The following is a 113,157-nucleotide window of genomic DNA, read 5'->3' as shown; positions in this document are numbered from 1 at the left end:
TTTATGGTCAATTTATTTTCCCAGGTCAGTGCAGGCTAGGTTTGAGGGTCCTGATGAATGAGGATACGGATGTAATTTTTAATTTTTCAAACATGGTTGATTGTTCGAATAAGTAGACATTGTACATGTATGCAGCACATAAAATATTTTGAAGCCACCTGGGTCACTGAGATTATACAATACTCTCTTTAGACAAAATGGGGTTATTAACACACAGCTCTCAGACATCTCCTGCAACAGGAGAGGTGGCAATTAATATTGTTGTAGCTTTGGCTCATTGTTCAAAATCTACTGCTGACTATGCTCTAACTTTGGCCACAGGAAGTGGATAGAACAATCCAGCATTGAAACAGCTTTCAGACAATGCCTCTGTAAAGTGATGCTATACAAAGAGAGGCAGCATGCAGGGACAATTCACTACCTTTGAACCGATTCATCCAGCTCAACATTTGCACTGAGAAAATGCTCATGGCTAATGAACCCAAAGGCACCTCTAGCGTGAAAAACCTAATCTAAGAAATTCCTCAGGTTCAGAAATGTAGCACAGAACCCTGGGCCCAATATCAAACTTATTAACATTGTAATCATTAATATTAATAGTGTACAAATAGCCCTCACTTATAGAGTAATTAATGGCAGATTACTGATGTAATATATAAAGCAACAGTATTAAAAATGATGTATATCATGTAAACGTAAACCATAAAACTGTTATTTGCAACATATGGCAGAATTGCAGAATAAAGCCATCCAAATGGATATAAAAGTGACAGTTTAACAATGCTACAGTAATTGTTTTATTAAAGAGACTTTGTGTTTTGTAGTCCGATTTAATAGTAACAGCTGGAAACAGCACTTTGCCTTCTTTCAAAAGCATGTCTGTACAAATGTTTTTGACATACTTTGTTAACATTTTATCTCTTAAGATTTGCCTTTGTGTTAGTTCATTGTTTAGAGTTAAACAATAACAATTCTGTGTGTGTTTCTTTGCTTAAAGTAAAACTATATGACTGTGTTGGGCATATTCTGGATTCTGACATGTATCCCTTTTCTAACAGAGATGGACGTGCAGTGAAGGGCCTGAAGAATGTTTATAAACATTTACATTTCTAGCATTTGGCAGATGCCCTTATCCAGAGTGACTTACAATTTAGCACATTTTTTTATGCAACTAAGCAATTGAGGGTTAAGGGTCTTGCTCAGGGGCTCTATCTATCTATCTATCTATCTATCTATCTATCTATCTATCTATCTATCTATCTATCTATCTATCTATCTATCTATCTATCTATCTATCTATCTTTCCCCTCTTCCCCTTCTTTTCCCCTTCGTCTCTCTCTCCCTCCAAGCTAATGTCCTTGCCACAACCTGCCTATTTTTTTGACAGATGCCACTACCACAGTTTAATAGTTTCAAACATTATGTAATCAGATGCTGGTGGTATAAAAAGTTGCATTTGATGAATCTGATAGTTGAGACACATTAGCACCAGAAGAGGGCCATATTCTGCTGTCAGTGTCAGCCGGTTCAGTCTATTTCTTATTCTGCATTATGTCAAATGTATTTAATGGATATGGACACAGATATTTATAGAGTAGAACCTTCTGAAAATGAGAAATTCTTCATTTATAGATATCTACGTAAAATGTAAATTGAATCAGTTGTAATAATGTGCTGAAAATGTGCAGAATTTAATGCCATAAAAAGCAACCATCTGTGTTATATCAGTCCACCACACATGTTACACCCCCCAGCATTCAAAGACACACACACACACACACACAAGTTTCTACATTCCATGCATATGTGCAGAACAGGACAGTGGTGAATTGGTATATAAACTTCAAACCATCCACCTAAAAGCAATCAAGCCAGAGATAAAATAATAGCATGAGGAAGTTTTGTTTCAATACACTTCAAACTTTGGCCAAGAGTCTCTTTTGTGTATTTGGATTGAAATATAGTTAAGACAGATTGGCCTAGAGAGATTTTATACTTTTATGTTTCATGACAAAGTATAAAAATGACTATGGGGTAGTGTATATTTGTATGAAATTAAAAAGAGAGAGAGAAGAGAATAAAGCAGATAAAGGAAGGCACAACAGGAGATAGGAATGCAGAGAGCGAGGGTCTGGGTTGTGAGAAACATTTGATGCCCTGCCTCTTTTCTCTTTGTCCTGTAAAAGCCAGTTCTTGGAATCGGGTGTCGTTTCTGCTTCTCGAAGCCTCACAGCTGAGCCAGAGTCATGCTATCAGGAGCAAACAGACATCTGCTCATGCACACAGAGACATATGCTGCTGCAGAGATGAAAATGGGCAAGTTTTCTGAGTCCTTTCAGAGGTAACCTTGGTCTGGAATACGAGACTTTGAGTCTGGTAAGACAAATGTTCTATCACTAGTAATGCCAGTAATATTCATAATTCTGTTTTTATTTTTAGTGTCACAGTCTTGTTCAGTGTTTAGAAAGTGTAAATAGTTAAAGTTGAAATAGTTCCTAAATAGCATCTAGTTTCTAAATAGCAAAAAACATAAATGCCTTGCCTTTCCTGCTTCTTGTATCAGTATGTTGTAATATTGGTACATTGAGTTTAAAATGTCCCATTCTCCAATGCTCATCTGCTTTGCACAAATGTTTAGGTAAAAAAAAAAAATCCTTCATGTCAGAGAGTCAGAATGCAGAAGTATTCACTGAAGGCTTAAATATTTTATGTTAGCTCTAATTATTGATTTTTCTTTTACTTGGTACCTACACATGAAAGAAAGATGCAAAAAGTACAATATTTTGGGAAAGGGAGCACAAACAAAACTGTTTAAATGACACTGGTGCAGATTTATTGATGTCCAAGTCTATTTCCAAGTCTTGCAAATATTTTACTGATAGTTGGAATTCATACACTTAAAACAAATAACAACACAAAACAGCACATCTTATTTCCTTAAATCTTAATCTTAAAACACAGTATACGCATAAGTGTGTAAACCCATGTGTGATCTTTTTGGTAGTGTGTTTCTAAGTACTTGTTTAAAGTTTTATTATAAAGTATATCAGTATACAATTTGTATTCTATTATTATGAAATCACACCAAGAACCATAGAAGCTCACTGATTGTTTGTGTTCTCATTTAACATGGAATTAATTATAATGCTACATGTCCATTCAGCTATTTTATATTATAGTATGCTGACTATAAAAACTGTTACATATACATTAAAACATTCTAATCTTGTTAAACATGCACTTACAAATTCAAACCTTACAAAAACACATTAATCTTCATAAAAACATAAAAATATTATGAAACACAAATCTCTGTTAAGCTCTGTTCATACAGAACTCTGAAATTTGAAACAGTTTCCAGCATATAACAAGTTCTCACATAGTTCTCATGCTACAAACAAAAATATACTTATTGTGAACATGCAACATAATTTTAAAGATATAACCATCATGCTCATATAGTTCATGCACTGACCTAAGGTGTTCCGTTAACAGAATAATTTCTCATTAAATAGAAGGTCAAAGAAAGACACATTTTTAGTTTCAAATAATTTATTTAAAACAAAATGTTATATCTAGGAGGACATACTAAGATCTATAATCCATCCAAGTCACCAGGCAGCTTTACCCTTCTAAAATCTTTGGTTTTGTGGGGAAAACTCCCAGGAACATACATGTGCATTCTCTCCCACTTTGTTTGATTATGTGTATTAAAGTATAGGTTCTCCCCATTTATCTGATTAAAAAGGCAGAATGCATCATATCCTGTATGTTGTTGCTAAGAAGACCGTATCAGTAGCAGCTTGGATGTCCTGGGATTCATACTCACAACCTTCCAAGCACTTTACCAACTTACATTGGTTGCGCTCTTTAAACATTTGTACTGTATAAGTTACAGTAGCCATAGCATACATGTGGGCAGCAATTACTTGTGGGTTAATCAGAGCAATTAATTAACCTGCTTTGATGTTTCAGACATTTGGATGTTATCTGCAAACTGAATTATTTTGCTTTCGTCAATTTGACTATAGATAGATAGATAGATAGATAGATAGATAGATAGATAGATAGATAGATAGATAGATAGATAGATAGATAGATAGATAGATAGATAGATAGATAGATAGATAGATAGATAGATAGATAGATAGATAGATAGATAGATAGATAGATAGATACTTTATTCATCCCAAAGGGAAATTAACAGTTTCCAGCAGTATCCAGAAACACATATGTATATCTAATCCTTTAGTGCGTCCTGACTCTACGAAAGGCTTTTTCAACATTTTTGAAAATGTTGCTGCATGAGAAACAACTTTGTTAATTAAAAGCTATCACATTATGGTAAGAAACAGCACAGTTCACATAGCAATTACTGTGGATAATGCTTCTCCCAGATTCCATAGGTGGAAGAAGATGTATGAGGATATTTAACATTGTGTAGCACATCTTGACAAATTAAAGGTACAGGAAACAAACAAAAGATCATGCTGATTGTCAGTTTTCTCCAAAAAGTGTCTGATGTCCATTTTCTTTCTCCAACACTGCTAATATCTTGAGTTTTGGAATAATGGTCTCCTCCCATTTCCTGATAAACAAATCTTTTTCCCCATCTGTAACTCAGTGTCCACCTTGGGTCTATGGAACAGAAACACTGAGATATAAATATTACAAATTATTGAATACAAGCTTTGTGTAAAGTTCTTTGCAGCATAGCATTTAAAGGTTGAAATTTAACTGAAGGTCTGGTCTCTTGCAGTCTTTATTGTTGATGACTTCTCTGATGATGGTCGCTTATCCTCTTTATTAGGGTCAACCACTTACTTGGCACGGTTTTATCTGGACTTGGCAAAGAAAGTTCCTGGGTACAATGATGGGGTTTCAAATTTTAGATCTGCTGGCTGTTGATGCTTTCATTTGATTTTCTGTAGGTTCATTTCTATAAATCCATTGTGTGATGGACCATCAAAAAATGCTCTTGACATGAGTAATGCAAAAATAGTATTAGGTCATTTGTATTCACATTGCCAAGTAAAGCAATACTAATTCATAACTGAATAATGGAACACAGCCTTACATGTCCCTCTTTTTCACCAAATGGTAATTGCTAGCTTTTCTGTACCACATGGATACATGAAAAAAACAAGTAGAAATCGTTACAACCCAACCCCCCCAGCCCACTGCACACGCTAACACGAAATGGTCCCACTACTGGTACTCTAGACTACATTACTGGACAGTATATTTAAAACTTATAGGTGTCAAAAGTACTATTAAAATACTGTTAAAACTCACATCCTAAGTTTCTCTACAAGGCCACTTGAGGTAATCAGTTTTACAACACTTCCACCTGTGAAAAGATTTCTCCATGCTTCCTTTCCTTTGCAAGAACTCTGTATAAAATTGTTAGAGTAACTGTCTTAATGTTTAATTACCTAAAAATATATAAAAATAATAAAATAAATATTAATATAAACAAACATACAAACAAAACAAATAATGCAGCTGTACAGATAAAGTAGCCTATATTAAATTTATACAATGAGAAAACATATTACAGTATTGTTGGCTTTTGTTGTGTCACCATTAAATTTTTATGTCATTCCTCACGTAACACAAAATGGTACGTATTGGCAAGTTTTACATAGTGCTAAATCCCCTATTGTAATTGTACGGATTGTTAGTAGTTTAAGCACAGAGTGCCATACATATTAACTGTTAAATATTTTGCAATCCTGCCAGCCATGCTAGCCTGATGACCTTGACGTCATTTAGTTGACTAAGCATTTGCCTACGAATCAATAGAGACAACTGTCTCTTCAACAGTTAGCACAAAACATTCTGCTAGGTGGAGAAATATTCATTATTATAAATGTATTAAGAGTGTATAATTGTATAATAAAGGAGTGTATAATGTACATTAATAGAGTATAATGTTCGGACTTGTACTTGCACTGTACTTCACTGAAAGAAACTGCTGAACACTTGACAGATGACAGCTAATGGCACTCTTGGCCATGCTCTAAATCAGGCTTTATATATTCCACAGCCTCCAAAGAGCAGGTTCTATAAGAGATTTTCTACATTTATTCAGTTTGCACTTATTCACTGCCCCTATGGATAAAGTCTGCTCTGCTCACTTCAACCTCCTGTGTACTCTTCTACCCATCTTAGAAAAAAAAGCAAAATATTCAGAATACTGCTGTATAGAAACAGAACATGTATGCTCAGACAATTTGTGATGGATAAAATCATGAAGAACACTTAAAGTGAACCATAAGTGTAGCATATGAGTACTTGACCAGCTTATCCTTCAAATTTTAGGCACATTTTCTTTACAGGATAGTACATCAAATGAACAAAAACAGTGGTATTATTTTATTAATTTGCTAATTTCAGTGTGGTAAAATAGTTTATATACTCATTACTTAGGATACCATCGGGTTAAAACTATACTGGGAGGAATTATAGCACAATTTTTTAACACATAAAACAAACAAGAAAAACTCTTCACTCACTCATTGTTTGCAGAAAGCCAGTGACACAGCTGTTCAGATGTCTAGGGGAAGTTCATTCACCTTGGTGCCAGAACATACATCTAATAGAATATATATAATATACTCCAGTTAGATGTTTATTTCAATTGATAGTCCATATATAATACTATTCCATTTTTATATTTATTTAATTTTTGTTTTATATTTATATATACATTTATATTTGACAGTAAAGAAATATAATACTATTTATGAACGTAACTGTGGTTCTGTGAACATTGGATACCTGTCAGGGGTTCCAACTAGATCCCAAGACAGCTAAGTCAGGTGAGAATCATCATGCACTACCTGCTAGTTCAACCCCCTCCTCCTAGTTCAAGTACCTCCTCTTCGTCTGCAGCTGAAGCTCTGCCATGCCCCTGCTGCCAAGCCTATCTATCTTTCCTAATCGCAGCACTCACCTCAATCCCCAGTCAATTGTGGTTTCTCTTAAGGTTTCTCACCATACAGTGTTCATCCTGTTGAGCTTGTGATGTCAAAGATAATGCTGTTTTCTATATATTTATATGTATTTGGGTAAAAACAGTTTTTTTCCAAGATGCTTTGACCAATGATGTTACAAAATATAGTAAATATTTATTCTAATAAATATGTAGATCATATAAAAATACTTAGCAAAGATGGTAATATTACTATCTATATTAGTAGCATAATAGTAAGAATAGATAACTGATGGAAACAATATGTAGCATTGAAAGAATTACATTGAAGTACACAGAAACTACACAGTGACTGAAGAAGACAGTTGCTATTCCCAGTCTGTGTACTGTGTGATTAAGCCATTTACCATGGAGTTTGATCATACTGCTGATTATTAAGTCCAGTGTGTGTACTAAATCTGAAGTACTAAATTATTCTGCAAGAGCTGTCTGTCTGCACACAAAATTTGTTATTTATTACATGAGTGTTTGCACAGCTGTACACAATAACCATTCATAAATCCCACACACTCTAAATTGATGTGCTTGTGCATCAAACACCATCAAATCACCATATATGGTAAACAGCTTTCCTTTAAAAAACACTGTAGCCTGCTCATGGTGCTGAGTGTTACATATGACTTGGAAATGACAAAAGATCTGAAAGAAGATGAACTTGACAGTGACAGAGCATACAGTAGAGTATATATATTTTATCATTATGTGTGTGCATTCAATTTTCTGCTGCTTTGGAAATTTGATGCATTGCAGTGTGAGCAATATGAATACAGGTAAGATGGTAAGGTCATTATTCAGCTCGTATTTGGGAAATGCCAGTACTGTCTCTAATTTCTCTATGAAATGTATGCATAGCTAAAGCCCCAGCCCCCACTCCTCACTCTTAGTGTAGTTCCAGTGGTGCTAAATCTTTAAATGTTCCTTTTTTATTCAATTTCAGTTTACATTCCATCTATGTTATCTGTCTGCATTGCTGATATGACATACAGTACATGCTGACATTTAGTCCAGGCTGCCCCCTGCCTTGTGCCCTGTGTCCCCTGGAATACGATCCCCTGTGACCCTGGGTAGAATAAGTAGCTCAGAAAATAGGTGGATGGACAGACAGGCAGACAGTACATGATATAGAAGCTTTGTCTAGTCAGATTACCTACTATTACACTTTTCTTCTTTCTTTACTTTACACTGTAGTTCAGGGGTATAAGCAAAATGTGGTTGATAAAATTGCCATGGTCCTGGAATTTGTTTTAAATATGACTCAGAAGTTGGTATATATGATTCTGTCTTCACATGCTGTTCATTTACATAACTGAAGTATGGACGAAGTAAAATGAGTTCAGTTTTTACATGGTATTTGATAAATAAATAAAAAGAGAAGAAAAGAGGAAGGAAAGAGAAGTGAGGGTGTGTTTATTTAACACTTCAGTGGTGGTCCACACTGCTGAGATACCCACAAACATGATACACATTCATTCTCAATGAAATCACTTCTCTTCTGGGTCATTTTCTGCTGTGCTTTAAGCATTTAAATAAGAAAAATAAAGCAAAGAAGTACAGGAAGTGTGGAGATTTCCACATCAAACATGCTGCCAGAAGAAGAGCTACCCAAGTCAAGGTGCTTAACAGAAGGTGGATATAGGGTAGGAGAAGGAAAAGAGAAAGATACCCCCTATAAAACACAAATATCAGGTCAAAACATGAAACTACAACTACAGAGTATACAGAGTTACAGAGTATATTGTGGCCAAAGAAAGTGGTTGCTCTCAAGGTTTCTTTTTTGTTACTTCTCAGGGAGATTTTCCATGTCATCATCAGCTGATGCTGGCATATTATAGACAAATATAAACCCAGATTCATGTAAAACCTTCTGACAATGTCCATTGTTTTTTTGGGGGGTGAGAATCACTGGTATCTCAGCAGTAGCCTATGTAACTCCAAAGACAGAGAAAGAGACAGAGAGAGAGAGAGAGAGAGAGAGAGAGAGAAACAGAATATAAGCTATTCTCCTGAGTAATGAAATGATTAAAGACAATGTATAGTGTGGGCAAAAGGGACACAATTGCTGTTCATCCAGGTTATCAAAATGAATATTAAAGACTTTAATAATTGATGATTTGCAACAACCATGAAACAAACATGTTTGAGATAAAAGCCACAAACAGTGGCTTTTTTTTTTTAGTGGCTACAGACATGTAGAATATGGCCCAAATGATTTTATTATAAAAATTTCAAATGTGTTGAATTTAGGTCAATTTTTTGTGTGACACTTAGATCTAGCTGATGTATGTAACAGGTTCCAGGTGGACTAGCTTGGCCGGTGCCCCGAGAAGCCCAAATTGAAGTGTGATGAATAGTTCTACAGCATGTTGAGAAAGCCATTTTCTCCTGTAATTTGGCAGCAAGGGAATCTAATCTTGTTTAAGTCAAGGGTGAAATAAAAACAAGCCATTCCTAGCAGGAAACTCATCAATACAAGCCACTGGATTGGCATTAAATTTAAAATCCCCATTCACCTTGCGGAGATCCACATAAAACCAGACCACATAAAAAACAGCAGCTTTGGGCATCAGCACAATGGGGCTGTTTCAGTCACTGTGGGACTTCACTATCACTTCTCCAGTGATTCATCCTGAACCATAGTTTTTCATCACCATATAACATTCACAAAAGCATGAGTGAAAGATATTTTGTTGGAATTCATACATTTATTCATACAAACATTCATTTTTTAATAATAGCATGACAATGTCTTCTGTATGAATAATAAATGAAGTTTACATTTACATTTACATTTCTGGCATTTGGCAGACGCTCTTATCCAGAGCAATGTACAAAAGTGCTTTAAGTCTCTATCAGTGAATATATTAACACTGGTTCAATAAGTTACAGACTTAGGATACCATCAGCCTAAAACTGAGTTGGTGTGTTTGTGTGTGGTTTTTTTTTTTTTTAATTTTTAAAATTTTTATTTTTTAAACATATAACAATACATAAAAACATGGAAAAATAAGAGCTAGTTTAAGTGGCTGTACGGATATCTAGGGGAAGTTCATTCCACCACCTCGGTGCCAGAACAGAGAGGTTGCGAGCAGTGGCTGAAGGGGAGATTATTGAGTTATTCAGAGATAATGCAAGATCCTGGGCTGGGGATGAATTGCCTTGGATGACCAGCAGTTCAGTTTTGCTGGGATTGAGTTTCAGCTGATGAGCTGTCATCCAAGATGAAATGTCCGCCAGACACGCTGAAATCCGAGCAGAAGCCGTGGTATATGAGGGAGGGAAGGAGAAGATAAGTTGGGCGTCATCAGCATAGCAGTGGTATGAAAAGCCATGTGAGGATATAACTTTGCCAAGAGAATGGGTGTAGAGGGATAACAGGAGAGGACCAAGTACTGAGCCTTGTGGGACACCAGTAGAGAGTCTGCATGGAGCAGATGTTAATTCCTTCCATGTTACCTGATATGAGCTACCATGCAGGTAGGAAGCAAACCATTCCCATGCTGTTCCACAAATTCCAAGACTCCTGAGGGTAGACAAGAGAGTCTTGTGGTTAACTGTTTCAAATGCTCCAGAAAGGTCGAGGAGGATGAGGACCGATGACAGCTTGGCTGATCTAGCAGCATGTAGTTTCTCAGTGACTGCCAAAAGGGCAGTGTCTGTGGAATGTGCTGCTTTGCAGTCAAACTGGTAGGAATCATGGAGGTTATTCTGCACGTCAGACAGCTGATTATGAACAATTCGTTTGAGAATTTTTGAAAGAAAGGAGAGAAGTGATACCGGTCTGTATTTACTGATGTCAGAGGGATCCAGAGCAAGTTTCTTCAGTATAGGGATAGCCCTTGCTTTCTTAGAGGTAGTTGGTACCTGACCAGATGTTATGGATCCATTGATGACTGTGGTGATGAAGGGCAGGAGGTCAGGTGAGATGGTCTGGAGTATAGTGGAAGGGATTGGATCCAGTGGGTAGGTGGTATGATTGCAGGACTGGATGATTTGCAAAACCTCTTCTGCTGCTATGGTTGAGAGATGCTTCAATGAAGGAGTATCTGAGTCCTGACTGTGTAATGTAGATGAAGTTGGGGCAGGCATGAAGGTCTGGCAGATCTTTTCAATCTTCTCTGTGTAAAACGTGGCGAAACCTTCAGCAGTCAGGGAGGATGGAGCCGGTGTAGTCGGAGGGTTGAGTAGTGCAGAGAAGATGTTGTGGAGCTTTCGGGGATCTTGTGCAGAAGCTTCAAGCAGAGGATAGAGCAGTCGGTGTAGCAGTGTTCTGTGGGGATATCCAAGTCTCGGTTAATGCCAGAAAATCAAAGGAATAGTGGGAGGCTAAAGCTGAGATGAAATCAGCCTTCCTTACAGCAGACTGGCAGTTCCAGAGCCCACCTACCACCGCTGTTTGAGACTGAGACAACAGGGGAGGGTAGATGAGATTGCTGGAAACATGACCTCTGCTTCGTGGGTGAGAGTGCCTATGTCTGTAAGCGGTAACAACAGAGATGGGTTTGAGGCACATGTCTGTGGCTTGGTCAAAGTGAGGTTAAGTATGAGTTAAGAATGTAACAGAACAAGAAAAGTATGTGAGTAGACACTTACTATTTAAGATATTTTCGGGTCTTGTCAGAGCTACCTGCAAACCTGCAAGCCTTCAATATAAATTAGTAAGCCCTGCCCACAATTCACACCTTAAAGGAGACTGAAACTACTCTTGATTAATCACCTGAGACAACTAAGAAGCATAGACCAACACTAAAGGATCAACAAGCTATACAATATAACACAGTTCCTATAACAACTCAAGAACCAACCAAGTTAAACAAATAGTACACAAAAGTAAGAATCTTACCTTACCAGATGGAATAGATTCAAAGGAAGAGCTAAACCACACTGAAGTGCATTGTTGTGTATGCTAAAACCTATATAATCAAAACAATAAAAATGTACATTTACAAAACTATTTAAAGTTCTATTTGACTTTTTATTCTGCAATCATTATGGCTTCCAATCCATTTAGCCATGTTGTTTCTTTGATGTAGTATTCTTCCAGGGAGCTTTACATGTTGATTATCATTACAACAAAGGTTACCACATTTCATTATACCAAAAGTCTGCAATGCTGGGAACTTGACAATTTGGCCCATCTGTATTGAAGTTCAACACACAAATCACCTTGGGTATGTAACCTGGTGCCCTGAGAAAGTTAACACTATGTGGAAACATGCCGATTGTATAATAACAGTTATAGAATAATGATGGCTGCTGCTGCCATGAGATCCAACAGCCTCTGAGTTGATGAACTGCTAAATCTTGGCCTAGCCCTTCCCAATCCGGAACAGGACCCTCTGAACTGGTGGAGAGGGCAAGAGAAATGCCTGCAAAAGCCTGACTCTCATTATTACCTAAAAAGAGAGCCAGTCAGGAGCGGAGCTTTTTCACTGAGAAACGCTCTGAACACAGTCAGCAAAAACCAAGATTGAAAATTATTTTTAACACTGTCTCATACTGGACACTGTCCTTGTGGTAATATTTCAGTTGGCAGGTCCCTTGAAACTTTTTTAACTATCCCATTTCTAGGACAAATGCACCTAGAGGGGATTCTTGAACCACTTCTTAATTTAATCCAGTTGTGATGCTAAAACATATACACAAAAACTAATCCAGAACAGATGTTTATATTCAGGCAAATCACACAAATAATGAGCATTACAATATGGCAATATGATATTTTCAAACTTTCAAACTTTGTTTGTTCCAGTAAAGTACTGCACATTCACTGTACATTTTATACATAGATGACTTGCATCACATAGAGACAGTTATTTAACATAATTGAATACATTTTTTACAGGGTAGTATTTCATTAAGTTTCAACAACTGGAAACAAACCATAGGCTAAATGGATATTTGCATGTAAACAAAGTTGAATGATGAAAATTACTGATGAATGATAAATGATGAAAAAAATGTGTGTTTATACATTTTATAATATTTGTCTGCTTTGCAGGGGCTCAGGGGATGTCGGTGAAGTTGCAATTTGATTCTCCAGGAAAAGGTGGCATGGTGCAGAGGAGTTGCTCCTTCACTGGAGTTAACACACTGACCAGCAGACATAGGTATGTTTTGAGTGTTTATATCCTCTAAATGGTTCCTAGCCAACTGTTGGTGTTTTCTGCACTGGTATGGGTATATACTTGTGTGAGTGTTTGGAGTGGGGTGAGGGAATTTCAATGTCATGCACAGTGTTAAAAGGTTACATAGTTATTTAGGTTAGAAAGGTATTTAGAATTCATCAATATTGCAATTGCAATGCAACCATTAGAGCAGTTCAAATGAAAAGGAGCAGGTGTTTATAGCAGCCTCTGAAGAGTAATTATAAACTGATGTCTCTAATGGCAACCAAAAATAAAAAATAACTGCCTGTTTTATTGATTAAATTAGTCATGTCTGTATCTTTTGTCAGACGGCATGGATGTGCTAGGTGGGAGGGATAAATATTAAAGCACTTTTACAGATGTATGTATTTGATTTACAGTGATTGTACTATTGGGAGATCAGGTCCAATTATGTTCTATGCTATGTGCACAATATGATCAAGTTTCCTCTTGTTGTGATAGTATTACCATCCCAGGATGATGTCAGGATGCTTTGGATGCTACCTGAGTGAAAAATGCAGATCTTTAGCTCTTTACTTTTCTGAGGTAGTCAAGTATTTGTTTCTTTATAATGTTGGTATTCAGGTTCCACTTAAAACAAGATGATGATTTGTTACTAGGAATTTGAATGATTTTTATGATTACACATGATGATTACAGCACAGTTGTCGAATTACAGCAAGCAAACCAAGGTACAGCATACATATTATTTTTGACCTATGTAGCTTTTTGGTTTTACTAAATGCAGCGAGCACAAATGGTACAGTAGCAGTAAAACTGCAGAGTCACAGCCTGATATACTGGAGCCTGCCATAAATGAAAACAGTTACTCCATCCCACCACCCACAATCACATGGCTTTACCTGCAGGATTTGTTTCACTTTGTAGAACAGAAGAAAGAGTATTTTATGTTCAGATGCCTGCTCTGCCTCAGTAACATACGATTTTGTGTAAAAAGAATTCTCCATTATATTTGAGAAAATATGTAGAGGTGAGCATGTCCTGTGGTAATCATTATGATTTTCGATTTTCTTTCATTTGAAATCTAATGTTAGCTTGCAGTAATGAAGGATTTCATTGTGTATTTGAATAAATCTGTCATTATATTAATTATGTTGTGTATGGCTAGTTACGCTTTAGTTAGCTGAGTAAGCTAATGTAATCAGTAACTCTTGAGCAGCAGTCTATATTGACATTACAATATACAACACCACAATAACCCAATAGCTCAACTTTTATTGCTGATATTTCAGTCACCAAGTAAAATTTCTTTTTCATAGGTTTTTATGTAAAGAATAAGATTACTGCACAAATACTGTAATTGCCCCTCACACACCAAAGCATTACTTACTAAATACTGAAATATTAACTGTGCTGGATTTGAACCCCCTTTCTGTATGAGTTACCAAGTCAGACTGTCCCGCTGTAGTACTTATTATTTTCTTCTGCTGTGATGTATATGTTTTCATTTCCCATGTCCCCTTGTACAACTTGACTGTTAAGAATAATGTTAACTGCATCATGATCATTTCTCAGACCTGGTATTAACAGGCATGTGTGAGTAAAGTGACAGATTGTTCTCACATAAAATGAATAGTTAATTACAAAAATGACAACATTAGAACTAGGATAAATGTAATACTTTTTTTTTTTTTTTACTTAAGTACATTTGGTTACAAATACTTTGTACTTTAACTAAAGTAGAAACTCTAGGAAAAAAAAGTAGGACTTTTACTGGATTAACATTTTAACTAGAGTATCTGTACTTTGACTCAAGTGCACTTTGCCCACCATGGATTAATTGACATCAGAAAATAACTATTTTAATATATTTTACCAGACTTGCTTTTAAGCCCTATACTCATATTTAAAGAAAAAAAAATCTGCCACTATGAAACACTGTACGATAAGATATTAAACTTGACACATCCAGAAATGCCTTTCCTGAGAAGAATTGGAGAACTGGCTCATTGAGATATGTACTTAATGAGTACAGAGAGAGCTACTAGAGTACAGAGAATTTGTTGCAGATTTCAGAGAAAAGTGAGATACATTTTAGTGCACATGGCTACATATTAAATTATTTTTTCTTTTGTCGTCTCCCCATTCCATCCCGTCTTATCCCAACCACTCCATAGGCTATCTTATGCTCGTACTTCTCTTCGCACCAAAGGCCTGCCAGGAAAATCTACAAGAATTTCCACTTCTACTCAGGTGCTTGGCAGCATTTGGGCACAGCAGCCTGAGCAGGTGGACAGAGTGTTTCAGGCTTTACAGAAGGGGCTCAAGTATGATTGAATTATTTCATTGTTATACCCAGCCAGTGTGTTGGCATTCTGTCTAAAATAGTAATTAACAACTTAATGTAACACAAAGGAAATCCATAAAAATAATTATTATGGGTTGTATTTAGATGTTTAATAGCTCAAATTAAAAGCTGTAGGAAATGATATCAGCGTTTTGTTCATAGGGAGTATCTTGAAAACCACAAAACAGAGCTGGAATACCTCTTATCCCAGCAGAAAGACACTACCAGGAATTCAAGACTGGTAAGACTGACTCTTTTGCAGTTCCATATTCTTTGGTAATAGCTTTCTACAAGCAATGATTGTGCAGATTAATGTAATTCTAGGAAGCATTAGCAAAATGATGCAAAAAATAAATAAATAAATAAATAAATAAATAAATAAATAAATAAAAATATATACAGTATATATACAGTATATATACAGTATATATATATATATATATATATATATATATATATATATATGCGTGTGTGTGATTTTAAGCATTTTCTATTATATCTTTTAGGCTTTTTTCTATGACTTAGAGAAGGTGAGTTTTTCTTTGGTTCCATGCACACTTGCACACTATTTATTTATTTATTAATTTATGTAAAGATTTATTTATTGTCTCAATTTGAAGTTGTCAAATGTACCGGATAAATGTCTTTTTTCCACAACATCAGGAAATAAGAGCCTTGGAAAGATACATACGCCGACTGGAGTTTCAAATTAGTAAGGTAAGGCCAGAACTTAAACTTTTATTTTCAGCCAATGGTAAATTACTTATGAGATGTCTGGTGAGATTCATACTGAAATGCATTTGGATTAAGGTGAAATTCATCAAGTGATGTTTTTCTAGACACACATTATATGAGAGAATCCTGTTTTAAAAGGTGACGTGGCTTTCAGGTGTAATATATTTGAAAAATATATATCTTTGCATCCACACTAAAGGTAAAAAGCATCTAAGCAAGATGTGATTTAAATACAATTACAAATTTTATTATTTTAGGAAATTTAGCAGCAATCAACACAAAACATGTTAAATCATACTACAGAAAAATGGTCTTGTAAATGCACCGATTGGATTTCTCCCCCAATTCAAGCTACTGTAGATAACACAATATAAATTGCAAAGAGATAAAAGTAAGAAAAGCACACTACACTAATGAAAAAAGAAAACAAAAGTGATGACCTCTTAGCCTGTCATACCAGCAGCATAATTATCATCTATTCTCATGGATGTAACCTCAGGCCTTCATCTTTATAAAGCTAGTGTTGTCTTACACATTAATACAGGTGGAAGGGTTGTATGAGACATATTGTATCCAGTGGAGATTATGTCAAGGAGCTGTTAATATGAAGCGAGCATTTTCACTCTCTCCCTCCTCACGGGAATCACGAGAGAGTCTACTGGAGCTGAACCGCAACCACAGGCTCAGCTTAGAGGTACATGTGTGAACACATCCATACACAATATTTCTGCAATATCTACAATAGCTCTATCAAATAACTTTTAGTCCTTCTATTTTCTAGTTGAATTTCAGTTGAAGCTAGCTGCAGTCTAGCTTAATTGTCAAAGCTAGTATTTAATTATTCCATTCCAGTATTTTAATACTGTTGGCTGGCACCTCTATATAAATTGTCTTCCCAACTAAAGTAGGCTTGTCAGGCCTGGAATAGAAATGAGATATCACATAAGTATGATATCTAACTCTATATATTACATATCACTGTTGCAACTGTTAATATACTCTACACTTCCTTTACGCTAATAGATCAAATAACAACAGTTTAAATTTTCAGTAAGGCAGGCTTAGCTGACAGCCTGTGGTTAATTCATAGTTAACAAGATCTTATTAGTTATGCAGTTACTTTATTAGTTGATGGCACAGCACCATGGTAAACTTTATTAATCTGTTGATGTTCATAGGATATGTGCTCATTGGAAGGGGAGTTAGAGATTCTACTGGGAGAGCTGCAAATCAAAATGAAAGGTATAACCAGTTTATGGTTAAATATATAAGTCTTTATTCTTCCACTTTGTGTAATCATTCTCTTTTTCCTGGCAGGTTTGATTGGCTTTGCTCGTCTCTGCCCAGGGGATCAGTATGAGGTAAATAATAGGTTTGCACAGTCCTCTCCCAGGCAATGCTGATCTTTTCTATACACAACTTGTGTAGTATCCCCACTGGGTTTAGACATACAGGGACATTGTATAATTTTACATATATATGTTTTTTATTCAAAAAAGGATAAACACTATTTTAATTTAGGGGTTCTAGGATTTTCTTCTTCTTCTTCTTCTTCTTCTTCTATATAATATTCTTTGCTAAAACAGAGAGCAAAGACCATAAGAAACACCAAAATTAGGAGGAAAGATACTCACTACTCAGGCACATGAAAAGAACCTGACATTTTGTGTGCTATATCTGTGTGCTACTCTGTAAGTGAATTTTTGGTGATGGGCTAATCATTAAACATGGCTGGCATTGACCAATCAGATTTAAGCAGGTAATTGACAGTGTCACAACGCAATCCTCACAAAACTTCAATTGCAATCTCATGGAGGGACCCCATGCTATCTGATGCAATCTCACACAGATGGCCCACTGGAGAGTACTATTCATGTCTGTGCAAATAGTTAAATTCTGCTAAATCCATACAAAATAGACTTTGGAAACTTTTAGGTCCACCCACACACATTTGGGACAAAAAACGTTTATAATCATTTATAATTATCAAAAACAGGCTGCCATTTTTAAGCAATATGGTCAACGTATGCCAATCAATTTGCATGGGGTGGAGCCTAATTTACTCAAGATTAGTTGCATAGATTTACACTAAATTCAAATTATGGATGTAAACAGGCCGTTTCTCAATAACGGAAAGTATGATTAAGCTGAAATTCCATGTGCTGTATTGTTCTGCTAATCTGTAACTGAATTTTATTTTTTTTTTACATTTGTGTTGGGTTTCTCCAAACTATGGCCACCTTCAGCCATACTGCAGAACCCAGTGTGGAAAGGAGTATAAGTGTTTATTCACACACACTTACAAAAACTTAACCACCTAAAAAAAATAAAAACAAATCAGTTGAAAAGGGCCTGTCAGACTTGCTGCTTTCACTCCGTTCAAGTTCAGATTCATGCTCCTAGCTGTCCTTTAATCCTTTAAACAGCTAAACAATAGTTGATATACACATATACAAACCAAACCTCTCTCACTATGTAGGTGTTAATACGACTGGGACGACAGCGATGGAGAATCAGAGGGCGGATTCAGACTGATGACCAACAGCTGTGGGATGAAGAGCAAATGGTTTTCCTCCCTCATATCCATGAGAGCTTTGAGATCAAGGTGAGTGATGCGTACCCACACACACCTGTTCAAACAGAACCACCTCTGAAGGCCGTGATGACAGAATAGTGCCTTATATGTTCATTCATGATGGCTGCATCAGGTATTACATGACCACAGACAAGGTTATTTAGGTTAGACAATTTATTTAGTTTATTTGTATTATAGTGATATTGATTTTTTTCCATTGCATGCAAGTTTCCATTTAAACAAATCTCCATAAGCATAAATTAAATGTCCAGAACCGAAAGCCTAAAAACAGACAGGAAAACATTCACTTCTGCAGTTTCAGGTTCAAGGAGAGCAGGGGAGGATATAATGATATTATCAGCTGTGCAGTCAGGAACTGTGGCCTGTGCAAAAAACTCAGCTGGATGGTGCATTTTAAAAGTGACACTTCAGTGCATTTCGATATAATCCTTTTACAAATTGGTTGGGATTATCAGCACCATAAAGTTATTTGTAATGTGTTTTAGATTTTACAGATAATGGGATATGTTTATGTAATTATTTTATTAATAGTTTTTTAAATGTTATTTAAAGCTGGAGAGACATTTCAGGTGGGAGTAGCTGTGCTCAGGACAGCCATAGCCTGGACACTTTATGGAATAAATGTAATTTGTATTTTGACTCCAAAGGCCAAAGTTTTCTCCTCCAAAGGCATTTTAGGGGAATTTCAATGGATGAAAGAATATATAATCCACTCTGGATAATTAAAGAATTATCCATTTTCTTTTCAGAATGGGTATAATGGATGGATGATGCATATCATAATCAACATTTACAGTAAATGCTGTTATTACTAAATATAATATCCTACTGTAATGTCATTTTACAGTAAAAACAGCAATAGATTGTATTTTTAAAGGGGAATGTATAATTACTGCTTTTCATACTGTACATAAGGTTGAATTACTGAATTATTAAAAATATAAGTTTTTGTTATTTTGCATAACAGTACTGGCAATAGGAAATGGAAAACAACATATTTTTGTGTGAGTTTTAAAACATTTTTAAAACAAAGAGCAGAAAATTCAGGTCAAAATATATGTGGAACAAACTAAAGCATATGAAAAGCTCAGAAAATATTAGGTTACTATATGAATACTCAAACAAACAATTAATTTGCCTTATCATGCTCCAAAGTCCATTCATCATCACAGACACAAATATAAGATTATTCAGATGAAAGTTATTTCTCCATCACGCAGCATCATCTATTTATGCGTCACAGGCAAACTAACACTAAGAAAACAAAAACAAAGACATTTTTAGAACTTCTAGACAAAGAAATTTCTAGAACTTGAAATGCCTATGAAAAAAAAAATCCAGAATGGAATTTGATATATAATACAGTATGATACTATATTACAGACTAAACTAAAATATCAAAAATAAAACTTTTACAGGGAAATACAGTAAAATACAGTTAGAAATGACCTAATTAAGATTTACAGTAGAGTTACAGTGTTCTGAACAACACAGTAAAGCATGGAGTGGGTACCATTATGTTGTGATGATGCCTTTCTTCTGCAGGGACTGGGAAACTGGTTATGGTTGAGGGCAAAATGGATGGATACAAATACAAGGAAATCCTAATAGAAAACCTGTTCCAGTTTGCAAGAGACCTGAGACAGACTCATAGGTTTCAATGGCCAGAATTCGCTAGTCCAAAGACTTCACCATGTGCCATATACATATAAATTGGTCTTCAACAGTCTCTATCCAATCCTGTGAAGAAAAATGGGCAAACATCTCAGGGTACAGATGTGCAAAGGGCCTAAGGGTTTTAATAATTTGCAACTATCAATTGTCAATTGACAATTAACCTTTGTGTCACTATCAATTAACCTTTGTGTCACAATATTCTTTTTATTATCTTTTTCCCCCAAATGTTAGACATTTTTTTGTCAAATCAAATAGTAAATAAAAATTAAGTAGAAAAGTAAAAGTATGTGTTAGCTTGTTGACTGGCTTCAACAAATGTGTCTGGTTGATGGCACTGAACCTATGCAAAAGTACCAGCCAGAAGGTGACTGCTTCAGTTCAACGACCTTCTCTGTCTGCTTTGGGTATGGTCTTGGACAGTACCAGTACTATCAAAAACACAGTACCTGAGTTTTTGGGTGAACATGAAGCTGCTTCTCTCTCTTCCAGCACTATGAAATATAACTAGAGGCAGTGCCTCTCTGGGGGCCAGACCAATCGTGCATAAACTCAGCTCTTCTGACAGCTGGATTATCTAGCTGGCTCTCTGGTGGCACACTACAGGCTTCCCTCGCTAATGACAAGAGTTTGGATGAAGAGCAACCCATTTATATCTTCCTAACAAAGATGCTTTATCCATGTATGGCTCAGAATAATCCTGGAGATCAGGTGACAAGGGAAAGGGAACTCTAAGGGTAGCCTTATATTTACCTGGTTTGTGACTGCAGGATATAAATGCTAAGTGATTTGTTGGCATACTTTGCAAAGTAACATAACCATCATATGACATCATGTACCATTCAGGTAACTGAGGTGAAGAGCCTGAGCTCCATCTTAGTTGGAATGGTGACATGTAAATGTGCAGACTTCTACAGTGCACATCCACAAATGATGATGGTTGACATTACGGAACTGGGAACCATCAAACTCCAACTGGAGGTGGTATGGAAGTAAGTAGTACTTTCTTTTGGAATATATTTTCTTAACTCATTATCTTTTGCAGGGAATATTCATAGGTTCTAATTGAAACCTCACTTCCAGCATCACATGCTATTAACTGAAATACAGAGAAATACCATGGAATTGCCATGTGTGTTAAAAACTATTAATCTCATATCCTTAATACAGTTAGGATCCCAGGTGATAGCAGTTGATATTTGGCCTTATTTTTTTAATCTTAAACATCACTTGTCTAAGACTTCAAGCTGTTGTAATTTTGTTCTGAGCTTGGTTTACATCTAGTGTGTTTAGACTTATAGTGGTTAGAACAGTGGCACTGAATTTAAGATGGCTTCTATGGTGTTACTCACTCTTTATATGTAGTCCTTTTGACAGTGGCATGGTGAAGAATCTTATGTCATCTTCCAGTCGACAGTCTACCAACAGCAGGAAAAGACCGGTGAGCAGCTCCACCTCCTAACACTCCCACTTTTGCAGACATATACTTTTATTGAAATGTAAACTTGAAAATAATGTCATGCATCTATTCAGCCTATGATGCACCAGTTTCAAGACGCAGATGGATCTTTCTCCATTGACTCATGTGAATCCAGGGGTGTGTCTCTGCTTAATTTTCTGTCTGAATCTACCCAGACAGTCTCTCCTTTGGTCTATGACAGGGCCAGTCATCCCCCAATCTTCCCTGAACTTTCCATGGATTGTCAGTCAGTGGATATTGACCTTTTACAGACACCCCTTGGAAAGGTAGAATACATGCAAAACTTTATTGGAAAAAACATAGGCTTCTAAACAGTACATGACCTTCTAATTTTCTATTTTCAATCTTCAGGGAGATAAAAGTTGTGAATTGCCTTCAGAGCCCAAGCCCAGCTCTCCTGATCCAGGTGACAGCAATCGGGACTCTATAACTATTGTTCCATGTTACAGCACTCCTGACATTCTTCAAAAAAATGGTGTGGTGACCACCAACCAAGAAGTGGAACCAGTGAAGTCAAAAGTGGCTACAAATGATCTCATAGAGAAAGCTGAAGAAGAGGTTAAGAAAAGGCCAAAGGTCTTAGGGATGAGTGTAGGGAATTCCCAAAGAAGAGCAGTGGCCATGAAGGTTGGACTGGTGCAAGCACAGGTTGCTACTATCTTGCAGGAGATGAGTTTTGTGAAGGAGTTAAAGCATCTGAATTTACAAATACAGCAGCTTAACCAGATCTTAAAGGTGAACCTGGTCTTAAACGTGTTACAGTTACTACCAACCCTAAGATGTTTAATGATTGATCACCCATTTTTTCCCATTTACTCTTCCTTTATTTTAGAGGGACATCTACATTCTTCAGACTACCTCTAGTAAGGCACTAGATGTTGAGGAAGAGGAAGTTCTGGGCAGTTTTGACTTTTTGTCTTTCGATTTCAACACAGAAGACACCAACTCTTGCAGCAGGCATATGGACACTAGGTACAGTAGACTAAAGCTTATTTACTAATGGTAGAATTAATTTGGTCAGCCACTTAATGTAGAAGATGGCATCTGTAACTGATAAAATATCACATACATATACATACAAGTGGGCATACAAGGACTAAAAAGCAAATTCAATTCAATTTTATTTATATAACACTTTTAACAATGGACATTGTTGCAAAGCAGCAAAACAGGAATATAAAAAACAAAAAAAATTCTAAAGTTTAACATTTAAATTTATATTAATCCATAATGAGCAGGCCAGAGGCAATAGTGGCAAGGAAAAACTCTCTGAGAAGATATGTTGAAGAAACCTTGAGAAGAACCAGAATCAAAAGGGAATCCATCCTCATCAGGGTTACATATGTAGTGCAATTATATTTTTCTTTCAATAACTGTTCACTATATAGTCACATGCAAATGTGTAACCAGGAGCTTTTTAGCAACTTATGAGTATGCACATAATTTCTGAAATCAGATGTTCAATAACAGAGACCTGAGCACAAAACTGATTGTGGCAACAGCAGTCCAAAGCCTCCATGGTATCCAAGTGGTACTATCCACAGCAATTCTTTGTATATCTAGGTTGTCTATGTGGGACCATAGACTCCAACCATAAGTTGGTCATCAGAATGAATCAGGTAGGTCTGGAGAGCAGAAATGGTTAGTAACACTGGTACTTTGTGCATGCTAGAATGTGGCACAGAGAAGAGGGTGTCCTGGGACATACAGGAACAAGCCATTCCACAGTCATTAAAACTGAGTGCATGCTTGAGAGTGGGAGGGTGACAACATCCAAACATCCCAGTTCATCAAAACATTCTAGGCCATAGAATGCTCCAGATCTTCTCCTTTACCTAAGAAAAAACTATTCATACAAGGCTTGAATAAACAGATGTGTTTTCAGCCTATACTTAAACACTGAGACTGTGTTGGAGTCACAAACACTTATTGGAAGACTGTTCCATAACTGTGGGACTTTGTAAGAGATAGGTCTGTCCATGGGTGTCACTAGGCTCTTTTTAAATTCTGTGATTCTCCATAATCTGTACACAAATTCGTGAGCTGAGCCCCCCTTAAATGAAAATCCTAGAATCGCCCCTGGGTCTGTCCCCACTGTAGCCTATACTTGAGGTACCAACAAATAGCCTGTATCTTTTGATCAACTTAGGCATGGCGAATCATAAAAAGCAAAAGGTTTGCTCAGGTACTGCGTGTGAGACCATTCAGTGCTTTATAGGTGAGTAGTAGTAGTAGTTTATAATCAACATGAAATTTGACTGTGAGCCAATGCAGCTAATTTTGCGTACCTTAAGATAGAGTCTCTTGAGTTTCTTTCAGGGTTCACTGAGGAGAGCAAACCACAAGTGTAGAGGAGTGGTACTCCCATGGGCAAACCCTAGAGTCAGCTTTGAGTTTGGTGGTTAGTAACTCCGCCTAAGGCATCCAGACTTTGCCCTACAGAAACTATCACTAATGATGGAGGCTAAACATGACTCCATCATTAGTTATAATATTCAGATTATGACTCCATAATCTGAATATTATTTTAAAAAGATCTGATACAGATGGCCTCTGCTTCTTGTCTTTATAAAACTAAAGAATCATACTTCAAAAACACTAACTGTGACAGAAAAAAGTGCAACACGAAAGTGAAAAATAAAATTAATGAAAAATGCAAATTTATTGATGAAAAATAACTTTTCTTTTAACATTTATAAAGGTTGCTGCTGCAGTAGTAATACCATATTAATTGTTTCAGTTCTGCTTCATTTTAGGTTCAAAGGGAACACCGTGACAAGCCGAGAGGGAATTTCAGAAGATACAGTACTGTTGTCAGAACAGCAACATACAGGACACATAGCAAAAAGAACGGACAGTGAGAACAGAAGTCCACTCAGCACTGGGGAGTACACTCTGGATCTAGCCTTGGAGATCCACCTCAACATCTGTATTGCACTACTAAGAGTAAGAATGCATTATATGGCCAATATATCTTTTACAAAGATTGCAATATCTTTTCTAATTGCTGACAATCTGTTAGTATATGAGTCAGTTCAATTTATTAGAGAATGATGCCATGTATGAATGACGTATGTATGCCGTAAAGCCATTGGGAATATAACAGGTCTACCCTTATTACCCTTAATATACTAGCATCATACAGTATATCATACTTGGATGAATAAGTACTTTGTGCATATATTTGTCAATACACCATACATTTTCATACAGAATTTTATTTATCACACTGTGGCGGAATGCAACTCAAGAACCCAGAGGACTGAGGTTGATGTGAATGTTGAGCTCCTCATTTTTGTCTGTGCCCCTCGTGTTGTTTAAAAGCGAAATGAAAATTTATGTCAAAAAACTGCAACAGAATCATGGCAACTTTCCAGCAGCTTACTGTAGCCCAGCTCTCTAACACACTTTAGCCTGCTCTAAGTCAAGACAGACAGAGATCAATCTTTAGAGATCAATTGAAGATATTGTTTGTCCTAAATATACACTATCCTGACCAAAGTTTTGGGACACCCCTCCAAATCATGGAATTCAGGTGTTGTTTTTCAGGGGTTTGGGCCAAACTGTTCCCACAAAGTTGGGAGCATGAAATTGTCCAAAATGTCTTGGTATGCTGAAGCATTAAGAGTTCCTTTAACCAGAATTAAGGGGCCAAGCCCAACTCCTGAAAAACAATGTGTTTTGAGGTGTCCCAAAACTTTTGTATATATATATAAACAAAAGAGCACACAGAATAAATAAAAACATAGCCACTAATTTATTCATTCAAAATGTATGAAATAAAGGCATGCTAATATATCTTCTATCTATCTATCTATCTATCTATCTATCTATCTATCTATCTATCTATCTATCTATCTATCTATCTATCTATCTATCTATCTATCTATAGATAGATAGATCATCACCTGAATGAATTATGTAATGGCTACATTATTTTTTTCCACAATTAGCTAGCAGCACCTGGTTAAAATAAAAACTTAAAATAAAATTTAAAATAAATAAAGCAAAATAGCGTGAGCAATATTATAATAATAATAAGCTTCTTTGAGTTGCTTGGTGTTGAACTATTAATCCAGTTTTAGTCACTGCATTATCTTACAGGCACTGAGGGTGTCTAATTTGGAGTACATGCAACAGTACATCCTGGAAGAAATATCACATCAATGTGATGTACTTCAAAAAATTGCCTCTTTCACACAGAGCAAGACTCGTGATATCTCAGCAACAGAATGTAAGTGCCAAAATGAATAGTAGTGAAACAAATTTGCTTGCAATAACTGTGTATGTTGTACAATGCTGGTTTCACTCCTTATAACTAAAAAGCAGTAAATAATCAATAAACATTTAAAATCAATTGACAGTAAACACAAAACAAGTTAGCATGGTAAACACAAAATGGTAGCATCCTGTGGATATACAACTCTGGAAAAAATTAAGAGACCACTGCAAAATCTGGTTTTACTATTGATAGGTATGTGTCTAAGTGAAACAACTTTTTTTCTATAAACTACTGAACATTTCTCCCAAATTCCAAATGAACATATTATCATTTAGAGCAAAGAAAAACCAACTAATATTCATTTTTAAACAATATAATATTTATGTTTTAACATTTAAGTTCAAAAATCAATATTTGGTGGAATAACCCTGAATATCAATCACAGCCACTCCTGGCACAAAAATCCAAGCAGCTCAGCTTTGTTTGATAGCTTATGTCCATCCACTTTCCTCTTGAACATATGTTCCTGAACAAAAGTTTTCAATGGGGTTAAGGTCTGGGGACTGGGCAGGTCATGACAGAGTCTTTAAGTGGTGGTCATTGACATTGGAACATTGTCAGAGCAGAAGGAAGCAAGTTTTCTTCCTGGACTACTATGTGTGTGGCTTAATTCATGTGTCAAAGACAAATGTTCCCAATTCAAGCCTTTCTGAAGCACCCCAAGATCACCACAGATCCTCCACCAAATTTCCCAGTCGGAGCGAGACACTGTCGCTTGTAGGCCTCTCCAGGTCTCCATCTAACCATTACATGACCAGGTGTTGGGCAAAGATGACCAAAGGACCTTACTCCAGTCCTTTATGGTCAAATCCTCATGTTTTTTTGCAAACCTCAGCCTGGCTCCTCTTTGCTTATCATTGATGAAGGGCTTTGTTTCGAACCATCCTCGGCGTGCACTTCACTCCAGCTGCCGTTTGCCATTCTTTTTGTAGATCACTTGGTTCCTACGGTTGTTGAGTGACATTCTAATGAGATGGTGGTCATCCCGGTGAGTGGAGAGATGTTTTCGCCCTCTGCTGGTCTGTAGCTTTGTTGTCTTTAATGTCTGCAGCTTGACCTGGTTCTTATAAACTGCTGTCTTTGAAATTTTAAGGATGGAAGCAACCTAATGCTCACTGTATCCCCTTCTGATACTAATAACATGGTTTTTGCCGTACAGCTGGTCCTACTGGAAAAGGATAGTGATGACAACAGCAGTGGTTTTTATACTTTTCCTCGTTAACTAAGATTTGGTTGAGCTGTTCACCAAATCAGTACTTCATTAAGCAGAATGAGGTGTGCCTGTGTTGGACTTGGAATGGAATGACTGCCATACATTTAGAGATGATGATTTAAGAAAAATTTGGAATGGTCTCTTAATTTTTCCAGAGCTGTAAACACCAATCAGCCATAACATAATAACCACTAACTGGTGATTATCTCAATACACTCTCTCATTACATTACATCTTATTACATTGGCACCTGTCAAGGGGTGGGATATATTAAGCAGCAAATGGCCAGTCAGTTCTTGACAACTATCAAGATTAATGTTAGCAGTAATAAATCATCTACTGTAATTTAGTTGTATAGATTACCATTGTTGTTAAAGTAATAGATTATGAAACATGGTGGCATGCTTGAATGAAAGCAGTAGATCTTATTTGAAACTGCATATAAAAATGACATACCAACATTTTACCAACATACCAACTGAAATAATGTTGAAATGATATGTAAAGCTGTTACTTGGTCATAATATACTGTTAAGTTTAAGGTTCACCTAGATTTAGTGTCATAAAAACTAAAACTAAAAGATTTTTTTTAAACCTGATTTTCCTTTAGTGTGGTCTGGCGCACCAAAGCTGAAAAATGTTATGATGTTGTGGGATGAGTGCTGTGAAAGTGCTCCAGCATTTTGTTGCACTGCTGACTCATTCCTCAGGATTTTACGCAAGAGGTTCATTCACAATGTGAAAGCCAAGTTGCCAGGCCAGGCTGATACAGGTTTCTATTCTACTCTATTCTATTCTACTCTGTTCTGTTCTATAGAATAATTTATAATGAATTCTCCAATATATTTCTCCCAGTCTTTGCTCAGTTGTTGCAGCAGGTCCAGTCCCCCTCTATGATGGTCCCACTCACAGTATATGCAACAGATCTAGTGTCTTTGTTTCAGTTACATGTCTACCTCAACCGGTGGAAGGTCACCAACTTTGGAGAGCATATCTCTCAAATATCCAGAGAAGGTAAGTGCAAAATGTAGTTCAATAAATAGGTGCTACAAATACAGAGAAACAAGATATGCCAGAAAAAATAACAAAATAATAATAAATTAAATTTTCAGTAAAGACCAAACCTTAAATCCTAGCATTATGTTATTGTCAATGCTAATATTAACTTAAGATCCTAGCATATCATTGATGTGACTACTTGTCACTACTGTCCAGCACCCACCTTCCATGTGTCCTGCCTTAAACCACTAACCCAAGGCCCAGTAGCAGAGAAGTTTCCACCTATGACACCGCCAGGACCCCTCATCATAGAAGGATGTTTCTGAATGTCCTTGAGTGACACAGCACAAAACCTAGACTTGAAAATGGCAGTTCACAAACAGTCTGACTGAGCTTTAAGTGGATAGGCCAGGAAAAATAGACACTCACATCGCAGGAAAAGCAAGCTCCAGTATCACAAAACCTTGATCGTTTGATCAGTTCAGATGTACACACATAAGCCCTTTTATTAGGAACACCTGCACATTCACAATGCAAAAATCATGTCAGGTCAAGAGCTTCAGTTAATACTCAATGAAAAACACTGAGTGAGCAACAGTTCTGTGGGAGGAAATGCCTGGTTGATTTGAGCAATATATATTGCAGGTAAATTAAGTATTGAACATGTCACAATTTTTCTTTGTAAATATAATTCTAAAGGATGTTATTGACATGAAATTTTTACCAGATGTTTGTAACAACCCATGAAATCCAAACATGCAAAGAAATCAAACCATAGATGTCCATAATTAAGGTTATGTGTAATAATGTGAAATGACACAGGGAAAAATTATTGGACACATGAAGAACGAGAGGTGCAAAAAGGCATGGAAAACCAAGACACAAGTTGAAATCAATCAGTAATTAGAAAGCAATCCTGTCCCTTGTCAGTGCAAATCAGTCCCAACTGATGGCCTATAAAAAGGTGTCTCATTACCAAGGTGTCACACAAGAAACATCTCATGATGGGTAAAAGCAAAGAGCTCTCTCAAGAGCTTTACAATCTTATTGTTGCAAAACATACTGATGTCATTGGTTACAGAAGGATTTCAAAACTTAATGTGCCAGTGAGCACTGTTGGGGCTATAATCTGGAAGTGTAAAGAACATTATTTCACCTTAAACCAGCCATGACCAGGTGCTTCCTTGCAAAATTTCTGACAGAGTAAAAAGAATTATCAGCAGAGTTGTACAAGAGATAAGGACCACTTGTGGAGAACTTCAGAAACATCTGGAATTAGCAGGTACAATTGTTTCATAGAAAACAATAAGTAATGCACTCAACCGCCATGGCCTGTATGCACGCTCACCATGCAAGACTCCATTGCTGAAGAAAAAGCATGTTGAAGCTCGTTTGCTGCAAAACATTTGGACAAGTGAAATACTCTGTTCAAATATAGTCTGTTCAGATGAGACCAAAATTGAACTCTTTGGAAGCCATAATACACACCATGTTTGGAGGACAAATGGTGCTGCACATGACCCCAAAAACATCATACCAACAGTGAAGTTTGGAGGTGGGAACATCATGGTGTGGGACTATTGTTCAGCATACGGTACTGGCAAACTTCATATGATTGAAGGAAGGATGAATAGAAATATGTACCGAGACATTCTTGATAAAATCTGCTGCCATCTTCCAGGATGATGAGGATGAAACGATGGTGGACATTTCAGCAAGACAATGATCCCAAACACACAGCCAAGGAAACTCTCAACTGGTTTCAGAGAAAGAAAATAAAGCTGATAGAATGGCCCAGCCAATGACTTGAATCCAATTAAAAATCTCTGGAAAGAACTAAAGATCAGAGTTCATAGAAGAGGCCCATGGAACCTTCACAATTTGAAGACTGTTTGTGTGGAAGAATCGGCCAAAATCACACCTGAGCAATGCATGCAACTAGTTTCTACATACAGGAGGTGTTTTGAAGGCTTTTGTACGAAGTATTAAATAAATTTCAGTAAGTGTGTTTAATACTTTGTCCCTGTGTCATTTCACATTATTACACATAAATTTTTTGACATCTATGGTTTGATTTCTTTGCATGTGTGGATTGCATGGGTTGTTACCAACATCCGGTGAACATTTCATGTCAATATTATATTATATTATATTATATTATATTATATTATATTATATTATATTATATTATATTATATTATATTATATTATATTATATTATATTATATTATATTATATTATATTATATTATATTATATTATATTATATTATATTAATTATATTATATTATATTATATTATATTATATTATATTATATTATATTATATTATATTATATTATACTATATTAGAAATTAGTATATTAGTGTATATATATTAGTAATGCAGCAATAACTACCTAAAAATCTGTGGTATTCCACTGATCAGTTTTTGCAAATATTCAGGTGTGATTTCCTCCCAGGGATTCTGCAGCACTTCTGCTGTGCTGGTTGGGTAGTGTGGCCAAACTCTTCGATCCAGCTTTTCCTTTTGGTGATTAAGCTGGCCGCCAAGAGTATTCCAGCAGTTGCTTTCTTCTCCAGATAATTCTTACACACCTGCACTGCAAAGACTGCTTGGGGCCATTGTCTTGCTGCAAAATGAAGTTATCCCCAAACAGTCATTGCCCAGAGCAAATGGCATGCTTAATCAGTATGATGTAGTATGCAGATTGCCCACTGTCCTATTGCCAAAGCATCCCCAGATCATTTCCACCAAACATGCTTCACTGATGGTGTTAGGCAGCCATCTATCATCTTTTCATGAGATCTGCATCTGACATAAGTTCACTTGAATGCAAACACCTCAAACTTGGACTTATCAGTCCACAAGGCTTGCTTTCAGCCATCTAACATTCTCTGTGCATCTTGGCCCACTGCACTGATCTTGGCCAGCTGACCCGAGTCTTTCTTGGCTGTATCTTATAACCTTCCTTTCTCAAGACAAGTATAGACTGACAAGTCACATGATTAGCTCACTGGACATTAACTTATTTTAACATGTTTTAACACCTGGGAGGGCATGCATCATCAATTTAAGACCATCCAAAAACAAACAGTTGCAAAGCCTTCAAGTTTAACACTCATTAAGTAGCAAATGGTAAATGTTTTGTAAAAGGTAATCTTTGAAGTTTTAGATAGTTGAAGACCTGATTAAATTGTTCCAGATGATTGATGACATGCTTTCTTTGTTTTGGTATTCATTTTATTACATATCAGTGTAAACATACAATAATGTCTTGATTATCTCATTATATTGTCAAGGGGTAGATATATTATGCAGCAAGTAAACAGTCAGTCAGCAGGAAAAATGGGCAAGCATAAGCAGTTTGTTTAGTTGCGCCTTCTGCCACCAAAACAGCTCTGACTCTGGAGGCCTGGAATCAGAAGGACCAAAACCTCTGAATGTGTGTAACTAGCACCAAAATTTTAGCAGCAGATGCCTTAAGTTCTGTAAGTTGTGTGGTGGCACCACCACAGTTTGGACTTGTTTGAACAGCACATCCCACAGATGCTTGATTGGTGTGCATGAAGCAGTGTACCTAGTTTGCAACAAAGTTTTGGTAAATGGTAAGTGTTCAAGTAACATCCACATGAATACCATGACCCAAGGTTTCCCAGCAATTAATGGTACAATAGCTCTTCTGTGGTAACAGAACAGATGGACTAGCCTTCATCACTGATCCTGAGGCACTCATGACTGTGTCGCCTGTTCACTAGTTCTTTGGACGACTTTTGGTAAACACTACATTTTAGGAACACCCCACAAGCGCTTTGGAGATGTTTAGAGACAGTTTGTCCCTAGTCAATTTCACTCAGATCCTTATGCTTGCTAATTTCTCTGGCTTTCAATACATTAACTTGACTGTTCACTTGCTTCCTAATACATTCCACCCCTTGACAGATGCACATGTAACAAGATAATTCTTCACTTCACCTGTCAGTGGTTTTAATGTTATGGCTGATTCTTGTATATCAGTCTCCACTGAAAGTATTGCTTAAGCAATTAATAGCTCTGAATGTATAATCTTAGTTTGAGCCCTGAGCTTTGCCTGTGAAGATTGCATTTGTTGTTATAAAAGGATAAACCAACATGAAGGCCAGAGAGCTATCTTAGGAAAAGGCAAAAGAGGCTTCTGAACAAAAATTGGGCATAGCAGGTCAGACACTGCCCATCATTAGACAAGAAGACTTGAAACTGTAATGCTGCCAAAGCTGTTTCTAAAAAGTATGCGAAAAAGAGTCTAAGTATTTACCTATATAAGAAATTATATATATATATACTTTTAGATTCAGATGTTCCATCAATCCATCCATTGTCTATACTCGCTTTATTCCTAATTAGGGTCACGGGGGTCTGCTGGAGCCTATCCCAGCGCACACTGGGCGAAAGGGCACCCTGGACAGATCGCCAGTCTATCGCAGGCCCAGATTCAGATGTTGTTTTTTATTTTTAGAATTATTTGTTTGCAAATGACACTAAACTAAAAAAAATTACTAAATATATAATTTATATATAATTAATATATATATATATATTAATTATATATATATGGGATAGGCTCCAGCAGACCCCCGTGACCCTAATTAGGAATAAAGCGAGTATAGACAATGGATGGATTGATGGAACATCTGAATCTAAAAGTTCTATAACAAAATAAATCCAAAGGGCTCTGAATATTTTTGTATATACTCGTACTCACACATCTTTCATATACCATGTTTCATTTATTAACAAGGCATTTATATGCATACATGTAAGGGAATATCTTAAGTGTTTTTCTCTGTTTATCTGTTTTAGTGTATTTGGTGTCATGTCTAGAGACCCCAAAGAGACGGAGGGTTCTCAAGAAGCTGAAGGGAAGGAGGATCTCAGAACTGCAACCAATGGGAAAAACTCTCCATCTCTTGGCCAATTTACTTACAGATGATAGTCAAAAGGTTGCGGTTTCTGCTGCTTCCTGCCTCTCTAGGGCCTCAGGCTATAAGTCCTTCAGGTTAAAGGTATGGAATAAGCAACCCACTACAATATAAATATTTTCCAAAGTATTTATATTTGCTTATATTGCAAGGTAAAAATAGAAATCTAATTATTTCACCTTGACAGGCCCTGATTCACTATACATGGCTCTTAAAAGACAATGATATTCAGTTGCAGCGGCAGGCTTGTTTAGCACTGAAGTGCTTGAAGGTAACCATTTTCATTTTAGTTAATTCAGCAATTCTAATTGTTTATTAAAATGCTGAAAAGATAAAGCCATTCGATGAGAATTTTCATTTATTTGACAACAGCAATTACTATTAATTTTAATTGCAAATATCTAGAAACTACACTCATCATAAAAATGCTTCTGAAACTACACTTACAATCTATTTTAATAGGAAGACCTATCCACCTGCTCCTTCATGCAGCTATTTAATCCTCCAATCATATGGCAGCAGCACAATGCATACAATCATGCTGATACAGATCAAGAGCTAACAGAACACAGACAAGTTCAAACTCACCTCCACTTGTCCCTTTTACTGAGAAGAATCAGTGCAAATCAGAACAAACTTACTGTATTGTGACTGATCACGTTTATCCTGTTATGAAATATGTCTATCCTGTTGGGGGTGGTCTGCTAATTTACTGCGTAATTTATTAATGACTGAGTTGATCCACCTACAAAGAATGGTTTACAAAAAAAGGTCAGAGCGTGGTTGAGATAAAGATAAAGATTAATATTTGTGATCTATGTTCTAGGCCCTTGAAAGTGCTGAGCAGGTGGCTGAACTGTGGCACTCCACAGATGAAGAGTTAAGGAATACAGCCAGAGAGACCATTCTGTCATTTGGTAATTTTTTAACTTGATGCCACAAGCTAGCTTTTTGTTGTTGTTGTTTTTTTGTTGTTGTTGTTGTTGTTTTTTAAAATTGGAATCACAAAGTAAAGTGACATACAGCACTCTATGCATTCTGATTGAAACTCTCTATCAAGGTCAGTAATGAATATTTTACAAAATGATGCAGTCATTAATTGTTTTATTGTCATTAAAAGTAATTATTTAATTAATCATAAAACAAGATAATACCTTATTATCTACACTCAACAAACACTTTATTAGGAACATTTACATCTGTTTATTTGTGCAATTATCTAATCAGCCAGTTCATGTGGCAGCAATACAATGCATAAAATCATGCAGATATGGGCCAGCAACTTCATGTTTACATCAAGCATCAGAATGGGGGCTGTTTTGAGTATTTCTGCTGGTCTCCTAAAATCACACACAGCAGTCTCTAGAGTCACTCATAATGGTACAATAAGCAAAAACATCCACTGAGTAGCAGTTATCCAGACAGACATGCCTTGTTAAGGAGAGGTCAGTGGAGAATGGCCAGACTAGTTTGCGCTGACAAAAAGCCTACAGTAACTCAGAAACTCTGTACAATTGTTATGAGCAGAAAAGCCTCCCAGAATGCACAACACATCAAATCTTGAGACAGATGAGCTGCAACAACAAAAGACGTCATGTTCCACTTCTGTCAGCCAAATAGAGAAACCTGAGGCAAAAAATTTAGCCTGGCCTGATGAATCTTGATTTCTGTTGAGGCTCATAGATGGTAGGGTCAGAATTTGGTACCAACAGCATGAATCCATTCACCAGGCTGGTGGAAGTGGTGTAATGGTGAGGGATGTGTTTTCTTGGCAATTATTGGGCCCATTAATACCAATCAATTATCACTTGCCACAGCAAATTTGAGTTTTGTTACAGACCATGTGTGTCCCTCACTGCCACAATATAGCCATATTCTAATGGCTACGTCCAGGATGAAAATGGTCCATGCACAAAAAATCATCTCCAACTGGTTTCATGAACATAACCAGTTCACTGTTCTTCAGTGGCTTTCCCAGTCACCAGATCTAAATCCAACAGAAGACATATAGTATATAGTAGAACAGGACACTCACAGCATGAAAGTGCATTTAAAAGATCTACAGAACTTGGACTGGAATTTCAAAGGAATGTTTCTGACATCTTGTGGAATCCATGCAAAAGAACTGAGGCTGTTATGGAAGCAAAGGGAGACGTTACACAATATTAAGTACAGTGTTACATAAGTAAAATGCTCAGTGAGTGTGTAATACTGTAATACTTCTATATTGCTATAATATTATTAAAAATGTGATTTTATTGCAGGGAAAAAAGGTCACAAAGCGTTCCAGAGAATGGACCAGATCCGCGCTGAGCTACAAGAGGAAATTTATAAAAACCTAAAAACAGAAATCACAATCTTCTAGTGATCACACAAAATTTGCTAATTATTTTGCTGCTGATCAGAAGACATCAAGATGTATAAGCAATTATAAAAAATGAAAAAATAAATCAATAAAAATGAAAAAACTTCAGTAAAATCCCACACAGAAGCAACTCCAGAAAATTGAACCAAAAATTAAACTTGCATGTAAAAATATTCAGCACTGAAGTAAGTTAAAATGAAGTATGTAGTCATATAACAGGACACTGCTTAATAGTGGCTTCAAATCGTATATTATTCAGTTGATTTTTGTATAAAAACATTTGAAATATTATAAAATGTGTGATCTATATTTAAGAAATTTGATCTATATTTAATCAACATTGTAAACATAAAAATAGTGCCAATAATTGTTAATAATGTACAGAACAGCCAATGGCAAAACAGAGTCTACTTTTAAATCTTTCGTGCTTTTATTCAAGGGGACATGATTCTGGCCCAGCTGCAAAGAAGCAAACAAGCATCTTACACATCTGATGAAATGTTTACAGTTGGGTGCTTCTTTAAATACGTATTAATCAAGATAAAGATATTTTTATTATACGATTATTAACAGCTGTGTGAACTTTTTTTTGCGGAACGATGTGTTGTTTCGGGTTGTTTGTTGCATTTATAGGCCTGTTATTTATTTTTTATTTAAATGATGACTGCAAAAATAATACATGAATAAATAAATAAGTTGTAACAACTTGCTTACTTTACTTGATGGTGTCTCTCTTAGTCCACTATTGCCCAGAATTTCAGAATTTTCTACTCATCACTAGTAATTAATATATGACCAGAATTACAGGTTACTCATTTGGTAAACTGAACTGTTCCCGCACACTGTAATGAGCACCAGCACAGACACTACTGGAAACAGAAAAGAGAAATATTTTTCAATACAGCAAGCTGCTAACATCAAACCTGTGCAATACATATGACTAAAACACATTTGGATTAAGCTACAAATAAATCCTTAGGAGTTTAGCAAAAATAAACAAAATATTTGCAAACATTGTCCCTGAAATATCAGTTACTCAATATCTTATTTACTCAATGTCTTATTTATATCCTTATGCTTATAGCTGAATCAAAGCTATTATAGTAAACTTGAATTAAATAGGAATTAAGCATGTCACTTGGAGAATCTGCTGTTTTTAAATAGTTGAAATTGTCTAGACTGACGTTCTAGATATAAAGTGATGCACAGTGTGCATGTGCAGTCTGCTTAATATAGTGTAATTGGTCTATTAGAACAGTTTGGTATGTGGTGCTTATCAAAGTAACAACCACAAGCTTGCCAGGACCTGAGATTTTCCAGCAAAAACATTGCCCACAGCATCACACTGCCTCCACTGGTATGCCTTCTTCCCATAGTGCATCCTAGTGCCATCCCTTACCCAGGTAAGTGACATAAACACACCCCTGCCATCCACATGATATAAAAAAAAAAATGTGATTCATCAGACCAGGCCAACCAAATCCATTTACATTTATGACATTTAGCAGACACCTTTATCCAAAGCAACTTACAAAAGTGCTTTGAGGCCTCCATCAATAAATACGTCCTGATACTGGTTCACTAGGTCACAGACTAAGTATATTATAATGCTTAAAAAGGAGGTTTATTCCATCACCTAAGTTGGCATTAACTGCAGTTCAAGATTTGCAGAGATTACATTTGAACTGATGAGCTGCCATCTATGATCTGACTAGAAAAAGAAAAGAAAAAAGGGTTTATTTTTGTCAAATATACATCACAGAATAGTGAAATTCTAACTTTGCATATCCCAACTTTAAGGGTTGGGGTCAGAGCACAGGGTCAGCCATGATACAGCACTCCTATAGCAGAAATGGTTAAGGGCCTTGCTCTGAAGCACAGCAGTGGCAGCTCATCACTGCTGGTGCCTGGACCCCAATCTTCCAACCAACAACACTAAGCCAACAACAACCGTCAAAGCTTTAACCACTTTAGCCACCACTGCCCCTAACAAGAGTGTCTGAGGGAGGGAAGGAGAGGACAAGTGGAGTGTCATCTGCATAAGAATGGTATAAAAACCCATGTGGTGATAGGACTTCACTAAGAAATTGAGAGGAAAAACAGCAGAGGACCAAGTAGTGACCCTTGTGAGTAGATATAGATTGTCTTGCTGTCACATGATATGATAGGTTTTCCAGGTAGGAAGCAAACTCATTTTATACAACTGAGCAATTGCAGGTTAAAGGCATTGCTCAGGGGCCTACTGGTGACAGCTAGGATTCAAATTCACAACGTTCTGTTCAGTATTCCAACACCTTAACCACTAAGCTACCATATCCCTTACAGGATGACTTGCAGGATCTCTTTTGTTGCTAGATTAGAAAAATGTATCAGTGAAAGAGAAGGGGAATCTTGAGTGTGTAGTGTGGGATTTGGGGTAAGAGTGGTGGTCTGGCAATTTTCTTTAATCTTTGAAACATAAAAGGTCTGCAGCAGTCAGAGAAGACAAAGCAGGAGGAGCTGGAACTTGTGGGGATCTTGTGCAAAAGTTTCTTGCAAAAGGTAGTCTTAGCAGAAATTACTTCAGAAGAGTATGGTGAGAGGTCTGGGTCGAGTTATGATTTCCTCACTTTCTCTCTGCTGTTCTTAATTCTGCTGCATAACACATCTGATTGTCAAGGAACAGGGTCCTCCTGGGTTTATAGATAGAGGTTAGAGGAGGTCCACAGATGAGGAATGTGAGGAGAGGAATGCCAATGGTAAGAAGGAAAAGTAGTCAGGGTCTGGAAGAGATACGGTGCAGGAAGCTATGGAGGAATGGAGAGAAATGGGAGAGAAATATTGATAGCTGGTTTTAGGCAGGATAGGAATGGTCAGTGTGAAGGACAGTCCAGAGACTTTCATCCCTTGTTTTTTGGGAGGGCAGCTACTGAATGTCAGGGAGAAGGAAAGTAGAAGAGGGAGAAGAAAGAGGGGACTGGAGCTTGTCAGGTGGAAGGTTGTTATCGAGGACAGTGATTTGGGTGCTGTCAGTAGGGAAGATAAGATCACATATCACACAAAACTACCCTTGCTAGTTGTGGATTGTGATAGAATACATAAGTAGAGAATAGCCAGTGTAGATTAGTTCTGTGCAGACATCCAAGTCTCAGTTTATACCTTACAAAAAAATTCTTAACAGCAGCCTGGCAGTTTCAGAGCCCAATTACCACTGCTATTTGAGATTAAGAAAACAGTGGAGGGAAGATAAGGTTACTTGAAGTTCAGCCTTTAGGTTGTGGATGAGAGCTTCTGGATCTGTAACACTAACTAAAAAAACAGGGAAGAAACAGCACTAAATTTAACACTGTCTACCAAAATGTATGCTTCTACCATTGCAAACCATGCTTCTGACCACTAGTGTCTGTAGCATGTAGCAGTAGTCTGTGGCTATGCAGCCCCATATGTAGTAATGCACTGTGCGTTCTAACACTTTTCTATCATAGCCAGAATTAACTTTTTCAGCAGTAAGTACTACAGTAGCTCTTCTGTGGGATCAGACCAAACATGCTAGCCTTTACCAATGAGCCTTTGGTGCCTATGAGCCTGTTGCCAGTTCAATGGTTGTCCGTCCTTGGATCACTTTTGGTAGATAATAAGCACTACATACTGTGGACATCCCAAAAGACTTAGATAGACTGAGCTACTCTTACCCAGCTGTCTAGAAACTCAGACCTCTATACTTGCCACTTTTTCATGCTTTCCAACACATCAACTCTGAGAATTGACTGTGCACTTTGTTCACCCTTTGACAGGTACTACTGTAACAAGATAATAGGTGTTCTTCATTTCACCTGTCAATGGTTTTAATGTTATGGCTGACTGATGTATATAAAAGTGCAGTAATCCATGCAAATTATATAACCTAAAGTCAAGAATCGCATTAGTTGTATGCATAAATTAACACATACCCAGGATCAGGACATCTGCATATAAACTGTTTATAGTAACATATTTGCTTTAATTCAGATAATTTGCTACAAAACAAGATTTGGTGGCCACAGATTATTTTTTTTATCTGCCCCAATTTGGGATAAAACCACATTGTTGGGCACCATTCCTTACGGTAATAGCTAGAAACATGGTTCCAACGCTAAAATGTTGCCAATGTTATGCTTAAGTGTGCTATTACTTTTCATGCTGATAAGTATTGTAGTTTATTTTATATTAATTTGTACATGCATTTTTCACGGACTTCACTTCCTGGTTTCCGTACAGTTCGGTCTTTCTCGGGGATTTTCGGTATGTGCCGTAAACGCATCTGTAGATGTCGTAAACAAGCATGTAAAACATTACTAGTCCTAAACGGTAATAGCTAGAAACATGGTTCCAACGCTAAAATGCTGCTTAGGTGTGCTATTACTTTTCATGCTGATAAGTATTATAGTTTTTTATATGGATTTGTAAATGTATTTTTCACGGACTTCAGACCGCTGCTGTGTGTGTGTGAGACGTCAGCTAGAGTGAGTGAAGAGGTTTAAGTCGTATCGTCTTTAATCTGATATTTAAGCCGAGCACACACGCTGGTTCGTTTAGACTTCATATTTTAACTGTAACTTTAGTTTGTGTTTATTATTCGATCATTTTTTGCAATAGTTTAAGCATGTATAGTTTTTATATATGTAACGGAGGCTTGCGCTAGGTGCCGTGCAGCGAGTTGTATAAAGCCTGTTTCAACTTGCTTATAAGTCACCTTGCTTTTACTACCTTTACTCCACTGATCTCAGTAGTATTATAAGCTGCACTTTAGCTGATTTATTAGCGCGCCCGTGCTTAAATTAATTTTTCAATGCATTTTTACGGACTTCACTTCTTGCACACGCTAGAAACATGGTTCCAATGTTAAAATGTTGCTCATGTTGTGCTTAAGTGTGCTATTACTTTTCATGCTGATAAGTATTATAGTTTATTTTATATGGATTATTAAATGCAATACGGACTTCAGACTGTGTGTGTGTGTGTGTGTGTGTGACGTCAGCTAGAGTGAGGGAAGAGGTTGGACGCATCGTCTTTAAACTGTTCCCAGCGCACACACTAGTTCGTTTAGACTTCATATTGTAACTGTGACTTTAGTTTGTATTTATTATTTGAGAAGGTATTGCAATAGTTTAAGCATGTATAGCTTTTATATTCGAGTGTAGCACTAAGTCCCGTGATGTAAACCTCATCTTTATAAGTTAACTTGCCATAGATAGCTTTCATTCCTTCTGGTACTTTGTTAGCGCGTCCGCCTGCCATGCTGCAGACCCGGGTTCGAGACCCGCTCGGAGTTGTAGTTATGTATTATTTCTGAATGTCTTGCAATAGTTTAAGCAACATATCGCTTAAACGGTAATAGCTAGAAACATGCTTACAACGCTAAAATGCTGCTTAGGTGTGCTATTAGTTTTCATGCTGATAAGTATTATAGTTTTTTTAGATGGATTTTTAAATGTGTTTTTCACGGACTTCAGACCGTTGGTGTGTGTGTGTGTGTGACGTCAGCTAGAGTGAGGGAGGAGGGTTTTTTTTAATTATTTGAGCATGTCTTGCAATAGTTTAAGCAACATATTCGCAATCACACTCGCATTTTCTTCTGGAAATGCAGCATTCTAGTTATTATTATTCCGTTTCCTGGGCGCGCTGCTAGTCCTAAACGGTAATAGCTAAAATTATGGTTCCAACGCTAAAATGTTCATCATGTGTTTCTTAAGTGTGCTATTACTTTTCATTCTGAAAAGTATTGTAGTTTATTTGATATTAATTTTAAATGCGTTCGTTACGGACTTCACTTCCTGGTTTCCGCACGGGCATTTAAGGAGAGCGCGCACAGTTCGGCTTTTCTCTGAGATTTTCGGGAGATGTCGTAAACAAGCATGTAAAACGTTACTAGTCCTAAACGGTAATAGCTAGAAACATGGTTCCCACGCTAAAATGTTGCCAATGTTATGCTTATGTGTGCTATTACTTTTCATGCTGATACGTATTGTAGTTTATTTTATATTAATTTGTACATGCATTTTTTACGGACTTCACTTCCTGGTTTCCGTACAGTTCGGTCTTTCTCGGAGATTTTCGGTAGGTGCCGTAAACAAGTAGATGTCGTAAACAAGCATGTAAAACATTACTAGTCCTAAACGGTAATAGCTAGAAACATGGTTCCAACGCTGAAATGCTGCTTAGGTGTGCTATTACTTTTCATGCTGATAAGTATTATAGTTTTTTATATGGATTTGTATTTGGACTTCAGACCGCTGCTGTGTGTGTGTGTGTGTGTGTGTGTGTGTGTGTGTGTGTGACATCAGCTAGAGTGAGGGAAGAGGTTGGACGCATCGTCTTTAAACTGTTCCCAGCGCACACACTAGTTCGTTTAGACTTCATATTGTAACTGAGACTGTGACTGTAACTCTTGAGTTTTCTGAGTAACAGTAATTGTCAATTGTCAATCAATTGTTATAGATAGTTGCAACACCACCTCCACCACCAGTCTGACGGGGCTCATGCTTATAGGAATATCCCGACGGAGTAGACTCATTTAGACCAATGTGGTCATTTGGTCTAAGCCAGGTTTCAGTAAGGCAGAGTACATCAAGACTCTTATTCAATTCAATTTTATTTGTATAGTGCTTTTAACAAAGAGCATTGTCTCAAAGCAGCTTTACATAAGAAACAAGAAACAGACAAACAGTCCTAGATATTATCCCAAGTGAGCAAGCCTGAGGCGACTGTGGCAAGGGAAAAACTCCCTAAGATGGTATGTGGAAGAAACCTTGAGAGGAACCAGACTCAAAAGGGAACCCATCCTCATTTTGGTGACACGGGAGAGTGTGATATGTACAATGTCCTTCCTGCATTCATGTATAGTCAATTGTGTGATGCAGATACAGCATGTGTACAGTGTTGTGTAAATTAATAAAGAGATTGTTGTCGTCCACATTGGGTTGGCAGCGTTGCTTGGAATACCCCAGTCCTCACAAAGCCAAACCCGGTTGGAGCTGGTCTATCTCTGGATGCCAATGGAGCTGGCACAATCTCTGTATGCCTCTGGATGGGTGGTAGAAGAAGGGAAACAAGTGGAAAGTAATTAGCATAGCTGCTGTTCATAATATGAGCTGAATTGTGAGAGCTTGTGTGTGCTGGTTTTTGGACCAATAAGTAATATCTCTGTCTTATCAGAATTTAATAATAGAAAATTATCAGTAGTCATCCAATCTTTTAAATCTTTATGTTGTTTATGTAGCACCAGGGTCCTGGAGAAAGGTGGTCTCATTTCACTGTATACTGCATCAGCTATATGTGGTCAAAAGGACAATAAAATCTTCTTGACTTGATTTGAATGTATACTTTGTTTTATCATTATTTATAGGTTTATCTAGGTGTGTGCTTTAACATGTATATTTAATAATATAAATATTGGTAGTTTTTTGTTTATAGATTTCTATTCTTTGTTAATATTTTATAATAATTTATCACTTATGTATATTGTTATGGTCTGTGTCTTGTGCTGTATTATTCTTATCTATGTTTTAAAAAAAGAAAAAAAAGACAATATTTCTAACAGAAGGTGGTACTGAGGAGCCGTATTTTACAGACAATTAAATAATCAAAGCCAATAAACTACACAGGAGTTAGAACATGACTCATTTTGACAGCAGGAATGTTTCTGTAGACTAACAGTTGCCATTTCTAAACTGAATTAAATTATATTAATTAATTTAATCCTTGTCTGAGGTGGGATTCGAACCGGGTCGATGTGGATGGGAGGGGGACTTGAATTATTTGTGATTTTTTTGTAAAAAAGCACTTTTTTTTTTAAATGTACAAAACAGGCGCATATAAATCACGTCATTCTGTCTCTCCTTTGCTTCCTTCCTTCCTCTTCTTCCCCATTTTTTTCCTTTCTTCCCCACCCGAAACAGACTTGTTCCCCAGCTTGCGCGCGCGCACACGAAATAGTTTTGATTTTTTTTTTAAACTTAAAATAAATGACTAATTGAGTAATAGTATGACAATGATTTTATTTCCTTATTAAAATACATAATTATTGTTAACATGTTAAAGTAGCATTCTTCTCTGGCTAACTTTATTTAAAAATCAAATCAAAACTGTATTTCATTCGTGTGTGTGTGTGCGGGGCGCCGGATAAACGATAGATAGAAAAATATGCACTCTTCTCTTTAACAGCACTAGTGTTCTGCTTAATGTGACTACACAGAAATACATCTCTATACAATGACTAGTAGAGAGAACAGACACTGCAGTACAGTAAAGGGTCAGTGCAGTGTTTCTCACCTGAAACACAGGTCTGCATCACACCACACCATCTTCTGATACAGATGCACACATGCAGGTGTTTGCCGCACATTGTTCAGATTCTTGGATGGTTATCTGGTGGACAATAAAATTTTGACCTCTCCTGTTTGTCTTTGTTAAAGCCGCCTCATCATGGGAGATGAAATTGTGATGGTTTTTGTCAGCATGCAGCTCCAACAGCCTCTAAAGACATTTTGGTACGAGAATTACTGATTACAACGATGGAGAATTTTCCACAACAGGCGTCTTGAAGTGAACAGACCCTAACACCCTCTCCAGCATTCACTCTGATTTAAACTATTATTTTGTCCTGCAAACTGTGCACTTATTTTCTTAGGCCACATCTTCGGTTGTTATTTTTTCCTTACATTTTTTTTATAACACTGCTTGAAACTCAAAGTATAAAAGAAAACATCCACAGATGAAGTAGTCCTATGAGTTATACTCCAAGTTAAGTAATTGGTATCACTGGGTCTCGTTATCCTGAAACTTTCTTAATCTAAACATGGAATATTGTTTGTCAGTTTCTATAAAACTATAATATGTTAATTAGGGCTGTCAAAATTAACGCGTTAATAATGCATTAAAGCAAATTCATTTTAACGGCACTAATTTTATTAACGCGCGATTAACGCAGCGTGCATTTTGTTTGACCTTTGGCCTTGCCCGTAGTTTGGGAAATGGGAGATGCAGCAGCAAGCCGAAATTGAGAAAGAAAAATGTCTTCTTCATATATAAAACGATGTCTGATGGTTCTGTCGACAAGACCAAAGTATGCATTTATCGTGGATGTGAATTAAGTTATCGCCGCAGCACATCGAGTTTAAAATATCCCGTGATGGCAAAGCCTCCTGCCCCTCGCCAAAGGCAGACAACACTAGATTCTTTTCAGCAGAGACGGAATGTGAACCTGTGTTCTTACTATGTTCTTTTCTTCATGTGTTTAATAGTCATGAACAACTTATTTGAAAAACATGTCTATGTTCTTTATGCTCTATATTATAGATAGATAGATACTTTATTCATCCCAAAGGGAAATTCAGTTTCCAGCAGTATTCACAAACACAGGTAATAGATAAAATAGGAAGGAATATAACAAAAATACCCAAATTAGGGTACAAAAATATAACAAAAAATATATCAAATAACAAAATATAAAATATAGCAGAATATAACAATATAAGAAAATATAGCAGAAAAATACTAAATACAGAGATTTAGGAATAAATATGGAGAATGAGATGAAAAACAAGATAAGTAATGTGCAAAACAAGTGTTTAAGGTTACAGACCTATTCGATGTGCAAAAACTGTTATGTGCAAAAACTGCATGTTTGAGTCCTGTGCAAATCTCAGTTTATTGAGAGTTCTGTATAAACCGGAGTGTATTATGTGTAGTGTGTGTTTTATTGTACAGTCCAGTACAGAGTGAAGAGTAGTGTCAGCACTGACTTCTCCCACCCCACGTTGAATTAAAGAGTCACATGGCATGATGTACAGTGGATGCAGTGGATTGTCCATGATGGACAGGAGCCTGCTCAGCACCCTCCTCTCTGCCACTGATGTCAGGCTTTCCAGTTCTGAGCCTACAATCGAGCCCGCCTTCCTCACCAGCTTGTCCAGACGTGAGGCGTCCTTCTTCTTTATGCTGCCTCCCCAGCCGCATAGAAGAGGGCATTCGCCACAACAGTCTGATAGAACATCTGCAGTAGCTTTTTGCAGATGTTAAAGGAAGCCAGCCTTCTTAGGAAGTACAGCCGGCTCTGTCCTTTCCTGCAAAGGAGAGACAGAATAACGTGTGATTTATACGTGCCTGTTTTCCTCTGTCCAGTCCATTCTTTCATCCAGCTGTACTCCAAGGTACTTGTAGGTCTTGACAAACTCCACACAGTCCCCGCTGATAGTAACAGGCTCAGGTTGAGGCCTGGGCCTCCTAAAGTCCACCACCATCTCCCTGGTCTTTGTAGTGTTGAGGTGCAGATGGTTAACGTCACACCATGCAACGAAGTCCTGTATCAGTTGTCTGTACTCTTCCTCCTGTCCCTTCCTGATACAGCCAACGATAGCAGTATCGTCCGCAAACAGCTAACGATAGCAGTATCGTCGCAATAAAGTGGTTTCAGTAATAAATGTACACTTTGCATGTTTAGAAGAAGTGATCTGAAAATGTTAACAGGCTTGTGTAAGTAAATAGCTCAGTGCAAAGAAAGAAGTAATTGTTTTCTATGTTCTTTTTTTCATGTTTAATAGACATGAACAAGAAAAATATCTATGACCTTTGAAACATGTCTAGTCTTCATGCTCTATGTTGAATATGGTTTCACTAATAATAAACAACATACATTTCAATATTTGTCCATGCCCATGTTGATTAGAGTATTGAAAACTAAAAAAGTATTAATTTAAGGTACATTTAGAATGGATAAAAATGTGCTATTAAGTTGCGATTAATCACAAGTTAACTCATGACAATCATGCCATTAATCACGATTAAATATTTTAATCGATTGACAGCCCTAATATTAATGCAACAGGTTTTGAGCAGATGTACCAAGTGACAGACCATTGTAATGAAATGAATAGACTCAGATTTAATGCATGAATCATGTGTTGAAATAGTAAGACTCAAATGGTGATAAGTCATGTGATGTCATTTTAAACAGGTGATTTACGTTCAGTGAACAAATGATCTGAGGTTTATGTGCATTGTATCCACACACTTGAAAAACGACATCAAGTTAGTGCCGAAGTGACTGTAAAAAACAAACAAACTGTAACATGATCACCAAGAGAAACAGGAAATGCGTTAAACCGTGCAGGTGATGGTTGGAGACGTGTGATCTAGAGTCACTGATTAGTCATTTACCTCTCACTGAAAGACAAAGACTACAGAGTGAGCTGGAAAGCTACCTGATGTCCCCTGACGCTGACAGTGAGTCTGAACCACTGGAGTGGTGGAGGCTACATGAGTGCAACTTCCCAAGAGTAAGCAAGCTTGCAAAAAATACCTGTGCATCCCAGCCACCAGCTCCCCCTCAGACAGAATTTTTAGCATGGGGGTAATGTAGTCACATGTAATCAGGCAGCATTAAAACCAGAGAGAGTAAACCAACTTGTCTTTCTTGCTCACAATGTGTAATGTTGCAATGTAAATGTGAATAATGATGGTTGGTTCCTCTACTTGAATGCTCAGATTAGATTATCATAATTTGTTTAGAGTTTGAGTTTACTGTGCATCGATATTACTGACATCTTACAGATGTTGATCTACCTCAAGGTTTGCTTTGATTGTTCAGCGTTTACACTTTACCATTGCACACACTTTGTAACATTTTATTTATTAACTTTAAGCATCTCTAACACATTTTTATTTTATTATAAGTCAAGATATTTTTCTTTACATTTTTTTGTTTCTGACTATTAAAACTAGTTGCCTTAGTAATGTTGGTAAATTAAAATAAAGTGGTTAAATTCAAACATTTATTCTACTGGTCTTCATTTATGGTTTGTGAAAAAATATTCAATAATTATCGATACCGAATGATATGAAACATTATATTGTGATCTTTTTTTTTTTTTCTTTTTTTTTTTTGCTGTATCGCCCAGCCCTATGTTCAGCATACCTGGGAAAGCTCAAACAGGGCAGGCCATCGAGTTTTGAAGTCCATCACAGGTGGTTTCTTGAGGATTACATTACTGTGTGGTCTTTTCCACACAGAGAGAAGGTTTTTGTCATCTTCTTGTTGTTGACTTTGTTGTTGTCTCTTTTCTTGTAGTCATATAGAGAAGCTCAACTCTCTGCTTGTCCGTCCATCCGTACCTAAAAGTAAAACAAATAAAAGTATTTAGCTGCACCCCGAAATCTGGACTGTCCACAAACCGCACATCAGGATAAACACTAAGCTATCAAGTCAACACCAACAGAAGGTTTCAGTCAGTAAAATAAAATAGACTTTCTATCGTCTAATCTAGCCATAGGGTCACAGTCCAGTGACTTCTGTGCCGGTCCCAAGCCCGGATAAATAGAGAGGGTTGCGTCAGGAAGGGCATCCGGCGTAAAACATTGCCAAATTTAACCATGCGAATCGTCAGTACTCTAAATTTCATACCGGATCGGTCGAGGCCAGGGTTAACAACAACCGCCATCGGCGCCGTTGACCTACAGGGCGCTGGTGGAAATTGGGCTACTGTTGGTCGAAGAAGTAGAGGAGGAAGGAGAGTGCGTAGACAGAGAGAGAAGAGGAAAGGTAAGAGTGTAGGACTGAGAATAGGAACTCTGAATGTTGGTACTATGACAGGGAAAGGTAGAGAGCTGGCTGATATGATGGAGAGAAGGAAGGTGGATATACTGTGTGTACAGGAGACCAGGTGGAAGGGTAGCAAGGCTCGTAGTATAGGAGCAGGATTCAAGCTGTTTTATTATGGTGTGGATAGTAAGAGACATGGGATAGGTGTGGTCCTGAAGGAGGAGTTTGTGAGGAATGTTCTGGAGGTGAAGAGAGTGTCAGACAGGGTGATGAGTCTGAAGTTAGAGGTTGAAGGGGTGATGCTGAATGTTGTTAGTGGTTATGCCCCACAAGTAGGTTGTGAGTTAGAGGAGAAAGAGAGATTCTGGAGTGAATTAGATGAGGTGATAGAGACTATTCCAACAGGTGAGAGAGTGGTGATAGGAGCAGATTTTAATGGAGATGTTGGTGAGGGGAACGCAGGTGATGGGCAAGTTTGGAGTTAAGGAAAGGAACCTTGAAGGACAGATGGTAGAGGACTTTGCTAAGAGGATGGACATGGCTGTGGTTTATTGTGGACACTTATTTTCAGAAGAGGGAGGAGCATAGAGTGACTTACAAGAGTGGAGGTAGGAGCACACAGGTAGACTACATCCTATGTAGAAGAGGCAATCTGAAAGAGATTAGTGACTGTAAAGTGGTAGTGGGAGAGAGGTTAGCCAGACAGCATAGGGTGGTGGTGTGTAGGATGACTTTGATGGTCTGTAAGCAGAGGTCAAAGATAGAGATGGAGAAGAAAACCAAGTGGTGGCAGATGAAAAAGGAGGAATGTTGTGAGGAATTTAGACAAAAGTTGAAGCAGGCTCTGGGTGGTCAGGTAGTACTGCCAGATGACTGGGAAACTACAGCAGAAGTGATCAGAGAGACAGGAAGAAAGGTGCTGGGTGTGTCATCTGGAAGGAGGAAAGAAGATAAGGAGACTTGGTGGTGGAATGAGGAAGTTCAGCATAGTATTCATGGGAAGAGGTTAGCCAAGAAGAAGTGGGACATGGACAGGACAGAAGAGGACAGGAATACAAGGAGTTACAGCACAGAGTGAAGAGGGAGGTGTCTAAGGCCAAGCAGAAGGCATATGACGAGTTGTACACTAGGTTAGACACTAGAGATGGAGAGAAGGATTTGTACAGGTTAGCTAGGCAGAGGGATCAAGATGGGAAGGATGTGCGGCAAGTTAGAGTTATTAAGGATGGAGATGGAAAGGTGCTCACAAGTGAGGAGAGTGTACAGAGGAGATGGAAGGAGTACTTTGAAGAGCTGATGAATGAGGAAAATGAGAGGGGAACAGAAAGTATATAAGATTAGAAAGGATGAAGTCAGGAAGGCTTTGAAGAGGATGAAAAGTGGAAAGGCAGTTGGTCCTGACGACATCCCAGTGGAGGTCTGGAAGTGTCTAGGAGAGGCGGCAGTGGAATTTTTAACCAGTCTGTTTAACAGGGTTTTAGAGAGTGAGAAGATGCCTGAGGAATGGAGAAGGAGTGTATTAGTGCCGATCTTTAAGAATAAGGGTGACGTGCAGAGTTGCAGCAACTATAGGGGGAAAAGTTGATGAGCCATACAATGAAGCTATGGGAGAGACTAGTGGAAGCTAGGTTAAGGAAGGTAGTGGAAATTTGTAAGCAGCAGTATGGCTTCATGCCCAGAAAGAGCACAACAGATGCAATTTTTGCTCTGAGAATGTTGATGGAGGAGTATAGGGATGGTCAGAGAGAGTTGCACTGTGTGTTTGTAGACTTGGAGAAAGCGTATGACAGGGTGCCAAGAGAAGAACTGTGGTACTGTATGAGGAAGTCAGGAGTAGCAGGGAAGTATGTCAGAGTGGTGCAGGACATGTATGAGAGGAGCAGGACAGTGGTGAGGTGTGCTGTAGGGCAGACAGAGGAGGTCAGAGTGGAGGTGGGACTGCATCAGGGATCGGCTCTGAGCCCCTTCCTGTTTGCTATGGTGATGGACCAGTTGTCAGAGGAGGTCAGACAGGAGTCTCCTTGGACAATGATGTTTGCAGATGACACTGATCTGTAGTGAGAGCAGGGAGCAGGTGGAGGAAAACCTGGAGAGGTGGAGGTTTGCGCTGGAGAGAAGAGGAATGAAAGTCAGTCGTAGTAAGACTGAGTACATGTGTGTGAATGACAGGGAGGGAAGTGGAACAGTAAGATTACAGGGTGAAGAGGTGAAGAAGGTACAGGAGTTTAAGTACTTGGGGTCAACAGTCCAGAGTAATGGAGAGTATGGGAAAAGGGTAAAGAATTGAGTGCAGGCAGGTTGGAATGGGTGGAGAAAGGTGTCGGGAGTTCTGTGTGATAGAAAAATTTCAGCGAGAATCAAGGGGAAGGTGTACAGGACAGTGGTGAGACCGGTCATGCTGTATGGTTTAGAGACAGTATCACTGAGACAGAGACAGGAGTCAGAGCTGGAGGCAGCAGAGCTGAAGATGTTGAGGTTCTCTTTGGGAGTGACAAGGTTGGACAGGATTAGGAACGAGTACATCAGAGGGACAGCTCATGTTGGACGTTTGGGGGACAAAGTTAGAGAGGCCAGGTTAAGATGGTTTGGACATGTCCAGAGGAGGGAGAGTGAGTATATTGGTAGGAGAATGCTGGACATGGAGCTGCCAGGCAGGAGGAAAAGAGGAAGGCCAAAGAGGAGGTATATGGATGTAATAAATGAGGATATGAAGCTAGTGGGTGTAAGTGTTGAGGATGCAGAAGATAGGGATAGGTGGAGAGAGATGATTCGCTGTGGGAAAAGCCAGAAGAAGAAGATCGTCTAATCATTGTCATTATAATGAAAAGGTCCATTCTTAGTACAAGTTATTGGGTAAAGTAAGCTTTTATTCTGAAAGGAGGCATATTTTCTCTTAGCTGCTTTACATTTTTAATGGACATTTTATCACTGTTTTAGTTTAGTCAGCTTTTGAGGTAATGATTAATGATCATTTTTAGCAGCAACACACCTTACTGAATTATTTAACATCCACTTTTAACCTTTTTAGCTTTAGAACATCTTTAACTAGAACATGACTATGAATTTCTACCTTTTTTTACACAGTAATTGTGTCTTGTTGACCAGAATAGGCTTTTAACCAGGAAATAACAGGATTTATATCAAAACCATTTCTTTTTCAATCTCAACATCACTTATTTGTGCCGATTCTAGGGTTAGTAATGGCACAGACCAAGCTAGCGATTAGCATTAGCGATTAGCAGATAAAACAGGCCATTTATTTATTTGCAATGATACAAAAAGACACCAAAGCATGTAAACATTAGACATCATACTCACAAACCCCCGACTGGTTTTTATGAAAAGTACCTAGACAACAATATCAAGTATGGTGTCATGTCATCTTACCATATTAGCCACAGCTACAAGTAGTGAGCTAAAAGTCAACATGCTATACACTCACCGTTCTTTCGGCAAGAAAAGTAGCCCAATATTTCGGACCAGATTACAATAGTTCCGTGGAAATAAGTCAGTAAATCCAAAAATAATCTTCGCTTTACTGCCGAACCACAGGCCCTTAAGTCAAAGCTGGCCTCTGGGCAGTCATAACACTTGGAGCAGCGTAACATGTGAGAAACTTACCCCTAGCCTGTGGGTGCGAGTAAAATGGCTTAAAGCGAGTAAAAACACGGCTCCTTTCAAAGCAAAAGCCCCAGAAGTCGATGGATACTGCCACTCATTACACAGGAGACGATAAGAAACCGTTTGCTTGGAGAATAGGAATTGCCATGCATGCAGGCTCACACTGTCAATGACGGCTAAAATGTACAGAGCGCATTGCTGAACACAGAAAGCTGAGAAGAGCGCAATCAACAAGCCCTTGTACTCAAAGAGCCGTAGGTGCAGTGGGACACGCCCACAATGGAATACTGGAATAAAAATGCCATTTCAAATTCGTTATTTTAGAAAATAATGAAATACTAGTCCTCGTCATGTCTAGTAGTCTGTGTATAAATGTTTAAAGGACGGAAAAAAGCGTATTTTTAGAAAAATGTGTATTTTTGTAAATCTACCGTCATCGTGTTGTAGATCTCTTTTTCGTACCATAAATACAAAGGACGTTCCTCTGGATTGTTGTGCTTGTGTCTAGTAGTCTATTCTGTACTGGGTACGTGACCACACCACACAAGCACCCATACCAACCTACCAGCTATAGGCTATGAGCTAGTAATGAGGCGGCTATAAGCTGTTAGCTAGCAATGATATGGCTAGAGGCTACGAGCTAGCAATGAGACGGCTATAGGCTGTGAGCTAGCAATGACATGGCTCGGTTATTAGTCATAGGCTAGTAACTACTAGCTATGAGTTAGCAATGAAATGGCTATAGGCTATGAGCTAGCAATGAGACGGCTATAAGCTGTGAGCTAGCAATGACGTGGCTCGGTTATTAGTCATAGTCTAATAACTCTAGGCTATGAGCTAGCAATGATATGGCTATAGGCTATTAGTCGCAGGCTAATAACCATAGGCTATGAGCTAGCAATGAGACGGCTATAGGCTGTGAGCTAGCAATGACATGGCTTGGCTGTAGCTTGGCATGGCCCCTTTTATTATTGTGCTTGTGTCTAGTAGTGCAAAGTAATGGGCAAGTGACCACGCCACACAAGCACCCATGCCAACCTACTAGCTATAGTTAGCTATGAGCTAACTATGAGATAGCTTGGCTATTAGCCATAGGCTACTAGCTATAGGCTATGAGCTAGCTATGAGATACAGTTAGGGAAAAATTATTTGATCCCCTGCTGATTTGCCCACTGACAAAGAAATGATCAGTCTGTAATTTTAATGTTAGGTTTATCTGAACAGTAAGAGACAGAATAGCAACAAAAAAATCCAGAAAAACACATTTCAAAAAAAGTTATACATTGATTTGCATTTGATTGAGTGAAATAAGTATTTGACCCCTTTGCAAAATATAACTGCATCAGCTATATGTGTTTGAAATGACAATAAAGCTTCTTGAACTTAGTACTTGGTGGCAAACCCTTGTTGGCAATCACAGACGTCAGACATTCCTTGTAGTTGGCCACCAGGTTTGCACACATCTCACATCTCAAGGAATTTGGGCCCACTCCTCTTTGCAGATCCTCTCCAAGTCATTAAGGTTTTGTGGCTGACCCTTCAGCTCCCTCCACAGATTTTCTATGGGATTAAGGTCTGCAGACTGGCTAGGCCACTACAGGACCTTAATGTGCTTCTTTCTGAACCACTCCTTTGTTGCCTTGGCCGTGTGTTTTGGGTCATTGTCAGGCTGGAATATCCATCCATGACCCATTTTCAATGCCCTGGCTGAGGGAAGGAGGTTCTCATCCAAGATTTAACGGTACATGGCCCCGTCCATCGTCCCTTTGATGCAGTGCAGTTGTCCTGTCACCTGGGGATGGTGTACTTTGGGGTCATAGGCAGCATTCCTCCTCCTCCAAACACGGCGAGTTGAGTTGATGCCAAAGAGCTGGATTTTGGTCTCATTTGACCATAACACTTTCACCCAGTTCTCCTCTGAATCATTCAGATATTCACTGGCAAACTTCAGATGAGCCTGTACATGTGCTTTCTTTAGCAGGGGGACCTTGCAGGCGCTAATGGATTTCAGTCTTTCACGGTGTAGTGTGTTACCAATTGTTTTCTTGGTGACTATGGTCCCAGCGGCCTTGAGAGCCTCCAGTGTAATTCTGGGATGATTCCTCTCTGTTCTCATGATCATTGAAACTGCATGAGGTGAGATCTTGTATGGAGCCCCAGACCGAGGAAGATTGACAGTCCTTTTGTGTTTCTTCCATTTGGGAATAATCGCACCAACTGTTGTCACCTTCTCACCAAGCTGCTTGGCGATGGTCTTGTAGCTCATTCCAGCCTTGTGTAGGTCTACAATCTTGTCCCTGACATCCATGGACAGCTCTTTGGTCTTGGCCATGATGGAGAGTTTGGAATCTGATTGATTGCTTCCTTCTGTGGACAGGTGTCTTTCTTACAGTTAAGGAGCTGAGATTAAGAGCACTCCCCGAGAGTGCTCCTACTGTAATCTCAGCTTCTTACCTGTATAAAAGACACCTGGGAGCCATAAATCTTTCTGATTGATAGAGGATCAAATACTTATTTCACTCATTAAAATGCAAATCAATGTATAACTTTTCTGAAATGTGTTTTTCTGGATTTTTTTGTTGTTATTCTGCCTCTCACTGTTCAAATACACCTACCATTAAAATTACAGACTGATCATTTCTTTGTCAGTGGGCAAACGTACAAAATCAGCAGGGGATCAAATAATTTTTTCCCTCACTGTAGCTTGGCTATTAGCCATAGGCTACTAGCTATAGGCTGTGAGCTAGCAATGAGATAGCTTGGCTATAGCTTGGCATGGGGGGGGGGGATTTAATGAACGAGACCCCCTTTTGTTTTTGTTTTTTTACACTTTATCTTCATCTCCTTCTATACATCATTTAACCAAGGTTTTATTATTTTACAATTTAATAATCAACAATAAGAACAATTAATCAGCTAAGACACTCGTCACTAGGGATGAGTGATACCACAATTTTTTCATGTGATACCATACACATTTTTTAGCTTGTTTTTCTTACAATTTTAACGCCACTGATACCACTTATTATTTTAAATCTCAATGTGATTTTTCAAAATAATGTTCATTTTTACAAAAAAGATCATTACATGTAAAGGCAAATTACGAAGACATACTGGCCATTCAGAACAAATTACACAAAATATACACACTGGAAGAGGTTGCTTGTATTGTTGCTGTGTGTGACTTTTTTTTTTATCAGCACAAATATTGATTGCATTGAGCATTTTTTCCCGCTGTTGAGAAGTAGCACCACACCACGTTACATTTCCTTTCTGCCTTCGTGCCATTCTGTAATGGGTGTGTGTGTGTGTGTGCGTGTGTGTGTTGAGTACGTAGCTAAATGATCACTCGCATTTCGCCGCAGACCAAACAGTGTGTAACGTCATATATACAAACTGCCACTGACCATCCTGTACACAGCGTTAATAACATTTAGTTATGCAGAAATTATTCATATAGATAAAATATCAATAGTTTTTTTATGTCCTTAACTTACGTGTTAGGCTGCTTGATGATTCCGAGTAAGAACTTCATTGTATGGTGAAACACACGGTATTATCATATTGTCCATCTCTTCTTCGTACCATAAATGATGTTCATGTTCTACTGTATTATTGTGTTTGGATAAGGTAGTGCCAAGTGCCCATGCCTAGCAAATAGCTTGGCATGGGGGGGTAGTAAACCCCCATTTTCTTACACTTTATCTTAATCTCTTTCTTCATATCATTTATGCAAGGTTTTATTATTCACAAATGCGCTTCTGGAGCAATGTTGAAAGATTCCATAAAGACACTCCTAAAACTTGTGGAAAGCCTTCCTAGAAGACTTGAAGCTGTTATAGCTGCAAGGAGAACTCCACATTAGACCGTACGGCTAAAGAATGGTCGATAATTTTTTGCAGTAGTTTAAGCATGTAAAGTTTTTATGTATATGTAACGGAGGCTTGCGCTAGGTGCCGTGCAGCGAGTTGTATAAAAGCATGTTTCAAGGTGCTTATAAGCTGCATTGGTAGCGCGCCCGCCTCCCATTGTATTTATATATTTTTTTCAGAATTTCTTGCAATAGTTTAAGCAACATATCGCTTATACGGTAATAGCTAGAAACATGCTTCCAACACTAAAATGCTGCTTAGGTGTGCTATTACTTTTCATGCTGATAAGTATTCTAATTTATTTTATAGGAGGTTTTTCTTAAGGACACCTCGTCTTTAAACTGTTCTTACAGCTTGAATTCTTACTCTACAGCCACATAAACTACCTTAAACCTTTTAAACTGTGACTTTAGCTTGTATATACTATTTGACAATGTACTGCAATAGTTTAAGCAACATATTGCTTTGCTTTTCGCAATCACACGCATTTAATTCTGCATTTTTCACGGACTTCACTTCCTGGTTTCCGTACAGTTCGGTCTTTCTCGGAGATTTTCGGTAGGTGCCGTAATCGAGCATCTGTAGATGTCGTAAACAAGCATGTAAAATTTCATGACCTTTTTCATGATTTTCTAATTTTTTTTTCAGATGTACCTGTAGCGTAATCACAGGGCTTTTATTTGTGTTTCATTGTTTGCAATATTGCTTTTGCACAATGTTCAGACATTGAAATGAACAGTTTCATACTTTGTTATACACGGTTTACTGTACAAATTGTATTGTCTTATGCAGTAAACTAAACCCAATGTCCTCAAATGAGGACATAATCTTTTTCAAAAACTATTTCCTGTTCAAAGACAGTGCTTATATTTTTATACTTATTAGGTGTAACTAACCCCAAACACCTATAAAACACCTCGGGTCTTAAGAGGTTAATCTGATATTTAAGCCGAGCACACACGCTGGTTCGTTTAGACTTCATATTTTAACTGTAACTTTAGTTTGTGTTTATTATTCGATCATTTTTTGCAATAGTTTAAGCATGTATAGTTTTTATATATGTAACGGAGGCTTGCGCTAGGTGCCGTGCAGCGAGTTGTATAAAGCCTGTTTCAACTTGCTTATAAGTCACCTTGCTTTTACTACCTTTACTCCACTGATCTCAGTAGTATTATAAGCTGCACTTTATCTTATTTGTTAGCGCGCCCGTGCTTAAGTGTGCTATTACTTTTCATGCTGATAAGTATTGTAGTTTATTTTATATTAATTTTTAAATGCATTTGTTATCGACTTCACTTCCTGCACACATTAGAAACATGGTTCCAACGTTAAAATGTTGCTCATGTTGTGCTTAAGTGTGCTATTACGTTTCATGCTGATAAGTATTATAGTTTATTGTATATGGATTATTAAATGCAATACGGACTTCAGACTGTGTGTGTGTGTGTGACGTCAGCTAGAGTGAGGGAAGAGGTTGGACGCATCGTCTTTAAACTGTTCCCAGCGCACACACTAGTTCGTTTAGACTTCATATTGTAACTGTGACTTTAGTTTGTATTTATTATTTGAGAATGTCTTGCAATAGTTTAAGCATGTATAGCTTTTATATTTGTAACCGAGTGTAGCACTAAGTGCTGTGATGTAAACCTCATCTTAATTTGTTAGTGCGTTCGCCTGCCATGCTGGAGACTCGGGTTCGAGACCCGCTCGGAGTTGTATTTATATATTATTTTGGCATGTCTTGTAATAGTTTAAGTAACATATCGCTTAAACGGTAATAGCTAGAAACATGCTTACAACGCTAAAATGCTGCTTAGGTGTGCTATTAGTTTTCATGCTGATAAGTATTCTAGTTTTTTTTTAGATGGATTTTTAAATGTATGTTTCACGGACTTCAGACCGCTGGTGTGTGTGTGTGTGTGTGACGTCAGCTAGAGTGAGAGAAGAGGTTTTTTTAAGGACGCATCGTCTTTAAACTGTTCTTACAGCTTGAATTCTTTCTCTACAGCCACATAAACTACCTTAAACTTTTTAAACTGTGACTTTAGCTTCTAAATATTATTTGAGCATGTCTTGCAATAGTTTAAGCAACATATTCGCAATCACACTCGCATTTTCTTCTGGAAATGCAACATTCTAGTTAGTTCTTGCTGCAGTTCCCATTTCTGACTACTAGTAAAAAATTTACAAGACTAAATAGGGCAGTGAATATAACTCCTGTTAGCAGTGACTCAGCAGTGTTTTATGCTATATGTATTTTAATTTAAATTTTGTACAATGTCAGAAATGTTTTTGTAGTACATGAAGTGGCCCTCCTATTTCATGACAATACCAGCAGTGGCCCCGAGCTAGTTTGAGTCTGGAATTGGACAATTTCCAGATAAGTAGCTTCTTGGACAGGTGTAGCTTGTTTCCTTGTTACTTGATGACAATTTAAGGAAACAAAAGGTCTGAAGTCAATTTCAAGTTTTAAATTTGCATTTAAATCTGTTAATGAGAATTCTACAAAAAAAAAAACTAAATAGGTCATTCAGAGAGATGGCAGAAACTTCAGAAATGGCAACAGCTTTGAGCATTCTTAAAAGGAAGGAATGTACTGGTTAGCTCAGAGACACCAAAAGGCCTGGAAGACCATAACAACTAAAAATGGATGGAGACAGAATTCTTTTCTTTTTAAAGAAAAAGCCCTTCACAACATCCAAGTCAAGGACCCTCCAAAGGAAGTAGAAATATCACTGTCAAAATCCACAATCAAGAGATGCGTTCATGAATGTAAACACAGAGGGTTTACCTCAAGATGCAAACCACCAATAACACTCAAGTACAAGAATATTTAGAAAAATGAAACCAAGATTGTACCAGAATGATGGGAAGGAAAGGAAGGACTCAGAGCTTTATAGTACAGATGGAAAATGACCCAAAACCTACCGCAAAAGCAACCCAAGTGCTTCTTAAGGCACAGCAAGGGAATGTTCTTAAATGGCACCAGACTTCCACTCAATTGAGTATGCTTTTCACTTGCTTTTTTTTAATACAAAACTGAATTCATCAACTGAAGAGGGCTGCATTAAAAGCCTGGCAAAGCATCTCAGGGAGGAATCTCAGCAATTTGGTGACATCCATGCACAAAGCAGGCAATGGAGGCAAAGGATTTTTATCAAAGCATTAATAATAATCTTCATATGCACATCTACACAACTATGCTAGTTTGTCCAATTACTTATGAGCCTGTTAAAATGGAAGGACTGCAAAAAAAAAAAAAGCTGTAATTCACAGATAATGCAATGTTTTTGTTAAACCCCTTTAATTAAAGCTGGAAATCTACAGTTCAGTCAATTGTTTGTTTCAAAACTAAAATTAAAAAAATGTTGTCACTGTCCAAATACTTATGGACCAGACTGTACTTTTGTCTGACAAATTGTTGGATAATTTTGCCCAATAATCAAAGGCAAAAAAAAAAAAAACCCTACAGCATCATCATTATTGCATCATTGGATTAATTGGGTTCTCTTCATCTGGTTTCAGGACTTATTTCATCTTTCAGCTTGTGACAGCAAAGAATTAGTGTCTATAACGACCTTAGAATCTACAATGACCTAATAGTTCCTCATGGGCCATTGACTGCTGTTGTAGAAAGGACATTAATCAGTTACAGTTACATTATTTACTGTCCAGTGTCACACAAATGAAGATAGGTTCCCTTCTGAGCCTGGTTTTCTTCCTCATATCATCCCAGGGAGGTTTTCCTTGTCACAGGCTTGCTCATTAGGGATAAAATAAAATAGTTTAATAATTTAATTTAATTTAATAATTTATTCTTATTTCTAGTTATTTAGTTATATATTTTCCCCTCCCCTTTTTCTGTTTCTCTTCTTTTGTAAAGCTGCTTTGAGAATGTTCATTGTAAAAGGCACTATACAAAATAAATTGAATTTAGATGATCCTTTCATATTTCAGGTCAAATTTATGCAGAAACACAGAAAGCTGTAAAGTGTTAACAGACTTTGTAGCAGCACTGTATATCAATGACCATATCAATGTCAATACTGGATGTAGGTGTTTTTGACCTACCCCAAGAATCCCAGATGACTACAAATTGTTACTTTAAGAGCTTAAACCTGTACACCGTTATTATCCTGTCATAGTCACAGTGAATCCAGAATCTGGGGAACACTGAGTACATGGCAGGGATACACCCTGAAGGGGACACTAGTCCATTGCTGGGCATTGGTACCCAATGCTAATCATCTTCAGTAACCCCTTTATTGTGGACCTGGAGCCTATCCCACTAGATCAGAGACAGCATTATATCATGGATTAGGCAATTATTAATTGAATAATTAAACTAGATACTTTTGTCAAAAAAAATATCAAAATAATACCTATCCATATACAATCACTGATCTGTTAAGATACTTAACATTACAGTGATATAACAATAATGTTAACCTATTTTTTTTTTACAGCCCACCAATGACCCATGGTCCATGATCTATGAAGGTAGCATTTGCCTAATCCTTTGCATAATCAAGCCATCTGAAAAATGAGTAAAATGAATAATAATCACAAATGATGACAGAACTTGAATGCATGGGAACTTCCATGCCCCCTCATCTGAGCTTTAAACACACTCAAAATTGTCATTTGAATACTATTTTAAGCATTTCTATTTGGGTGTATTGCTGTAATAACACTGGATACAACACCTTTTGTAGCAGCTCACTTCTGCACACTGCATAAAATTGGCTTTACATGTTTCCAGAATGGTCAAATAGTGTACTTCATTCATTCATGAAATAACGCACCCCCCCCAAACCTTCATCTCCAAAACTGTCTTCACCAGGAGTTTGCACAACTTGGTAAACAAAATTCAGATGTGTGCAATCCCACTAGCATAATAAATTCCCTGTTAGTGAGTAATGACAAGTATTGGCATGAAGTTTGCTTTTATATTTGTTGCATCATTATGTTTGTATAAATAAATCCATGGTTTATTCAGTGATATCACCATGTGTGCTATGCTTTTAGAAACTCTGGCGTCAAACGTTTAGTAAGAACTTTGTAAGTTTCTACTGTGTTCGGGCATTATATTTTAATAACTGCTTGATAACTAATTTGTTACATTAGTACTGGAATGATTCAAAAAGCCATACGATTTATGCGTGCTTTCATTTAAAATAAAACAGTGGAGGGATGCAAAAGAAAGCTGCGTAGTTATTCCTTATTTGGCCAAACAAACAAAAATAAACCTAATGCATATTGATTTTCATGTTTCAGCTGTCTTGACTGAGTAAGATTTCAGTGACAGTGAACAAGCATAGAGCAGATATGGTCAACCCCAAACTCCAGATGTGCCCTGGACATACCATTCTCATCATTCTTAAAGCATCTATAGAATTCAAATGTTTGATATTACACTCAATTTTGTGCATTATGAACTTTATTGAATTAAAAGCTGTGACAGCATTTGAACAAACTGAACTGCACAAAAGTACAGCTCTTTACTTTAAATACTTTTGAGCTCTAGAAAGCTCAGTTTGGACATTCACCACCACTGAAGTCACCTCAGACCCTGGGACTTAAACTGATTGACACAAGAACAGATAGGTTTATGATAAATCTCATACATGCTTACAGAAACTTTCAGTATCCAGGAAAATAAAGGAAAGTTGGGATGAAAGATTAAAACAGAAGAGCCCTATAAGCAACCCATGGTCCAAGATTTATAATCTCTTGGATGGAAAACAAAGTAACAGCAAGAGGTTAGCTTGTGATTAATTAAAGTATGACTTCAGTGAGGCTCTCATCTCTGCAAACTTCTCAGCATTTCTCATTAGATATTTATTCGTTCACAGTCAGACTTTGTCCAAGATTTGTCCAAGAAGCATTTGGGATTTCTTGAAAACCTGGAGTCTAGGTGCCCACAATGCTGGGATCATGTGCAGAGTCTGGCAGTGGAGAGTCATGGCAGTGGTAAAGGAAGCAATTCCCCCAGCAGCTGTAGCAGATGAGAAACAATGCTGCGAGGAACACTAAGGCACAAATGGTGCATGGCTTCCTTTCCAACAGGAAGCTAAGCAAGTAGAAACCCATGAACATAGAATGGTTGAACCACAGAGCTGGGTTCAGTGGCTTTGGGATCAGCAGGACCGGAAGTAACCACTGGAGGCAGTACATTGTCACTTTGTAGTTGCTGGAGGTGGACAAGTTTCAAAACAGATAAACAAAAATTGAAGGCTGGTTGTATTGTACATCCACCAACTGCTGGTGGAGCTCAGCTTTGTAGTCCAGGTATTACGTTGGGCCTTAAAGAGAATGAGAAGACATTTAAAAGAAATGCATCAACCATTTAACTTAATGATACTAGACTTGGCTACTATAAAAAATAGCAGTATGACAGTATACAATATAATCTCGACTAGTTCTTCTTAGGGAAGCACAATGCAGCAAAACTTCAATACTTTTTGATTCTAAAACATGACAATCAGATTCCAGAATGGTCAATAAATTTTTTCAATACTGTTGTATTTTCAAAACAGCGTGCAGCAATGCAAAATCACACACAGTATGAAGCAAAAAATTCAAGACTGATCTAAATGCACTTCAAACCTGCAGTTTCTCAAAAATCTAGGGTGAAGGAGTGAGGTATGGGAACATTTTGCCTACCTGGCAGAGCCCACACAATACATAGACAATCATAGAAATTATTATTAAAACCTTTTGTGAAACAGATTCACTACTTATACTCGTTTTGTTCATTATCTCAAATCTCCAGAACGCATTTGCACTGTTTACCGACACGTCCTTTGGCTTGGTTTGCATCACATTCACAAGCAAGCAAAATTGCCATGTTCTTGTTCATATTGTTTAGCACCTCTAGAAGTAATTAGAATTTCAGCTTGAATTTTCCATCATCTCTTTCATCTTTTGATCTCAAACCCAAATTCATTCAGAGTATAGCAAAAAAAGTTTTGCCTTTTTTGGCGATGTGTCAAAGGTGAGGATAAGTTGAGTGTCACCCATATAGCGATGATATGAAAACCCATGAGAGGATATGACCTCACCAACAGATCAGCTACGGAGAACAGAAGACGACACTGGGCCCTGCACTGCCAAAATTCCTTGTCCGTCTTCAGATTTTACAATATCATGCACACATTCAATGCAGCCAGTGTCTGAAGAAGTAAAGCAACCCCAAAACATATATCAACCTCCTCCATGTTTGGGTGTTAGACCATGTTCTTTTCTTTGAAAGCCTCATTTCATTTTCTGTGAACAGAACAATGATGTGCTTTAGCAAAAACATTTTGGTCTCATCTGCCCACAGGATAGTCTCCCAGAAGAATGTTGGCTTCCTCAAGTTACAATCTGGCTTTTTTTAATATCTCTGTGTCAGCAGTGGGGTGTGCCAACCTCCTACCACCCCTTTCATTCAGATGATAACAGACTAACACTGTTGTACCTTATATTACAGCAGGGGGCTTGATTTTGTTTAGAAATTGAACAAGTTTCTTTCTCCATCATTCATCACTGCATTCCCTCATTAACTTTTCTCTTCTGTCCAGTTTCACAAAGGTTAGCTACAGTCTCATCTCACAAACGACTGGATGACAATATGTAGAGGAAACAGTTTTTGTGATTTACACAACTTTTTTTTTTTTTTAAATCAAATCCAAAGACAATTATTTCTGCTTTTTTCCCCCCATTCTCCTGGCTCAATGTTCTCTATTTAATCTGGTAAAAAGTGTGATTTCCATAAAAAATAAAAAGTAAAAACAAAAACACTGGTTTGTAGGCACTATGCAACTGCTGTGGTGGACAAAAGAGGATGCAATTTTATTAAATGGCCATGCCTGCAGCCTAATCAGTTGATATAATTTACCTTAAAATGCTTGATATCCGCCTGACTGCTTCATTTTTGAGGGCTCTGTCGGGTGTTTCTGTCACACATCCATAAGAATCATTTCCATTTTCCACTCTTTATAAATACTAAAAACTTTTGTGCATGAACATCCCAGGAGATTGGTAGTTTCTGAAATACTCAAACCATCCTGTATGAGACCAATGATGTCGCACTCAAAGCCACAGTGATCACACTTTAACCCCCATTTAAGAAGTCTGATTTGAACATTTAACTGCAACTCTTATCTTTTGTCTACATGATTTTATCCATTATGTTGCTGCCACTTTATTATCTGATTAGGTAATTGAATGAATAAGTATGTGTACAGCCATTCTATTATTACTATTAAATTGGTGAGCGTAAAGTATGGTTAGATGAATCACATTAGCCTAGTTTTGAGCTTCTAAACAGGGCTCATCAGGGCTGCTCTAATTTAATTAATTACTGGCATAACACTAGCACTCCATCAAAGCAAGCTGCTTTCAATTGGACAGAACAAAACTGATGGCACAGTAATTACTGGCTATTAGTCTTGCTGTGAATTAGGCAGAAAGCACAATTTACCTACACCTGATTTAGGGGGAACAAAGTATTTTTTCCTCTCATTTTATTTCACATGAAAAACCTGAGATGCAATGAGAACAGGGTGATACACTACCTGGCCAAAAGTGTCACCACCTGGATTTAACTAAGCAAATACATATGGTCCTTCCACTGGATAATTACTGCAGTGATTCATATATTTTAGCTCACAACTAGTTATTTCTTAAACAAACATGTCAGAAGACATTTACTGTGCTTGTGGAAAGCATGTTACTCCATTTCAGAAGGGTCAAATGATTGGCCTGCAACAAGCAAACAACTAAGGAGATTTCTGACACTACTAATGTTGGGTTAAGAAATCTTGAACACAATATTAAAACCTGGAAAGATAGTGGTGAACCATTGTCCTCGAAATACGGTCAGAAAAAATGCTGAATGATTGTGATCGAGGATCACTTAAAAATTTACTGAAATCAAATCGTAAAAAAAACAACAACTGTAGAACTCAAAGCTATGTTAAATAGTGTTCATTTCCACAGGCACAATGTGCAGACAAACCAAGGGATTGGGACTAAACAACCATGTAGCTCTAAAAAAAAAATAATAATAAAAACACTTATTAGTGAGGCTAATCGTAAAAAAGGCTTCAATTTGCTATGGAGCATAAAGCTTGGACTCTGGAGCAATGGAAAAAGCTCATGTATCTGATGAATCCAGATTTATCCTGCACCCATCATGCCTAATGCCTACCAAGTCTAAGGGCAGGGTTGTGATCTGGGGTTGCTTCAGTTGGTTAGGTCTAGATTTAGCAACATTATGTGCCCAAAATATAAGATCAGCTCATTACCTGAACATACTGAATGACCAGGTATTTTCATAAATAGATTTTTCTTTTCATCCCTGATAGCACAAGATTTCAATCCTAGGATTTCTCAGCCTCAAATTGTGAAACAGTGGTTCAGAGAGCATGAGGCATAATTTTCACACATGGATTGGTTACCAGAGTCCAGACCTTAACCCCAATTAGTCTTCGGGAAGTGCTGAAGATTTTACCCAGCGGCCCGACTCTCCCATCATCAATTCAAGATGTTGGCGGGAAATTAAAGCAACTCTGGGCGGAAATAAAATGTTGGGACTCTGCAGAAGCTTATCGAAATGATGCCATGGCAATTTTGTGCTGTAATCAAAGTAAATGGCAGTCCAATGAAATATTAGTGTGTGACCTTTTTTGGTCAGGCAGTGTAACTGCAGAGAAAATAAGTTCTTCACCCTTTTATTGAAAGAGACTTCCAGTGCTTAACGACGCCAACTACAGGCCGCAAAGTGGAACTACTGTAGCTTTAAAAAACTCCGAGTCAGAAACTGACTCCAGCTTCGTTCTCGGGTACTTTATCACTGCACACAGTGTTTTAGCCTTTATTATACAGTGTCACTATACTACACTGTGTATTTTAAGTAACTGGTCAATGTTGTGCTATATTTAGCCACTGGCCTTGTATTTACATGAACTTGCTAGCTAGTTCGCAACCTGGACGTCTATCTTTAGCGCATTTCAACATCTAAAACATTTAACAAGTATCAGTGGCTAACATAGCTAAAGATAGATAGATAGATAGATAGATAGATAGATAGATAGATAGATAGATAGATAGATAGACAGACAGACAGACAGACAGACAGATAGTTATGAACAGCGTAATGTTTCTCTGATTAGCTTACGGAACCGAAACAGTTAACCAGGTTAATATTAGCTAGTTGGCTTACAGTAAACCAGCCTACAATATTAGTATCTTAACAACTCGAATATTTCGTATTGTTATGAATTTCATGAATAATTAGCGCTTATTTTTAACTGTGTTATGAACAGTTCATGATAGCAGTGGCCTCAATACGTCTATCTTCGGATAATTAGGTAGCATGTTACATCGAGAGCACACGACTAGCTAACGTTGAACACAATCTGACGGATCAGAAGGCACAAAACTATAAAAATCCATATGTGAAACAATTTGCCAAATTACTTGAAGAACATACCTGCCATTCTTTATACTGAACACTGAGCTCTCGTCCACACAAACTCCACTTCTTCTGACATAAGGTTATTTGGATTTAGCCAACAGTCAAGGACCCCAACCGCCGCGTGGCCTGCAAAATGCCTGATTATAATTCTCTCCGTCATACACGTAATCGCTGCATATCAGTCTGAAGTGATCGGCACTGCGCAGCTCCCTGTGTGAAGGACCGCCCACAGCAGCCATTTGTTGGATCATTCCAAACTGAAGTGATGGACGTGTTTATCCTGAATGTAAAAATGGCAACAGCAAAATGCGTTGCTTTTAGTAATAGTACTAAAACAAATGGAATTTTTTTTAACATTAAATGTGACACATATAGAACTTAATTAAAGTACACCTAGTGTGTGTGTGTGTTTTATCCAAATGAGGCTCAGCAACAACCTTGTAGGTGATCACATGATCAGTGTTAAATAAGGTAAAGGGATGTGTAATGTTTAGACTGAAAACATGTGACTGGTTTGCAAGTGTCTGAAACCTGAAAAAAGGGAAATGTTGGTCATAAGTGCTGATTGTGCTTAAAATAAGTAAAATCAGTGTGAAACATGTGACCAGGTCTGATCAAAACAAAATTAAGATGTACTTAATATTTAAAAGGTTAAAACAATTTAATTTTAAGTAATCAGCATCTAAGAATAAAGTTAAGCTGAATGAGCTCTTGCCACATTTAAGGTATACAATAATATTATAATAATATAAGTATGTATAATAATAAATAATGTAAGAATATGGGGAAATAATTGTGGTGACCAACAACAACAACTGTGTGATGATTTGCAGATGTCTCAGCTTTGTTTTTCCATAATTCTGGCAATAGTGCTGCAACAGATAAGATGCATTTATTTTCAGGCCTGATAAGAAAAAAATGAAACATATGTTGTTAAGCCCTTTCAGTGGAGCTGCTTTATAGGAATAACATGACATAATTCATGTGACATAATGAGAGTACCAGGGTGTATCCTGCCTTGATGCCCGATGACGCACAGGCTCCCCGTGACCCGATGATAGATTGGATAACTGGTACAGACAATGAAAGATATAATGAGAGTAGACCCCCCCCCCCACTGAATTTCGGGATAGAAAAAATTGCACATGCTTTAGCTATTTTTATGGATCTGGTTAACAGAGACAGTCTTAAAATGCAATAAGTGAGATGAAGAGATGAATAGCGAAGGTATACTGTATAATGGATGCATGAATAAATGCCCCAATAACACTCCACAACTATGGTTAAATGATTGGTGGATTTTATATGATTTAAATTGTGTGATTATGAAACATCAGACTTTTAGACTTCTAGAATTTTAGATTTTTAACTGCCATTTTTACTTAATTTGTTAAGGGTGATTTTTATACACTCTTCTGTAATAACAGTTCATTCCAGATTTTATTGGGACAAATGGCATTCCAAGAGTGCTAATATTGGATTCTTTTTTTTTTTTTGAGGAAATAATAAAAAAAAAAAAACATTGTGTCTCGTATGTCATTTACTCAGTAGTAATCTCTTGTATATTGCAACTGTTATACTGCTGTTGTACTAAATATCGGCACAGCTGTGATTACCTTTGGCACTGAACCACAGCCATACTGACATTCATTACAGCAACACAATTGTTTGTGCAATATTGCTTAAATATTACATTATGTAAATATTTACATTCATATGTAAATAGTCAACCCTTCATCAGCAATGTACTATGTGTTTGGATATTTGTTTTATTAATGACATGAAAGCTTACAGCTTGTGGAAACCCCTACAGGTTTTTATAAAACTACTATATAACACTGTGGAATAATAAGACATTCACCCTATGACAGTGATTTCATTCTGATGTCTCAAAATCAGCATGGCGTGACTGGATATATCCAATAACACCACACAAAACACACGGTGGTTTGCACAAATGTTAATCTAGGTCATATTTTCATTTACCATTTTTAAATATTTCTTTTTACTCCAGTGAATTATGTTAGATAAACTAAACTCATGAATGGCTCAATCATGAACTTCCTGTGACCCAAAGGTGAGCTGAGAAACATTGCATTATGAAATGCTAAATTATATCTACTTTGGGAAATTGAAAAATTGAAATAAACAAGCAGACAAATATAGCTACTTATAACTAACAGTAGTACTTATTACTAGGTTAAATTTATCTTAAAAACAAATGATAAGCACAAGAATTTATGGTGATTTGTTTATGTTTATCCACTGAGTAGCGGACGAATCAATTACAGAATAAGCAAAGGGGTGGATGAAAATGAAAAAGTGGTATTGTATGAACTCTTACAGCGTCGTGCTGAACTGAATTGAACGGTACCGACTAATGTTAGACCCTGGGTGTACAGTCAGTACTCATGAATTTGATGTTATTGAAAGCAATACAAATACGAAGCAATACTCCACTCCCCCTTTGTTTCAAAGCATTTGGTTGAGACCGAAGGGCGTAACACGTCCGTAACGGCACCGCTGACTCGCTGTCAGAATTATAGCTTATATTAAAATTGCTACCTGGGAGATTGTGGCTTTGAATGAACTAAACTGTCGCCTTTTCACCGCATACTGGCTCAAAAGCACCAATTTAATATGTTGTTTTGCGCATGGTCACTTCTTCCCTGAGGTTTCCCTCGCAACACGCAGAATTCTTATACAATGCTGTGTGATTGGCGCTCATCAACACCTGAAGGTAGGTGAAATACTCCATACATCACTGGCATAAATCTCCTCCCTGATGCAGCTTTCTTTATTGTGCATTGAAAACATGACATAATGACATTTATGCACTTATCAGATTGTCGTTGTGCACAAATGCGCAAAGGGAAGGTTAGTGTCCAGAACAAGGTCATAGTGCCTTATAAGTGCTTCATGAATAAACAACGATCTTAGTACAGCAAATGTAAAACAGCAGATGGATACTATAGACCACGTGCATGTTTACACATGGTAGAGATTTAATGAAGTAGTAAGTTTAAGGTACACAAGCAATCTTATACACTAGTCAGTAACAACAAAGCATGGACAACTGATGAACTGAAATACCATCCAGGGAGTATTCTCTTCCTCTGTTTCATATTTCATATTTCATCAGTCTTTGTCCAACCCCTCTGTGTGTGTGTATATATGTATATATGTGTGTGTGTGTATATATATATATATATATATATATATATATATATATATATATATATATATATATACACACACACACACACACAAAGGGGTTGGACAAAGACTGATGAAATATGAAATATCTCTTTATTAATAAGGTTATTAAGGTATAAGGTATTAATAAGGTTTTGGATCACCATTTGCATTTAATAAAGCTTCCAGCCTTCTTTGAATAGATTCATACAACATCTGAATATCTTCTAGTTAAATATTGTATCATTCATCTAGCAGAATATCTTCTAGTTGCCTCAGAGCATTTGGAGCAGGGAACCTGCTTCTCACAATTCTCTCCAAAATTTCCCACATTTGATTGATGATATTCAAGTCAAGTGATTGAGTTGGCCAGGGCAGATGTTGAAGTTAATATTAGTGCTCCTTAAACCAAGACTGAACTGTTTTGGCTATCATCATAGTTTGGAAACAACGTTTGGACCACAGGATGCACGTGATCACTTTTTAATTTCCAAATACTTGCTGGCAGTAACACAACCATGTAGGCTAATGAAGGGGCCAAGATATGGCCACCCAAATCTTCACAGATCCACCCCCATGTTTGACACTTGGAAGCAGACAGTCCAAGTTATATGCTTTCTTGGAGTTTGTCCATGCATAAACTTGACCTGTTGTTTGCAATAATGTGAATGATGATTCATCAGACCGTATTTTTCGTTTCTATTCTTCACCTGTCCAGGTTTTATGATCATGACACCAAGTTTTTCCACATTTTTGCATTGGTGTCTGTGATTAATGGTTTAGCAATGGCAACTCTTCCACGGATGTTGGCTTTGTGAAGTTCTCTGCAGACTGTTTTTGTGGATATCAAGGTGGATATTAATTACTGCTGTCACTTTGCTGCATTAGTTCTGTGTTATTTGGACACAATCCTTCATAGCATTCGACTGTCCTATCCTTAAGTTTTGATTTTTGTCCATTACTGTTGGAGACTCTTGGGCTCTTGGGCTGTAAAGGTTACAGATGCTCCTGCAAAACACACTCAAGATCTGTCCCCTTTTGTAGTCTGACAAGTCACTCATTTCAACATGTCTTAAACCAACCACTGCTGAGCACTACTTGTTTTAAACGGGCATACAACCTAAGCTTTTCAGCTGTAATTCAAGGGGTTTAACATGAACCATGAACCATTACCTTTCCATTCACTGGGACTGTGACACTTTACAATGGTTTAAACATTTCCCAAGCAGGCTTGGGAAAACTAAAAAAAGGGCTCTTTCTTTCTTATCCCTACTGGTCTCACTTTCAGTGGTTTTATTTTACCACATATATATTGTAACACATACACACACATGGGTCTTTGCTGCTCAGCTCTTTCACAAAGTGCTTGTTGCTTTCATGCTTTATCCTTGTTACTGCTCGCTGAAACACAGAATACATGTTAGAGCAGTCCTGCACAGGTGTAGGTTCTTACCATTCACTTTACCTTGCTCCAGTGCTGCGGTATCTGGCACCAAAATGTTAGCAGCAGATCCTTTTAAGTCCTGAAAGACTTTCTGTCCTTATGAGGTGGAGAGCTGGATGGGACTTTGTGTTTGTGAACTCTTTATCATGTTCCTCATACTGTTCCTAAACTGCAACAATGATTAGGTAAATGGTACATGTTAAAGTAATATCCACCTAAATGCAGGATCAAAGGTTTACCAGCAGAACATTACCCAGAACATCACACTGCCGACTTGCCTTCTTCCTATAGTGTCCTGGTGCCATATCTTCTTTGGGTAAATGACACACCTGCAGCCAGCCATCCACATGATGTAAAAGAAAGCATCAGACCAGTCCAGTTCTGATGCTAACATGCCTATGGTGATTTTGGAAAATTTCATGCTCCCAACTTTGTGGGAACAGTTTGGGGATGGCCTTTTTCTGTACCAACATGACTGCACACCAGTGCACAAAGCAAGGTCCATAAAGACATGGATGAGCGAGTTTGGTGTGGAGGAACTTGACTGGCCTGCACAGGGTCCTGACCCATAACCTGATAGAACACCTTTGGGATGAGTTAAAGCGGAGACTGCAAGCCAGTTCTTCTTGTCCAACATCAGTGTCTGACCTCACAAATGTGCTTCTAGATGAAAAACCAAACAAAAAATTCGAACACATTCCAAACCTTGTGGAAAGCCTTCTCAGAAGAGTTGAAGCTGTTATAGCTGCAAAGAGTGGGCCAACTCCATATTAAGAATGGGATGTCACTAATGTTCATGAAGGCAGATGTCCCAAAACTTATATATATACACTATATTGCCAAAAGTATTCGCTCACCCATCCAAATAATCAGAATCAGGTGTTCCAATCACTTCCATGGCCACAGGTGTATAAAATCAAGCACCTAGGCATGCAGACTGTTTTTGTGAACACTTGTGAAAGAATGGGTCACTCTCAGGAGCTCAGTGAATTCCAGCGTGGAACTGTGATAGGATGCCACCTGTGCAACAAATCCAGTCGTGAAATTTCCTCGCTCCTAAATATTCCACAGTCAACTGTCAGCTGTATTATAAGAACGTGGAAGTGTTTGGGAACGACAGCAACTCAGCCACGAAGTGGTAGGCCACGTAAACTGACGGAGCGGGGTCAGTGGATGCTGAGGCGCATAGTGCAAAGAGGTCGCCAACTTTCTGCAGAGTCAATCGCTACAGACCTCCAAACTTCATGTGGCATTCAGATTAGCTCAAGAACAGTGCGCAGAGAGCTTCATGGAATGGGTTTCCATGGCCAAGTAGCTGCATCCAAGCCATACATCACCAAGTGCAATGCAAAGCGTTGGATGCAGTGGTGTAAAGCACGCCGCCACTGGACTCTAGAGCAGTGGAGACGCGTTCTCTGGAGTGACGAATCGCGCTTCTCCATCTGGCAATCTGATGGACGAGTCTGGGTTTGGCGGTTGCCAGGAGAACGGTACTTGTCTGACTGCATTGTGCCAAGTGTAAAGTTTGGTGGAGGGGGGATTATGGTGTGGGGTTGTTTTTCAGGAGCTGGGCTTGGCCCCTTAGTTCCAGTGAAAGGAACTCTGAATGCTTCAGCATACCAAGACATTTTGGACAATTCCATGCTCCCAACTTTGTGGAAACAGTTTGGAGCTGGCCCCTTCCTCTTCCAACATGACTGTGCACCAGTGCACAAAGCAAGGTCCATAAAGACATGGATGACAGAGTCTGGTGTGGATGAACTTGACTGGCCTGCACAGAGTCCTGACCTCAACCCGATAGAACACCTTTGGGATGAATTAGAGCGGAGACTGAGAGCCAGGCCTTCTCGTCCAACATCAGTGTGTGACCTCACAAATGTGCTTCTGGAAGAATGGTCAAAAATTCCCATAAACACACTCCTAATCTTGTGGACAGCCTTCCCAGAAGAGTTGAAGCTGTTATAGCTGCAAAGGGTGGACCGACGTCATATTGAACCCTATGGATTAGGAATGGGATGTCACTTAAGTTCATATGCGAGTCAAGGTGTGCTGTGGTATCTGGCACCAAGATGTTAGCAGCAGATCCTTTAAGCCCTGTAAGTTGCGAGGTGGGGCCTCCATGGATCAGACTTGTTTATCCAGTACATCCCACAGATGTTTGATTGTATTAAGATCTGGGGAATTTGGAGGCCAAGTCAACACTTCAAACTCATTGTTGTGCTCATCAAAGTATTCCTGAACCATTTTTGCTTTGTGGCACAGCGCATTATCCTGCTGAAAGAGGCTACAGCCATCAGGGAATACTGTTTCCATGAAAGGGTGTACATGGTCTGCAACAATGCTTAGGTAGATGGTACGTGTCAAAGTAACATCCACATGGATTGCAGGACCCAAGGTTTCCCAGCAGAACATTGCCCAAAGCATGACACTGCCTCCATTGGCTAGCCTTTTTTCCATAGTGCCATGTGTTCCCCAGGTAAGTGACATACATGCACCTGGCCATCCATGTGATGTAAAAGAAAACGTGATTCATCAGACTAGGCCACCTTTTCCAATTGCTCTGTGGTCCAGTTCTGATGCTCACGTGCCCATTGTTGGTGCTTTTGACAGTGCACAGTGTCAGCATGGGCACCCTGACTAGCCCCATACACAAAAAACTGTGATGCACTGTGTATTCTGACAACTTTCTATCTTCTTTCTATCTAACTTCTTCAGCAATTTGAGCAACAGTAGCTCGTATGTTGGATCGGACCACACGGGCAGGCTTCGCTCCCCACGTGCACCAGTGACGCTTGGCCACCCATGACCCTGTCACTGGTTCACCACTGTTTCTTCCTTGGAACACTTTTAATAGATACTGACCACTGCAGACCGGGAACACCCCACAAGAGCTGCAGTTTTGGAGATGCTCTGATCCAGCCGTCTAGGCATCACAATTTGGCCCTTGTCAAACTCGCTCAAATCCTTATGCTTGCCCATTTTTCCTGCTTCTAACGCATCAACTTTGAAGACAAAACCTAATATATACCACCCACTAACAGGTACCATGATGAGGAGATAATCAGTTATTCACTTCACCTGTCAGTGCTCATAATGTTATGGCTGATTGGTGTATATTGTTGTTTCTATATTTAAACAATGTTTTACACTATTAGACCATAGTATCTCTCTCTCTTTCTCTAGCACTAATATACCTGCACACAATCCAGACTACCACATTAGCACAGGGTGGGGGGGGTGTTCTAGTTTTTCTAGTATTCTAGCAATACTTTTAGCAAGTAACACTCACACCATTTGAGTATTTTTACACTACAAAAGGTTCTGTAAGGGTCATTTCATATCACCTCAACCAGAGGTGGTTGCAACAAAACAGATTTCTTACCCAACCCAATATATAAAATATATATTAATTTCAATGATCTTAAACATTTTTGCTAGATTCTTATAATCAGGATTTGTCTTGATTATTATTTTTTAATGTCTACTTCAACATGAAAATGCAATATTTGCACAAAAACATTTTGAAGCAACTTTCAGATGTTTTTTAGAGTTTAGTAGAGTTTTTCTTCCTTTTCTGATTGTTCAGTTTTGTTCACTAGACAACTATGGAAAATAAACAATAGCCCAAAACTGGTCATTCTATGTAAATTTTGAATACCAGTTCTCTGTGCAATCATAAACTGTATATTAACTGCTCATTTTGTGTTGATTTTAATTGTGCATAAATAATTTGACTTCTTGTTTCCATCCACAACAGTCATCCCTTTGTTTAATCATCATGAGCATACAGTCTGAGTGTGGATGGAGTGTGTGAATTGTGTGGAGCTCCATGAGCTCAGGCCCTCAGGACATGGCATCGAAAACACTTCCTTCTGTAATGAAGAGGAGGAAGCCAGGGTATTTGCTGTTAATTCCAGGACAAGTCAACATTGTCCCTCTCACAGTGGAGGTGGAATTAGTTCTCAGGTTCTTCAAGGAGATGTTCACTCGGATGAAGAGCAAGAACCAGTATATGAAGAGCGTTCTGTGGATTACAGCTTCATGTTGGCATTGGTTTTCCTCATCAGTGGAATTGCTTTAGTTGTCATTGCCTACGCCATACCACGGGAGGCTCGAATAAATCCAGACCAGGTTACAGCACGCCAGATGGAAAAGTTGGAGATGTACTATGCGCAGCTCAGCTCTCATCTTGATAAGTGCATCATTGCTGGACTTGGCTTACTTACTCTGGGTGGGATGCTCTTGTCCATTCTGCTAATGATTTCTCTATGCAAAGGTGAGCTTTATCACCGCAGAAATTTCGGCATCTTAAGAAGACCTATGAAGTCGTATGGCTCCATAAACATGAGAATGGGACAGTTAGCATCTGCAAATGGAAGTGAACCTATCATGGAGTGTGATTCAAGCACAGACACTTAGGATGTACTGAGTGCTGAAGGAACATTAAAGGCGAACTCAGTAGCACAAGCCCAAACAGTGCCTGCCACTCAAATAGCCGATTCCCAAATGGCTTCTTACTTTCTATAGACTGTAAGTACACTATAAACATATGTACATGAAGGGATATTTTAATAATATAAAAGGTACCAAATATTTGAATCTTAGCTAGAATAAAATAAGAGAATACAAGAACACTGAATATGTGAAACAGGCCAGAAGTGCCATGACCTAAAGCGATTAGTTCGTCCCTTCTTCTACCAAACAAAATTCAGCTTATGAAAGCCCTAAATTAACTGGTAGATTATTTGAAACAGGTTTGTTAAATTTGATAGAAGGCTAAAGTCTGCATTTCTGTAGTCCTGAAGGATATCAGTCTGCTGAGTCCCCTCACTTACAATATTGCCTTAACCATTATATTCTGTGAATTAGACCTGTGAATTAGGATAGGACTTATTTAGGCAATTTAGAAATTGTGAGGTTTCATTTGTTGTAGTGAAGCCTTTAATATATACAGCAGTATATAACTGATACTCAGATTTTATATGTAAGAAATACATAAATGACTTGAAAGCATAGCATATTCTACAAAGCAATTACCACAAATGTCACAATATCCACATTTATCGTGCAAGTTTAATATACATATAGAAGAATAAATTCTGAAAGAATATAGTTAATAGTGATATAGTAACTGTTTGACATTATGGAGACTTGAATAAGTGAGAAGTAGCTAGTTATGTTTGACATTATGAACAAGGGATACAGTGACCAGCTTTGAGACAGGTATATTTTATTTAGCATTCACAAAACAATAGAGATATAGAGCATTTTTATTTAATTCTGGCTAAGTTTAAGTTTATAAGAAAGTAGGCACAAAAATGGTATACAATCAAGAGTGGTAGAAATTAAAAGAGAATATATATAGCTCATGTAAAGATTCCATGGAGCAGCCTAGGTTGTAGTTTACGCTCATGGTCAAGGTTTTAAAAGCACAGGAATTTCAAAAGACTTGATAAATTGACAAATTGGAAAGAAAACCTGCAAACAGAAAAATCACTCATTAAATTGCACAGCAAAAGGTTTTTTAATGTTCTGAAGCTAAACCTTTATTATTCTGTATTTGGTAGAGTGATTAACAAAGCATTCTGGGTGATACCATTGCAGAACACCATAAAGGATGCTCACAAAAAAACATCAGCTCTAGGACAATAATATGATAGTTTAGGACAATAATATGATCAAAATCCTGACATCCACTGATTTATTTCCTTGGATAATATTGCTGTCTTTCCACTTGAGCTCGCCTTTTAAAGTATATGATGCAATCTGATACGAGATCCTGTTTCTCCTTTGCAGTCAAAGAAGAGACTACAGCATTTTTGTGATATGGTGCCTATATGTTGGTATGATGTGACAATGGTAATGTTAAAGAAAAATACTAGGTGAAAATATAAGTAATTGTATATCTACATTGTTCTGAAAAATTGCTCAGTGAGATACTTTTAGTGAATTTGTTTAAAAATCTTCTTGCCATTCCCCTGACCAAATAGTAAACAGATGCATTGCCACTGTTACATTTTCTTTAGTGTTATACTTTTCAAAAATGTAAAATACTAAGTAGATACCGTGAAATAATTAAAATCATATTACTGGAGTGTACAGCTATCAAATCATGAATGTTTCATTTTTTGTTGAAAATTGCTTAAATATAGTAATGCCATATCTAAGACCTAAAAGTCAGTAGTCTTCCCACATTTACAAAGAAAACATGTTAATATGGACAGAGTGTGTTGGTCTGAAAAGGGATTTCTTCTACAGCTTATATTCAAAAACATTACCACATTTCATATTTTCTGTATGGCACACTGATGATTTAATATGACAGACTCCAAATAAGTATGTGAATGTACAGATTATTAATATAAACTTTTTACATAGTAGAGAAACATTTATAAAAGTAGTTAACCAGGAAATAATTTGTATTTCAAAGACAACTGTAATGTTCACAAGATGACATTTTAACTCATTGTGTGGTGTATTTTAGAAATTATGCTGATTAATGTAAAATCAATGTATGTGAAGTAATTCATTCCTATTTGTTTGTTTTTGTATATGTTTCCAAAAACTGAACAACTATATATCACTGTTTGTCAATGAATAGATATGCATCTAAATGTTCCTGTTTATGAGAAATTGATCTGTATCTTGTTTTATGAGGGATTTATAATGAGAGTTTCTTCACAAACCATGGAATCACTGCTATACAGATATAATTTGGGTGGTGGACCATTCCCAGCTCTATCAGCACTCGATAGAAACATATAGACCTGGTATAAATGTATTTAGAAAAACTGCAATGCTGGAATTTCTGAATGTTGTACTAGTTTTTTGGGTGCTAATAATGGTCCACCAACCAAATAATATTAGGCCACCACTGGTGCTGCGATTGGCTCATACTCAACTCCCAAGTTATACATAGCAACAAGTGGACTATATTTATACACATGTATGGTAAGATACACCAGATAAACTGACCATCGAGTGTATTTTTTCATAATTTTACAAATACAGGAAAGTCAAAAAGGCTGAGTTGACCAGGCACACTCAATGGCTACTTTAGTAGGAACAATGTACCCATTTTATTCATGTAACTATCCAAGCATGTGGTAACAAAGTGCATAAAATCATGATGGAAAAAACTTAAGCTTCTGTTAATAACAAAGATTGGAATAGGGGAAATTGTGATGTTCATGACATGTTTGTGGTGCCAGATGGTTTGAGTAATTTACAAATTGCTGCTCTGGGTTTTTCACATATGACATCTCTTCAGTTTACATTGAATGGAAAAAAAATCTGGTAAAACATCTGGCAGTTCTTTGTGTGAAAATGCCTTGTTGATGAGAGAGATCTGAGGAGAACTTTAGTAACTCAACTCTTTTAAAGTTGTGTTGTTGTGCAGAAGACTGACTCTGAAAGGACAATATCCCCATTCTGGTGTTTGTTTGGCTAATTTGGATCATTAATTGCTTAACTGCATTCTTAATTGGATGAATGAACAGGTGTTTCTATTAAAGTTGTATGCATTTTTTCCACATTATTTTAAACAGGGATACCAACTGTAGTATTGAAGTCCAACTGAGGTCATCTGCAATCTCACCTGTGTATATAAACAGAGCCAGGGATAACTGATTGCAACTGTATACAAATTATGTATGTACAAGAGCCAAGAACAGTTAGGAATACATCAGGTATCCATGCCAAAACTGTACAATTTATTCATCACATTAGTAACATTTGATTGATTTGATTTCTTTTAACTTTATTGTTATTTCAAGCTGAAACATGTCCAATCATTTGGGGAAAGTATGCTGACTAATAGTATGTCAACCTTTACAATCATTAAAATTGATTGATTTAATTTCATTTTTGTGTACTAGTTTTCACTCATTGTATCCAGAGTTTGTCTGCTTTCACTATGGCAGCATGGTCTCGCAACTGCAAGTCCTTAATAATTTGCACAAGCGGATGAAAAATTTTGACTTCAATTAAATCTAGCAAATATACTTTGCTTGCTCTTATGAATTGTGTATCAGATTGAGTTGCTTATTCACCACATGAAGACCATTATAAGCTGAAACACAGAACCAGATATATATACACTACCGCTTAAAAGTTTGGGATCACTTGCATATTTCAGCTTGATTTCAGCTATGGAGGAAGACTCCAATCCATCAGCCAATCCATCTTGTGGGAGATGCTCCAGGAAGCATGGGGTGAAATCTCATCAGGTTATCTTGAAAAATTAACACAGCTAGAATGTAATTGCTGCAAAAGGTGGGTTTTTTTTGATGAAGGCAAAGTTTGAAGAAAACATCATGTCCATCAAAATCATTATTTTTAACTCTGACATATCAGCATGTACTGTTCTTTTGCTATATTTTCTATGCAGACTAATTTCGTGTGTGTTTCCTTGGAAAACAATACAATTGTACAACAAATTTTTTTTACAACAACAATAGTTTTCTAATTGTTTGGTTCAAATCAATTTCTTGGCCAATTTTTGAAAACTGGAGTGGATTAATTTGTGGTTATGTCAAGGCTGGACTGAAGATGATTCAATGCTCAGAAATTTATGAAGCCTCCTGGAATAATAGATTATTGCATGATTACTACTCTTACAAATTTATTAAGTCTGTATAAAAACTTTTATAAACAAATTAGTTAAAAAGTAAAAAGTCTGTAGATAACTCAGGGAAGCCTTCCATTTCTAAAAAAGTTCCACACAAATAACCTATTTGCATCCAAATTGATTTGAGCAGATAATGATCTGTATTTTTTGTTTGTTTGTTTTTGTCCCTCTACATATTAATATACTTTATCTTTAGTTGAAAATACGCTTTTCAACTAAAGATACGAATACGAAAATAAAGCTTTTTATTCTCACTTGCTTCATCTGTAGTCTTTAAAATCAGTGGGGCAGTCGTTTCTCAGTGGCTGATTACAATGTTGGAGGTTAAAGCCTCAACACTGCCAAGCTGTATCTGTTAGGGTCTTTGGCAAGGTCTGTAACCTACTAAAGGCTTTTATGCTTTCTATGTTTTTCTATGTTTTTTTTACTCTTGTTTCTCTGTCATTTATTGTAGCTGTCTTTAGTTCCTGCTTGTTTGGCTTTCAGGAAATAAAATTAATGCTCAGTTGGATTCAGGTCAGTTGACAGACCATTCACTTTATTGGTTCATTTATGGGTTACTTTTGAAATATACTTTGGGCCATTAATCATCTGCACGGTTCAGTAAGTATTGATGCATTTGGTGGAATCTAATCAGACAATATACTGTAGCATTATATATTCCTCAAAGTCATACTGCTGGTTCTGTCAGTAATCACATCACAAAATATGAGGGATCCAGTTCCATTGCCAACCATACATGCCCAAGTCATAAGATGAGGTTGTATTCTTCAGACATGTCTGAAATTTGCAGGATATCAGCAGTTTATGAAATACTAAAACCAGCTCTTCTGGTAAAATAACATGCTACATATGCAGTATGTCCATCATTGAGCATCTAAAGGCTTCAGCATGGAGGAGTTGGTGTTGAATCTATAATGAACTCAGATGTTGAGCTAATTTATGAGTTCATGAGCTCCTAGTTATACAACTCCAACTGTCTGTATATGACTGTAGAAAGGACATTATTCATAATCACAATCTGGCAATTCACACTGTCTGGTGTTGCCCAAATGAGAATGGGTTCCCTTTTGAGTCTGGTTCCTCTCAAGGTTTCTTCCTCTTACCATCTAAGTCTAATATTATTCTTGAACTTTTGTATTATATTTCTTATGTTCTGTAAAGCTCCTTTGAGACAATGTCCATTGTTAAAAGTGCAATACAAAATTGAATTGAAATTGAATTGAAGAAAATTGGTACCAACATCCATGCCATGATCAAAGTCACAGAGTTCACAAGTGTTGGTGTTTGATGTGAACATTAACTGAAGCTATTGACCTGTATCTGCATGTTTTTTTTTTCCCAGTGAACTTCTGCCACGTTTGGCTGAAAGCTTATGAAGCTGATAACAGAGGCAAAATTGATCAGAGCCATTGCACAAGCTTTGAGTATAGCCAATACTTCAATCTGGAATGTCTTGAAAAACCACTGGTGGATGGAAAACAAGTTAAAACAAGGGCAGAAAAATTGTGAGAGATGGGAAGAAAAACCCTAAATACAATCGTCAAATACAATAGTCAGTGACATGAACAACCTCCATCATAACCCACTATTTGAAGAAGACTTAGAGAGCAGAAATAGGAATAGGACGGCCAGACTGAAATTCACAGATGAGCCACAAAAGTTCTAAAACCAAAATGAACATCTACCAAAGTAATGTAGATGCCAAAGTGTAGAGAAAGAAAGGATTTGCTATGATCCAAAACATATAAGCTCATCACTCAAGCATGTTGGAGGGAGTGTCATGCTATGGGCTTGCATGGCTATTTCTGGAACAGGTTCACTACTCTTTAGTGGTGATAGTAACTCATGATACTCATGCCAACTCATGGTAGCAACAGAATGAATTCAGTCTGATTGGGAGGAACTTAATCATTCAGCAAAACATAGATAACACAAAAAAGGACTTTGTCAGGGGAAAAACATTGAAGGATTTAGACTGGCAAGTCAATCACCAGACCTTAACCCAACTGAAGAAGCATTTCATCTCTTGAAGAGGGGACTGAAAGGAGAAATCCTCAAAACAAACAACTATACAAGCCTGGAACAGCATCACAAAAGAAGAATGTTCGGTGATATTAGTCGGTTGATGGCTTCATGCAATTTGGAAAGAGAGAGATAAGCAACCAAATATTAAGTGCTATTCTTAATGTTCTAACATATCTAGATGTAAATATCAGGAAATAAAATCTGATCAATCGTCTCATATTCTCTTTTGATCTCAGACTGAAATGTCTTCAATTTCTAGCAAAGATAAGTGGATTGGACTTGGACTGTATATATTAGAGAATATACTAGAATACCAAAATACACACATTCACAAGCCACCACATACTAACAAAGAAAGGAAAAGAGAAATAATATAGGTGGTATGTGAGACCATTATATAACTCTTAGATGGAAATATACCATATGTGTGACAATCATTGGGTACCACTCACTAGTACCAACAAGCAATCTGGAGTAGTCAGGGCACAGAAGAAATCCACCTAAACCTGAACATGTGAAACTTGACAGCAGTAACAGTAACCTGAACTCAACACTGAACTGGTGACTTACAAACTTACCCACTGCTGCACTAAACTTCATTTTAATGTAAATGTAAAATTACAAGAATGTTTAAACATTAAAAAGTATTAAAAAATCACTTTAACGAAATCAAAGCAGCCTACAACCATACCACTTAAAAATATACTTATATTGAGTATACAGCATCATATCTTTATTAGATAAATAAATAGCTCATTTACTTTTGATTAACTTTTTAACCAATTAGTATTATAATTAGTTAAATAATTAGCTAATAATTCAGCTGACTTTTAAATAAATTACTTTTTCATCCATTCACTGTAAGCTTTATAATATTATCTTAATTCCAACTGGAGGGTTCTTGGATACTGTGATGTGTAGAATAATTAGTATATGTTGTACAATTGTCACTTTTAATCTCACAGAATAGAAGATGTACACCATTGTTATCAAACATTATTAGTGTTGAATTCCAATGCTGCAGTCTGTTTCTCGGAAGAAACACATAATACCTTCCCCAGTTTGGTAGACCTAACTGGTTGATGTGAAGTAGCCAACGCTAAATTACAGAGAAAAACTGGGGAGAATACAAACAATACAAACTAACAAAAATAACTTGTTAGCAGTTATCACTCACCAGCTCTAAATGCTAAAAGACAAAAAGTTATTTTATACCAAAAACCTTCTATTTATAAGATTAATTCCCAGTTACACATATTTTTATTCTGAAAAAGTGAGTGAATTGATAGGTTGGAGTATCAACACACTTTTCAGTCACTAATATTAGATATTAATAAACAACAGTTAATCTGACTGCATTGAGAAGATCTCCATTAGGCACAGACTCACTGAAACTGGAAGGTTGAGTGAGTCAGCTTGTGCCTGTAGCTGAAGCTCTTGACCAATTTGTACATGATTTTATTCACTGAACTGATTAATCTTGCACAAGGCTGGAGTGGAGGGATAGTGTCTTGCATAGTGATGTGGAGGGAAATGAATAATAAGACAGTAAAGCAGGAAACAGTGCTTTATTTATTTTTTTCAATTAAAGCAGTAGTTAAGCAAAGTAAGCAGTCTTAAACTGAACTTAGAACATCTACAACATTTACAATATACACTCACTGGAAAGCATCTATCTAGTTTCGGTGAGATTCTTGTTCTTAGCTGACAGGTGTGAGTCTGATGTCTCAGCAGTTTACTTGGGACAATGAATTTTTTACAAATTAAGATATTAATGAACTTTCCAATTGAATATAGACAAACATCCCTCTTTATTTAACAAAAAATTAATTGCCTCTTTGGATAGTATGGAAACAGGATCAAACCAGCAAAAACGGTAGCAAGATGTGGTGGTGTACTTTTTTCATTATAAAGCAGTAAGAAATGTAGTACATTAAGGGAACAGGAAGACCTCCAGGAGAACCAGGATGGGAATTATAATTCTACATGAACATGTCATCATAGCCTGGAGGAGGCAGGTGATCAGGGTCTGGCCTGTAGTAATTAAATGGAAATTACATTAGCCAACTGCAAAATAATTACATTTTGATTTATTAATTCCAATTATACATCATGATTAAGATACCTTATAGCTAGTCTATTAACAGTCATTCTTGAAACAATTTCTGCCCTTGTTCTGAAAATTACAGGTTTTTGAACTGAAATATGTTTCTCTTTTTCATGGATCTCAATCAGAAGTATTTATTTAACTCATAGTTTTAAAATCTGATGCTCAATAACAATATCCTATTATTTCATCTAAAACCATTTGTAAATAATAAGAAGTAAGTATACAGTATTTATCAGGTAATGGTATTATTTTCCCCCAGCTATTAACACGTTATTTTAATCATTTTATGATAGTCATACATTTTCTATGGCAAAATTATTAATATGACAAGATTTTTTTGTGAGTAGATAAAAAAAGATAACATTTTGATCATGAAACAATCATATTTTTTGTGTATGCCCACATCGCACCAAAACTAATTCATGTCACTGCATACCCCCAACATGTTTCTGAATGTTTAGACTCAGCACACATTTTACGCAGTGTTTCCACACTGTTAGTTAGCACTCTTGAATGCTACACTATATTGTGAATTCTTTAAACAGAGTAGTGGACACTGCAGGCCACAATAACATTCTTTTTTTAATGTTCACAAAAGCATTGAGTTTGTCACGTGATTTAATTTGACCATATTAAAAAGGGGAAGGATGGCAGAACGGGGAAGATGGGTATCAGTGCCTGACCTCACTAATACTCTTGTGGCTGAATGGGCAAAGCTACATTCAAAAATCTAGTGAAACGCCTTCCCAGAAGAGTGGAGTTGTTATTAAAGCAAAAGATGAGCTTAATCTGGAATGTGACATTCAAAGTGCACATATGTGTGTGATGGTCAGATATCCACAAACTTTTTTGCCATAAAGTGTATGTTTATATTATCTGTACATATTTCAGTTAAGAAAAACCTGTAGTTTTCAGAAATGTATAAAACAGAAAATGTCCGAATTTGACATCTGTGAAGGGTTTTTTCAGGTTTACTTATCAAAGTAATAATCTGATAGATTTACCCAGCTCTGTGTCTGCCAACTGGTCCAAAAGGGTCAAAGCGGGCACCAGGGGGCACAGCCCCAGGAGGGAGGACTCCAGGTATGCCACTTGAAGGGTCAAAGCCAGAACGAGGGAAGCCTGCTCGTAATGGATCCACGATCATGCCCTCTGTTGTCCCACTGTAAAACAAGGCTCAAGTACAGTTACTTATTTTTTATTTTTGTATTTGATGGTCTAGAAACAACATTCAGCATGGGACCTCCTCTGAGCAAGCGAAAGGACAAACAAAAACACTTGAAGCCTAGAGAACAGGACTGTCTACCCACCTAAAGGGATCCAGGTCAGCCCTCCCTACAGAAAATGGACTCAATGGGTCCGTCCTGAAATGGCAGAGGATATGTCCTTTTTCATAGGGTGTTTATAATAAAGAGGATTATAAGCTCACAGCTGTTATCTAATCAGCCAATCATGTGACAGCAAAACAATACAAAAAATCATGCAAATAAAGCTTGAGTTGTCCATCAAACATAAGGATGAAGAAAAAGTGTGATCTCTGTGATTGTTGCATAGCTGTTGGTACCAGATGGACTGGTCTGAATTACATATACTGCTCATATACTTGAGGCTGACAGGAGTGAAATCTGATGTGGTCTTCTGCTCTTTTGTAGCCTGTCCACTACAAGATTTAATGTGTGTCACTAACACATTCTTTGTGTGTGTTTGTGTCAGTGTGCAAGACTGACCATAATGCCTTGCTTTACTGAACTTTTTGCACTATGTACTTATATGTCAAACCTGAATTGTGCAGGTGTTGGCTGCATCTGCCCCACTATTTTTTTCACTAATAGTGCAAATGGACTTTTAAAAAAATGCACTGCAAAACACACATACATACGTTCTTAAATATCAAGTAACCACAACTACACTGATTCAGATATCTGAAATTCTGTTCTTATTTTAAATATATTGCTATAACTGATGTTTTGAGCATAACTCTCTTTCATACACTAAACTATTCCAAAGAATATATAATCTCACCAGTTTTGGGGGTATGAAGCACGGGGATTTCTGGTAGGTACTCTCAGGGGATCATGGTCTGGCTGGGGCTGTGTGTCTGTGAATCTCTCTCTCCTTTCTTTCTTCACACTTTTCTCGTCTTTCACTGCAGGTAGCAGTGATGATTTCAGCCTCTTGGCCAAATCTTCTGTATTCTTGTACACACTACAGAAGTAAAAAGGATTTAGAGAGAATTACCATACATGCTTAATAATTGCTTATGATTGTTGTAATTTGCTGTTGGCATCTGCATCGCATTACAAGCCTAGATATGAGATTATTAACTTTAATCTTCTGCTAATTTATCCATTTTTCATGCATAGCAAAAGCAAAACAAACACACTAAATGTTCTTACATGAAACATGGTGTGCTTCATTCTATCTCCCTAATGAACATTAAGAAACCTCTCATATTACCACTCATGCCTGGGCATACACAGCTACAATCCATTACTAAGTTGTGAATGGCTTGTGCATGTTAATAGCATTAATGTTACCAACCTTTCAAATGATTGTAGGCTTGCTGCATTTATATAATCACTAACATTAACAGTCAGGTCTGTGACTTTATCTGTAGCTGAATCCTGTCAGAAAAATACAGAAAATAGTGTCATTAGAATGTTTCCTGCTTGTACCTGTGCAACATCAGGAATCACACAGCCTTCATACAATTTGCCACATTACCATTAAGTTGAACATCAAGCTGGAATCAACTGTGAAGGCTTTGAGGAGCAGGTTGGACTTGTCATCATTTGACCTGTATCTCAGTGTGTACAGCTCCTTGTTGGTGTTCCAGGAGGCAGGAAGCAACTCTGATTTCTTCTCTCCATTTAGAGGCTGTAGAATTGAAAGAGAATGGTGCAGTTCTATTCTGTATAACTAACTTGCACTAACTTGAAATTTTCTAACCATTACCAGGCTCTTGATTGCTCTAGCTGTCTGAGAGTGACCTATTATTATACTGTATAGCCCATAAAATGAAATTATATTTCTTTTCAGTAATTTGCAGTCAAATCAATTGGAAAATGAGTTCTGATCAAAACAAGTCCCATGTAAAAATGTACTTGATATTTATTTCAGATGAAGCTTGATGATGCAAGCTTCTATGCCAAATATGTTACACATTATAAGAAGATTTATTTGCATGTCTCCTTGTTTTTTGTTGAAGACTGATTTGGGGGAAATGATACTTGCCACAGTAACTGCGTGAATCTGCTTCAGACATGGGAGCATTAAAAAAAAGTCAACAGCACATTGTCATGCCCAAGTAGTAATTACAAGTAGCAATTCCGTTGCATCATATTTATATCCGAAGAAATCATGAAGTAATGTGGATAAAACGTGCTGCGTCACTGTGTCGCACAGTGGCATTAGCCGGATAGCTAACGTTTGCCGTCATCTAAATGTCGATTGATAAAAAAATAATAAACAGTTAGCGATCTAAGCAATGTTTTATTTTAAACTTCAGCAGTATAAAAAGCGACAAAGAAGAAGTCGAAGAAAAAACAAAACAATAATACTACCGATAAGGCTAACAGCTAATAGTGTGACATGTTTACATACTGAACTGCCTTTTAGACAGTTTATTCCCTCACCTCGTCTCCAGATCCTAAACATTTATATCCACTCTTCACAATTTCCCAGTGAATAAAACACACAACCGCATCTTGAGGAGATGTTATAGAGCTTGCCACACAACTATACAACACCTCGAGTCCCGCCATGACTTTACACAGTTTAGAGAAAATGAAAACAAAACTGTTCTGTTGTTGTAGCTACCAGTCCAACATTAGTCCGTTCAAAAAGTGTGCCCGGAAGGGAGACTAGAAACAAAACCATTCGTTCCGCCCTGTCCGCACCTCGTCAAAAACGGTAAAATAGGTTAAAACAGCTGGTGTATTAAAACATTACCAGCGGATGGTCTTTAGGTTATGCTTTCGGAAAACCGTTCGTTCGTGCGTCCATCCGAATATTTTCAAGTGAATGAATGAGTGTTTATAGTATTTATAAGGAATGGTCACTGTAAACAGCAGAAACGATTAGATTTGGAAATGGATTAAAACAGGTGCAAGGTCACTGCAAGGTGAAGCGACTGAATCAGTTCCTCCCTGACTGAATGATATGTCAGGCATACAAATTAGTTTCCCAGTAGATGGATTTACTTTGTTTTATTTTAACAGAATAATCCTAGAAATGTGATGATTTGATATTTAAGTATTTATGAACAAAAAAGGTTAGGACCCTTTATTATTATTATTATTATTATTATTATTATTATTATTATTATTATTATTAATAATAATAATAATAATAATTTCTTTTTATATTTCTTTAAGTAAAACATTTAAATCAACCATATTTATATAGACTGACATATAATATCTAAATGTACATATTTATAGAATGTAAACTAACATGCTTATAAAATAATAAACAATAAATCTGTCTAATAGTCATACAGTCTTAAAGTCCCAAAATATCTTAGAATGGTTTGGATATTATTAGTGTTACTGGGATAATTTGCACTGAGCTTTTTTACTGGTTTATACAATATTAAATATATATATATATATATATATATATATATATATATATATATATATATATATATATATATATATATATATATATATATATATATATATAAAAAACCTGCTTAAGAGTTTTGCTGTTACTACTTATTATTTTGTGGACATTTTTTTTCTATGAATTAAAGGTATTTAGGAAAACCTTCATCATACAATCAGTTATATAACATTAAACCATTTAACAGTCTATCATGGGCAACCAAAGCTTACTGTAAACTGTACAGTTTATTGGACAGACCACTGTATCTCAAGATCCACTTCTGTTTTACTGTTTTATGTATTTACTTGTATTGGAAGACTGTGAGTCTTCATAGGGCAACAATGTTGAGCTCCAGTCTCACACAGAGTGTGCTTGTCATTCTCTGCCCTATAACACAGATTTTAAGCTTCTTGCCTATTAGTTTAATTCCCTGGTTTAAGCCACCCAAGTGTTTACATATTTTAATAGTTACATAGTTAACAAGATACATAAGGGGTGGCACTGTGGCACAGCTTGTAGCATTGTCAAACTTTGGCTTGATCAAGAGCTCTTGTTGGAGTTTTGTATGTTCTCACTGTTTCTTTTTGGGTTTCCACCCTGTTTTTTGTTTTTCTATGAAATCCCCTAAAACATGCCAGTAGGTTGATTACCTACACAAAATTCCCCCTAGGTGTGAATGTGTTGTGCATGGCACTGTGCAATGAGCTGGTAAAAAGAGTCAGTCTGCCTTAAGATGACCTTGTGAGCTTAGTGTGAAATCCTCACACAATGAATGCCATGCTTTGCTGAAAATCATATGTAAGTTGTTCTAACAGCAGAATAATATCAGCCCGACTCCTTTTGACAGATGGTACCTGAGAAGTTGACCACAACAATGGTATACATTCTTTAGGCAGAGTACAAAAATTTTGCACATGCTCATCATCATCGTCAAAGTTTACAGCAACAACAGTACAATTCAGGAGATACACAATCAGAGACATGTTGACTGTTTTTCCCTGCTAACAATGCTAACACTGGGAAGTTATGAAAAAGTAATCCAGCCTTTAGTATGAATTATTATGGTAAATGTATATCTCTAGAGTCCAAGTCTAGGTTTGCTTCTATATATCAACCAAACCTTTATTCATCTAAGCATATGTGAAAATATTACTATTTATTTTTACCTGGGGTCATGATTTTCTGAGTCATCACTCAGAAACCTAATGCCTGTACAGTACTGATTGAACAGAAGAACATCATTAATCAATCAACATTTTGGATGGCTTGAGATGAAAGTGAGAGTTCTGTGAGCCCTCTCTATGTCAATGCTACAGAAGTCAGGAGGCAGCTCTAGCCACTTTGGCACTTCTGGCAGACTATTTTCAAATTCTTGATGTCTATGATTTTCAAGGTCATCCACCTTTCCTTGTAATTGTTCAGTTGGTATCCTCAAGTTAGCCAGTTGGTCACTAGTTGCAAACTGTTGCAAAGTCTTATGCAGAGAGGAACCTTTGTTTGGCTTCCGTCAAATGAGTTTTAGTGTCCACAACTCGGATGGCACTGATGGCAGCTAATTAGTTTTGCAGACTGAAAACAAGGTTGGCTATTCCATCAAGATGGAACTAAGGAAGCCATCTCATTATGGGTAATGTGATCATTTTAAAGATAGTGTTATTCTTCTAGTTTCTTTAAGTCTTAATGTGGGCCATTTAGTACCACAAGACAGACATACATGAAAGCATTGGCAGTTTGAGGGGTTTGAGCCATTGAGAGATGGGGTTTTAGAGCATTTTTGGGTTACAAAGAATTTCTGGCTATTTAGCTTTCATGAGGGTATTGGTTCTGGGTATTGGCCAACTAAATAAACTGTTTAAAAAGTGAGCATGTTCATCCTTACATGCCAGCTCTGTTTGGAGAGTTTTATTGAAGCCTTGTTGAAAAGCTGTCAACTCAATCTGCTTTCAACTGTTACTGTGCAAAATTTGAGTGCATAATCAGTCACTGATAGTTTAGTTTTTGGCATGAGGAGGTGTTCTCTAGCAAAATCTCCTTTACTGATTCAGGATGGTGAAATAGCTTCTGAAATGTAATGACGCCCAAGAAGGAACAGAGTGAAGATCCATATGCAATGTTTTAATGATCGAGGCAGAATAATTCAAAACGTAATCCAAAAACAGCATTATCAAAAAACAGGCAAGCATACGTTAACAAATTGCCAGTCAGACAGGGCAAACAAATCTAAATCGTAATCAGGTAATTGTAACAACGAAATACAAAGCACTGGTCATACACAATGGAAATCAAACACGAGAATGGCTCAGTATGTAGTGGCCAGACTAGCAATACTTCGCAACGAACTTTGGCAGGCTGTCTAAATGTCTTACACCCAGACATGCCCTTGACCAGGACACAACTCAATACATGGGTGAGGGTTCTCTCTGGTGGTTAGAGGGGGGTATTGCAGATCGCAATGTTGCATGAAACTCTTGTTCAAACTTAGTTTAGCTCTGATTCAGCGGTGTGTGACTGAATGTGGTGGTACACCATGTGAGTGCCCACTTTCCTGTGAACAATGCCAGTACTTGACATTTTTTGAGACTTCTTTAATGAAACAGTAGTAGAGAATTTGCAAATATGAGAGCACATTTCATCAGGAATCCTTTATATTTCCTACAGTATTTGTCTGGCAGCACAATGCTTACACAAAAGATGTTAGCTTTTGAATTAGCAGAGAAATTTGGACTACTCATGTTTGACCCCAGTAGGGTTTGTGAGAGGGTTTGGGGGATCTTTCACACTCAAGTAACTTCCTCATTTTGGTGACACTAGATAATCTGATGAATCATTCCACATCTATAACTCTGTACTATGAAGTCAAGCAATGCTACATATGTTAATAAGACATGTACTTACAATTTCTTATATAAAACTGAAGTTATCAACTGGTCAATGTTCAACTGATCAATGTCAAAGAGACTTGAGAATAAAATATTCAAAATACTCAAAATTTAGACTTTTTGTTGTCCATGGGTCTTTTTACTTGCTTTTCAGCAGTGACATTTAAAGCACATCCACACATTCACAGTTCTCAAAATCACTGAAACACAGTACATTCATTAACAAAATTCACATAGGTGTGTAAACCTTATGACTCACCTTCTCCCTCTTCAAAACCTGGAACAACATGGTTCCCAGCTTTCAGTAAAACAAATGGGACATTTGTGAGGAGCATCTAAAAGCAGTCCATCACAGAGTGCAAGGTAAAAAGCCTGCAGACATGGCTCCATCCACTGGATCAGTTCAGTTCAATTCAATTCAGTTTAAGTGTATTTGTAAAGCACTTTTAAGAGCTTTATAGAAATATACAAAATTATAAAAGAAATTTTAAAAAATGTATTTATTCTAAAGAGCAAGGCTATGATGGCAAGGAACAACTATTCATGACTTTAAGAGGAACCAGACTTAAAATGGAATTCATTCTCATTTGGGTGACAACATAGAGCATGATTTTAAATAATGCCCTTTCTACAACTGTATATAGTCAAGTTGTGCAACCAGAAGATTTTAAGAAACTTATAAATCAGTGTAATTTCAAAGCTCATTATAGATTTAATACTAATTCCTTCCTACCAGCCAAATTCAATGATGTAGACCCCCGCAACAGCAGTTCAAAGCTCGTGCCAAAGTCTCCAAGTGGTTCTATCTATAGCAGTACCATGGAATCAGGCAAGTGTGAAGAGAAGACTTCTGGGAACTCAGAACACTGGGAGCTTGAGAGTAGCAAGTGTAGCTTGCAGGGAGTGACTCTGGCAAGATTATCTACGACAGCAAAAGTAAAGGGAAGAGCCAGGAGGTGCCCTCAATATCTGCTATTTACCTAAGAAAAAATATTCATAAAAATCTTGCCTAAACAAATGTGTTTTCAGCATGGACTTAAACACTGAGACTATGTCCTTTGTAAGAGAAAGCTCTGCCGCCTGCAGTAGCCTCTACTACTTGAGGTACTACCAAATAGTCTGTGTTACTGACCTCAGACTCAGGAGGCCTAAGCTGGTAATTATTACAGTGACATCAAGCTAGATTAAAAAAAAAAAGGTCAGCAAAGACTTAAGCTCAGGCAGTTTGTTTAACATGTTTAACATTTCTTTGTTTTACCTGAACCCAATCTATGCAACTGTTTGTCCCCTCCAGTGCCAAGCTACATCTACAGGTGGGTTTGATTGACTGCATTTTTATGAACTAACGTTGTAAAACTTGTACTTTGCACTTACCAAAGTATGAGTGTAAACCTAAAAATTGTGTTTGTATACTGTTTTCACTAAAACAAGGCATGTATGAAGCCAAAATGGGATCAAAGATGAAACAAATGCTCATATTTGAAGAAGAAATATAAATAAAAGGTATTTTGTTCATGAACTTCTACCCACTAAATCTGCAATATTTGATAGAAGGAGGTGTGGTGGATGTTAAAAAAACAAAGTTCACTTTGTTTGACTGGTAGCCAATGCAGTGTGGATAAGATGGGAGTGATGTGTTCATATCTTCTGGTTCTAGTTAGGACTGGTTCTAGATAGGACTATCTACTGCATTCTGGTCAGCAGGCTCATGATATCTGAAAAATTAGTTACAAACATATTATGCTAGGCAGCCAGCACCAAGAATTTTGTCACCCCTTTTTCATTTTGGGTCTCAGGCAAGCCACAATCACTGCTGTTTTATCAATATGGAAATGCATCTGTCCATGACCCAAGTGGAAGCCCAAATACTGTAATTCCATGTGTTGCACACTTCTTTGGGTTCACTGTAAGTCCAACCCATTTCTTGAATCTCAGATGTTGCAAATGTAAACTACCGGCCTGAAGTGAATGAGAGTGACTGGGTGGAGGTGAGAGTATGTCAGACTTGGCAACATTCATCAAATTCTCCAGTGTTAACTGTTCAGAGTTGCTCTCATGGCAAGATATACACAGTATATCTCAGTTTTCTCTGATGATGTCTAGGAATCTATGTGGTTTGTGTCCCTGAAATAATTCAAATGGGGACAACCATCATTTTGAGAGAATTTAAGAATTATTTAAATTGTTAATATTTTCAAATGTTTGATTAAAATGGTCGACCATTTGGACTGGTGCAAATCAATTTAATTCCCAATAGTCCGTAGAGCTCACAGAGTATTTAAAGGCGGTGTCTTGAAAGATGTGCCTGATCAGTCAGGATCTCTTTTAGGATGCAAAGCAATGCCCTAGTGCAGTCCAATTGTTAGGGGGAAGGGCTCGGTAAGAGTGGAAGTGAGTACCAAGCAATCCGATTGGATAAAAAGGTGGAAAACTGTGGACAGGAAGCTAGATCAATAATCCAGAGCAGACAAGGAGGAATGCAACTAGCCAAGAGGTGACCTCTCTGATAATAATGATGGCAAACGCGGGATCTGAACCAAGGAGGTTGCGTTCTAGACTCTATCTGATATGCTATGTGTTGGCCCACACTCTTGGCAGCAAAACAGAAAACAATCTCTGTGTGAGGGGAGTTGCTTGGCCAGAAATACACACCAAGAAGATGAGGGGGCCACTTGTCACAGCTAATTTAATGGTCCAGCAAGGAATGTCACTCTGTGAACCAGGCACAAAATATATTTTTGAGAAAAGAAGAGAAGAGTCCTAACTCTTGGCCTGAACCTCAAGAAAACTTATCTAAATCCTACGCTGAGGGGAAATCAGGTGGGATTGGAGAGATTGGGGGAAATTACCTCTCAAGGAAAATTACCTCTCAGAGAAATTACTGCTGTGATATATAGCACAGTCTATATCTGCATGCTGATAGATAAACCCTGGGGTTTATATAGTGCCATGCACTGGTGCCATGTTTCAGTGCTGATTAGAGCTGGATTCTATGAATATAAATGACTTTCACTTGGCTTAAAATCCCCTTGCATGACTACTCCAAGGAGAAATCCCCCAGGGGAATCCCTGACAGGATTGAAGTGTGGGGTATGACTTCCTATGGGGAAGAACGGGTTTGGAAAACTAGTTTTGGAAGGGTTTAGCTCCCATTTATGAACACATCACTCCTATTTTATCCACACTGCATTGCCTCCCAGTCAAATTTCACATTGATATAGAGTGTTTGGTGTATTGGGATGTTTGGATGCTGTCACCTTACTGCTCTCGCAAGTCGCTCAGGTTTGCTGACTGTGAAGTGGTTGGATGCTTTATGTCCCAGGGAGTCCTCATGTCTGTGTCACCTTCTGGCTCTCTCTTTTAGTTATGCTGTCATAGCTATTCTTGCTGGAGTTTGGCTGCACAATTGTACATAAATATAAACTACTGAAGAAAGGAAATTATTTACGTTCACATCATTACTGTCCAGTGTCACCCAAATGAGGATGAGTTCCCTTCTGAGCCTGGTTGCTCATTAGGGATAAATGTTAGGGATAAATAGTAACTTAACTTTAATCTTTATATATTTTTATTCTATGTTTCTATATTTCTGTAAAGCTGCTTTGAGATAATTAAAAGTGCTTTATAAATAAACTGAATTGAAAAGGATGAGGGTGAGTAGGACATGGGAAAGTCAGGAGGAGGGTGAGTAGGACATGGGAAAGTCTGAGAGCAAGAGAGAGGGAGAAGGGAGGAGCTCAGCTGATCCCAGATATGCCGTCACATGGCCCTCTGCCAGCTGGATCATCTTGTCAAATAATGCTGGTCAGTGGTACTGGAATCACTCTGTCATAGGTTTTGGTAGTCAGGCAATGAACTGGTCCAGCACTAAGAGGTCGACTGACCAGTTGCAAACCTATTTCAGGTCTGGGTACTACGGCATGTTGGCCTGCAGCTGCAAGATGGGCATCCCCAGTCAGACGTGTCAATAGGCAGTCTGCTCCCTAGGCAGCATGCCCTGGGTGGCAGCCCAGCCACATACTTTTGCAGGCCATTCATTCAGCTCTAGAAATTCTTCAGTGTCATCCTCTGGTCCCATTTTCATGGGTAAAATTGGGTGTGACCACTGTGTGACACTTTCTCAAGTTAGGGCAGATATTTAGGAAGTGGGAGGCAGGGTTAGACCAGACTGCCCATCAGAGGATCATGAACACCACCCAGAAAATTGGTGGGGCATCTAGATGTTCAACCTCCTGCTTTAAAAGAGGCTTTACAGAACCACGTCTGACTGAAAAGCAAGACTGAAGAACAGCTTTAACCCAAGAGCTATACACACAACAAAGTCACAACTGCACACAGTTATTTTAACTGTTCTTCAACTACTGTAGACACTACTCCTGCAATTCCCACTGTAAGAGATGTCAGTGTGTATGTTTGAATAGGTTTTTGTTGGCTCACTTTCTTTTTCATTTTTCATATTCTTTTTACCATTTATATTCATGTAACAACATACATACGAAAACAAATGACAATAAAAAAAGAAAAAGGAAAGAGTGAAGCATACAAAGACATTTTGGACAATTTCATGCTCTCAACTTTGTGGGAACAGTTTGGGGATGACCCCTTCCTGTTCAAACATGACTGCACACCACTGCACAAAGCAAGGTCCATAAAGATGAATGAGTGAGTTTGGTGGGGAGGAACTTGATTGTCCTGACCTCAACCTGATAGAACACCTTTGCGATGAATTAGAGCAGAGACTACGACCAAGCCCAAAACTGGGACGTCTGCCTTTACATGCACATGAATTTAATATGGAGTTGGCCCACCCTTTGCAGCTTCAACTCTTCTGGGAAGGCTTTCCACAAGGTTTAGGGGTGTGTTAATGGGAATTTTTGACCATTCCTCTAGATGCGCATTTGTGAGGTCAGGCACTGATGTTGGACGAGAAGGTCTGTCTCGCAGTCTCCACTCTAATTCATGCCAAAGGTGTTCTATTGGGTTGAGGCCAGGATTCTGTGCAGGCCAGTCAAGTTCCTCCACATCAAACTTGCTCATCCATGACCTTGCTTTGTGCACTGGTGCGCACTGTGCAGTCATGTTGGAACAGGAAGGGGTCATCCCCAAACTGTTTCCAGTTGGGAGCATGAAATTGTCCAAAATATCTTGGTATGCTGAAGCATTAAGAGTTCCTTTCACTGGAACTAAGGGGCCAAGCCCAACCCCTGAAATCTAAAATCAATGATTTGGAGGGGTGTCCCAAAACTTTTGGCAATATAATGTATAAAAAAATCAGAAAAACATAAACAAAAATCATGAAGTTAGACTTACTTTTTTTCCAGACATGAGAATTGTAGCACCTCTCTTGCCCACTGTTTAAAGGAAGGAGGGTGAAGCAACCTCTTGGATCTGAGAGCCTCTTTAAATTCACCATGACAATGCAATGTATTCAAACAGCAACTTTATTCATTACATCTTACATCGACTTACATCACTGTGAAAACTGTATTAACACAAATGACAAAACCATAATTCAGATATAGACTCAAACAAATGTTTAATCACATAAATAAACATCACAAGTGACAAATTACATTGCACAACAAACATTTAATACATACATTTCCTTAATTACAATCAACATAACTTGCTATACTCACCAAAGAAATGCAAATCAAATGTGATAATCCTTTCATCATCATAAAAAATGCATCAATTTCACTTCAAAATGATGTGAAGTATAAAATCCACATAGGCTCACACAATCAGTGTCTAACATTCATGCCCGCCTGACATCTTATAAATCTTATAAGCCCACCTGATTACTACAATGTCCACAAAGGACAATTTCTGCATGGCAGGTGTTCTTGATTTCTGGTTATAATACACACAAATACAAGGTACATCAAAGACATTTGAAATACAGAAAATCTGTCAGATTGTAAAATAAATTACACAAATATCTTCAATATTTCATAACCCAATCCATACTCACTTCTTACATAAACACAGGCAGCATAAATACAGTATATCAAAATGATCCCTTGCAGAAGGGGTTGTTTCCAATTGAGCAGAATCAATCATCTCTCTCACAGAGAAGCTGGAAAAATTATCACTCTTTGAAAGACTGATCTTTTCACCCATAATACCAAAGATGGCTCTTAGAGGGTTTGGGTTTGCATTTTTACTTAATATCATAGGATAGACCAGAAAAATCAGTATATCAATATAAAAAATCAATATAAATTGACCAATATATTTGAAATTGTCTGATGCTAATAAGTAGGACAAGTAGAAAAGTAAAAGCATTTGTATCTTCAGATACTGCCATAAAATACAGCCATAAAATAAGGAAGAGAGTTACAGTATGTGGGTCCAGGACATTAAGGAGTAGGTCATGCATGTGTAATGATATCATATGCTCTCTGGCCTCTCTATTAATTCCATAAATAGCTGATGTTGATCTCAGCAAAATAGCTAAAGGTTTAGTGACTACAGCTGAAGCATAAGGCAGACATGGGGCATCCCTGTCTAGTCCCCTTTGCAATGGAAAAAAATGTAAAAAAAAAAAAAAAAAAAAAAAAAAAAATTGCCAATAAGAATCCACAATTAACTGGGTCTTTCCCTTTCTTAACAGAACTGAAACTACTGAAGACGAACATAAAGATGAACTACACAAAGTGATTCCTTAAATACTGCCTGTAAATAGGTAACAGTTTCCTTGAACCTTTAAAAAAAACTTTTACTGTGAAACCATCAGGACATGGGGTTTTTAAGTTCTGCATATTTAAAAGTTTTAGGGGCTGTTAGTATATTTCCTTTTCCATTCAGAGTGCTACAACACCCTGCTCAGGCCTGGGGAGACTTGCCAACAGAGGAAAGTTATTCAGATGTCAAGATCTTTCAAAATTGTATTCAGAATTATGAGCAAATATACACAACATGGCATGCAAGTGGTGCCAGGTTGTCCAGTTGTGCCAGTATGTGGAGGGTCACATGGTCAGCATAACCTTAAGGAAGGACAACTCCTTATCAGAAGAGCTAAAAAGAGAAGAACAGGATGTTTTGTTCTGAGTGTGATTGAAAAGAAACCATAACTAATATCTAGTTCATACTGGTTTGTATGTTGTTTTGCATCTTCATACTGAAGATGGTGAAATAAAATAACCTATCAATCCCCTCTTAAGTCCCAACGAGACCTATACAGCTGCCCTCTATTCCCAAGCAGGGCACTCCCCCTCCTCTGACATTCCAAATGAAAGTTACCCAGATTGGGCTGCACAATTATGGGTGACAGGGGGTTGGGTGCACCAGGCTGAGGATTTGAGGCAATTACAAAAACATGGCGGCAAAGTGGAAAAGAAAACAGCTTCTAGATTTCCTTAAAGGGTATTGCTACACAACCCATATTGATAATACAAGCAAATATAAACATATACAGACAGCAAAAATGACACAGTCCGGAAATTATTTACAATTACAGTAATCATGGGCATTAGCACAGTGATATAGGATGCAAGCCAGTCAACAAGAACGTAGAACAACCCCTCAAAATTGTCTAGACAGACTAATGGTTAACAGCCTTCATCTTATTTTCCATTTTATTTCTTTATTTATTTCACATTCCTAATGCAGTTAATCTTTTTGAAGAACACTTTTGTTTTCTGTCTACAGACAACAATCAGAGGAAGTCCCAGTCAGATTGTTTAAACATTTAAGTGCAGGTGCACTGGATAGATGTATACCTGGAGCCAGGGTGCCGGACATAGCCTGAAATCTTAAAGTCGTAGGCAAACATAGGTTCTAGAAAGCTTTTCATGTAGTAGGTAATGATATATGCCTTCGTCAGGTTACTAAGAGTATCACTGGAGAGCTGTCCACATTAGTGAAGGTGGTGTCTGATGTTATAATATGCACTGGTTCCATCTCAATGTGGTGTAACAATGTAGTTTACAGCAGGATATGGTCGCTGAACTGCTGAATGTCCAGGTGGTGCTCCTAAAACCTTGTGGGTTTTATAGATAATTGTAACAGTTTTTAGGGAAAGGCTGGCCTGTTAGGCCAGGATGGTGTCCATTTCACTGAGAAAAATGCTTCTCCACCTTAATTAAAGAAAACAAACCTTAACCTCCACCTTAATTAAATAACAAAATAATCCTATATTTTTATTTTACACTGTATCAAATTTAACTAGAAATAAAACCACACTATCAATATACAGCAGCGATTCCTTCATGAATAATTTTAATCAGAAAAAAATCAGACTGTTAATTTAAAACCAAAGACAAATTATCAAAGACAATTTGATAGTGGAACCCTATTTTATAGTAATATAATATTATTATATCAGCTCAGCATTTAGAACATTCACTCACTTTTTAAAAGATTTAATTTAACTAATTTGCTCCTCAAAATCATCAACTCAACCCCTACTAAAATAATCTGTTCTTCCCTTAACATTAACTGCATGCCTAAATCTTTTAATCTTTTTAGTATTTATGAAACCCCTGATTAAAAAACCTAACCTCAGTCCCTGTCAGCTGTCTAACTATAGGCCAATATTAAACCGCCCCTTTATCTCCAAGATCCTAGAAAAAAGGTTGTAGCATAGCAGTTATGCTCACACCTTCTGAGAAATAACATTTATTACCTGTATCAGTCAGGATTTAGGCCTCATCACAGCACAGAGTCTGCACTAGTCAAAGTGGTAAAATGATCTGCTACTGGCCTTTGATCAGGGTTGTCTCCTTGTTGGTGTTGCATGACCTTAGTGCAGCTTTTGACACCACTGACCATACTGTTCTACTAGATAGGCTAAAAATGTTGATGAAGTTAAGGGAACAGCCCTTTCCTTGCTCAGATCTTATTTGACTGATAGTTATCAGTTTGTATATGTAAATATGTATATGTATACTAAGGTTAAGTTTGGTGTTCCACAGGGTTCTGTTTTAGGCTCACTGCATTATCCTTATATATGCTACCTTTCGGTAAAATTATTCATAAACATGGTATTAGCTTCCACTGTTATGTTGATGTCACATAGTTATATAATTCAGCAGTTGAGAGGCACCAGCTTAATAAAGCTGAAGAATGTGTAAAGGACATTAGATTGTGGATGCTTATTAACTTCCTCCTACTCAAATTTGACAAGACAGAAGTGCTGCTAGAAGTAAGCATTTTCATTACAGCATACCTCTAGATTACTCTTGGTGTGATCAATAACTCCAGTCGCAAATTTGAAGCTCATGTTGTTAATATTTAATAATATTTTAGAAATATTGCAAAGATAAGAAATATTATGTCACTATATGATGCAGAAATAGAGTTTCACTAGAGTTCCAATAACAGCCAGTAAATATGAACACGTCACTCCTATCTTATCCACACTGCATTGCCTCCCAGTAAAATATCATACTGATTATAAAATACTACTACTGACCTATAAAGCACTGAATGGTGAATATTTTTTATGATCCACCATACTTTGATCAAAAGGTGCAGGCTATCTGTTGGTACCTCAAGTTATAATGAGTACACTAGGGGGCAGAGCTTTTTCTTACAAAGTCCTGCAGTTATGGAACAGCCTTCCAGTTAATGTTTAGAACAGCCTCTGTGTTTAAGTCCAGGCTGAAAATGAATTTATTTAGTCAAGCCTTTTATGAATAGGTAAGTGAGGTGAGGGTAAAGGAGCAGATCTAGAGGATTCATGTGTATAGAGTGCTTGGGTGAAGTGGGATGCTTGGATGCTGTCACCACCCACTCTTGTGCATCCACTCAGGTTTGCTGATGGTGGAGTGGCTTGCCGCTTTGCGTCCCAGGAAGCCATCATGACTGTGTGACCTCCTGGCTCTCCCTTTTACTTATGCTGTCATAGTCAGTTAACATACTTGTTGTCCCTGCTTGCACTTTGTACACCATGTACATTATCCATAACCATTACATGACCTCAAGCATAACTAATCTTTCTGCTTTCTGGACCTACCTGATTCTGTCCTAATGCCCTAATTATGGTTGGAGTCTTATCACTTGTAGGTTCTCACTGCTGCTAAGGATGGCCCTATGTGGACAGCCTGGAGATACATGGAACTGCTGTGGATAGTACCACTTGGAGACAATGGTGGAGGCTTTGAACTGCTGTTGCCACAGTTGGTTTTGCGTTAGGGTCTCCATAGTTGCAGGAAGGAATTTAGCTTAAATATATGACTTCAGAAATTATCCTGATGCTCATACTTACATAAGTTGCTCAAAGGTTCCTTGGTACACAATCCTCATATCATTTCAGGGATTTGCTTTTGGCTTGCTCATTAGGGATAAATGTACAGTTAAGATTTAAACTTTTTGAAATTTTTATTCTGAATTTTTATATTTTTGTAACTTGTATAAAAGTGTTGTACAGATAAAATTGAACTGAGTCGATGGCTATCATTTCAAAGCACTAGGTGGCTGAATAGTACAGCTTTTACTAGTTGCACAAACAATACAGCTATATTTGCATCTTTAGTCGTGTCACTAGTATCAGAGGGTGTATCACTGATGGAGGGCATGGCATCCATGGAGTCAATAGCAGTTCCATCTTTATTCTCAGCGTGCAAACAGTTTATTGTAAGGCATGGTTGTGGGTTTAACATTAGAGCCGTGATTAGGAGATAAGTAAAGTGGCGGAGAAGCAGTTGAGGAAACCATAGGACAGGATAGAACAAACATAAGATGCATTCTTATGTTTTTTTATGTTCTTTGTCTCACTTAGGTTTTGTTCAAGCCACATTAAGTCAAGATGCCAGTCTGGTTCGCTGCATCAATCATTAATCTAAAGTTTAGCAATAGTCAGATCTTTATTATCAAATAATCCCTTTCTAGAATAGGGTCACCATTGTGTGGATTTCTTAGTCCACGCTGCCAAATTATCAATAAAAAGTTGAACAAAATATCCTTATCCCTTGTTATACACCCAATCATCAGGTCTGAATCTGGATTAACCACTTCTATTTGTGGTATTTTATATTTTTTAACAATATTGTAACAGAAAATAAGCATCAAATAATGAATACAAATTGAATTCAAAATTGGTCACCTAAGATTGGATTCTCCCCCACAAGCTTATAAAGTGTCTTTGAGTGTATCTATACATTTGGAGTATAATTAAAAAATATTATTAATGAAATCAACAAAATATCAGAAATAATGCCATTATGAAAGTGTAAGTGAATGCTATCTTAAATATAACAGGGCACATTTACAGCCTACAATAGAAATTAAAAGTTGATTGAAGTTTGAGATTAAGATGTAAGAACTGTCTGTAAATTATCCCCCAAAAAAGTGTTAATAATTGCGGCATATTTAGTTATGTTGCAGAGTGTTTTTGATAATTGATCCTTAGTGGGATGCAAGACACAATTAAAGTCTCTACCTAAAATTAATTTATGTATAGACAGATTAGAAAGACCATTTTGATGTGGGAAGATCAGAAATATCATAACCCAGACATGAAGTCAGTAATCTGCTGTACATATAATACATTTTAAGCAACTATGGCAGTATATTCCATATATAGAATTGCAGTAATCTATGTCGATCAAGTCAAAGTTTTCAATAGTTATCCTTCTTAGGCATAAATCTGTGTACAATCAGGGTCTTGAATGGAATTTAAGCTTCTACATGTTTTCAGATTTCTTTGTGTAAGCACTTATACAATTAATTTACTGTATGAATATCTTCAGTGTCATAATATTGCCGAAGGTTCTGGTTTTTCTCATGATGCTCCAATCTTCTCAGCTACTTGATTTCCATAGCAAAAGCACCTGCGCTTCATTATTTCACTGTTTCACAGAGTGCTTCAAAGTACATTTACGGGCACAGTCAACTGTAATCCAACACAGAGTCCAATTACAGAGTCTGATTTACACAGAGTCTGATTTTCATAGTTTCTGCCTTGAAAGTCTGTTTCTGTACACTGTACATGTGCCTAATTCTTAAAAATGAATTTGGACTAGTATAGAGATTTTTTTTATTTAATAACCACTTTTACAAAACCAGATTTATGTGTTAAAAGAAGAGACTGAACTTCTCAGACTGTAGTGCTTTGATCTTATTACTTATTTTTGACCTCCCTCTAGTGGACCTATCTAAGACATTCTTTGAAAAGTAATAGGAACCATAAAAATCAAATTAAGCCTCCTAGAATAGCCAATAAATTTAATTTGTGTATTATTTTTAGACAAATTAAATTAATGGTCTGTTGTCACTGTTAATATCTGTTAAAACATGTATAAAAAGACTATATTTAAATAAATCCAAACCATTTATCGTCCATAATATAAAATATTTTAGGTTCCCATAGTTTTCAGAAAATGTATTATTGTCTTTGAGCAACTGCATTGTTGCCGTTGACCTTTGTTGTGTGAGGGTGGTCATATGTGAAATGCTTTTGCCATCCATCACATGGCACAACTTGCAAATTTGTCTGGTAATGGATATAAAAAAAAAACATATATAGGGAGAAATAACATTAATCAGAATCAACTCCATTATATTATTATGTTTTTTTTTTTTTTTTAGAGAATTACACTTTTATGCATGAAATATTTAGATGGATATTTAAAAAAAGTTAATGTAAAACGTTGATAAAAAGTGAAGAACTTAATGGTAATAAGTAAAATTAAATAAGTAAAATAAAATAAGTAATAAAACAAGTGGAGTGTGGAGTAAGTGAAACAATGAAAAAAAAACTTCTTTTATAAATTTCCATTTTATAAAGTTCCTTTTTTTTTTTTTTTTTTACTATTCAACAGCTATTACCTAAGGGTTTTTTTCTTGCCTTTTATCTGTCTGTCTAACTGACCTAAATCTTGTCTTTTTTTACTCTTTCCCTCAGCACATGCTCTTTTTTTTTTTTATCTCTGGAGACAGTAAATGGGAAATCTAGGCTATTACATCTAAGCTATTTCTAGCACCATATCAGACATCATCCGCAAAACTCTTACCCTAAATGACTTCCTCCTAGATAGAATGCCCTACCTAAACCATGTATATACATCATGACAAATTGCTCTCTTTGCAAATTAGGAAATGCGTCATCTTTGTGTCATGCTGCTATAATCCTCTGAAATCCACTTAAATATTTTGCTTTTGTGTCTCGTTTTTTAAGGATTAATTTGTTGCTGTAAACTGTCATTTCCCTGACAGGAGTCTTTATTCCCATTGCTTGAATTATTAAGACAAAAAATGCAGCTTATCATATTACTAAGAAAATCTTCTGTCCTGAAGGCTCTCCTGTGGCAGTGTTTTTTTTGTTGTTTTGTTTTTTTTGTTTAAAGACAGCAAACAATGGTCATTGACTTTAGGTATTCTTGTAGGAAGCTATGAATAAAGGTGCAACATTGTGCTTTTTCAGTAAAGATTTTAATTCATGTTTAGCCTTTCTTCTTCCATTTTTAGTAATAGCTTTATTTGTTATATTTTCTAAGTGTTTCTTGTTTGGGACAGAGGAAATCGGAGGCAGGCTTGTGAAATGTACTTGCATTTTTCAGTGTTTAAACTCAACATTCATACACAAGACTCCATTCTACTCTGCCCACTCTGTCCGGCTCCCATCTTTTATCTCTCTTGCCACTCACTGCAAGAGAACAAATTATTACTATAATTAGGCATGCTTACCACTCTCCATTCCGTTGTTCTGGCCTGTGGACCACCTCAAACTTAATTATCTGAAATGACACACTTTGGCATCCTTCATGCAGTGGAGCCACTCAAGTGGGGCATGGTCCGAACAAAGAGTAAAGGCTTGTCCCAGCAAATAAAATTAGAGGATGAGGACCATCCATTTGATGGCCAGACATTCCTCTCCCTTCACGTCTTGGAACAGCATGGCCCAGTGCATCTGTCTGCAAAACAAAAGGGAAAAAGAAGTTGGGGGAATGCAGAAGTGGTGCACCAAAAAGTGCAGCTTTTACCTTAGTGAAAGTCTACTAGTACATCTTCATACACTGGACCGTATCAGGAGCTCCCTTTTTAGTGAGATCAGTCAGTTGGCTTGTGACATCTGAGTAATTAGTCTGAATATTACATAAGAGCCAACCAGCTCCAGAAAACATCTCACCTCCTTTATTAGGTGTTAGCCAGGCTGACTTGCTGTAGTCTTATCAATTTGGGGATGCACATGCTCACATACTGTAATTCCACCAGTCCAGTAGAACAGTTTTTTGGGTTTGCAGTGAGTTCTGCCTATCTCAGTGAGTACTTTATCTCCTGGTGCAAATTCCCTATTATAGGGATGGAAATTATGTTCTTGTGCAAATTTCCCATTGATAACTGCCCTAGTGTGTGTAGCCCTGCTCTCAGGTCAAGAACATATTGAATATTGTTTTAACTAGTAGAAGGTCCCGTCCGAGATGAGGGCCGCGTTGAGAATGAACCTGGCAAGGACCCAGTTCCGTTCCTCAGGCCCATAGCCCTCCCAGTCCACAAGATATTGTAGGCCACATCCTCAACAGCAAGACCTGAACAGTTTGCGAACGGTTTATGCTACCCCGTCAACGACCCAAGGAGGAGGGGGAGGGCAGGAGGGGGGTGAAAGAGGGCAGTTAACAAGGCATCTAACCTGGGAGGCATGAAAGGTGCGATTGATGCAGTGCATGGTTGAGGGCAGGTGCAGCCTGACCGCAAAGGGATTGACAAGCTTGGTAATGAGATAAGAGGCCAATAAACCCGGGGAAAAGCTTATGGGATGTGGTCTTGATGGGGATGTGCCTGGTAGAAAGTATCTCTGTAACTCTGAGAGTTCCACAGTCTCTAACTCTATGTGCCATGTTGAACTTCCAGTGACCAGTATGAGAGCGTGTGAGAGCGATAACACCAAATTTAACATGCCTGCTCCCCATTCACACCTGAGACCTTGTAACACTAACAAGTCACATGATACCGGGGAGGGTAAATGGCTAATTGGGCCCAACTTGGACATTTCCACAGGGGTGTACTCACTTTTATTGCCAACAGTTTAGACATTAATGGCTGTGTGTTGAGTTATTTTGAGGGGACAGCAAATTTACACTGTTATACAGGCTGTACACTCACTACTTTACATTGTAGCAGAGTGTCATTTCTTCAGTGTTGTCACATGAAAAGATATAATAAAATATTTACAAAAATGTGAGGGGTGTACTCACTTTTGTGAGATACTGTATAGAAATTCCACAGTCTGACTAGCAGACAGGAGTTGAGAAAGGTGGATGAAATGGGTAGCTTTGGAGAAGTAGTCCACCACAGTCAAAATGCATGAGTTCCCTCCTGACACCGGAGAGGTCAGGAAACTCCTCCCTAGGAATGGATGTCACCGAGTCGATAGCAGCCGAGCGGAGGCAGGAAGTGAGACAGGAAGGGCTCCAATCAATAATGGTATCCTTGACCCAGTCAATATGAGGGTTGTGTCGAGTCAGCCAGGAGCACACCAGGACAATGCAATATATGCAACACAGTGCGATGAGAGATGGGTTCTAGGTTGGAGGAGAGCACCTTGGCAGTTTGAAGCTGGTGCAGCTCTTCTGGGTCTATAATTAGCTGAATTATTCAGTTTATTATTCAGATTCAGTCAAGCAATAGGCCGCTAAAGGCCAGGGAACCCAAGAGCAGACAATAGAGTGAAAATCCACTTAGAAGGAAAAAATCCAGGAAACAAAATCACCAAATCGCACGAGAAGCATGGAGTGAGGAGTAGAGGTCAGAGATACATTTAAAGACAGGTAGCAATATTGGGAATGAGAATGAGAGCAGGTGCATGAGGTGCTACAGTGAAGAGAGGAACACAGCGGGAACAAAACTCAGAGCAGGTGCAGGTGCGATATTGCCACGGGTCGTGACACTCCGGTACATTCAGTTAAAGCTAAAACACACATTTATCTTTTGTTGGACTTCCATCCATGTTCATAGGACAGCAGCAAACTAGATAATTATCATTGTATATTTTATTCCTATACTTTTGGTGACTCTGATGAAATAGGGTTTGCAATGATAATCCTGAAGGAGGCCTATCTTAACATAGGCATCTTGCCAGAACACAGGAGACTCCCCAAATTTGCTTTCCACATCTACCCTCTTGGGAGCTCTCAGTGGTCCTTGAGGCACTTCTCTAAGCCCCCTTTGAGCTAATGGAGTGTCTAATTGAGTCCTCTAAAGTGTTTCTGACCCTGGAAATAGCTCTGCTATTAGCTGTCCAGTCTTTCTGCAGGTCTTCAGGCTACTTGGACCTGGACCTGGACTTCTGAATCCTGGGTCTTACAGGGCTAATGGTGCTCTGCTCCTGGTTCCTTCATGCCCTTTCATGACCTCTGGGACAGACATCTTCTGGCATGTGGTGCCATTGGTATTGACATTTCCATAGCATCAGCCATGATTCAGCTTTGAGTTCCCTGAGAAGCCAGAGTAATATGATGTAGATGCCCTTTTATGGTCTTGCTGGCATGCTCAGATTGCTGGCATGCTCAGATTGGCATGCTCAGACATGCTGGTCATGCTCAGTCACATGACCTACATGAGCTGATAAATTGACATGATTTTACACATAGCTTCAGAAGCAAATTCCGCAAAGAAGTGTTCCCATAGCATCAGCCATGACACAGAGTCTTGTTCCCATTTCAGGGAACCGGGTTACATATGAAACCTGGTGTACATTGTATAGATAATAATATTTAATAAGTGGGCTTCAGCAGGATTCAAATAGTAACTTAACTTTAAACTTAATCATTTTTATTCTGTTTCTATACTTCTGTTAAAAGCACTATGCAAATATATAAATTGAATTGAATTGATAAAGCCCAGCAACAGTCACAAGCTAGGGCTTGGTTCAGCAAAGCACTCAATGCAGGAAGTGGCCATCCAGAGCCTGGACCTGGATTGCAGACGGTTCGGTCTCGATGCCCAGTTGATGAGCCAGTTCCTCATCAAGAAATCCAGAGTCCAGGAAGGCTGCCAGTTTTTTGTTCTGGTCACCAACACTGATACAGCGTTTTGAAAGACCCCATGAGTGTTGGCTCACCACTGGCTCCTCCTTAAATGGTGAGCCCTTTCTTTTGCTGGGCAGGATATGAATGATGTGTCCTGCTTCTCCACAGTAAAGACAGAGACCATTTGCCCATTGTCTTTCCTTCTTTGCAGGAGGCAGGTGATGTGGCCAATGTCCATGGGTTGGGCATAAGATGGAGGCATGAAGATGGAGATGATATAGGCCACCTTGGAGTGCTCGGAGGGGAACAACTATGGTTGTAGCTCAAACACCATGACATACAAATAACCAATAATAAATCCATGCAAAGGCTCTGTATGGAAAAACAAAGGTAAATCCAGTGAAAGCAAAAATGTCCAGGGCAGAATAATCCAGAGGGTAATCTGTAATCAGAGTCAAACAGACCAATAATCCAACTGATCAGCAAACAGAGCAATGCAGTACAGGCAGAAGCAGAAAACGAGAAAACAGGCAGGGTCAGAATTACAGACAAGAAAATGGCAGGATGACTAGCTGAGTAAGAGGCAAACCATCTGGTGAAGAATGTCAAGTTTGTACTTTCACCAAAATATGTACATTATTTTTTTACACATATAGTTACCATGAAATATATTGCTCAAAAAATGAAGGGAACATTTAATAATCACAGTATAACATCAAGTCAATTAAACTTCAGGGATATCAATATGTCTAGTTAGGAAGTGATTGTGAATGGAATCTGCACCTTAGTGTGAGGAACAGGAAGAGCCCTACAAAATAACCTCCAGCAGGAGGTGAGGGTGCATGTTTCCTCACATTCCCCAGACCTGAATTCAACTGAGAACCTCTTGGACATTATGTATCTCAGCATCCAAAGCCACCAAGTAGCACCACAGACTGTCCAGGTGCTCACTGATGCCCTGATCCAGGTCTGGGATGAGATTCCCCAGGATATCATCCTCCATCTCATTAGGAGCATGCCTAGACATTGTAGGGAGTGTATGGGGGCCATACACACTACTGTTTTTCATTGTGATTTTAAATACAGCCCATGGTGGGCAGATGATTTTGGTTTCTATTGACTACTGTCACATCATTTTATCAAAAAATTACACAATGTATATAAGTAAAAGTTGATTTTTTTTTTCACGGAAATCCAATTTATAAGTGTTCTCTTATTTTTTGAGCAGTGTATAAAGCTTACAGTGTGTGTAAAAATGCTATATAGCTAAGAAGGCTGGTATCCTTTAACATCTGCAAAAAGCTGCTGCAGATGATCTATCAGACTGTTGTGGCGAGTGCCCTCTTCTATGCGGCAGTGTGCTGGGGAGGCAGCATCAAGAAGAAGGATGCCTCACGTCTGGACAAGCTGGTGAGGAAGGCGAGCTCAATTGTGGGCTCAGAACTGGACAGCCTGACATCAGTGGCAGAGAGGAGGGTGCTGAGCAGGCTCCTGTCCATCATGGACAATCCATTTCATCCACTGTACAGAATCATCTCCAGACAGAGAAGCAGCTTCAGTGACAGGTTGCTGTCACTGCCCTGCTCCACTGAAAGACTGAGGAGGTTGTTCCTCCCCCATACCATGTGACTCTTTAATTCCACTCAGGGTGGGCAGAGTCAGTGCTGACACTACTCTATGTCCTGGACTGTACAATAAACAACACACTACGCACAATACACTCCGGTTTGCACAGAACTCTTCAATACACTGAGATTTGCACAGGACTCAAACATGCAGTTTTTGCACATAAACAGTTTTTGCACATCACCTCAGTAGGTCTGTACCTTTAAACTCTTGTTTTTTGCACAATACATCTTGTATTCCTTAAATCTCTGTATTTAGTATTTTTTGCTATATTTTGTTAAATTGTGTAATATTTTGTTATTTGTTATATTTTTTGTTACATTTTTGTACCCTTAAATTCGGGTATTTTTGTACTTTTTGTTATGTTCCTTCTTATTTTATCTATTACCTGTATTGCTGGAAGCTGTAAATTTCCCTTTGGGATGAATAAAGTATCTATCTATCTATCTATCTATCTATCTATCTATCTATCTATCTATCTATCTATCTATCTATCTATCTATCTATCTATCTATCTATCTATCTATCTATCTAATGCAACTTACTCTCACTGTATAGTTTAGTAGAAAGGCAAATAGGGGTCAGGAAAGTGCAATAAATATAATGGTAGAACAAAGTTAGAATGATGTCACTGAATGACATCATGGTGTTGCAGATAGCATACCAGTGTGTGTGGGTCAGTTATTTTTAGGTAAAGGCTCTGACACTAAAAATTGTTTCTACATTTGGTAGACATTTTCTTGACGTTATCGGATAGACATTTGTCATCGTTTGTCACAGTAATTTATATTAAGCAGTTTATCATTAAATTTAAATGTAAGCGTTTAAGTGTATTTATTTATATAAGGGAATCTTTATTCTTACTCTTTTGCCAAGTCCTTATTTTTAATGAGCATTCTTAATAATTTTTTTGGAGGAATTTGGGAGGCTTTCATGCCAAAGTTACAGACAGGGTAAGGTAAAAATAGTGCATTGTGATTTTAGTTGATGTGCAGACTTTTGTAGGTCCGTATATAGAAATCTAGAAGGAGAGAAAAATGTTTGCCATTGTAATAGTATTAAATATACGTCAAATAGCAACCCATTAACAGCCTATGGAAATCATGATTAGCTCTACATTGTTAATATGAGGAAAGAAATATTGATGCCAGTGTATACTCATCATGTTCACATTTTGCTTTCATCCCAGCAAAGCCAAAAGAAAAATAACACAGAAAAGTAACAAGAGAGGAACATCAGAATTTAAATGAAACCAGAAAGAGGCATGCATCCAAAATAGCTAATATGGTGTACATTAAGCACAAAAGGGATTACAAAATCAGAGGTGATATTGGGGTAGACAAACAAACATTCTCCTTTACCCAGGGATTGGCAAAATTTATAAGAATGTAAATCAGCTCATGCTGCTTATTTAAATAGTTCATTACTGCTCAAGGAATTGTGCTATTCATTGCTATCAGTCTATTATATTTCCTGTTATATGTTTTCTTCGTGTTTTGTTATTCCTGTTCCCTAACATTTGTAGAGCAGTATTCACAATCTACACTGATCAGCCATAACATTATGACCACCTGCCTAAAATTGTGTACATGGAACAGGGAACATGTTTCCTTGTGAGACATAAAGGGAAATTCACAAAAAAAAATGTGAATTTCCCTTTGGGATGAATAAAGTATCTATCTATCTATCTATCTATCTATCTATCTATCTATCTATCTATCTATCTATCTATCTATCTATCTATCTATCTATCTATCTATCTAGACTGAATCTTAGTTCTAGCATTTTTTTGTTTTTCCTCATGAGTTAAACTCTATTGTATCTAATGTACTGATTGTGCGTTTTCAGTGTTTTCCTAAGCCATACTTTTATTTTATTTAATATTGTCCTAAAACTCATAAATAAAGTTAGCAGCAGATTCTTTAAATCCTGTAAGTTGTGAGGTGTGGCCTCCATGGATCAGACTTGTTTGTCTAGCACATCCCACAGATGCTCGATTACTGTATATTGAGATCTGGGGAATTTGGCGGCCAAGTCAACATCTCAAACTCATTGTTGTGCTCATCAAACAATTCCTGAACCATTTTTGTTTTGTGGCACAGCGCATTATCCTGCTGAAAGAGGCCACAGCCATCAGGGAATACTGTTTCCATGAAAGGGTGTTCATGGTCTGCAACATTGCTTAGATAGGTGGTACATGTCAAAGTGATATGCATGATATATACTGACCACTGCAGTTCGGGAACACCCCACAAGAGCTGTTGTTTTGGAGATGCTCTGATCCAGTTGACTAGCCATCACAGTTTGGCCCTTGTCAAACTCACTCAAATCCTAATGCCCATTTTTCCTGTTTCTAACACATAAACTTTGAGGACAAAATGTTCACTTGATGCCTAATGTATCCCACCCACTAACAGATGCCATAATGAGGAGATAATCAGCGTTATTCACTTCACCTGTCAGTGTCTGATCGGTGTTTTATACAAAGTACATGAAACAGATGCTGCTTTAAACAGTATGTATGTTTTTATTATTATAATTATTTTTTTCTGAGGTTAGGTAGTACTGAGGTTATAATGTAAGTAACACATATTTCAGGAAGAGACATTTGCTGGATGAGTTAAGCCGTTAATTACTGTAAATATTATTAAACTTAAGAGGTCACCTCTTGACCATACAGAGGCAATCTGCTCTGACAAGTTGTGTTAACTTTTGTATTCTTTTTTTTTTTCTGTTAGTATTTTTATTAGTAGGAATCATGATGACAGTAGCTTCCCATATTGATTGTGGTTTTTATATGGTGATTGCTACTCCCCAACTCACCTTAGCTGCTGACTCTTGTGCTCATTTGGATATTGCAATACACAAAATTTTCTGGTTTGTGGAATATCATCCAGTTACAGTGATATTTGCATCACTCCTACATATACTGCCTAAGTATTGATCACTCTGTTTATAAACTTATTATTAATACTATTAATAATTAATTATAGAAATAAGCAATAAAGTTCACAACCTGATTATTTTGGAGTGGAAAAGATTTTTTTAGACATTTGTTTAAAAACATTTAGGGCATCTATGAATAAAGTGCAGATGAGGAGCTTCAATTTAATCTGTTGTTCATGTCATTGACTGAAGGATCCTTTTTCTTGATATTATGTTAATAATAATATCTAAGTTCCAATTTTAATCTCACAAAGATACAGTGTATTTGCTATATTCTGCTCTAGTGTAAATGTTTATAGTGCAACTGCAGTATTAAGCTGTAGTGTTGTAGGAGGTGTAACAGACTTGATGTTAGACCTTGGCTTATTCCAGATTTATTATGTGTGACTCTCATATTTAAAATAGCCTGGATCATGCCTTCAGAACAGGCATGTGTATCAATCAACAGAGGCATGCACATTTACAGCAACAGCCAAGCAGCAAAAATAGACTATCACACACAGAGTGCTGGCA

General features: G+C 37.5%; 4 protein-coding genes across 6 annotated transcripts; 2 read left to right on the top strand and 2 right to left on the bottom strand.

The window, feature by feature from the left end:
* The first annotated feature begins 2,183 nt into the window (after positions 1-2,183).
* ripor3 (RIPOR family member 3) lies at positions 2,184-36,449 on the top strand. Of its 3 annotated transcripts, none has more exons than XM_058402975.1 (23): positions 2,185-2,376; positions 12,996-13,104; positions 15,282-15,431; positions 15,614-15,692; positions 15,958-15,981; positions 16,115-16,168; positions 16,731-16,880; positions 17,365-17,428; positions 17,504-17,547; positions 18,666-18,791; positions 21,303-21,448; positions 21,822-21,897; positions 22,092-22,202; positions 22,288-22,671; positions 22,769-22,908; positions 24,693-24,882; positions 26,041-26,170; positions 28,042-28,203; positions 28,287-28,445; positions 33,269-33,471; positions 33,575-33,658; positions 34,214-34,304; positions 35,652-36,449. In XM_058402975.1, exons 2-23 carry the CDS (start codon positions 13,007-13,009, stop codon positions 35,750-35,752), a joined length of 2,766 nt encoding a protein of 921 aa, XP_058258958.1. In that variant the 5' UTR covers positions 2,185-2,376; positions 12,996-13,006; the 3' UTR covers positions 35,753-36,449. The 3 variants fall into 3 exon arrangements, 2 of the variants coding, with proteins under 2 accessions (XP_058258958.1, XP_058258959.1); XM_058402976.1 differs by having other exon boundaries at positions 2,351-2,376; positions 21,990-22,202; XR_009206055.1 differs by lacking the exons at positions 34,214-34,304; positions 35,652-36,449 and having other exon boundaries at positions 2,184-2,376; positions 21,990-22,202; positions 28,376-28,445.
* A 24,774-nt stretch (positions 36,450-61,223) lies between these two features.
* Positions 61,224-66,441, bottom strand: blcap (bladder cancer associated protein). The gene is made up of 2 exons (XM_058403997.1): positions 66,282-66,441; positions 61,224-62,106 (listed from the first exon to the last, which is right to left on the bottom strand). The coding sequence occupies exon 2, from the start codon at positions 61,976-61,978 to the stop codon at positions 61,715-61,717; it is 264 nt and encodes an 87-aa protein (XP_058259980.1). The 5' UTR covers positions 61,979-62,106; positions 66,282-66,441; the 3' UTR covers positions 61,224-61,714.
* Positions 66,442-68,763: 2,322 nt separating this feature from the next.
* On the top strand, positions 68,764-80,313 carry tmem74b (transmembrane protein 74B). The gene is made up of 2 exons (XM_058401870.1): positions 68,764-69,006; positions 74,663-80,313. Exon 2 carries the CDS (start codon positions 74,707-74,709, stop codon positions 75,322-75,324), a length of 618 nt encoding a protein of 205 aa, XP_058257853.1. The 5' UTR covers positions 68,764-69,006; positions 74,663-74,706; the 3' UTR covers positions 75,325-80,313.
* Positions 80,314-83,114: 2,801 nt separating this feature from the next.
* On the bottom strand, positions 83,115-87,523 carry psmf1 (proteasome inhibitor subunit 1). The gene is made up of 7 exons (XM_058404192.1): positions 87,308-87,523; positions 86,397-86,549; positions 86,214-86,296; positions 85,695-85,877; positions 84,983-85,036; positions 84,677-84,835; positions 83,115-83,596 (listed from the first exon to the last, which is right to left on the bottom strand). The coding sequence occupies exons 1-7, from the start codon at positions 87,434-87,436 to the stop codon at positions 83,545-83,547; spliced, it is 813 nt and encodes a 270-aa protein (XP_058260175.1). The 5' UTR covers positions 87,437-87,523; the 3' UTR covers positions 83,115-83,544.
* Between the last annotated feature and the right edge of the window lie 25,634 nt (positions 87,524-113,157).

This window comes from Hemibagrus wyckioides, linkage group LG11 (genome assembly GCF_019097595.1).
Source record: "Hemibagrus wyckioides isolate EC202008001 linkage group LG11, SWU_Hwy_1.0, whole genome shotgun sequence".
Lineage (NCBI taxonomy): Eukaryota > Metazoa > Chordata > Actinopteri > Siluriformes > Bagridae > Hemibagrus > Hemibagrus wyckioides.
This window is presented reverse-complemented; position numbering and strand designations above follow the sequence as displayed.

What these genes read in the sequence shown, in the direction of transcription:
- ripor3 (XM_058402976.1), top strand. Translation starts at nt 13,007, where the DNA reads ATGTCGGTGAAGTTGCAATTTGATTCTCCAGGAAAAGGTGGCATGGTG. An exon ending in GCTTTACAGAAGGGGCTCAA is followed by an intron (nt 15,432 to 15,613) that starts GTATGATTGAAT and finishes TTTTGTTCATAG; the next exon opens with GGAGTATCTTGAAAACCACA. An exon ending in AGAGACCATTCTGTCATTTG is followed by an intron (nt 34,305 to 35,651) that starts GTAATTTTTTAA and finishes ATTTTATTGCAG; the next exon opens with GGAAAAAAGGTCACAAAGCG.
- blcap (XM_058403997.1), bottom strand. Translation starts at nt 61,978, where the DNA reads ATGTACTGCCTCCAGTGGTTACTTCCGGTCCTGCTGATCCCAAAGCCA.
- tmem74b (XM_058401870.1), top strand. Translation starts at nt 74,707, where the DNA reads ATGGAGTGTGTGAATTGTGTGGAGCTCCATGAGCTCAGGCCCTCAGGA.
- psmf1 (XM_058404192.1), bottom strand. Translation starts at nt 87,436, where the DNA reads ATGGCGGGACTCGAGGTGTTGTATAGTTGTGTGGCAAGCTCTATAACA. An exon ending in AGCCTACAATCATTTGAAAG is followed by an intron (nt 85,878 to 86,213) that starts GTTGGTAACATT and finishes TTACTTCTGTAG; the next exon opens with TGTGTACAAGAATACAGAAG. An exon ending in GCTTCATACCCCCAAAACTG is followed by an intron (nt 85,037 to 85,694) that starts GTGAGATTATAT and finishes CTGCCATTTCAG; the next exon opens with GACGGACCCATTGAGTCCAT.